This window comes from Panthera tigris, chromosome C1 (assembly GCF_018350195.1).
Source record: "Panthera tigris isolate Pti1 chromosome C1, P.tigris_Pti1_mat1.1, whole genome shotgun sequence".
Taxonomy (NCBI): domain Eukaryota; kingdom Metazoa; phylum Chordata; class Mammalia; order Carnivora; family Felidae; genus Panthera; species Panthera tigris.
Genome location: NC_056667.1, coordinates 117,738,263 through 117,873,620, shown reverse-complemented (window position 1 = coordinate 117,873,620; position 135,358 = coordinate 117,738,263). Strand labels below are relative to the sequence as shown.

Here is a 135,358-nt window from a genome sequence, read left to right as displayed (position 1 = left end):
GACCTGTGAGCTACTACCCACTGATGATAAATGTCATCAGATCTCGGGGGGGGGGGTGGTGTTGGTTATGCAGCATTATTGTAGCAGATGTTTACAGAGGACATTTGGTGTTTTGGCCCAGCCAGCATCCCTTCCCTCTTTCATTTGAGCGACTGCCGAAAGTGGTTCTGGCAGGCTGCCAACCACAGTACCTCATCCCAGAAGTGGACATATCTGAGTCCATTCAAGATAGCAGGAAGGGGGAGGAAAGGACAAAAGGACACCCACTCTCCTCTAACCATCTACGGTAGGCAGAATAATGAGACACCAAGGATGTCCATGTTCTGATCCCCAGAACCTATGAATATGTTAGGCTACATGGCAAAGAGCAATTAAGGTTGCAAATGGAAGTAAGAGTGCTAATTAGCTGACCTTAAAATAGAGAGAGGATCCTGGGTTATCCAGCTGGGCCCAATGGGTCCTTAAATGTAGAAGAAAGAGAGAGAACAATCAATATCACAGTGATGTAGTATGGCTGGCTTTAAAGATGGAAGGGGTCATGAGCCAAGGCATGCAGCAGCTTCTAGAAACTGAAAAAGACAAAGAATGAGAGCCTCCCCTACAGTCCCCGGAAGACATACAGACCCCCTGACACCTTGACTTTAGCCTAGTGAGATCCGTGTCAGACTTCTGACCTCCAGAACCGTAAGACAATAAATTTGTGTTGCTTTAAGCTACTAAATTTGTAATACATTATTAAGCAACAGGAGATCAGGCAGGATTATAGGAAACAAATACAGGATCTGTCCCTAAAGAACCACATACGTCTCTGCCTATATCTCATTGACCAGAATTTAGCCACGTAGCTTTGCCTAGCTATAAGACAGGCTGGGCACCTGGCCAACCCAAAGAGAACTAGGTGTCATTAAAAGGGGAAGGGGAGAATGTACGGGTGGCAACCTTGGTCACAGAACTCCACTCCTTGGACCACAGTGATTACCGAGGGTGGACATGACTCAACAGATTAGCTCTGACCTCAGACTTCATTTGGACACTGAAAGAAAACACTTTTCTTTTTCTTTTTCTTTTTTAACGTTTATTTATTATTGAGAGAGACACACAGAGCATGAGCAGGGAAGGGGCAGAGAGTGGGGGAGACACAGAATCCGAAGCAGGTTCCAGGCTCTGAGCTGTCAGCACAGAGCCCAATGCGGGGCTTGAACTCACAGACCGCGAGATCATGACCTGAGCCGAAGCTGGATGCTCAACCGACTGAGCCACCCAGGTGCCCCAGAAAACACTTTTCTGTTAGTGTGTAACAAGTCACTCCCAAAATTAGTGGCTACAAATAACAACAATATGTCATTCTCATGACAACAATATGTCATTCTCATTCTCCTCGTTCTGGACTTGACTGGGCTCCACGGGATGGCTGTCGTTCAGAATGGCTCACCTGGTTTTCCATGGTGGGCATGGAGTCCTCTGAGAGCCTCCTCACTCAGGCTCGCACCCAGTGCCTGACGCTGGCTGTCAGCCAGCACCCCTACCCAGCCATCTCCTCATAGTTGGAGTTGGAGTTGGCTTCCTCATAGCACGAGTTCCCAAAGTGAGTGTCCCAAGAGACGCTGGCAGGATCTCTACGACCTCGCCTCCAGAGTCACACGGCATCCCCTCTGCCATCATCATAAGCTCACCCAATTTCAAGGAGAGAGAACACAAGCCCCATTTCTTAATGGAAGAAGCGTCAAAGTCCCATCGTTGGAAGACATGGTTGCAGCCATTAGCAGGAGTAGAACCTGCCAGAGTTTCATGACCTTAACACATGAGGCCTCCATCAAGCTGTCCTTCCTAGATAACTGAACCATTACATCCCCTTTTTACTTGAGCTAGTTTGATGTGGGTTTCTGTCACTTCCTGGCTACAACAATATAATGCACAGCTCACAAGGCTGCTCTAAGGATCAGACGACTGACAATGCTTGCAAACTTCACATCACGAAGCAAACTCTAGGGACTCTCTAAGTGAAAGTTACTTCCCTTCCCTTCCAGTGACCCTTCACTTCCTCTGCGGATGGTAGGAATTTGCAGCTAATGCCATCCATGTGGCAAGACAGCAATGGCAGCAACCTTTGGCACTACGGACAGTTCCTTGCTTGCAATTATACTCTTGGGAATTTTGTAACGCATTTGCTCCAGCCCAATGCAGACAAAGTTCTGCTCGTCAGTGGTAATCTTTGTTCCTTCTACCCACTGACTTAACATTTCCATCAAAATGAGCCTAAATGGAGACCGGCACTGTCTTCATATTATAAGCAAAATATTCTGCAAATGATTTTAAGAGTTTTTAAACAAACCTTTCAAGGTACAGTTTCCTTAAATGCATCACATTATGAATCCCCGGTAGACTCTCTTTCATGTCCCAGTTTCAGACTGCTGCCTTTAAAATTCCTTTTCTGGGGTGCCTGGATGGCTCAGTAGGTTAAACATACGACTTCAGTTTGGGTCATGATCTCACAGTTTGTTGGTTCGAGTCCTGCATCGGGCTCTGTGCTGACAGCTCAGAGCCTGGAGCCTGCTTTGGATTCTGTGTCTCCCTCTCTCTCTGCCCCTCCCCCACTTGCACTCTGTCTCTCAAAAATAAACAAACATTTTAAAAAATAATAATAAAATAAAATAAAATTCCATTTCTAATTTGAAAACAGTGTGCATGTATTACAGATAACTAGGAAAATACCAGAAACTATAAAAACGAGAACAAATAATCTCTCATAATCTTTTAACATATCGTGAGGATCACATCATGTATAAAGTTCTATAACCTCATTTCTCTCCTGTAAGAGAATATCATGAAAGTGGCTACAATTAACAACTCAGGAAACAACAGATGCTGTCGAGGATGTGGAGAAACGGGAACCCTCTTGCACTATTGGTGGGAACGCAAACTGGTGCAGCCGCTCTGGAAAACAGTGTGGAGGTTCCTCAAAAAATTAAAAATAGGGGCACCTGGGTGGCTTAGTCGGTTAAGCCTCTGACTTTGGCTCAGGGCATGATCTCGTGGTTCGTGGGTTCGAGCCCCGTGTTGGGCTCTGTGCTGACAGCTTTCTCAGAGCCTGGAACCTGCTTCAGATTCTGTGTCTCCCTCTCCCTCTGCCCCTCCCCTGCTTGCACTCTGTCTCTCTCTCACTCTCAAAAATAAATAAACATTAAAAAAAAAATTAAAACCAGAACTACCCTAAGACCCAGCAATAGCACTGCTAGGAATTTACCCAAGGGATACAGGAGTGCTGATGCATAGGGGCACATGTACTCCAATGTTTATAGCAGCATTTTCAACAATAGCCCAATTATGGAAAGAGCCTAAATGTCCATCAACTGATGAATGGATAAAGAAGATGTGGTTAATATATACAACGGAATACTACGTGGCAATGAGAAAGAATGAAATCATGCCATTTGCAGCAACGTGGATGGAACTGGAAGGTATTATGCTGAGTGAAATAAGTCAGAGAAAGACAAGATATTATATGCTTTCTCTCATATATGGATCTTGAGAAACTTAACAGAAGACCATGGTGGGGGGGGAGGGGGAAAATAGTTACAAATAGGGAGGGAGGGAGGCAATCCATAAGAGACTCTTAGATACAGAGGACAAACTGAGGGTGGTTGGGGGGGGTGGGCAGGGAAGAGGGGAAAATGGGTGATGGGCATTGAGGAGGGCACTTGTTGGGGTGAGCACTGGGTGTTGTATGCAAGCAATGAACCACGGGAATCTACCCCCAAAACCAAGAGCACACTTTGCACACTGTATGTTAGCCAATTGGACAATAAATTATATTTAAAAAAAAAAAGAGTATGTCATGAAAAATGTCTGCATAGTATTTCTAACATATTGTTGAACTGTCATTTAATTAGTACCCTGATAGGTAATATTCCATTTTTGCTATTATTATAACTTATAAAATATCTTCATATTTAGATCTTTAAAAAATTTTTGATTTTTCACTTATATATAGGTACATCCTTGGATATAACTTATTGATTCAGAATATAGAATCTTTTTATACATATATAAATTATGTCCATAAGAAGCTCTTTTTTTTCAATATATGAAATTTATTGTCAAATTGGTTTCCATACAACACCCAGTGCTCATCCCAAAAGGTGCCCTCCTCAATACCCATCACCCACCCTCCCCTCCCTCCCACCTCCCATCAACCCTCAGTTTGTTCTCAGTTTTTAGAAGTCACTTATGCTTTGGCTCTCTCCCATTCTAACCTCTTTTTTTTTTTCCTTCCCCTCCTCCATGGGTTTATGTTAAGTTTCTCAGGATCCACATAAGAGTGAAAACATATGGTATCTGTCTTTCTCTGTATGGCTTATTTCACTTAGCATCACACTCTCCAGTTCCATCCACGTTGCTACAAGGGGCCATATTTCATTCTTTCTCATTGCCACGTAGTACTCCATTGTGTATATAAACCACAATTTCTTTATCCATTCATCAGTTGACGGACATTTAGGCTCTTTCCATAATTTGGCTATTGTTGAGAGTGCTGCTATAAACATTGGGGTACAAGTGCCCCTATGCATCAGTATTCCTGTATCCCTTGGGTACAGAAGAAGCTCTTACTGGTGTGGCACCTGGGTGGCTCAGTCAGTTAAACCTCTAACTCTTGAGTTTGGGTCTAGTCATGGGTCCGGTTTGTGGGATCAAGACCAGTTGGGCTCTGCAGTAACAGCATGGAGCCTGCTTGGGATTCTCTCTCTCCCTCTCTCTGCCCCTCCCTGGCTTGCATGCATGCTGTCTCTCTCATTCTCTCACAAAAGAAATAAGTAAATAAACTTAAAAAAAAAAGCTCTTAATAGTAATGTATAAAAGGGCCCTTCATCATTACATCCTTGCCAGCCTTGAGTATTAACATTTTATTTTTTCCCCCAAAGTTTTTATTTATTTAAGTAATCTCTACAACCAACATGGGGCTCGAACTCACGACCCCCCAAGATCAAGAGTTGCATGCTCTTCTGACTGAGCCAGCCAGGTGCCCAGAGTATTATCGTTTTTAAAATTATAATTTGGAGGGTAAAAAATGGTTTCTTGCAATTGGAGGCTCTGTCTCAGTCCCAGCTCCGCTCTCCAAAGTCTAATTCTGCCGGAGGGAGCAGAAGGCCAAGGGTTTTCCATGAACCAAGGTGGTGTGCCTGAAAGGGTTAATTAACCAGGGAGGACCTGCCACTCACAGCGGGTGTTCTTTGGGCATCACTGCGGTGATAGAGTCACCCTTCTGAATGAAGCCATCAAGACTCAAACACTCACACAGGAATCTGAGCTCCTGCATGGACAGAGGGAAACGTGTCAGGGGCTCTTAGGCAGGAAACCCTTTTCCAGAGCAGATGGGACCCACGGACGGAGGGAAGGTCTGCAGTAGCTGGTGACAGGAAGCAAGAAAAGCTGGCCTCCTTTCAACTTCAAGGGACTTTGAGGGTGTTCGACTTACTATTTATTTCTCTCCATTTTGTTAGGGAACCTTTCCAACGCACAGAAAAGTTGAAAGACTTTCACAGTGAACACCCATGTCTCTACTACCTAGACTTTTAGCACAGCATTTTACTCCAGTTGCTTTATCATCTAGCAATTCATCCACTCCTTTATCCAGCAACCTGAATTCTTCTATTTTTTTTTTTTTTTTTAAGTAGGCTTCACAGCCAACATGAGCCCAATGCCGGACTTGAACTCATCACCCTGAGATCGAGGCCTGAGCTGAGCTAAGGTCCGCCCAGGCACCTCTTACCTGAATTCTTTTCCATGCATTTCAGAGTAAGTCGCAGATGTTAGTATGCTTCCCCCTAAATACTTAAACAGGTATGTACTTGAGTACTTGAACATTTGTTTACAATTTTATTGTGTCTTTGGGGTAAAATTTATCTCCAATAAAATGCAAGCATCTTATTTTTTTTTTAATTTTTTTTTAACGTTTATTTATTTTTGAGACAGAGAGAGACAGAGCATGAACGGGGGAGGGTCAGAGATAGAGGGAGACACAGAATCTGAAACAGGCTCCAGGCTCTGAGCTGTCAGCACAGAGCCCGACGCGGGGCTCGAACTCACGGAGTGCGAGATCACGACCTGAGCCGAAGTCGGCTGCTCAACTGACTGAGCCACCCAGGCGCCCCAAATGCAAGCATCTTAAATATACCACTTGATAGCTTTTAACAAATGCATTTACTTGTACAACCCAGATCCCTATCAAAATATAGAGCACTGCTATAATCCAGAAAGTTCCATCATGCCCCTTCCCAGGCGATATCTTTCACCATGCTCCCGGAGGCAGACGCTGCTCTCATTTTTTTCTATCCTAGATTAGTTTTACCTGTTCTACAAGTTCATATAGGTGAATTCATACATTTGTATTGTTTATGGGAGGTTTTTTTTTTTTCACCTCATCTAAGGACACTTTGTCATGTAGGAAAAAAACTAGCAAGCTATAGGGCTTACTGGGAATCTAGTTTTCATGTGTAACCAGGGAAAAAAACGTTTTCCTTTAAATAGAATTTAAAACAACAGTGGAAAACGCCATTGAGAGAGTCCAAAGGCAAGTCACAGAGAGGGAAAAAAAGGCTTGCAAAATGTCTATCCTACAAAATACTCCTATACAGAATATGTAAAGAACTCCCACAAATCAATAATAAAAAGACAGATAATACAAAGGAAAAAAAGAGCAAAGCACTTGAACTTCTCAAAAGAGGCTATGCAAATGGCCAGTAAACACATGACAAGGTGCTCAACCTTGCTAGTCATCAGGGCAATTTGAAACCACAATATGACACAAGTATGCAGCCACCAGAATAGCAAAAAGGAAAAAGACAAATAAATGTCAAGAGTTGGCAAGGATGAAGGGGCGCCTGGGTGGCTCAGTCGGTTGAGCAGCCGACTTCAGCTCAGGTCATGATCTCGTGGTCCGTGAGTTCAAGCCCCGCGTCAGGCTCTGTGCTGACAGCTCAGAGCCTGGAGCCTGTTTCGGATTCTGTGTCTCCCTCTCTCTGACCCTCCCCCGTTCATGCTCTGTCTCTCTCTGTCTCAAAAATAAATAAACGTTAAAAAAAATTTTTTAAAAGAGTTGGCAAGGATGTAAAGCAGTCAGAACTCTCATACACTGTTGATATTCTAGTAGCACAAATATTTCAGCTCAAATATCTTACACATTGGTTGATAGTATCTACTAACGTGAAACACGTCTATACCGTAGGGCCCAGTAAGTCATTTCCAGGGTATTCCAAATGAAATGCATCACCAAAACACTTGCACAAAAATGTCCATAACAACACTATTCACAATAGCCCCACACTGAAAATAACCCACAGGTCCATCAACACGAGAACAGATAAGTAATACAGAGTAATATACAGTAATGAATGGACAAACTACTCACACAACAATTCAGATAAATCTCATAAATATTGCAGTAAGTGGGGTAAAAGACAAAACATAACATAGATGTATGTTACATCCTTACTAAAAAAATAGCAAATCAAATCCAGCAATATATAAAAAGAATAAAACGAGATTTATGATAGGAACACAAGGTTGGCCCAACATTCAGAAACGAATCACTGCAATTCGCCATATTGAAAGACTCAAAAAACAAAATGTGATCACCTCAATAAACGCAGAAAAAGCATTTAACAGATGGCATCCCCCATCTATAATACAAACTCTGAACAAACTAAAACCAGAAAGAATTTTCTCCAACTTTATGAAAGGCATAGATAATAAAACTCGAGCTAACATCATACTCAAAGGAAAAAGACTGAAAGCCTTCCCTCTGAGAACAGGGACAAGGTAGAGATGTTTACTCTTACCACTTCTATTCAACAGTCACTGGGGCTTCTAGCAAGGCCACATGGTAAGGAAAAAGAAATAAAAGGCATTTAGATTGGAAAGAAAGAAGTAAAACAATCTTTATTTACAGGTGATACGATTGTATCCAAAGAAAAACCTAAGGAATCTATCAAAATCTACAAGAAGTAGTAATTGAGTTTAGCAACATCATAGGATACAAGATCGATGTTAAAAAATCAGTTCTGGGATGCCTGGGTGGCTCAGTCAGTTAAGTGTCCAACTTTAGCCCAAGTTATGATCTCACGGTGAGTTCAAGCCCCGCGTTGGGCTCTGCACTGATCGCCCAGAGCCTGGAGCCTCCTGATTAGAATTCTGTATCTCCCTCTCTCTCTCTGCCCTTCTCCACTCATGCTCTGTCTGTCTCTCTCTCTCTCAAAAATAAATAAACATTAAAATTTTTTAAAAATAAAAAATCACTTCTGTTTCTATGTATTAGCAATGAGCAACTGCAAATCAAAAGTAAAAAAAAAATTTTTTTTTACAGTAACATCCAAAAACGTGAAATACTTATAGATGAATTTAACAAAATATTTGCAAGACTTGTGCAATGAAAACCTCAAAGCATTGCTAGGCAAATTCAAGAACACTTAAAGAGGTATACAATCCTAATGGATCAGAAAACTCAACGTTAAACTGCCAGTTCTCCCCAAATGAATCTGTAGACTCAACACCATCCCAATCAAAATCTCATCAGGCTTTGCCAGCTGATTCTAAAATTTACACGGAAATTCAAACCTTAGAGAAAAGTAAGTTAGAGAACTTTCACTACTTACTTTAAGACTTATTGTAAAGCTACAGTAGTGAGTGGTATTAGCATCAGGGTAGACACAGATAGCAATGGAAGAGAATAGAGTCCAGCAATTGACCTAAGATTATATGACCAATTAATTTTTTTTAATCTTTTTTCATTGAGATATAACTGACCTATAACATTATATCAGCTTCAGGTGTACCACATGATTTGGTATTTGTACAGACTGCAAAATGATAACCACAATAAGTCTAGTTAACATCCATCACTATGCAGTTACGAATTTTTTTATTGCGATGAGAACTTTTAAGATTTACTCTTTTAGCACTTTTCAGTCAGGGGTGCCTGGGTGGCTCAGTCGGTTGAGCGTCCGACTTCAGCTCAGGTCATGATCTCACACTCCGTGAGTTCGAGCCCCACGTCGGGCTCCGTGCTGACAGCTCAGAGCCTGGAGCCTGTTTCAGATTCTGTGTCTCCTTCTCTCTCTGACCCTCCCCCATTCATGCTCTGTCTCTCTCTTTCTGTCTTAAAAATAAGTAAACATTTAAAAAAAAATTTAGCACTTTTCAATTATACAATACTGTATTATTATAGTCACCACGATGTATATTACATCCCCTTATCTTATTTATTTTATGACTAGAAGCTTACCCTTTTTGACTCCCTTGACCCATTTCACCCGCCCACCATCCTCTGCTTCTGGCAACCAGCAACTTTCAAATATACAATACAGTATTATTAATTATAGCCACCCTGCTGTACGTTCCATCCCCAGAACTTCTTTATTTTACAACTGGAGTCTGTACCTTTTGATCATCTTCACCCATTTCACTCCCTCCTTCCCTCTCTGGCAACCACCAATCTGTTCTCTGTATCTATGAGGTTGGTTTTTGTTTTTTAGATTCCAAATATGAGAGAGATCACACGGATTTGTTCTTCTCTGACTTATATCACTTATCATAATGCCCTCGAGGTCCATCCACCTTGTCACAAATGGCCAGATTTCCTTCTTTTTATGGCTGCATGATATTCCATTGTACACATGTACCACAGCTTCTTTCTAAATTTTATTTAAATCCAAGTTAGTTAACATGTGGTGTAATAACGGTTTCAGGAGTAGAGTTTAGTGATTCATCACTTACAGATAACACCCAGGGCTCATCCCAACAAGTGCCCTCTTTAAGGCCCATCATACATCCCTCAGTTTGTTCTCTATATTTAAGAGTCTCTTATGGTTTGCCTCCTTCTCCGTTTTTGTCTTATTTTTCCTTCCCTTCCCCTAAGTTCATCTGTTTTGCTTCTTAAATTCCACGGATGAGTGAAATCATGTGATATTTATCCTTCTCTGACTGACATTTTGCTTAGCATAATACATTCCAGTTCCAACCACGTTGTTGCAAATGGCAAAATTTCATTCTTTTCAATTGCCGAGTAATATTCCATTGTATGTATATATATACACCACATCTTCTTTATCCATTCATCTGTCGATGGACCTGTGGGCTCTTTCCATAATTTGGCTATTTGATAGTGTTGCTATAAACATTGGGGTGCATGTGTCCCTTTGAATCAGCATTTTTGTATCCTTTGGATAAATACCTAGGAGTGCCATTGCTGGGTCATAGGGTAGTTCTATCTTTAATTTTTTGAGGAGCCTCCATCCTGTTTTCCAGAGTGGCTGCACCCGTTTGCATTCCCACCAGCAGGGCAAGAGGGTTTCCCTTTCTCCACATCCTCGCCGACATCTGTTAGGTGCCATGATTTCTTTATCCATTCATCCACTGATAGACCCTGGCTGGCTCGCACTTCTCGGTGTAAATAATGCTACAATAAACATGGGGTGCATATATCTTTCGAGTTAGAATTTTCATTTCCTTTGGATAAATACTCAGATGTGGAATGCTAGGTCATATGGTACTTCGGTTTTTAATTTTTTTTTTGAGTAATCTCAAAAAGCTTTCATAGTGACTGCAGCGATTTACATTCCCATCAACCGTGAACAAGGGCTCCTTTTCCTCCATAATCACGCCAACACTTGTTATTTCTTGTCTTTGAATACCAGCCATTCTAACCGGTGTGACAAGATATCTCATTGTGGATTTGATTTGCATTTCTCTGATTCGTGATGGTCAGCGCCTTTTCAGGTACCTGTTGCCCATTTGCATATCATCTTTGGAAGGCGTCCTTTCGGACCCTCTGCCGAACTGCCTGCCCAAGTAGCTGCACCATTTTCGCATTCCCAACAAGCCATGAATGAGAGTTCCTTGGGTCCACATCCATGTGAGCACTTGGTATAGTCAGTGTTTGGATTTTAGCTGTTCTAACAGGTGTATAGTAATATCTTGTTCTTTTAATTTGCAGTCGCCTAATGACTTGTGAAGTCGAGCATCTTTTCACATATTCACTTGCCATCTGCTTATCTTCTTTGATGAGGTGTGTTTGGAGCTCCTTTGCCCGCTTTTTAATTGGGCAAAATAGTGGGGGTAGTATTGGCATCAGTATGTTTATTTTCGTATTGTTGAGTTATAAGGGTTCTTTGGGTTGGATACAAGTGCTTTATCAGACATGTGTTTTTGCGAATATTTTCTGCTGGGTTGTGGCTTGTCTTTTCATTCTCTTTACAGTGTCTTTCACAAAGCAAGCATTTAAAATTTTCTTTTATGGGTTGGGCTTTTGGTATTGTACCTAAAATGTCCTCACCAAAGCCATAGGTTTATGTCCTACATTATCTTTTTAAAGTTTTATAATTTTGCATCTTACATTTAGATCTATGATCCATTTCAAGTCAATCTTTATGAAAGGTGTAAGGTCAGTGTCTAGAATAATATATGTATATATTCTATATATATTTCTATATTCCATATATATATTCTATATATATATTTATATATATTCTATATAACCCATATATTATTTATTTATTTATTTTTTTTGGCATGTGAATGTGCCATACTTCCAGCACCATTTGTTGAAAAACTACCCTTTCTCCATCAGATTGCCTTTGTTCCTTTGTCAAAAATCAATGGACTATATTCATGTGGGTTTATTTCTGGGCTCTATTCTATTCCATTGTTCTACGTGCCTAATCTGGCCCTAATACCACACTTTTATAATTACTGTAGTTTTATTAGTCTTTTGATTTTTGACAATGGCTCCAAAACAGTTCAGTGGGGGTAAGGCTATCCTTACCCTTCATTTGTTTTAACAAATGAAGCTGAAACAACTCATGTCCTTATGGGAAAAAAAAAAAAAGAATAAATCTGTCCCGTATTTCATACCAGGTACAAAAAGCTAATTCAAAATGGATCTTAGACCCAAATATAAAAGATAAAGCTATAAAACTACTATAGGAGGGGCGCCTGGGTGGCTCGGTTGGTTAAGCATCCGACTTTGGCCCATGTCATGATCTCACGGTTTGTGAGTTCGAGCCCCATGTAGGGCTCTGTGCTGACAGCTCAGAGCCTGGAGCCTGCTTGCAATTTCTGTGTCTCCCTCTTTCTGACCCTCCCCCATTCATGCTCTGTCTCTCTCTCAAAAATAAATAAACATTAAAAAATTTTTTTTAATTAAAAAAAATAAAACTACTAGAGGAAAACATAGGAGACAACATTTGAAAACTGGGGGTAAGCAGAGATTTCTGAGATAAGACACAAAAAGTACAAACCCTAGAAGAGAAGAATTGATAAACTGCATTTCATTAGTATTAAAACCTTTACCCTTTCAAGAGCATAGTTAAGAAAATAAAAGGGCAAGCCTAAGCTTGGGAAAAGATACTACAAATACATTTATCTGACAAAGAAATTGTATCTCAAATATGTAAAAAGTTCTTACAGCCCACTAAAAAAAAAGACGAGCAACCCAACTGTAAACTAGGCAAAAGGTTTCAATAGTCACTCCACAAAAGAAGATATGCAAAAGGCCAATAAGCACAAGAAAAGATGCCTAAAATCATTAGTTATCAGAATGATGCAAGTTAGAGCCACAATGAGGTAACATTACATAGCCACTAAAATGGCTCAGATTACAAAAGATTAACACTACTAAGCGTTGAAGATGTGCAGCAACTGGAACTTTCATGCACTGCTAATGGGAATATAAAATGGTGCAACCACTTAATAATTTAGTAGCTTCTGGGGCACCTGGGTGGCTCTGTCGGTTAAGCACCCAACCCTTGATTTCAGCTCAGGTCGTGATCTCACGGTTCATGGGATTGAGCCTCGCGTCGGGCTCTGTGCTGCCAGCACAGAGCCTGCTTGGGATTCTCTCTCCTTCTCTCTCTGCCCCTTCCCCACTCATGCTCTCTCTCTCTCTCTCTCAATAAATAAACTTAAAAAACAATTTAGTAGTTTCTTATAAAGTTAAACAAAAATCTTACCAGATGACTGAGCAATTCTTCTCTTTGGTATCGACTACAGACAAATGGACACATGTGCCCACACAAAACCCAGTACACAGGTGTCCGTAGCAGTTTTTTTTGTCAATGACCGAGAAAGCTCCAATGTCCATAATGGGAGAATGGAAAAGCAAATCGTGCCGTACTAACACAATGAAACTACTGTTCCACAGTAATATAGAAATACTGGTCCGGGGATGAATATCTAATACATTTTGCTGAGTGAAAGAAGTCAGACACAAGAGTAGGTATTTTTTGTTTCACTTCTATGAAACTCCAGAAAAGACAAATCTAATCTATAAGGTCAGAACCCAGATCAGTGATTCCCTTGGGCCAAGATGGAAATGGGGAATTGACTGAGAAGGGACACGTGGAAATTCTTTTGTATAGTATGAATGTCCTCTATCTTGATTATGGTGGTCTAACATGGTGTATAAATTCATCAAGAGGCGCCTGGGTGGCTCAGTTGGTTGAGTTGGAGCCCCGCATTGGGCTCTCTGCTCTCAGCACAGAGCCTGCTTCAGATCCTCTGTCTCCCCGCCCCCTCTCTCTGCCTCTCCCCCACTCCCTCTCTCTCTCAAATAAATAAATAAATAAATAAATAAATTTGTCAAGATCCATCGAAATATACACTTTAAATGGGTACATTTTGTTGTATTAAAGTACACCTCAACAAGGCTAATATTTTTAAACAAAAATTTGCGATCAGAGGAAAATATAATGTTGTACTTTAAATACATCTTATATTTTAAGCCTATTCAAATTTGCCTATTAAAAGCCTATAAAGGTATTATGGAAGACATGTCTTGGGACAACATATGATGAGTTAACTAGCATTCCAGAAATGAAGGTAATAAGCAAGGTAAAGGCAGAGGACATTTTGGGTCAGCAAGTTGGGGGCCTGATGAGCAAAGCATACAGCTCCTGGGATACCCTAGAACAGAACGCCTAAAACAAGGGATTTATTTCAGCGCCGGCAGGTCTGGATTCAAATCCCGACACCTCCACTTACTAGGTAACCTCTCCATGACTCCATTTACTCATCTGGAAAGGGGGCTGTTATTAGGATTCAACAAAATCTTATGTGTTTAGATGTATAAAATGCCTGCCACTCAGCATCTGCCCCATAAAGCAGCCAGGTTTTATTGTGTGGAGGAAAAACTTGGTGTACTAACCCCAGAAGGTAAGGAAAAGGAGTCTTTCCCTTTTATGGACACATAGCCAACCCCTTCTCCGAGATCCTATGATATCCTACGTACATGTCTCTCGGAGGACCAGTCACAGGCATGGTGTGTAAATGATCTATTTATGTATCTGCTGTCCCATGCCTACTAGACAGTGGGATTAGAGCTGCACCTTGCACGCAGTAGACCCTCTGTTTATACAGTGGTCCCTCCTTATCCATGGGGGATACATCCCAAGGTCCCCAGTGGATGCCTGAAACCGTGGATCGTACTGAACCCTTTGTGCACTCTGTGTTTTCCTATACATACATACCCACGATAAAGTGTAACTTATCACTTGGGCACGGCAAGAGATTAATAGCAATAACTGATAATGAAATAGAACAATTATAACAATATACTGTCATGAAAGTTATGTAAATGTGGTCTCGCTTTCTCTCAAAGGATCTGATTGTCTTGTACTCACCCTTCCTGTGATGATATGAGCTGATAAAATGGCTACGTGATGAGATGGAAGTAAGTGAATGACGCAGCCATGGTGACATAGCATCGGGCTGCTACTGACCTTCTGATTCTACATCAGAAAGAGGATCGGCTGCTTCCGGTGGGTGGTTGACTTGGGGTAACTGAAACCGCACAAAAAAACCGATGCTGGGTGGACACGACTGTACTCCAAGAGTGAGCCTTCGTAGGAAGCATTGGCGCGCCCTCTGGAGGCCAAGGGAAGAACTATGATGGTACCAATCATCTTCCTTTGTAGGAGTCCCCACAAGCTTACCCAAGCCCATGGCCCAGCTCATCTTGCAGCCTTTTCTTTTTTTTTTCTATGTTTTTATTTATTTTTTGAAGGAGACACAGAGAGACAGAGAGACAGAGAGACAGAGCATGAGTGGGGGAAGAGCAGAGAGAGTGGGAGACAAAGAATTCGAAGCAGGCTCCAGGCTCTAAGCTGTCAGCACAGAGCCTGATGCGGGGCTCAAACTCATGAACTGTGAGATCATGACCTGAGCCAAAGTGGGTCGCTCACCGACTGAGCCACCCAGGCGCCCCTGGCAGCCTTTTCTTGATGGTAGTGCTGTGAGAGTAGATTTTTGCTGAATCCTGTAGTTTTTATGCAGAGCCCAATCCTGGACCCCACCACCTGCCTCTTGCCACCTGCCTGGTGGGGCTTGAGGGATATCTGCCTCTCTAGCCCACCTCCTGGTACTCCTGCCCTCCCCAACTTCCCCTTGGTAAGTTATAGTTCCAGCTGGCCCCAGGCTGTGGCAGCCATGAATGCCCTTGGAAGAAGCTGGTCTCTCCTTGCTCTGAAATGGCAACTCCCTCCTCTATCCTACAAACTCACATGGATCTATTTCTATCACAGGACACTCTAAGTGCTGTATTACAATTATTTGCTAGGGATACCTGAGTGGTTCAGTTGGCTAAGCGTCTGACTTCAGCTCAGGTCATGATCTCGGGAGTTCGTGAGTTTGAGCCCCACATTCAAGCTGGCAGTGAGGAGCCTGCTTGGGATTCTCTTTCTCCTCTTTCTCTGCCCCTCCCCTGCTTGCTCCCTCTCTCCCCCCCCCCCATTCTGGTAAATACACTAAAAACAAACAAACAAACACAAACACAAAAACAATTATTTGTTAGCATAACTGCCTGCTCCCTCCTGGATGAGGTCTTTGAAGACAGGGGCTGTGCCTTTGTCTTTGTCTCTTCAGAACTTAACCATATAAATCCTCAATAAATACTTGTTACATGTATGGACAGATGGATGTCAAAATTCCATCTTCTTGCCTTCCTTTACCCTACCCCCTTCGAAGATATTCCAGAATAAATTAATAAATCTCCATCGCTATCTGCCATTACCGTAATTAAGATAACATTATTGGCTGTGACAGTTAAGCCCAAAATCTCAGTGGCTCAATACAATAGAATTTTATGGCTCACTCATGGGAAGCTCGAAGCAGGTTTCCCACTCAGTGGGTGGCACCTTCCAGACATTGGCTCTGTCCTCCCCTATAGCCTTGGAGTTGTCAGTATTCAGTGTGTGGCCTGGGAGGCAAGGCAGAGGCTTTTTTTTTTTTTTTTAATGTTTATTTATTTATTTTGAGAGTCAGGGGAGGGGCAGAGATAGAGGGAGACAAAGAATCTTAAGCAGGCTTCATAGGGCTCGATCTCATGAACCATGAGATCATGATCTGAGCCGAAATCAAGAGTCAGATGCCTAACCAACTGAGCCACCCAGGTGCCCCACAGGGTGGAGGTTTTTACGGGCCAGGTCTGGAATTGATGTACGTCACTTGGGATGATAGTCTATTGACTACCATTCAGTCCCACAGTACCCTAATTCTAGGTGAGGTGGAGAAATGTATTTTGGTTGTGTGTGCTCAGAGAGAAAGAAAATGGGTTTGCTTTGTAGCCAGCCAGTCTCTGCCACACCACCTACATGGGAATTGTTTTACTAATTGAAAGATGTGGGACTTTACATTCTGTCATTTACATGGGTGGAATTTTTTTTGCTTTTCCATGGGTAGAATATTTTAATATCAGAATGGCTTTTTAGAGCAGAGAGGAGTACTTCCCATCACTTGTATGGGAATTCACGCTTTTATTAAACACAACAGAATTTAAATAAACCGCATTTGGAGAATAATTTTTCATAAATGTTTGAACACTGATTACAAACTGAATTCAATAAATATCCTAGGGGTGCCTGGGTGGCTCCGTCGGTTAAGGGTCCAAGTCTTGATTTCGGCTCAGGTCCATGATCTCATGGTCTCTCTCTCTCTCTCCCTCTCCCTCTCTCCCTTCCCTGCTCGTGCATACATGTACCCGCAGGCAGTCTCCACTCTCTGTCTCTAAAAAGCAAACAAATAAACATCCTAAACAATTTAAACCAAAATTATAGTCTGATCACAACGGATTATTTGAGGCTTTCAATACACAAAGTACGGCCCACTATCTGCTTTCATAAATACTTTTATTGGCACACAACACGGCTCTCATGGCCAACAGCCACGCCCTTCATTTGGATGCTGTCGTGGCTGCTTTTGCTCTACAACAGCAGAGCTGAGCAGTTGCAACACATCCCGTGTAGCCCGCAAAGCTGAAAATATTTACTATTGGGCCCTTCACGAAAAAGATCTAAAGGAGTCTGGCTGGTCGGTGGTAGAGACTCTTAAACTTGGGGTTGTATTGGGTATAGAGATTACTTAAAAATCAAGTCTTTTAAAAAAGGAAAGGAAAAGACCTAGACTGTTACAAAAATATCCACAAATCCAATAGCTACAAAACTACCTACTACATTTACATTGATACGTGCTTTAAAACACCAGCCCCGTGGGGCACACGGGTGGCTCAGTCAGTTAAGTGTCGGACTTTGGCTCAGGTCTCATGGTTTATGGGTCCGAGCCCCATGTCAGGCTCTGTGCTGATCATGCAGAGCCTGGGTAAGGCTCCGACTTAGGCTTGTGAGTCATGATCTCATTTGGTTAAGCATCCGACTTAGGCTTGTGAGTCATGATCTCACGGTCTCACGGTTCTTGGGTTCAAGATCTCATGGTTTGTGTGTTCAAGCCCTGTGTTGGTCAACTTGGAGCCTGCTTCAGATTCTGTGCCGCCCTCTCTGTCTGCCCCTCCCCCGCTCATGCTCTGTCTCTCTCTCAAAAAAAAAAAAATAATAATAAACAAATAAATAAATATCAGTACCACAGGATCATCTTCTAATCATCATCCTTACACTTCTTCGTTTACCTTTATAGAAGAATTATGGTGGTGATTATTTTGACAGCTTCTAGGAATACAGCAAGAGGCCTTGAAAAATGAGGGGGAAGAGAGGGAAAAGGTAAGAAAAAGAGAAGAGGGGAAGGGAGGAGGGGGGAAAGCACCCTTGCTTTCTGAGGACTCATTTTAATTGAGCAGGATGACTAGAGGTTTCATCTCCCAGAACTCAAGGGCTAACATCGAGGCAGCTAGTCTCTCCTTCTGGAGACTTATCTCATCCTTCATCTTGCAACACAGTCTCAGGTTCCTTTCTACTTTGTGACTTTGCATGACCCCCAACGCCACCCATCCTTGTCGCCTCTCACCTGCTCACGCTTCCTGTACTCACCCATCCCCACTTGCAAACATAGAGAACACGTTGGACATCGTTTTATAAACAGACAGAGACTTAAGAAATAAGAGATCCATACATCACACTCTCCCTACCACTGAAACACATTTAAAACACTGTCTTTTTGTATATACTTCATATAAACTTTCCCACATATCACTATAGCCTCAGGTCTTTTTAGACGAGACTTGCTCTTATCAACTACAATTATTATTCAGCTTGACCCGCAAATTGTGATAAGTTGCACGCAGACCCTTTGTTCTGTTAGCACTTCCCGCCCCTCTGGCCCACCCCATATCCCTGTAACCTTCTGATGTTGGAGGCCAACGGCAGGGTAGGTCAGGCCCATCCCTGTCTTCTCCTCCCTGGACATGGAATCCATTACCTCCTCTCTTTCTTTTTTTTTTAATGTTTACTTATTTTTGAGAGAGAGACAGAGTGCCAGCGGGGGAGGGGCAGAGAGAGGGAGGGAGACACAATGTGAAGCAGGCTCCAGGCTCTGAGCTGTCAGCACACAGCCGGACATGGGACTCGAACTCATGAGCCGGGAGATCATGACCTGAGCCTAAGTTGAATGCTCAACGGACTGAGCCACCCAGGCGCCCCTGGAATCCGTTAACCTTCTAATGGAGTCCTGATTGCCTTTAGTGCAGAATTATATTAAAGTACAAAAGCTGGGTACATAGAAATGAAGCAAAATAATAATAATCTTCTGCTGTCATTTTTGAAGTTATAGACCTAGAAAAGAAGGGTCTTTCGAATGTGTGATTGCTCACATTCCAAATTAATGGTTTTGTGTGTGTGTGTGTGTGTGTGTGTGTGTTTTTAATCCTAAAAAGACAGCAATCTTGAAAACTTGACTTGACGGAGAGAAAAAAGGTTCTCATTTCCAAAAGCCTCCCTCCCATTACTTATCAACAGCAGAGCTTGGAGGGTGGAGAGTGGATCATTCATATAAACTACAGTGTAAAGAGAATGCAGATCTGGCCTAAGGAAGGGGTGATTTCACTCCCTGGGACAAAAAGAAGCCTCTAGGTAGGTCTAGGAGGGAGGGAGAAGGCAGCTGGCAAAAGAGAGCGAGAGGGCAGGAGGTGAGTCCTAAGAATCTCTTCCTCTCTCCCTCCTGTGGCTGAATATGGAGAAGGGAGATCAAGTCCCCTAAGTGCAAAATACTGTGGTATTTGAGGGTGGGGGTGCTTCAAACAGGTGCCCCCCCCCCCAGCCCCACTTCCAAGCACTCGGGCAGATCTTGGGAAGGCTTGAAGGCCTCTGCCAGGGAAAACAGTGTGCCCATGTTGAGGGCTGGGATGGGACAGCTCCAGGACCCAGAGGTGCTCGTGGTCCCAGAAGGATAACCCAGGCGCTGACTCCCTCTGCAAGGTGCAAAGGGAATCTGAGGAAGAGGCACATAGGCAGGACTTATAAGCCAGGCAACCAGGCCTCGAGGATAGCAGTGCCAGCAACCACGAGGTGAGGGCAAGTGAGCACAGGGCCACGGGAGTGCTGGGCTTGGGGCCGAAGACATCAGCAGGTCCTGAGTTCCTGGAGCCATCCACACACCAGTAAGGGATCCAGGGGTGCCCCAGACAGAGCCCCAGGCCAGAGACCACCCTCAGCCTCTGGTCTCCCAGGAAGGAAGGATGGGAGGGAAGACTCCTTCAGAGAAGAGGCCTGATGAGAGTCTTAAATCTGAAAACTAAATATTTGCAAAAGCCTCTTTTAAACGAGGAGAAACCCAGTGCCTTTAATCTGCACGTTACCACCCCCAATGCTCAGTTCCCACCCTCAGTGGACTGGGGGCATGGCAGGGTAAGCCAGGACGAACATCTGCCTGGGCCAGTGCCTCGTCCCCCAGCGCCTTGTTTTCTGTGTAAGTCTTGCCTCCTGCTGGACGGGCCGTGTAGGCTGCCGCGCTCCGCGAGCTGAGCTCCACGGGCCCCGCAGAGCCGGGGGGCCGCAGGGCGCTTTGACCGTGGCTCGCGCTGTACTTTGGGCACCTGGCCTCTAGAGGGCGCGCCGACACCTCCACTGGCCAAGCCAGCCTCGCAGTTTTTCCAGCCTCATTGAAACCTGTGTTCCGGGTCCTCATTCTTACCAGCTTATCACAGCTTCACTGATACTTTGCGTCGGGCTCTACTTCTGCAGGCGGTGCTGCAGTTCGGAAGGGCTTTTTTCCTCTCTCAAACTTAAGTTATAATATGACGTGGTCGCTAAATACTCGTGTTCCATCCCACCCTGGAGATTTTCATAACCCTACACACCCACGCGCGCGCACACACAAGCCTTTAAGAATGATTCTGGAAGGCCTGTGTGCCCACGCGGCCGTTCTCCAGGACGTCCTGGGACAACCTGGGACAGCCCCATTCATTTCTGAGCTCAGTCTGCCCCGACCCTCTCACCTGGTGAGTTACTGCCCCCGAGGATGGGAAGGGGAGCTGCCTTTATAGACACTCCCTGCCAAGTCTCCATTTTCTGCATTTTTTTTCCCCTCCCTCCCAACTCCAGAAATTACTTGGGATTTAATGCCGTCTAGGAGTTTTTGCTTTTCAAAAGGAGAAATGGGGGAACAAAGCAATGCTTAACTCCAAGAGATGACTCACTCCTCGTGCAAGCATCAGAGAGCCGGGTAACCTGTGTCTGGGTGATGCCACCTCCCCGCGGCCCCTCCCAACCCAGGCCGCTGCCTTTCCCACCCGCACTGTCTGAGCGGTTCACCTGGGTGTTCAGGCAGATGGAAGAGCTGATAGAGAGAAGGTCCGCTAAACTTGGCCGCGTTTATCAGCTGTGTCCTGGGAAGGCTATTCTAAGCCCTTACACGGAGTAGATGCAATTATCCCCAGCTGACAGATTAAGCAAGCGGGATCCAGAAGGTTAAGTGAGTTAAGCGGCAGAGTGGCTGTGACCCAGGTGTCTGGCCCCAGAGACCTCCTCCGAATCCGCCACCTCACCTCCTCCAGGGCAAGAGATAGAAACGGGGACCCTCCAGTGCCTTCTGTCCCCACCTCAGTCTGTCCTGGGGGGCAGGGAGAGTCTGGGGAAGAGCCGCCCTGGAGCGGACTCCCCCACCACCGTGACTGGGAAGAGGGATTCGGGTGCCCCTGGCCAGGGATGGGCACGGGAGCCTAGGGAGGCCAGGTTTGTACCTTGTGAGGGACAGCTGCTGAGGCTCCTGGTCTTTTGGACGCGAAGGTTTCCAGAGGTCCTGCCACACGTGGGTAAATTAGACTCGTGCGTTTTTAAGAGTTCTCTGTCGCCAGAGAGCAGCACACGAGGACCCACTGCTCCACATCTGTCTTTTCTTGCAAGTAATCTCACCTCAATCTGATCAAGGCTCCGGATCTGACTCTCTGCTGACGAGAAGCGTGGGAGGTAGAGGAAGAACATGTAAAAGGACTCCAGAGGGTTGAAACCAGCAAAATCCAGATGTACAAGTTGCCATAGGGCAAAAACCCAGCTTTGTCCAAATAAACGCATGGTAGGGGAACATAGAGAGGCGGGGGGAATCCCTACAAGACAAATCAACCAAGTGCAATGCGCCCACTGTGTTTGGATCCTAATTTGAACAAAATCACTCTCTCTCTCTCTTTTTTAATGCTTATTTATTTTTGAGGGAGGGAGACAAAGCATAAGGTGGGGGGGGGGGGGCGCGTAGAAAGACAGGGAGACACGGAATCCGAAGCAGGCTCCAGGCTATCAGCGCAGAGCCCAATGCGGGGTTCGAACTCACAAACTGTGAGATCATGATGGGAGCCGAAGTCAGACGCCTAACCGACTGAGCCACCCATGCGCCCCTTAATGTTTATTTTTGAGAGAGAGAGAGAAAGAGAGAGGGAGGGTGGGAGTAGAGGAGGGGCAGAGAGAGAGGGAGAGAGAATCCCAAGCAGGCTCTGCATAGTCAACACAGAGCCCAATGCAGGGCTTGAACTCAGGAACCGCGAGAGCATGACCTGAGCCAAAATCAAGAATCAGATGTTCAACTGACTGAGCTACCCGGGCGCCCTAGGTTATGCTTTTTTTTTTTTTTTTTTTTTAAGAACTCTTACATTTACATTTAATGATACACACAGAAGTATTTATATATGAAATATGATGTATTTGCTTAAAAAACGTTGGGGAAGGAGAGTAGGTAGTAACATAGAGATAAAACAAGAGTGGCCATGAGTTACTAATTGTTGAAAGTAGGGGATAGGTACATGGGGTTTTATCTCTGCTTTTATGTAGAAATTTTAAAAACTAGGCACATGAAGAATCAATTACCCTATTTGCAGCCCAGCCCCCGGGCTTGAATCTCCCCATACGGAACCAGGCCTCTCCCACCATCAGGAGCTGTGTTTTCCCCAAATTTCTGCCGCTCTCAGGAAAGCCAGGGTGCTTCTACATCTCCTAAAGCCCTGGGCTGGCTCCCTGACTCCCTGAGAAGCCAGATTTCTAGAAGTAACCCAGCCATTCTTAACTACCCCGAACAGTGAGGATGCCTGAGCCCCGTGGAGGCCAAACCCGCACTGCGACCAGCTTCTAACAGTAAGCACCTGCTGAGTATCCCCTCACTCCTGGCTCTGTGCTCATTTAACACAGCGGTTCAGCAGGTGAGCACATCGGGCTTGGAGGACAGAAATAGCTTGCATAGGGCACCCATGCATCCAGTTTGCTCAGGACTGCCCAGGTATTAGCACTGAAAGTCCTGTGTCCTAAAAAAACAAAAACAAAAACAAAAACAAAAAACCTCCTCAGCCCCAGGCAAACCTGAACGGTTGGTCACCCTGAGTTTGCTCCTAAGGGGCCCAAAGTCTTTCCACCGCGAAACAAGGCTTTCCCAAGTTAATGAGTAGAATGTTCTCAATGTTAACTGCTTTCCCATACACATTTTTTTTTTTTTTTTTTTTTTTTTTTAGTGGCAACCAATTAAAACATAAATGTAGAAGGGGCGCCTGGCTGGCTCATTCGGAAGAGTGTGCGACCCTTGATGTTGGGGTTGGGGGTTCGAGTCCCACGCGGGGTGTAGAGATTACTTAAAAATAAAGTCTTCAAAACTGAACTAAACTAAGTGAACAAGTTAATATTAATGGAAAACTGAGCAAATAATGATGAATGTTAATTTGGCAGCCTATTTTTCTGTGTGAGCCTCATAGACTTGAGGCTCCTCCATTTTATATATATATATATATATATATATATATATATATATAGGGTGCCAGATTTTCTACAGTTTGAGAACCGCTGCTCTACACTCTTCTGCCTCCTCCTGACCTGTCCTGAACCACCACCCAGGAGGAAGGAACAAATCAAGCCAGCTTGGAGCTATAACCCCCCCGCGGCGGCAAGAGGTAAAGAGAGCAGGAGTGATAAGGTAGTGCTTTCCTAAGCACTGAAGGTTGCAAGAGTCTGGAGACACCCACAGTGCAGGGCAAAGGTCCCTCATTTCTGACGCCTCCGGCTACACACGCCAATCCATACAGGGCCTCAAGGGAATTTCTGCTCGGCTTTTGAAATACAGACCCAAACCGAAGCACGGCCTGCAGGCTTTTGGAAGGAGTGTTTCTTCTCCACCCAGGTATATTATTCAGTTCTCTGTTCATTCACTCAACTCTGGGAGCATTTGCTGACTGCCACTGTGAGCCGCCCCCTGAGCCCAGATAGATCAGCTGCTTTTAGTACCCAGGCAGTAAGTGGAAGCTTCCTCCCTTCCCTTAGTGGTCCCCCCGCCCCTGCCCCCACAGCCTCCCTCCCAAAAGGTCCTCAACATCCAGTGACCAAGGGTAAAGACCAACCCAGTAAGGAACCTCTAGGGCCCTGCTCCACGACACCCGCTCCGGGCAGCTATCTTGGTTTTTGGACACAAGGTGCCAGGGGAGACTCAGGCAAATAGACCTCACGGGTGCAGGACAGGGCTAGCCCATGACGGAGGCCACCCAGCCCAGACCCTGAGAGTCTAAGAGTCCCCCTGAATGCTCTGGGTCCGGCAGCCATCTGGGCTCTACGTGCACACGGGCAAGGTGAACTAACACTTATCAAAAAGGCTTATAGGGCAAGGCACGTGGGTGGCTCAGTGGGTTAAGCATCTGACTCTTGATTTTAGCTCAGGGCATGATCTCACAGTTTGTGACTTCGAGCTCTGGGGGAGCCTACTTGGGATTCTCTCTCTGCCCCTCCCCTGATCATGAGCTCTCTCTCTCTCTTAAAAAAAAAAAATTGTTTATGGGGCGCCTGGGTGGCTCAGTCAGTTGGGCAGCTGACTTCGGCTCAGGTCATGATCTTGCGGTTTGTGAGTTCGAGCCCCACGTCGGGCTCTGTGCTGACAGCTCAGAGCCTGGAGCCTGTTTCAGATTCTGTGTCTCCCTCTCTCTGACCCTCCCCTGTTCATGCTCTGTCTCTCCCTGTCTCAAAAATAAATAAACGTTAAAAAAAAAATTGTTTAAAGGCTTATAGGGTGTGATCACCCCTTCCATGCCTCACAGAGTCCCTGCATCAGCTATGAGTGTTATTCCCATTTTTCCCATGAGGACACAGGAACACCAAGAATCTTGTCCAAGATTCCACAGCTAGGAATTGGTTTCTGTGAGGAGCAAGTGAGAGGACTCATTTTCAGAAATACCAAATAAAAGCTGTGCTGTCTAGTCAACAATAGGTTTACAACCTATTGGAAATATGTACAAACCCCTTCCCCCGACAATGGAGTCCCAAACCCTTAAGACACTTCACTTCTTGGTTCTTCTTCCCCTCTCCATTTCGCAGGCTTATTTTTCACAGGCTTTGCAATGAGCATGTGCCGAAGAACTGAGGTCTCTGCGTCGCCTCAAGGAAATGTACATTTGTTCCAACCAGACTACTTTTTGCCTTACATGGGCATAAGCGACTTCCTGGCAAGGCTGTGACCTGCGGAGTATCAGCCAATGAGGAATCAGGGGAGGGATTTCATGCTGGGAGATAAATTGTCTGCTGTAACCGCCCCAAGTGTGCCTGTCCATCAGACACCTGCTCTTGTAAGAACGTTGATTGAAGCCTTGCTTCACTGTGCTCCGAATCTCTGAGTCCCTTTGATTGGGTCAGTGGGCTCATTTGGCAGATTCCAGTCCATCTGACACCACTACCCGGATGCCCCGTGGCTCTGGGCTGCAGCTGCAGGAAGCAGACACTGAGCCTTTGCCTCCGGGATATTCCTGGGAGCTGCTTCAACGTTGAGGAGTCTGGTGTGGAGGTGGAGAGCCTCCCTTTGGAGCCTAACCAAACTCCCTCAGGTCTCTTGCCCCTGGAATTTCTGTTTCCTCCTCTGCAAAATGAAGGGGTAGGAAAGATTTGGATTCCGCACCTCTCCAGTCCTGGCTCTGGCCCTGCTCTGCCCTTGTATCTGCTCCTACGCAAGCAGGACCGGGTGCAAAAGCTGCGGGCCCAGAGCCAATGGAAATGCAGAGCCCCTTGTACAAACACTGCTAAGAATTTCAAGATGGTGGCAGCCGAAAGTTGAACCAAGCAAGCAAGGGCCCTCCTGAGCATGGGGCCCTTCGTGACTGCAGGGGCCAGCTCTGGTCCAATGGAATCTGACAGAAGCTGGCTGCCTTGGTGAAGAGCAAAGTGTCACTTACTGAGTGCTCCCTATGCAGAGGCTCCTGTACCTCATGCTGTACGGGGCGCCTGGAAGACAGAAAGCTCTGCCTGTGGAGACAGGAGACACGGAGAATAGCCAAGTCAAGAGCCGTTCCTTACTCCGTGCTTGCTGGTGAGGAATCACAGTTGGCCTACACCAAACATGGGACTCTTTGTGGCCCTATGTCCTCCTGGGGTTCATGGGAGAGCTTTTTCCTTCTCTGATTCTTACAATCCCTCTTTAAGCTGCTGCGGGTTTCTCTGGTGCCTTCCACTTTGTTCCACTTGTCAGCCCAAGGTGGCCTTTCCCTTCTCCAGACTGAGCCTGGACTTGAATGGGCAACAGAGCGTATGATCTAAAAGCGTTTATGATATAGAATAGAGCAGGCTTGAAATCGGTGTTAGCGAAAATGCCATGCATTCCATAGCATCATAGGGGGAACTTACTATGTGGATTACCTCATCTTCCTTCAGGGGATGGAGAGGGCCCCAAGTGACAGATGGTGCTTACCAGAAAACTCCTGACTGTCAGGTTAAGGTTTACATTTTTGGGAGAGGTTAAAATGGCATTTAGGTTAGGTATTGGCCAGATGTGGTGATGACCTAAGTGATACCATTTGGACCTGTGGTTTTCTTCTTATCACTGGCCGTCTTTCCACTGCAGTTGAAAGATTCCAGTCCCTCAAAGGCACCATGTGACCTGGGGTGGGGTTGAGGGATCAGGAGTGACCCTTGACTAAGACAGCTAGGTCTCCACCACTCCAGTAGCAGCAGGGATGGGGGCCCATCTTAGCCTGGAAGGTGATACATGGCCATGGGAACACGGCAGATCTGGTTCCTGAACCTCAAGGATAAGACAAGGCTGGTCCTAGAAGGAGAAAAGAGTGGCCCTAAGATTTTGAAGATTAGGGGTCCTCAAGGGCCAGCAGACTAGTCAGCCACTGCAGAATCCCCTTCCCTACTTTCCCTAATCTCTCACCCTTTCCTGACGACCACCCTCTGATTCTCTTCGTTAATTGCACTTCCCTGATAGAGAAATGAACACACTTTCTGTCTATGCAACACTTGTTTAGAACTTGGAACCCAAGCCCTTAACCTGGGCTTAACTAGACCTAGGACTGCCCTTCCCAAAAGAACACACTAAAATGGACAACCAGTGCACATGGGTCTTTTTTTTTTTTTTAAGTTTATTTATTTTTGACACAGAGAGAGAGTGTGAGAGTGTGAGCTAGGGAGGGGCAGAGAGAGAGAGAGGGATACACAGAATCCAAAGCAGCCTCCAGGCTCTGAGCTGTCAGCACAAAGCCCGACGTGGGGCTGGAACTCACGTACCATGAGATCATGATCTGGGCCAAAGTCGGACACTTAACCACCTGAGCCACCCAGGCGCCCCAAGGGTCTTGATCTGGCTAGAGGTCTTCACCTTTGTTGTTTTTTTTTTTTTTTTAATTTTTTTTGTAATGTTTATTTATTTTTGAGACAGAGAGAGACAGAGCATGAACGGGGGAGGGGCAGAGAGAGAGGGAGACACAGAATCGGAAGCAGGCTCCAGGCTCTGAGCCATCAGTCCAGAGCCCGACGCGGGGCTCGAACTCACGGACGGTGAGATCGTGACCTGAGCTGAAGTCGGACACTTAACCGACGGAGCCACCCAGGCGCCCCAGAGGTCTTCACCTTTCAATGTGTGGAAGGTCGGGGAGCTTCCCATCCAAAGTAATTCTCTTACACCTCCTGGGTGTCCTACAATTCAACTCAATTCTGATGCTATCTACCCAGAGACAGCATCGGATTCCACAGCTTAAGGGCTCAGTCCCACAACACTGCCCTCCTCCCCTTTAGATGTCAGTTACAGCCAGGCTGTCACCTGGGCTTCTGACCGCTGGCTATAAATCAGAGATTCCCACCACCTCTTTCTTGGGTTCAATTCATTTGCTAGAGCCACTCACAGACCTCAGAGAGGCCGCTCACAGAACTCAGAGAGGCATTTTAGGTACCAGATTACCGCTTTATCATCAAAGGATGTAAGTCAGGAACAGCTAGATGGAAGAGATATGTAGGGTGAGGCGTGTAAAAAGGTGGGGGGTTCCATGGTCTCTCCAGCTGTACCACTGTCCCAGCACCAACCCAGAAACTCTCTGATCCTGTTTTTGGGTTTTTATGAAGGCTTCATTACACAGGCACAATTGATTAAATTATTGGCCATTGGCCACTGGTTCAACCTCCAGCTCCTCTCCCCGCCTGGGATGCTGGGGTGGGGGCACTGAAAGTTCCAACCCTCCAGTCACAAGGTTGGTTCTCATGACATCCAGCCCCCATCCTTAGGTGCATTCACTCATTTATACAACAAGACACCTTTATCACCTCTCCCCACTTAGGAATTTCCAAGGGCTTCAGGACTCTGTGTCAGAATGGGGACAAAGATCAAATATACATTTCTTATTATAAATCATAATATTATAACAGGTTTCTTGTGATTTTTTTTCAGAGGTTCTGATTTGCAAAAGAGGTAAAGAATGGATGCTCTGGAGTGACTCAGATCTTCCCAGCTCTTTAAAACCTCCCCAAACTCTTGAGGAATGCCTGGGTGGCTCAGTCAGTTAAGCATCTGACTTCGGCGCAGGTCATGATCTCACGGTTCGTGAGTTTGAGCCCCGCATCGGGCTCTATGCTGACAGCTTGTGAGCCTGGAGCCTGTTTTGGATTCTCCCCCTCTCTCTGCCCCTCCCCTGCTCATGCTTTGTCTTTCTCTCTCTCTCAAAAATAAGCATTAAAAAAATTTAAAAAAAAAAGAAATCTATCAGGGTGACTGGGTGCGTCGGTTAAGTGTCTGACTTTAGCTCAGGTCATGACCTCATGGTTTGTGAGTTCGAGCCCCGCGTCGAGCTCTGTGCTGACAGCTCATGAGCCTGGAGGCTGCTTCGGATTCTGTGTCTCCCTCTCTCTCCGCCCCTCTCCCGCTTGTGTTCTCTCTCTCTCTCTCAAAAATAAACATTAAAAAAAAATTAAAAACAAAACAAAACAACAACAAAACTCCCAAACCTTTGCAAACTTTTTCCTAGGCTGGAGGTTCTTTCAACGTATTTCTGGATTTTGAAGGAATGTTCAGGAAGCCATTTCAGGCCAGATGCTATAACCACCACAGCCTCACAGAAGACTTCTTGAAGATGGCTATAGAGAGCAAGATGGAGTCACTCACGTCAAGCAGCCGCGTAAGCAGCCAAGGGCATTGCGGTTAAGACGAGACGGCAGCAAAATCAACACAGGCTGTTAACACCCACAACTGCCACAACTGGTAACCAAGAAAGCCAGGAGAGCGTGGAAGAAAGGGATGAACGCTGGTAATCGCTAGAACCAGAGATCTGCAAAGGCCCGACACTGACTGAACTTTAAAAAGGAAGAACTTTTGCGGCCTCCTGTCAGAACCTCCAGACACTGACCCTTCCCCATCGGGCTGCATTTGAAAGGCGACTGCCACCAAAGGCTGTGCCCCGTGAATCTCCAAATGCAACAGCGGCCCACCGCGGCCTGAGGAAAATAAGGAGTGTGTGCGGATTGCTGAGCTATACCGCATCGGACCAGATCTGGGCCTCACCTCCACTGTGTGCTCACAGACTCACTGTGCGCTTGGGTCATTAACTTCTTACTCCTTATCGTACCTTGCTTGTTGTGTGACTTTGTCTTGCGCTTTGCTTTGTGTGACCCGTATGGAGCCGAGTGAAATGTGTGGTGCAATGCCATTGAGTTTGGAATCCTGAAACCTCTCTACAATCATGTTAACCTTGCTGAGTAATACAGCTGACGTTGTGAGTAAATACAGCTGACGTTGTGGACATAACACAACTCATGCGTGCCCCTTCAGGGCTTGCTTGTGACAGTGGTATAGGTTCGGTGTCGTGGGTGACTGAAGATGGAGTGTGCCTGGAAAGACAGATGGACTCCTCCAAGAATCTTAAAGGAAATAATTCATTAACCCTAGAAGAGCTCATACAGCACACTGCCAAGTGGCTGGTCCCAAAATGTTCCGGTGACATAACGGGACACCGGAGTTTCGACAAACGTTTGGTACAATGTTTTGACCTGAAAGTTCTTACCAAAGAATGGTGACTAGTTCCTGCCCCAAATCAGAGCACTGACATGGCGTCTGAGAGTTAGTAATCTCTCTGGGAAACGGATCTGTTTCTCTTGGAGTTTCACCCCATCTGGGCAGTTCCGTGGGTGGCTGGGGTGCCACGAATAAAAGCTCAAGAGTGACCCCGGGGCTGGCCTGAACACTGCTGAGATTTCCTCAAATCAGATCAATGGTAGTAAAATATACATCACGTGAAATTTACCATCGTAACCATTTTTAAGTATACAGTTCAATTGTGTTAAGTACATTCCCAGTGATCTACGATCATCACCACCGTCCATCTCTGGAACTTTTTCTTATTTTTATTAATCAAAAAAAATTTTTTTTAATGTTTATTTATTTATTTTGAGAGAGAGAGAGTGTGAGCAGGAGAGGGCCAGAGGGAGACAGAGAGAGAAAGAGAATCCCAAGCAGACTCCGTGCTGTCAGTGCAGAGCCCTATGCAGGGCTCAAGCTCATGAACCGTGAGATGACGACCTGAGCTGAAATCAAGAATCCAGCGCTTAACCGACTGAGTCAACCAGGCGACCCTGGAACTTTTGAATCTTGCAAAACAATACCCGTTAAACACTAACTCCTTATTCCCCCACTCTCCCCCACCAGGCCCTGGCAACCATAATTCTACTCTTTGATTCCATGAATTTTGCTATTTTTATGTTTATTTACTTTTGAGACAGAGCGTGAGCAGGGGAGGGGCAGAGAGTGGGAGACACAGAATCCAAAGCAGGCTCCAGGCCCTGAGCTGTCAGCACAGAGCCTGTCGTGGGGCTCAAACTCATGAACTGCGAGATCGTGACCTGAGCCGGAGTCGGACGCTTCACCGACTGAGCCACCCCAGCGCCCCGTGAGTTTTTCTGTTTTAGATACCTCATGTAAGTGAATCATGCAGTATTTGTCTATGACTGACTTATTTCACGTAGCATGAAATCCTCAAGGTTCATCCATGCAGAGGCATGTGTCAGAATGCCCTTCCTTTTATTTAAAAAAAATTTTTTTTAATGTTTATTTATTTTTGAGACAGAGAGAGACAGAGCATGAACGGGGGAGGGTCAGAGAGAGAGGGAGACACAGAATCTGAAACAGGCTCCAGGCTCTGAGCAGTCAGCACAGCCCCGATGCGGGGCTCGAACTCACGGACCGCGAGATCGTGACCTGAGCCGAAGTCGGACGCTTAACCGACTGAGCCACCCAGGCGCCCCTGCCCTTCCTTTTAAAGGCTGAATAACATTCCATTGTGTGTATACACCACATGTTGTTTATCTGTTCATCTATTGACGGACACTTGGGTTGCTTCTACCTTTTCCTTATTGTGAATAAAGCTTCTGAACATGGGTGTGCACATATGTGTTTGAGACCCTGCTTTTTGTTGTTTGGGGTGCAAACCCAGACGTGGGGTTGCTGGATCACACGATAATTCCATTTTCAATCTTTTGAAGAACCACCACGCTGTTGGCCGTAGTGGCTGTGCCGTTTTGCATTCCCAGGAACAGTGCGCGAGGGCTGCAATTTCTCTCACCAACACTTGTTACTTTCTGCGTTTTTGACAGTAGCCATCCTACTGGCTGTGAGCTGCGGGTGGACAGCTTGTACATGTATCTTCCTTGCATGAGATACTCAGATTAATAATGCCATCCAGCCCCCTGCAGAACATCTATCTGTATCTGGGACCTGAACGGAGAATGGAAATAAATGCAAACAGTGAGGAGAGCCACTAAGTAGAGACTCAAAGGGCGATGCGTATCTTGGAATGTTCCAGCATGGACCAAGTGTGATCCCGTGGCAGACACTGCCTCTCACCCACCTAATATCCATCTCTCCTTTCCTTCTTACAAGAGGACATCAGTTTTGTATGGGAAAGCAGTGTGCCGGTCAAAAACTATAAATTCCTGTCTATTCACAGATAGAAATGGCCAGTTCTGGCTAAGGAAAAGCCAAGGTTGTTAGATGATGCATCTGAGAAAATCCTTTTAGAGGGGGCTGAGATGCACCTTTCGCTCTTGACTCTTCTCCTTCTGTATCAACCCTGGATGCCCAAACACCAGCTCTTTTGATATGTCGGAAAAAATTAGGTTTCTGATTGTTAAAAAACAAAAACAAAAAGATACACCATATTTCTACATTCCAGAACTTGCTACTGGGCCCACCAATGGGAGTTCCCATTTTAGTCCTGCCCTAGTGTGTCTGGCCCCAACAATCCTTGTTCCAAACCCTTCAGAGATCATTAGGAGAGAAAGAGAAGGAAGGAAGGAAGGAAGGAAGGAAGGAAGGAAGGAAGGAAGGAAGGAAGAAGGGAGGGAGGGAGGGAGGGTGGGAAAGAAGGAAGAGGGGAGGGGAAGGGAAGGGAAGGAGAAAGGAAGGGAGGGAGAGAAGAGGGGAGGAGAAGAGAGGAAGGAAGGATGGGAGGAAGGAAGGAAGGAAGGAAAGAAGGAAGGAAGGAAGGAAGGAAGGAAGGAAGGAAGGAAGGAAGGAAGGAGGAAGGAAGGAAGGAAGAAGGAAGGAAGGAAGGAAGGAAGAAAATAGGAAATCTTTTGTTTTTGTTTTTTAACAAGGAAGGAAGGAAGGAAGAAGGAAGGAAGGAAGAAGGAAGGAAGGAAGGAAGAAAATAGGAAATCTTTTCCTGCAGAAGAATTTTGCCACCATCCCTAGAATACAGAAATGATGCAGGCCTTAAAATTTGCTCTCTCCTTTGGCCTTGCTGAATGGGGGACCCCAGCCCTAAGGGCAATGAAAGCCAAGCCTTTGCCCTTTGTGGGAAATCCTGCCCCTGTAGGTTCCCATATCACTGCAGCCAGCAGCTGTGTGAACGTGAGGAAGGAGGAGGTGTGCTCCTGCCATAGGGCCCCCAGCCACATCACTAGGTAAACTAAGGCTGGACTTGAGGCCCTCCCAGTTTAAAAACACAGGACCAGAAAGACTGGAAGGAAGGAAAGCATCTTTCCCAGCTCAGGAGAGAGCGAGAGAATGTGGCATTTTCGTTGAGGGGTGGACAAAAAGACATACATAAGAAGAAGGGTTTAACAAACAGGAATTCAACCAATCCAACGAGTAGTGTGCTCACTGACCCAGGGTACTCCCGGGAACACGTGGCTGGTTAGTTCAGCCACGTCCACAAGGAAGTTTGAAGATGGGAAAGCCTCCAAGGAACTCCCAACTTCCTCCTTTAGGGCCTTTCCCCCCACTTAAGTTTCAAATCCCACAGCAAAGCCTGCATTTGATAAAGGCAGTGGTCAGCTCTCTCTGGATCTTAGAACTCATGTGAGGCTCCCGCCCACCCCCAGCGGGTTTCTCTGCACACCGGCCTTGTTCCTTACAGTGGTAGACAAGGCTTCTTATGTGGGAGGAGAGCCGAGCCCACAAAGAACCCAGGCTCCCAGCTGGAGAGAACCAGGAGAATGGGGACTTCCATAGCACACATACAATGCCCCAGGACTGTCCTGTTTGGGCTATGTGTCCACCCCTCAGGCACATCACTGTCACTGCCTTCGGCCACATGCCCACTGCCATGGCCAGGGGGCATGGGATTCTGAGATTGTGGCTCTTTTGGGATTGAGAGACATGGACGGTGGGCAAGAGTCATTCTCTGCCCCCCCCCCACCGCCCTCCCCAGAGAACTGTAACCAGAAGGGGTGTGTGTATGGGAGGCAGTTGGGTGCAAGGCTTTGGTGGGGGAATGAAACACTGATCCTTTGACTGTAATCTCAGGCAGAGGCCAGCAGAGGGAGGCGTTGTAATTTTCTGGGATTTGTGGGGTCCTCTGCCCACAGACTTGGGCAAATTTATGCCCTGCTGGGGCAATTCTGTCGGTGGTGTTAGGGAAGAGACCTTTTCATCTAGCCTTCAAGGTTCTAGTGGTCCAAGAATTAAACTGACATGAAACAGACTAATAGGAAAAAGTCAAATTTAAATGCGTACATGCTGAGACCCCACCTAAAAGCGAGATTCCAAGACGGTAAGGCAGAATGAGGCATGCATGGCTCCCTGGACTAAGGAGAAGTGGGTGGGGGTCTGGGACTTCAAAGAGAAGGAAGACAATTCACAAAATGTCTGGTAAACAAATGTTTGCAGGGCTTCTCTGGAATGAGACAGAGAGGAATTTTAACAAACAGACTTTGCTAAATCCCTCCCTCTCCGTCACCCCTAGTTCCTATCATCCTGTAGTTACCTTTGGTGATAACTGCCTTCCTGGAGCAGGCCCTCTACCTACATACTTTTAGGCAATTAAGGGAAAGGCCAAAATTTCTTCCTGTCTTCTGTGCTTTGATCATTTTCAGCTCAATGTAATTTGTAAGCCAAAATACCACATCCTGGGGCAACTCGTTCTGAACCCTCACAGTAGTGACCTGGGTGAGTGGCAGAAGAACCCAGCCCAGCCCCTCTGCCCAGGGGTGTGGGGTGGGCAGACCGAGAGCCACAGACCCACAATTCTCCTGCCTGCTCCAGTCTCCAATTACATTTTGCCCAGAGAGAGGCATTTCCTGGTTCTCTGCTCACCATCTTGGCAGCTGGGGATTCTGGAAAATCTCTAGAAAATAGCCGTGGTAAACTTAGGAGACTCTTCAAATAAACACGGGCCTTTTCAGGGCACCCAGGATGTGAGTAGTGAGCCTGGGTTGTGAGTCTCATGCTGAGGTTCAGAGCGCTGACCTCGCAGATAGGCCTAGATTTAAACCCCCACAATGCCATTACTGTCTGTGTGTGCCTGGGTCGGTTGCTTAACCTCTCTGTGCTTGTTTTCCATCTCCAAATGGATATAATAGTATTACCTGCCTTAAAAGGGCGATGGGAGAGAGATGGCTCACTCAGTTGAGCCACTGACTCTTGATTTCAGCTCAGGTGATGATCTCACGGTTCATGAGATCGAGACCTGTGTTCAGCTGTGTGCTGACAACGCAGAGGATTCTCTCTCCCTCTCTCTCTCTCTGCCCCTCCCCCGCTCACGCATGCTTTCTATCAAAATAAGTAAATAAACTTAAAAAAAAAAAAAGGTAATGTGAGGAATAAATCAAACAATATATTCGAGCATGCCTGGTGTGGCACCCAGACATAATAAGCACTCAGCAAATATTACTGATGAAGTTTGGGGGGGCTGGAGCCAAAGACCAAGAAAGAATTCTTGAAGATGCCCGTTGGTGCAAAAAGGTGATTTTGTTAAAGCGCGGGGACAGGGGGGACAGGGCCCAGGGGCAGAAAGAGCTATACTGCAAGTGTGGGGGGTAATAACCATTTTATGGAGTCATGGGAGAGAAGTCAAGAGGGAGTCTCCAAAGAGAGTTTCACATGCAAAGACTTACTGGAGGTCTAGCTGTTGTCAAGCTAAAGTTGTTTTTCCCTCTAGCAAAGTATTAACATTAAGACAGTGGGGAGTTCTTGAACTTTAGGCTATGATGGGGTTGCCTCTTTCTGGCAAACTGGTGGAGACTCTTATCAGTTTCACCATTTGTTTGTTTGTCCTCTCCTGGTTTGGGGGTAGCCGGGAGTGTCCAAGGAATATGGCACCCGTCCCACCTGGGGGTGGGGGGGCGCTAGCTTGTGCTTTGCCCCTCAGCCTGCCCCATTCTCCCTCATCATTACCAAATTCTTGTGCCCCTAATAACACAAAGCACACATTGACACCTTATTTATCTGCCTGCACATATCATCTGGGGAGCTTTATGGAAGAACACCCATGCCTTGCCCCCCCCAAAACACCGAATTGATTGGTCTGGGGTGGAGAATGGTCTTGAGCGCCATTTTATTTTATTTTATTTTATTTTATTTTATTTATTTTATTTTATTTATTTTTTCTTGGGTGATTCTACCATGCAGTTAGGGTTGACAATCCTAGTTTAGGGTCTCCCTCAGCCTAAAACTCTCTCTAGGTGCACTTTTCTACATTGCCACACAGTCTTCGAATTAGGGATCTGTCTCCCTAAACCAGTAGCTTCATGTTAAAAGTTTACTTCCTTGAAGGAAGTAAATTGGCCATTTACTACTTAATGTTAATTAGTGCCTCACACCCAGTTGAGTTCCAGGTCAATGAGGGAAGGAAGTTGGGGAAAGCGAAGTTGGAGAATGTTGGGGAGGGTACCTGGGCTGGGTGTGCCCCAGCTGCAACTCTAGGATAGTGTTGTTAACTGGCCAGCCCAGACCATTAAATCTGAACTTCCGTCCATTGAGCAGCCAAGGTTGGGGAACCACTGGTGTAGGGGGGAGAAAGTCACCAGGAAGCAGACTCATAATAAGAAAGAAGATGGTCCAATATGGTTGGGGGACAATAACTTTTCCCCTACCCTCTTATGCTCTGTTATGGGGGCCGGTGAATTAAACAGACAGATGACAACTTAGCAAGAGAAAAGACAGGGCTTAATCATGTACAAACAAGAGTTCACACACACACACACACACACACACACACTCACAAAATATGATTCAAAGAGATAGTTGGAATTTGAAGCTTATATACCACCTAAATAGAGGAGAGAGAGGGGAAGAAGGTACTTGCTGGAAAAAAACAACTGACTTCTTAATAGGGGAAACAGGAGAGAAACGGCACTTGTGGGAAAACAAATGACTTTTTGGAAAGATAAACAGGCTCTCAGGAGAGCTGATGGGAGACAAGATGGTCTTGTGACAATGTCTGTTTTGGTAGGATGTGGATTTTTAGTCTCTAGTGATAAGACTCCTTCCTCCCTGGTTGCTTCTGGGGAGGGGATTCGTGACAATTGAGTCAGAAGGATGGCAGAAGAAGCCACCCCGAAATAGGTCACGGTGGCCTAAGGATGGTTTTGAGCTGAAGGCAACTGAGAAAAAGCAGACACAAGAAAAGCTCTCCGCCCTCCCCCTGTTTCTCTAGAAGCAGAACTTAAGTTCACAAAGGTGTCCCTCCTCCCTTCTCTACAGGGATGAACAAAACTTGATCAACAGTAGACCCTTACCAGCCCAGAGGTGGCGCTGCAGCACAAGCTTACGGCCGAGCCCTGACCTTCCATTAATCTCCCCCTCGTGTACTTGCCACCCTAGAAACTCCGTCTCTTTCCTGTGTCTTGCCATTTTGGTGTCACTTATATGTGGAATCTAAAAAGGAAAAAAAAAAAAAAAAAAAGACCAAACACACAAAACCAGACTGAAATACAGAGAACAAAGTGGTGGTTTGTTCACCCTCTGACGTGGAGCTTGAACTCATGAACCGTGAGATCATGACCTGAGCCAAAGTCATCACTTAACCAACTGAGCCACCCAGGTGCCCCATAGGGTCAACAGTTTAGACCAGTGGTTACCAGGGGAAATGAATGAAATAGGAGATGGGGATTAAGAGGTGCCAACCTCCTCTTGTAAAATAACTAAGTCACGGAGCTCCTGGCTGGCTCAGTTGGTTAAGCCACAGACTTTGGCTCAGGTCATGATCTCGGCGATTTGTGGGTTCGAGCCCCGTGTTGGGCTCTGCTCTGGTTGTGTGGGGCCTGCTTGGGATTCTCTCTCTCTCCCTCTCTCTCTCTCTCTCTCATCCTCTCTCCCTGGCCTGCCTCCACTCGTGGTGTCTCTCTCAAAATAAATAAACTTAAAAATAATGATAATATGTAATAATGTTGTGTGGTGACAGCTGGGGACTACACTTACCATGGTTATGACACATATGTGGAACCCCAGAGAATGTCTTTAAGTTGGAGTACCCAGGGTCATGGAAATACAGCTACTCAATATTTCACATTACAGCCCTCTCAGAAAAAAGGTTGAGCACACACCTCCAATGTTTATTGTTATTTATAATATACTACACTTATAAAATACTATGCATATTATAAAGTATATGTTTGTAATAGAAATTTTAAAGTGGATAAGTAAATCTATGATAAAACAAACAAAAACGTATAGCAACGTATAGAATTGTCAAATCTCGGGGCGCCTGGGGGGCTCAGTCGATTAAGCATCCGACTTCAGCTCAGGTCACCATCTCATAGTTTGCAGGTTCGAGCCCTGCGTGGGGCTCTGTGCTGACAGCTCGGAGCCTGGAGCCTGCTTGAGATTCTGTGTCTCCTTCTCTCTCTCTGCCCCTCCCCCACTTGTGCTCTGTCTCTCAAAAATAAAGGTAAAAAAAAATAAATAAATAAATAAATAAATAAATAAATAAATAAATAGAATTGTCGAATCTCTAAGTTGTACCTCTGAAACTAATATAACATTGTATGTCAATTATACTTCAATAATAAATAAACATAATAAAATAAAATGAAAATCTATTGTTCTTTTACTAAAATGCTGCATCGCCAAGTTCTAACTTACCCCCCTTTGAGTTACTAATCACTGAGTGCTCCCCAGTGTATGTGGGGAATATTCATGCTTACAAACTTGTTTTCCTCTTGTTAATCTGTCTTTTGTCAGTCCAATGTACAGGGCCCCAGACAATGAACCAAAGATGGGTAGAGGGAAAACAAGTTTTTCCTTCCCTTCAAGTTCTTTCAAGAAGCTCTGCATTTAGGTGGACAAAACGGTTCAGGAAAAAAAAAACAAACACACAGAACAACCTATCTTGAAATATCTTCTGCTCCAAAAGGTTTTGATGTCCCAGTGGTGAATTCTGGATCCCTTCAAGTCTGAAACTCTTAACCTCTTTGAGACCTGAGCCTGTGTTCAGGGAAAAAGAGAATTTCTTCTTCCCCTCCTGTACCCCAGTCCTCCAAGATGGCAGCCTTGGGGCCATGATACAGCTCTAGTGGGCCAGGCATGTTCACCACGTATAACCAACTTCCAGGAGAGGCACGCCCCAGTCAAAGCAAGAAACTTCCAGAGGAAAGCTTGAAAATCACAAGGGGAGAACGTTTGGAACATATTACCTCCATGGTTAGGAAAACCTTTTTATACCTACAAATAAATGTGTAAATGTGTAATATATACCTATCTCATGAATTCTACTCAATTTGGAAGTTGGAGTTGGGGGCCTTCTGGGCCCCTACTACGTACTTGTCACCCTACCACCCCCACAGAGCACATCAACAGGTCCTCAGACAGATAAAAATTGAGAACAATGGTTCTTTGATAGGGTCAACAGTTAAAATTTTTTTTTTAATGTTTATTTCTGAGAGAGAGAGAGACAGAGAGACAGAGTGCAAGCAGAGAAGGGGCAGAGAGAGAGGGAGAAAGAGATTCCAAAGCAGGCTCCAGGCTCTGAGCTGTCAGCACAGAGCCTGACGTGGGGCTTGAACTCATGAACCGTGAGATCATGACCTGAGCCAAAGTTGGTTGGTCACTTAACTGACTGAGCCACCCAGGCACCCCATAGGGTCAACAGTTTAGACCAGTGGTCACCAGTCATGGGAAGCAGACTGGAGGAGGCTTTTGCAAGGAATCTGGGAATCCACATGCAAACATGTACTTTGCTCAATCAAGAAACTATCATGAAGAACTCTGAACAATTTTTGAAGCTATGAAAGTGCCCTGTTTTATACCCATCAAAAGAGCAATTTTTTTTTTAAAGAGATAGTTTATTGAATATACAACAAGGGACTGGCAGGCAGGACAGCAGAGGAGAGGCCGTCTGCCAAAACAGCAAATTTTAACAAAGAGGATAAAATCCAATGTTGACAAGGATGTGGGGAGACAGAAAGTCTGATGCAGCTGCTGGTGCTGGTAGGCGCCAAGGACTCCTTCTGAGGAGCGACGGGCACACTTAACAATTTCAAGTACATACGCAGATGCTTCATGCCCCAGTATCTTGGGAACAGGGCATGTGCATTTGCTAAGTTGTTTGAGAACATTCAGTTCTGTCAGAAAAATGGGAAGGATGAAACTCGGAAGGTGTTAAGTACAGACAGATAGGACAGAACAGATGGACCAAAAGATCATACTGCGAATATAGATAGAAAGGGGTTGAAGGAAGAGAAGATGGGAACTATTCCTGATATGTTACATTTTCATGGGGCGCAGTCTATTTATAATACGCTAGATCTACACAAGGCATCCAAGACACCTAACATTCTTGATCTTGATGCGGGCGGGCACCCATTCTGCCCCAGGGTCCCTCTGCCAGATAAAGCCCAGGGCTGTTCATCAGACCTCTGGTGAGTTACAGCTGGGTCAGGCCCACTGTCCCTTTGACTCTAATAGAGCAAGGCTGTGTATTTGCCCCAGGGCACCTTCTCTCTGCTGGGCCCCTTACTCAAACCTCAATTCTAGCCCATATAATTCACATTCAATGAAAAGGCTAATGTCAGAGAGAGAGATGGAGACATAGGACATGTAAGCATTGCATACTCAGGAGCCAGGTAGCACATGCCCCGCCCCGCACCCTGTCCCAGGTATCCCATCCCATGTCTTATCTTCTCTCTGTGCGCTTTATATTGATTTAATCCTCCCTGTGAGTCAGGTATCCCAACTTGGTCTATGAGCCGTCCAAGATTTTGTAATCTTTGGATCAACGTGCTTGGTAGTGTACCTGGAAGTTTTCATAGCATGAAGGTAATTCTCCACACGACAGAACATGAATCAAGATATTCATCAGTGGTCAGCATGGGGTGGGAGCGCTGAAGTAACCCTACTGCTCATCAAAAAGATAAATACACCGGGGCGGGGGGGGCGCCTGGGTGGCTCCGTCGGTTAAGCGTCCGACTTCGGCTCAGGTCATGATCTCACGGTTCGTGGGTTCGAGCCCCGCGTCGGGCTCTGTGCTGACAGCTCAGATCCCGGAGCCTGCTTCAGATCCTGGGTCTCCCTCTCTCTCTGCCCCTCCCCTACTCATGCCCTGTCTCTATCCCTCAGAAATAAATTTTAAAAAAAGATAAGCAAATACAATACAGTGGGGGAATAGAGCACTCTATAGCAGTAAGAAACAATGAGCTAGACCAGGAGCTTTCAGACTTTTCTTACTGGGACCCACAGGAAGAAATACTTCTCACGTTGTAATTCATGACTATCTATCTATCTATTTTTTTTAATAATTTTTTTTAATGTTTATTTATCTTTGAGACAGAGAGAGACAGAGCATGAATGGGGGAGGGTCAGAGAGAGAGAGGGAGACATAGAATCCGAGGCAGGCTCCAGGCTCCTAGCTGTCAGCACAGAGCCCAATGCGGGGCTTAAACTCATGAACCGCGAGATCATGACCTGAGCCAAAGTCAGACGCTTAACCGACTGAGCCACCCAGGCGCCCCTATATCTATTTTTGAACAACAACAACAAAAAACCTCACGAAATAAGATTTACCTAATTATGTTTGAGCCACTCTGATATTTTCTGTTAAGTTCTGTTCATTTCTTATAAATGCTGGTGATGCCTCTGCCAAATCGTTTTCAGTAGCCACTCTTGGAACCTAACCTAGCATCTGGAAAACATTGAATTAGATCTATAGGTACATTAACAGGGATAGTCTTAAATCAGGTGGTTGGGTGGAAAAAAAAAATAGGACCCTGAATAAGATTTATAGCCCAATGCCACTTAAGAGAGACAAAAGCACACGTGCACACACATGGATCTTCACATGGTTAAGGAAATATAGCAAATATATAAAAGCGGGTGCCAGAGGGGAAATGAAAAAAGAAAGGTAAATGCCAGAAGGATCTTGAATGCAAGGATTATGCCACCGGGCCATGCTTGGAGCAGAATGGTTGATTGTGCCCTAAACCAGGGTCCAAAAAAACAGAGACGGGTGGAAAGATCCAGAGATATGTAAGAGCTAGAGAATGCCGCATTTAGAATTCTTTAAAAACAAAATTTTTTTTTAATGTTTACTTTTGAGAAACAGAGAGACAGAGCGCGAGTGGAGGAGGGCAGAGAGAGGGAGACACAGGATTCAAAGCAGGCTCCATGCTGTCTGCACAGAGCTAGACACGGGGCTCGAACTCACAAACCGTGAGATCATGACCTGAGCCGGAGTCGGATGCCCAACCGACTGAGCCACCCAGGCACCCCTGCCATATTTAGAAATCCTGAAATGCATTAATAAAATCAGTTTGCAAGGGTCAGAGACAAAATATCATCCAGGGCACACTTGGAAGAAAGGAAGAAGGGTCCCTTCACCATCGATAAGGAGATGCCAACTGAAAACAAGGCAGTGGGCTTGGAAGTTTGCAAAGAGATGAATCAGAGGCCTGGCTGGTCGATATATACCCTGCCTTGCTGCCGTCCCTTTCTTGCCCACCGCATTTGCTGCCCAGGAGGCCATATCTTATACCATGTGACCCTGTCCCCAGCCTTTGGTCACAGCTTTTCTGGACTGGGTTGACCCCTAGCCCCAGAGGAACGAGCACTCGGGCTGTCTGATTCCCTCTAAATGTTATTTGTTCTTTGAGCCGGGGGAGGGCAGAGAGAGAGAGCACGGGAGAGATGTCTGATTCTCTTTCAACTGAGCAGACTGGCTCTCCTGGACAAAGGGAATTCTGTGTCCGGGCCCTGAACGAGGGAGGGAGACATCACTGCCATAGGAGTGAGGGTTGTAGCAGGATGGTCATAAGTCTGGGCAGGAGAGACGGGGGTGGGTCTGGGGCAGGCCAGAGTTACAGGGAACAAAAACCAGGGCCAAGCCAGAGAAGCCAGGGTGGTGGGGTGGAAACATGCAGACTCGGAAGGCATGGCTGGGTTACTTTACCAGCACAACACAGAGCTGGGCTTACAAACGGAAACCCTACAAGGGCCAGGCAGGCAACACACAGGCGTGGACAGAGCCTGGAGTAAGATCGAGTGGGGCCCGTCGAGCACGGTCTGTCCGAAGAACATCTATCCACAGTGGCCATCGTTTCCATGTGGAAAAGGGACCCTCAGGGTTCCAAGCTGTCGTATTTCCTAGCAAAGCTAAAAATCAGGAATTTAGTGTCAAGTCTCCTGATTTTTGTATTGACTTTTTTTTTTTTTTTTGCTTTTAATTAAAAACACTTTGTGGACAAAACATGTCCAAGGACGGAGGATGTAAGCGGCCAGCACATAGAGGCCACCGCCCTCCTCCTGGGGAGACAATCCTCCCTAATGAATTCCCTAGAGAATTTTGTCTCCTTTATCACTCCTCCCTCCCAGATCCTTTGACCCAGCGTGCCTTTCTTGTAAACATCAAATCTAATAAACTGGGGGAGAGTATTTCCTGGGCTTCCCCAGAGCTCAGGCAAAGCCGTGTCTACACCATTGAATTCCCCTTGTCATCAGTCTGTGCTCACCAACCGATTCCTGCTGCCTAATCTTGATTTGCGGGCACTTTGATGTCAACGAGGTGCCCTGAATAGGGCAGAACACCACCTTTTTCAGGCAGGGATGGGCTGGCAGTCTGCTCTATGCAACCTCTCTGAGTGTGTTTCGTTAACAGGGGACTGTCCCCAAGAGACTGGGTGTCTCGGTGTGTGCCAACAAGTCCAAAGTCCAAGTCTGAAGAGAAGGTGCTAGAAGTCTCCCCAGCACAGGTATGAGGTCTGCCTGGAAATCTTTGGCTCCTGGTGCCCTGGAGGGCTCCCATCTCAAGGAAGGACTTGCTTTGGAAAGCAGAGACCCCCACCCTCAGATGTCCCTGTACATCACTTCCCACGCCCTTCAAAAAGCATGTGCCTCTGTGTGTGTGTGTGTGTGTGTGTGTGTGTGTGTGTGTGTGTTTCCTGCTTCATTCATTCATTGCTTCAACCACAGCTAGTTCTCCCCACCTTCCCCAGCAGAAGCTGGTGCCATGGGGCTTGCTAAGCCTGCCTCAGGCCCTTTCTTCAGATGCAGGGTAAACATTACACCTGAGGCCTGCCTGGAAAGAAGATGAGACAGAGGCAGACCCCCTGGCCCCCAGCCCCACTAGAATCCGGTAAACAAGGTCTGTGTTGCAATCCTCTGCCTGAGAGGAGGTCATAATGCAGGGCTGGAGTGCAGAGCAGAGGAAGCAAAGGGCAGGAGGATGCCTGGGTGGAGGGAGAGCCAGACTGGCCAGGAGGAGGGGGCTGGGAGAAGAGTAAGACCTGGTGGGTGAAGGCAGGGCAGCGGGAGGTGCAGAGGGGAGAGGGGAGGGGCAGCCCGGTGGTGCGGCTCTCTCTCCAAGGCCAGAAACCAGGCAAGAGTTGGAGAGGTCCGAAGTGCAGGGCACGGGGCAGGCAGGGTTAGTCATCAGCTTTCAAGCCACCCAACGAACCGCAGAATCCCTGTCATCGCCTCTGGGTCTCCGGAGTGTCTGCCTGCCTTGCCCCTTAGACCTGGAGCCCCTGCCCCCCAACGCCAACCCCTCAGAGGAGAAAACTCCAGGGCAGGGATCTCCCTCTTCAGGCTGACACTCAGGGATTGAGCCCCTTCTCTGATCTGAGGTTCCCTGGGGTCAGGGACACGGGATGGAGGTGACCACAGGTTATCGGGCGCTTGGATGCCAAGTGGTCTGCAGGGCACTTTGCACACATTGTCGCATGTGACCCTCAGGACACCGAGATGGATACGTTTCCCCTTTGGGCAGCAAAGAGAGGCACACAGAGGGGAAGTGATTGGCCCAGGATGCATCTGAAGCCTGTTCACTCAGTCTGCAAGCTTTACGGACAGTCCCTATCCTTGGAACCAGGCATGCGGCCGTGAGAGACAGTCTCCACTTTCAGGGGGCTTCTGGTATTTTAGAGCGGAAGACAGGAAATCAAGCAGAGAAGAGAGAAGTTGAGCTAATGACTAAGAACATGAAAAGGTGATCTAGAGGGGCAAGCCTGTGGGGGCTGCTGCTCAGGCTGGGGAGTCAAGGGAGGCCCCTGCCCAGCAACCCCAGCTCCCCAGGGGGGGAGGACCTGCCACATGGAGAGAACAGTGAGCACAGAAGCCCTGAGACCAGACGGAGCTTCCTGCCCTGGGCCCACGCGGCAAGCAGGCCAGCCGAGCTGGACCTGAGCACCAAGGGGTGGGCACGGGGCAGATAACTCCAGCCTCGAGCATCGTGGGCTTTGGGAAAGGGGCTGGGAAGCCTCATGAAGGGACAGAGGAGGTGAGAGCAGAGGCAGGGAGGCCAGGCAGGAGGCCATTCCACAGGTATCCAGCTCAGAGAAGATGAGGCCTATGGGCAGGAGGATGGATTGGACCCAAGGCGCGAGGGAGTATAAAGACAGAATTGAGGAGGCCAGGGAGGGAGGAGAAATGAGAGGGAAGCAGATTTTAACCCTACAACCCAAGCATTTTACCACTGACAGAAACTTTGTCTTTTTCTTCCTTGTCCCTCATTGGCTAGGACAGTGGTGGGTACGTAGTAGGTATTCAATTCATTTATGTATTCAGTGAATATTTATTGAGCACCTACTATGTGCCTGGCTCTGTCCTAGGCACCAGGGATATACCAATGAAGATGGAAAAGTCCTTGGCCCCTCGGAGCTTACACTACAGAGGGAGAGGATACGTGTGTGCACGCAAGCGCATGTGTGATTAGTGATAAGAGAAGGAAAAGGGGAATAGAGGGGGCTGTTTTTGATGTGGTGGTCACGGTAGGCTTTCCTGACGAGGTGACCTCTAAGCCCAGACTTCAAAAGAGTGAGGTGGTGAGTCAGATGTGAGTATCTTGAGGAAGTACGTTTCAGACAGAAGGCAACAAGTCCAAAGGCCCAGAGGTGGGGGAGTGCTTGTTGACTGACTAATAGATCTGTTACTTGCTGATTCATTAATCAGTACCTGTGTCTCCGCCTTGGAAGTCTCCGAGAACAATGCCTGGGTTTTTTCCCACCAAACAAGTGTGGTCAGAGGGGTGGAATGGGAGCCGATTCCTTCCTTTCTTTATGCCATCCCTCTTTCTCCAGCACAGGCCAGGCCTAGAAGTCGGGAAGAGGGAGGAACAGGTATTGAATCTGTCACACCACCTAGAGGAAAGGCAGAGACAGTCAAGGAATAAGGCAGGTGGTGCTGTCCCAGAGGCCACCCACTCACCCCCATGCTGTTTCTGGTTTTAATTCCTGGGGGTCCCACCCTGTCACCCCACCCCTTGCCTCTGCCCCTGCCATGGCCCCCACGGCATGGGGAAACCCTTGCCCCTCTGGACGGACAGTCATCTGGTGAGTTATTTGCCTCTCTCTCCATCTCCCCAGGGGTAGAGTGGTACACGAAGGGAGTGCTGTGTACCCACTGAGTCCCAAGCCCTGGGCACCAAGGTACCATGGATTTTAGAATGCAAAGGGCCAGCACAGACTCCATCCAGACTCCTGGCTGTGTCCAGGCCTTCTTAAGACCGTAAGATGACAGTTACTTCCTCCTTATTATTCCTAAGCCATTTCTGCTTCTCCAGCTGTCTTGCTGACAGGACATGTTGTTCTAAATTCCACTGATTCAAGACTTTCTATTCTTACCAAGAAAGCATAACAGACAATATATCCCCAAACATGCCTGACCACACATGGAATCGTAGAAGGCATTTGGAGGCGCACAATGGGGCTGGATCACCCAACCTAACAGTTCTTCCTGATTTTTATTCCAGGCACTCCCTTCCTGGTCATGTGAAATTCTTCAGGCCCCAGAAACCCAGAAGTTCCCTCCCACAGAGCATCCTAGGGCTCTGTAAAGGGACCCCAACAGGGCCAGGCCCTCCTTTCCTGGGTGAATCCCTCCTCTAGAGCCCAGGGCTGTGGAGGGAGGAGAACCTAGCAGTGAGGGACTCAAAAGGAACATCTAAGTGGGAGATTCAGACCACTGTAACTTTCCCCCTTTCTCACATGGCTTTCTGGGTTTTCTTAGCATCTAGAAATTTTCAGGTCCAGGAGAAAAGTAGTTATTTCAAATAGCCTTGGGTAAAGTCACCAGGAAGCTGCCTGCCTGCCTAATTGAGCCCAATCATTTCATTTATCCCTGATTCAGTTAAGGAGAAAGAGGATCTCGCTTTGCCTTAAGCAGAAGTCGCCCTCCTCATCAACACACAGCCCCCTAAAACTGCAGAGGGAAAGAAGGGTCTTAGTCTGGAATTTGTTGCCACTCCATTCTGGTGTGGGGACTTTATGGGCTGCCTTCTCTGGAACTCAGGCCCCGTCAAAAGTTGAGGAAGCAAGGGGCACCTGGGTGGCTCAGTTGGTTAAGCGACGGACTTCAGCTCAGATCATGATCTCATGGTTCGTGAGTTTGAGCCCCGCATCAGGCTCTGTGCTGACAGCTCAGAGCCTGGAGCCTGCTTCGGATTCTGTGTCTCCCTCTCTCTGCCCCTTACCCGCTCACACTCTGTCTCTCTCTCAAAAATAAATAAACATTAAAATTAAAAAAAAAAAAAAGTCGAGGAAGCACAATGCCTTGTTGTATTTGCCTTTTCAATGGTTCCTGAGGCCAGGAGGGAAGCAGGTTTGTATATACCCCTCCGGGGAGGAGAACAGTGATGCAGGGATGGCTCCAGAAGGTCCCACTCCGTTTACACATACTGAGGGCCTCGCAAGACCCCGATCTTTCACAAATGTTTTACTTATTATCCCCGGCTCAGAGACGTTTAACAAGCAGCCCAAGGCCACACAGCGGGTGGTTGAAAGCAGCAGAGCCCGGGCGCGTGCCTAGTCTCTCTGGACCTTAGCGCCTCCTCCGGACGAGCTGGGGCTGGGGCGGACTCCTCCGGCGCCCGCCTGGCCCTCCCTCGAGGAATCAGAGTCCCAGATGTCGACGCCCCAGGTTCAGAAGCGGGGAAGTAACTCCCGCCCCGAAGTCAGCCGGGTCGGCCCTGCCCCGAGAGCCGGATGCTCCTCCCTCATTCTCGGGGGACCCCTGCCGGCTCGGGCAGGGTTCGCGCCCACAGGGTCCCGAGCCCTCCTCCTCGCCCCTGCCCGGGGGCTCCTCCGGGCCGCCCGCGCTGACTCAGCGTAAGCCGAGTCGCGGAGGGCGGCGGGGTCAGACGCTCCCGCCCCGGGCTCCCTGGCTCCGCTTTGATTGCCCCCTCCCTCTCCCCCGCCCTCCAGCCGCCCCGCTCCGCCCCCCGGGAGGGGTGCCGTGCCCCGAGCTGGCGGCGCTGCGGAGCGGCCGGAGGGCGCGAGGAGGAGCGCGCGGCGGAGCACGGGCGCAGCATGACTGCCATCGCGGTGCAGGTAACCCCGGGAACCCGGCGGGGCGCTGGGCTGGCTGCCCCCCGACCCTTCCGGAGCGGTCCGGGGGTCTGCCCCACCGGGAGGTGGGAAGGGACTTTGCGCGGAACCCCGGATCCCCGCCTTGCGGGTCTTCTGTTGCAAGCTTGTGGGGTTCGGAGGCAGGTGGGCGGGAAGCAACCTGGGGGCGCTGCCCCCCCCCCCCACGCTGTTCCTGCAGCGCGGTCTCCTCTGGCCTCCGCTCGGGGCCCTGCTAGCACCCGAGGCCCCCAAGCCTCTTGCGGTGGATTTTTCTGCTTCTCTTTGGGGTCACCAGTAACTATGATTAGGCTTTCCAGAGGGGTCCTTTTTAAAAAGGAGAGGCGCGTCTGGGGCGGAGGATGGACACAGTCCACTTGCAGAGTGAGGCTTGTCTTACATAACATGAAGATGCGACTCCGGGGAAGCCAGAACTTTCTCGGGGGTGGGGGGCTAGAAAGACCATCTCTCCACTTCTCCAAACGCATCTGAGGTGCTGGGGCGGGGACAGACTCACTGGGGCGCGCAGGCACTTAAGAGAGAAGGTTGTAGGGGCGCCTGGGTGGCTTAGTCAGTTAAGTGGGGGACTTCGGCTTAGGTCCAGATCTCGGGGTTAGGGAGTTTGAGCCCCTCACCGGGCTCTGTGCTGACATCTCCGAGCCTAGAGTCTGCTTGGGATTCTGTCTCCCTCTCTCTCTCTGCCCCTCCCCTGCTCGCACTCTGTCTCTATCGCAAAACTAAACAAAAACCAGTTTTAAAAATTAAAATAAAAGACAGAGAGAGAGAAGGTTGTGGCGAGGGGAGGGAGAGGGACTCGCATCCCCAAAGGTCTGACTTCTCACACTGGTGCAAGATGTTTTTGTTGGCCCAGAACCTACGCGTTCCTGCCCCCTGCCCTCTGGTGCGTTGCTGTACAAAGGCAAGTCAGTGGCGCGACCGCTAGCTACCAGGCGAGCAAGCTGCTTCTCCGCGGAGGCATTTCCCCAACTCGCCTCCCCCAGAGTCTTCTGGCTGGAACCTTCTAACGATTAGAGAGGCTCAGTTGATTTTGCCTGCAAATGCCCAGACCGCCCCCCGCCCCCAGCTGTGACTCTGGTAGACGCTGTTCCGCCCAATTTATAGACAAAATAACTGAGGCCCAGAGGTGAAGTAACTTGCTCACGGTAGCCAGTCAAACGACATAGTCGAGATTCAAAACAGGACTTCTTGGCTGCAAATCGTACCTGCCCTTTCCACTTTTGACTAACAGGAGAAATCGTGGCCACCCCCCAAGCCCCCGGACACAGGCGTTTGGAGAAGGACGGCGGGTTGCATCGAGTCCCTTGTCTTTGTTTTCCTTCATAATCTTGAGTCTTGATGAGGGAGCATCTGGGACAGGCCCTGGGAAGAAGGGGACTGGCAGTGAGGAGGGTGGGACCGGGTGTGGTCTCTCCCCTCAAGGAGAAGCCCCGTGAGGTGCAGCTGCAGATCCTTGTAAATCCTTGTAAACAAGGATTTAGAAGACATATCTGGAAGTGAGTGCTAAATTAAGAGGTGCAGAAGCTGCAAGCTGGATTAACTGGCAGGGGCGTTGTGTGCTGGGCCCAGAGGGGCCTGAAGTCTGGCAGCAGGTGGAGGGGACCTAGTAAGCGGAGGAAGAGGGGGAGGCCGTGGGATAGGCCTTGGGAGCTGGATAGGCTGTGGGAGCTCGTGGGCGATGGCTCAACCCCGGAGCCTCTGCCCCAAGGGTGGGGCGCTGTCCCAGCATGACTCTAGTCATTGCTGCCTAGTAGCCCCTTAAATCAGCCCCAGGGACTGTTGTAAGCATTTGAAGTGATAGCTCATTCCAGCCCCACCAGACAACCAGCGGAGGTAGATGATGTTATCTTCATTTATAGGGGAGGAAACCCAGAGAAAGAGGGGATAAATAACATGCCCGGGGACAGAGAGCTAAAAAGCAGGCCAGCGGGGGTCATGCAGGCCAGTGCAGGCCAGGCTGTGGCCCTAAGGACGGTGGCAGGCCAACTCTTTAGGAAACTGGTGAAGAAATTTCTGGTGAATAATGACAGGGGCCTGGCCTGGGCCTGCACAGAGTGGGCAGTGAGACTAGAGGCAAGTATGGAGGCGGGGGCTGGGGACGTGAACGATGAGTAGTGAGGGGGGGCAGGTGGGGTCCTGGGGGATTGCGGAAGGGAAGCCCTTAGCCTTGGACTCAGTGGCCCAGGAGCGTCAAGTGACCCTGTCCTACAGATCATAGAAATCATTGAGGGTTAGAGAGGGAAAAGAGAAACACTCACATTTTTTTTCCTCCGAGGAAAGGAGATTAAAGTTCCTTGCTCAAGGTCCCACAGCTGCAGGCGGGCCGGGCGGGGGCAAGACCCGACTGCCTTGGTTCCCTCTTGTCTACTGGCCCTGCACTGACCACACTGCTACGAGCTGCCTCTCCAGGAGAGGGTTTCAGGCCCTAGGTCACTGAAGGCCAGTGGAGCTGCCAACAGTGACCAGTGTGGTGCAGGGTGGTGAGGAATGAAGACTCCAGTATATATTATTATTGTTACTCATGTTATCAATAGTTCCCCAACACCTTTATATGCATGATGTCTTTTAATTCTTGGGAGTTTTCTTGGTGATCAGAGTTTCTTTGTTTTTTGTTTGTTTTTTAAAGTTTATTTGAGAGACAGCGTGAGCAGGGGAAGGACAGAGAGAGAGAGAGTGAGAGCGAATCCCAAGCAGGCTCTGCACTGTCTGCCAGTCACAGAGCCGTCCTTGGGGCTCGACCCCACAAACTGTGAGATCACGACCTGAGCCGAAATGAAGAGTTGGTCACTTAACCCACTGAGCCACCCAGGCGCCCTGGCGATCAGAGAATTTAAAGGAGGCCCTGCTTTGAGGTGGGAGGGGGAAGAAATGAACTGACGTGAGCTGTCTTCTCTTTGATCCCAGTGTGATGGGCCGGGAGACTAAAGTCCAGTCTGTGCCCAAGGAAGGAGGGGCTGAGGGAGGGATGGGACATACCTGTTGTCTAGACAGCGTGATGTCTAGGGTCAAAAGGTTTCTTGGTCCTGTGTTCTGTGACTTGATTGAGGCCTTGCTTCCAGGGCTCTCCCATCCTAGGACCTTACCAGCCAACTTCTAGGGGCATTGTAACCCGGCCAGGTACCTTCATGGCTCTTGCTTTCCTGCAGCGGTCACCTACCCCATTTTGTAGATGAAAAACCCAACGGCCAAAGAGGTTAAGAAGCTGCCCAAGGACAAACACCTTTAATGGTTTGTCGACACAGAGGTTTCAAATTTTCCTTGGTTTGTTTCCTAGTAGTCAAGCTGTTTTTTTATGATGAAATCCAACACAGACTCCTGGACTACCAATGTGTCCAGGTGGTAAGAAGGACCTGTCGTGGGGGCGCCTGGGTGGCTCAGTCGGTTAGGCGTCCAACTTCAGCTCTGGTCACAATCTCGTGGTTCATGAGTTCGAGCCCCGCATTGGGCTCTGTGCTGACAGCTCAGGGCCTGGAGCCTGCTTCGGATTCTGTGTCTCTCTCTCTGTGCTCCTCCCCCGCCGCCCCCAACCCCTGCTCGTGCTCGTTCACTCTCTCTCAAAAATTAAGAAAAAAAAAAAAAAAAAAAGAATGACCTGTTGTGGCTGAGTGAGGACAGGGCCCGAGCTGGCCTGCTCAGCTTCCCCTATTCCCCTCCTGCGGCACCTAGAACCCTGCATAGGAGGCAAGGGGAGTTGGGGCCCTGACCCCTGGGGCATCCCTCTACATTCTCTACTCCTTCCTCTCACTAGTAATACTGAGCCCCTAACCAAAGACCCTGTACCTGGAAGGCCCCAGTCGGTATTTATTGGCTGAATGCATCCTGCACATTATACGTTTGTCCAGGCAGCCGTAACAGGCTTTATTGTGATTTAGGTGAGAGATCTTGGGTAAGTCATCTGGCCTCTGGGTGACATAGTTTCCCTCTTTATGCCACCTCCCCACTCCGCCCCCCGCTCCCCGCCCCCCCCCCCCCCCCCCCCCCCCCCCCCCCCGCCCCCATGGGAGCTTCCTACTCTGCCAACCTCACAGGTTTGAGTAAAACAAGCCCCTGCTTACGCAGAAGTGCTGAAAGCAAATCAGGTCCTTATTCATGTATCCCTGGGGCAGAAAATTCACGGTGGCTCCCACTTAGGTGGGCAGGTCAGCAACCAGTCTGATGTTCCTGCTGGGGCTCTGACCGAAGCAGGAGTCTCCCAGAGCGTGGCTTTGCTTCCTGTCCCTCCCTGAAAAGCATGACCCAGACTTGCCTCCATTTGCACATGTATAGGGTGCACCCCATAGTCCCTGTTCAGTTTCCCAGCAGTGACAGAGCCCCATGAGCTGTCTGCTTACCTCCCAAAGCGGGGTGTAACCCGCTTCCATAGGCACTGTCAAGGGGGTAATTTATGACGGGGCAGGAGATTCGTTTAAAGGGAGCTCCAGGGGGGCCCCGGGTGGCTCAGTCGGTCAAGTATCCAACTCTTGATTTCAGCTGAGGTCATGATCTCGCGTTTCCTGCTCTGCACCAGCATGTGGAGCCTGCCTGGGATCCTCTCTCTCCCTCTCCCTCTGCCCCAACCCCCTCTCGTGTTCTCTCTCTCTCTCTCAAGAAATAGGTAAATAAACTTTCAAAAAAGCGGGGGGCTGGGGCAGGAGTTTCAGATGGAAGCGACAGTGGTTGCAGGCCTACTGAATGCCCAGGACAAGCACTGTGCCAGGTACTGGGGACGCAGCAGTGCCTGCATGGGAGGCCCTGCCCTCTTGGTGAGTGGTGTCTGTGTGAGCTAGACAACATATAAGCACAAATCAAAAGGAAATGGATGACTGGTGGTCGGAACAGAGAAGAAAACAGGGTTCCTGACAGGAGGGAACCTGGTTTGGCTGGGGAGGCAGGACAGATCTCTGTGAGGAAGTGACATTTCCACTGAGACATGAAGAATGGAGAAAAGGAGACAGTCGGGGGAAGACTCTTGTAGGCAGAGGGACCAGTAGGTCTGAGGAAGAAAGTTCTGGGCTTGTCCTTGGGCCTAGAACGAGTGCGGCCGTGTCTGAGTGAGGGGGCCAGGAGCGTGTGCTGGGAGGTGAAGCAGGAGGGGGAGGCAGGGCAGAAGGTGCAGGGCTTATGGTGTGTCTTAAGGAGTTTGATTCTTCAGAGTGTTTCTCTTTTTATTTTTTATTTTTTGCTTTCTGGGTTGGGGAGGGGACCCATGCCTGGGTGGTGTCCCAGGGCTGTGAGATAAGGGACACCTCACCGGACGCCTGGCCCAGCTTGCCAGAAGAGAGGGGTGGGTGCACTCTTCCAGGGCTGCAACTAGAGGCTGAGGGAGAGCCTCCGTGGCTCTCCCACGCCCAGAAGCTGCTAGACAGTTCAGTTGGCCAGCGCTGGGTGGGGTTCAGGTTCAGGCTGAGCAAGACTAAAGGGTAAGGTGCAAACATCGCTTTCGGTACTGAGGAAAACAAGGTAATAACACCTAGCCTGGAATGTGCAGAACCAGCTGGGTGGAGAGTAGGGTGAAACTGAAGTCTACTGGGAAATCCTGGGAGAGGGAAAACGGAGCCTTGTATTAAAAGGCTAAGTAAAGGGGCGCCTGGGTGGCTCAGTCGGCTAAGTGTCCGACTTCAGCTCAGGTCATGATCTCGCGGTCCGTGAGTTTGAGCCCCGCGTCGGGCTCTGTGCTGACAGCTCAGAGCCTGGAGCCTGTTTCGGATTCTGTGTCTCCCTCTCTCTCTGACCCACCCCGTTCATGCTCTATCTCTCTCCGTCTCAAAAATAAATAAACGTTAAAAAAAATTAAAAAAAATAAAAATTAAAAATAAAAGGCTAAGTAAAAAAAAAAAAAAAAAAAAAAAAAGAATACTAATACTCCAGTGCTTTTAACAACCTTCACAGTGCTTTAGGCAGGGTTCTTGCTTTGCATACAAAGAAACCCACAGGGCGCTGCAAGTTCAAGGTCACACTGGCCTGGTCTGACAAGTTTTCTGAATTCTGAACAGACTAGGATCTGCCGCCTTGCTGGTCAGTAGAATTTGGATTTCTTCTTCATAAAGATCGTTAGAGAAAGAAAGGTCAGGGAACCCTTCGTGCCTGGTGAATAGCTGGACAGTCCGTGCTTCTGGGTCTTGAACAGAGGACAGGGAGCAGGTGGAGTGGGGGAAGGGCTCCCCAAGAAGGCGGGTCTGTGCTGCAAGTTAAGGAGGGGCTGGGAGGGAGGGAAGCTACTTGCAAAGGTGGGCGTCCCAAGCTTCCCAGGGGACGGCAACAGAAAATAAGGCTATGGGAAGCCGGGAGCGTGGGCAAGGGTTTCCCCTGACATGCCATCCGTGGTGTCTTCTAGGCCCAGAGGCTGCTGGCCCGGCGGAGGCCCCAGCGGCCCTTCTTGGAATCCTTCATCCGGGTCCTCATCATTGTGTGCGCCGCCCTGGCCCTGGTCCTCTCCTCCGTCTCCATCTGCGATGGCCACTGGCTGCTGGCTGAGGACCGCCTCTTTGGGCTCTGGCACTTCTGCACTTCCTCCAACCAGACGGGGCCACGCTGCCTCAGAGACCTGAGTCAGGCCCACGTGCCCGGGCTGGCCGTGGGCATGGTCCTGGCCCGCAGCGTGGGCGCCCTGGCTGTGGTGGTCGCCATTTTGGGCCTGGAGCTCCTCATGGTGTCCCAGGTGTGTGAAGACCTCCACTCACGGCGCAAGTGGGCTGTGGGCTGTGTCCTCCTCCTCGTCTCTTTCATCCTCTCGTCCGGGGGGCTCCTGAGTTTCGTGATCCTCCTCTGGAACCAGGTCACGCTCATTGGTTTCACCCTGATGTTCTGGTGCGAGTTCACGGCCTCCTTCCTCTTCTTTCTGAATGCCATCAGCGGCCTTCACGTCAACAGCATCACCCATCCCTGGAGCCAACCGAGGAAGTTTTAGGCCTCCCTCCTAAATCCGAGGACGTCAGGTTCTACAAGAAAGTGTGGTCAAGACGGGACTTTTTCAACACGTGACCTCTGATGGGGGTAGGGGTGGGACCGTGACCTTGAAACTGCTGCTGCTTAGTCCATAACATTTTGGTGGTTGGCCAGAACCAGCCCAGTGGCCTTTGCAGCTGGCCTGCAGAGGTCAGGAGCGTCCCTAGGGCCACCAGCTGCACAGCCTTAGCCAAGTTATTAGGATGTTGATTTTAGAAGTTAACACATTTTAAGACTCTTTTCTTGAATCCTTCTTCCCAGGATGGGACTAGATTAGGAAGCAGCTTGGGTGACTGGTGCCTGGGCTGGCTGCACAGCTAAGTGAAGTTCACCCTTGTTTTATTGACTGTGTGCCAGGATAGGGGCAGGTGGGTCCCTGGGATCCCCTGGGGTTGCCCAGAGCAGATCATTCTTCCAGCTAAGCATATCCAGTCAGTGCCTAGGACTTTCTTCCACCAGCCCAAAGGACCTCTGTGCACCTTTCCTTGCTATAGCTTTGGTCATGTTATTGAGGATTCCCTCAATGTCTTGCACATAATAGGTTTTTAAACCATTTGACTTGATTTGAACCCTGCCTTTGCGGTGGGGGTGGGGGGGGGCATAATCCATGAATAACCTCAGCCGCCAGCAGCCGGCCATCTCTGCTGTCTGTGGGAATCCTGCCTTAATTCTTCGAACCAGCTTCCCAGGATGGCCCACCAACCTTCCAATACACAGTCCTCCCTGAGGCGAGCATGTGTGCGTGTCTGTCTTTGGCAAGGGTCAGACGGCCTCAAGGTACCATTTTTGGCTCCCAGAGCACATATCTGGACCTGCTGGACTCCAGGGGGTAAAGGGGACTTGCCTACACTTGTAATGATTACCACCCGCCCTGGGGATGAGTGCAGGTGAAGGGGACCAGGAACCAGTGGAGACTTCCATCCTTGCTGGCAAATGTGCGTTTTTGTGCAGCCAATTGCCCCCTTCCCAGCTTCTTTTCTGCCCAGTAGATTCAACCATTTCATTCCACACTAGCCCCTTCCCCCTCCACCTGGTCCATCCTGGCTGCTGGTCACTGTATGGGTTTTTGGTCTCTTGCCCCACCCTTATTACTGCAGGTGCCCTTTCTGGGTGCTTCTATCTATCCCTTGTGGCTTTTTTTTTTTTTTTTTAATTTTTTAAACTTGAAGTTTAAAAGCACAAGTGAGGAAGGGGTGGAGAGAAGGAGAGACAGAATGCTGAGCAGGCTCTGCGTTGGCTCTCAGCACAGAGCCCGATGCGGGGCCCCAACTCCTGAACCGTAAGATCATGACCCAAGCCCAGATCAAGACGCTTAACCAACTGAGCCACCCAGGCACCCCCCTGTGGCTTTTTAAAAACTTCTATTTCCAAATGCATGTGGAGTCCATGGAGATCAAGAAAGATGTCATGGGCCAACCAGTTTTTCAGAAAGCAGAGCTCATCAACCTTACAGGCTGGGTTCTTGGCCCTGGAAAATAAGCACCTGGGCTTTCATTCCAGAAACCATTCACAAGGTACAAAGGGGTGACTTCCTTGTCTCTGCAGTGGGGAGATGCAGGGGTGGGAGGCCAGGGCCCAGGAGGGGACAGCACTTGTCCAAGGTCACCCACCAGCAAGACGCCTTTTCCTTTATGTTGGGGCTTTCTGTCCGGAATGCTTTCCCCTGAACACTAATAGGCTGTGTTTTGTAAAAGGGTTCAAATAGTCCCGTTTAATCCTCACACGGCTGGTGGGAGAGGGAGTGCCAATAATTTTAGTTCCAGGAAACTAAAGTCCAAAGACAAAAAGGGGAGACAGATCCCCATGGGACAGGGAGACAGGCCCTTGCCCCCCTGCCTAGGAGTGAAGACAGACACAGCCTCGGAGCACAGGGATTTGAACCCAAAAGCCCTGGACTGAACTTGTGCCCCTGCTTGCCGAGTATCTTGGGCAAGTCACAGGACCTTCGTGAACCTGTTTCTTTTTCGGCCCAATGGAATCCTGCCCCCTTCCTGGCTATTCTGCCCCTTGGGCTGCAGGTGACTGTGAAAGAGGAGGCACGGGAGGGTGCCTTGTACCCTGTTGGGTTAGTAAAAGGAAGCTGGGGGTCTTGGCGTCTCTCTTGGCTTCACTGACATGGTCAGGTTAATCCAGTTGTCTTGAGGCTCTAGGGTAAGAGCTACTGGACAGGTGAGTTGTAGTGAGGGGTAAGGAGGGTCCATCTAGGGCCAAGGGTCTTGACTGCCATGTTTCCTGGGCTTCGAGCTTATTCCTGCAGGAAGGGGTAGGGAAGGCCAGCCTCAGCATCCTTCACCTTGTGTCTCGAGGGCTAAAGGAGAGCGGGCAATTACATACCAGACCCATCCCAGCTACCATTTATTTCCCTGCCTTCTGGAACCCTTGAACTGCCCTTCACGTAACACAACAGACCCAAATCCCGGGCCCTCGTCCTGCCCCACGGTGCCTGTGCTTTGATCAGTTCTGAGGAATTCTCACCACAGCCCCCTCCCCAATCTGAGGCCCAGAGGAGGGGAGTTCTTGGTCACAGGAGAAAAGCCTATGATGTCTGCTGAGAAGACCAATACGGACTGTCCTGCAGCAATGTCTAGCCTTCTCATGACCCATCTTGGTCTCTGTCCCGTGCGTGGCCCTGCTGCAGCCTCTCAGATGACACTGGCCCTGCAGGTGCCCCCGCTCTGCTCTGAGGTGCTGGCCTTGGTGCTGTGGGTGAGGCCGCTGGTGCCATTGCTGAAGGTGGAGTTGAGGGCCACGGGGCGCAGTAGAAACTCACGGACGTGCCACTGCCGCCACTTCTTCTGAACCTCCAGCTGCACCTGCCCCCAGAGACCACCATCAGTGGAGGAGAGAAGAACCGACCTTGTACCCACAGTCCCATTCACCACCCCCACCCCGGGACCTCAGCATGGTCCCACGACTCGAACCTTCCCCTCTCCTGCAAACCCCTCAGATTGGCCATTTCCAGCCCCAACATCCAGTAGGGATTGAGGGCCCCTCTCTCCTGGACACTTTTCACCTTCAATCTTGCCGCCTGGGTCCCAAGGAAGGGGCTTTGGGCTGTTTCACAAATTCCAGAACTCCAGAATTAATCAGGTCATCACCTGGGACAAACTGGACTCCTTCCCATGAAGCCTCCCTAGCTCACAACTTAATCTGGGGGCCCGGGAGTTGCTCTTTGGAAATGTCCTCCAGGGTGCCCAGCTGTAGCAGCCCAAACCTTTGAAGCCAGGTTTCATGCTTGAGTTTTGGAAAACAGGTTATTCCCATTCAAGTGTGGCAAACCAGTTTGATGGTCGACAGTTCTAGAAAGGCCTTACTTGTGTGAAGGACTGTATTCAACTAGTGGTTGGGCTGCTTCTGTGTGTGTCCTCCCCCAACTGCTCTGCGCAGGAGCAGAGACTTCATAGTAAGTGTCTGGCCCTCCCAGGAGTCAACACTCATTTGGAGGGTCCTTGAGGATGGATTTGCTGTTACTGCCTCTGCGCCATTTTACAGATGGGAACACTGAGGCCCATTGAAGGGCAGTGGGCAGTGAGCAGGGTCACCCACCAGGCAAAGCAGCAGAGCAGTCAGGAGCCCGGGTTCTTGTTGGGCTGCCCATATTTCCCTCTTTCCTGGACTTGCTCTAGGGTAAGAACCTCCTGGAGAGAGCTTGTTAAACATTTTCAGGCTCCAGCCCGGACCTACAGAATCCCCCTTGTGCTGAACTGAGGGTCGTGCCCAGTAAATGTGTGAACTAGGCTTCTGGGTGCTTCGATGTTCCCATGAAGTGAGCTCAGGAGACCCAGCCCGCACCCCACCTCTCCCCACCACCTTTTCCGGGGAGCTCCTGAACAGGGATCCAGTGGCTAGGAAGCTCCTCTCTCCAGGACAGCTGAGAACTCACCTCCCCATTGAGGAAGCAGTATAGGACGGCCACCACCAGGCCCTGCGGGGGGGGGGGGAGGGGGGGCAAGGCAGCAGGGGTCAGTGCAGGTACTCCTGTACCCAGCCTCCCTTCAGCTTCCCCCCCCCCCCCCCCCCCCGCCCCAACATCCTTGAATTGCTAGCCCCAGGCTCACTTCTCCCCAGGAAGTGTCCCAGAGCCTTCTCACACCTCTCACCTCAGGGGGAATTAGGGCTATGTCCTCTGAGCCCCCTACTGTACCCCTGGCTCTGCTGGCATCATCCAGCATAGACTCAGCTCCTTGGGGCAAGAGCAGGACCCCTTTTGTCTGTGAGCCCAGTGTCCAGCATCGGGCATTGGACACCTGTGGTTCCAGCAACCACAGAGTAGAAGCTGCTAACTTGGGCCCGTGGGGACCAGGCCAGTCCCCTGAATTAGTAAGGCGGGCCATCTGGGAGAAGCAGAGACTGGTGGCGCCCAAAGCGCACTGTCCCTCAGGTAGGGGGAGGGGCCGGCCCCTGGGAGACCCTGGGCCTGGTGCGGGCTCATTTTCAAGATCAGCTGGAAATCCGGAGGCGGTCCACCACGGCCAGCTCTTCACACTGAAACACGAATGCGTGAATGTGAAATCAGCAAAGCCCGCGTGCTGGTGCTGGCCTGCCAAAAGTGGGGTGTGTGTGACCTCCCCGTATATATCTCCTTGGTTAGGGGCCTCGGGGCTGTATGCACTCTATGTTCCCTGGTGCGATGGAGGTCTGTGCCTGTCAGGACCCTTCCTCACTAGTATCTGCAGCTTCTGTTTTCCCAGTGGTCCTGGCATGGAGTTCGGCCAGGGACTCCAGTCTTGAGATGCAGGGTTTGAGGCCAAGAGGCCTGCTGGGGACCATAAGCCAAGGGCAGGGTCTCTGCTCACCTCCTCAGGGACCCCTCAGGTCAGCCTGCCCTTCCTTCTGCCCTGCAGCTTCCCTGGCTGGTGGGCACCCTTCCCCTCAGAGGTCTGCGTGCCATAGCGCTGACCTCAGGGGGGCTCCCCTCCCCTTCCCGGTCCCATCCAGACCTGCCTTTACCTACTTACCACATTGGAAAGGACCCCAGAGGATGATGAACTAGCCCAGCTATGGTGGACTTAATACATACAATGGCTCAGGGCTGTTGGCGTTTTAACAGTGACAAAACTCAAGGATTTGCTTTAGAATATCAGGCATCGGGGACTGCTACGTAGAACGGAGACCATTTGGGGGAAGTGGGCGGCAGGAACGCCTACTCAAGGCTGCAGTTTCCAAATTCTGTAGCATGTTAGGATCGCCTGGGAGCTTTTGCCTAGGTTACCCCAAATCCGAATGCCTGAGGACAGATGATCTCAGACTGGGGCACCTGGGAGGCTCAGTCAAGTGGCTGATTCTTGATTTCATCTCAGGTCATGATCACACGGTGAAATCAAGTCCCGTATTGGGCTCTGTGCTGGACATGGAGCCTACTTGAAAATCTGTCTCCGAAAATCTGTCTCCTTTCTCTGTCCCTCCTCCACCCCTCTGTCTCAAAAAAAAAAAAAAAAAATCCCAGGTGGTTCTCCAGCTTTCTCACCTGGGAGCCTCTGTCAGCAGATGGAAAAGTCAGGCTTTAAGGTGAGACAACTAGATGTGGAGTTGTCTGACCTACATAACCATGGGGTTCTGGGCTCTAGGGGCTTCATTGAATCCTTGCCAAAGCTCTAGGGGGGAGGGGGAGGACCCCGATTTTACAGGTGAGGGAACTGGGTCACAGGGGTTTAGGCAGGACTGGCCCCGTGCTTGGCCCAGAGCCGGTGGTCAGGCTGCTGGCTGTGGATGGCGCCCACCTCATGGGGCCCGGGGGTGCCTGGGCCTCCAAGATCCGGTGACACATTTTCACAGTTCAGGTGAGGGCCGGAGCCCCAGGTGAGGGAAAGTGAGTTGTGCCCCAGGTACATATAGGTCAGGCCTCCTACAGCCAGCGAGTTTAAGAAATTCCACAGTTTTTGGGGCGCCTGGGTGGCTCAGTCGGTTGAGCATCCGGCTATGGCTCAGGTCATGATCTCGCAGTCTGTGAGTTCGAGCCCCGCGTCGGGCTCTGTGCTGACAGCTCAGAGCCTGGAGCCTGCTTCAGATTCTGTCTCCCTCTCTCTGACCCTCCCCCGTTCATGCTCTGTCTCTCTCTGTCTCAGAAATAAACATTAAAAAAAATTTTTTTTTAATTAAAAAAAAAAGAAATCCCACAGTTTTTATACAATCATTAAAAATGAAGTCTTTGAAGAATTTTAGTGACGTGGAGACAACAGGAAGATAGAGAATTACAACACACAAGATAGGACACCACACATTAAAAAAAAAAAAAAGGAAACCACACATAGCATGACCTCAATTATATAAGCTGTGCGTACATAAGTGTCTTCCTGGATAGAAAAGAGACTTTAAAGAAAAGAAAAAAAAAAGGCGTAGAAGTAAACCCACCATCATTTTTAGCAGATTATTTCTGGGGCCATGAGATTATGGATGATTTTTTTTTTTTCTTTTTTAATGGTTCCTTATTTTCCAAATTTTCTATAACAACTCTTACGTGTACAATCAGAAAAAGCCAGAAGTATATGACAGGGTGCCTGGGTGACTCAGTTGGTTAAGTGTCCGACTCTTGATTTCAGCTCAGGTCACGATCTCACGGTTCGTGAGATCGAGCCCCGCGTGGGGCTCAGTGCTGACAGCACAGAGCCTGCTTGGGATTCTCTCTCTCAAAATAAACATTAAAATAAAAGTATATGCCGTTGATAATGTATTGTGGTTCTGTGTATGTTCGTTCAGCCCCTGTCTTTTAGAGATTCGGACTAGAATATTCACATTTGAATAAAACAGTCTTTGATTTGATTAAAATGAGGGGGGACATGGTGGAGGAAGCAGCTGGGGACAGACATGAAACATACCCGCCTTGAGTGGGCAATGACTACATGGGGGCTCATTATCTACTATTGTCTTTAATATATGGAAGAAATTTTCTATAATATAGAATTTTTAAAATATATACATTATATAAAATATACACGGGTAATAGATAATCAAGTGATATATGTTTGTGTGTGAGCAAAGTTTAAAAAAACCTTAACGATCTATTTTCTTTGTAAACATAGAATGTTTCTATGAGAACATTCTGAAAGTGCTTTTGGGTTTTCTCTTGACAAGCCATTTCCTTAGAGAGAAACCAAATGGCCCAGCCCCAGCCACAAGCCCCAACTCCAGGGGACAGGAAGTTCCCTTTCTGTGCAGGGAGGCAGACACGGGTATCTGTGCTCTCAGTGAGGTCACTACCCACTTCTGGAAGCCAGGTCAAGGCCTTCTACCCATGTGGACCCGGAATCCCCCACCTGCTGAATGGGCCATTGTGAGCCCAGCCTTCCCACACATTACAAGAGCAGGTGGACACGGAAACTCTGGATGAAGAAACGAAGAATGTGGATTACATAAGAGGCTGGGTTCTCTGGAGCCTGGGGCACCGGCAGGGAGCTCTGGGCAGAGGGGACAGCCCTGGGGTAGGGTCTGAAGGCAGGGTGTGGAGAAGATCTGACTCTACTCAATGACGTGTGCCCAGTGATGTGTCCTCCCCGGAACCTGAAAGTGACAGAAGAGTGACCCCGGCCTCACCCACCCTGAACTGAACTCAGGCAACAAGGGAGACTCTGAGCCCCGTCCTGAGACCAAAGCCTCCCCAGTGAGGAGGACTTTGCAGGATGATCAATCTTGTTGCGAACAGGCTGGCTTCTTTAGGAAAATCCACTGGGAGAAATTTCTCTCAGGCCCTGAAGCCTATAATCTCTAGCCTTTTCCTGGGAATTTGCTTGTTTCCATTGCGGATATTATAAATCTTAGAACAGACCGTGTTTCTGTTTTTGCTCTGGCTACTGGAAATCTCTAAGTTCTCCCACCTTCCTAGCACTCTCCTGAATTTGCTTCTCTGTATGAACTCAATTTTGGTTTTTATTTTTATTTTTTTCACTGATCCTTCGCTACCTTTTTTTTTCTTTTCTTTTTTTGTCCTCTGTAGGGTTTTCCTGAAAGCTACATCATATTATTTTTGGAAGGAGACAGCTATGAGTAAACAAAGTAACACTGTGACGTTTGGGATTCATGTTGAGTCCTTCTGTCTAAACACGTTTACTGTTTTGTTTTGTTTTTAAGCCTCACAACATCTCGAATGAATAGGTAGGTGCTTTCTTCCCTCACTTTCTTTCTTCCCTTTTTTTTTTAGGTTGGGTATTATTCTCAGTAACTTGTGTATGCATGCAAGTTTCAAAGAGTCAAATGATTGCTGTCACAAAACAACAGCAGCCTCCTAACACCCCTGCCCCCATTTCCTGTTCCTCAGAGGCAACTACTTGGAATTCTTTTCACTGGTTCTGAAGAATATGCTGATGATGCTACTTCTGGATTTTTCGGTTTGGGGCATTTTTTATGGACTTCCCAGTATGAAGACGAAGATATTATTCTCTTTCAGATGCCCTCTCCCTCATTCCCACAATGTTCCTCTTCCTGCCCTGCTTTTTGATGGCTCAGCCATAGCCCTCAGCACTAAGGCTATTTTGACTACATATAAACTGTGGAGAGGTGTGCAATGCAGTATGTGGGGTTATTTTTCCCTTTCGTCTTCCCTGGAGTCAGTCTCTCTCCTTAGTTTTACCTCCCACCCCCATCTGACTGGTGGGGAACTTGGGTCCCACAGCACAGTGAGGTCCTGCCCAGCTTCTCTTGGATGTCAGCCAAAGCAGGCACCCCCAAACCCCCTGCTGGACCCTTCTGGGAAGACCTGGCTTGCCGCCTCTGTGGTCTCCATTTCTCTTTAAGGAAAGAGAGAACTCCCGAAAGTCACAGTCCCGCGAAACTTACCTGGAACGAGCCAAGGGCCAATTCAAAGAACAGCTGGACCTCCATGGCATCTTCTGGGGAGAAGGCGAAGATGATGTAGTGGACTCCGAAGAGGGGGATCAGCAGGAGGGTAGACTTGGCCAGGCGCCTACAGACACAGACCCAGACCCGCTGCGGTGTCCTGCCCCCTTCCCCTAGGGCACAGCTCCACACACCCAACCTGCCTGACTGCAGGAGGCCAGCGGAGGGCCCCCCCCCCCCAACCTTTGTGGTTTGACTTTTCATTCTAGAGAATTTCTAACTCCCACATACCACCACCCATGGCCAGTCCCCAAAATACCTGATTACGCACCCCTATCGGCAAATAACATTTGGACACAAACGCACCCAAACAACTTTATTATTTATAAGTTATGTGCATGTGTTATTTAACATATTATTCACACAGCCAGGATTCTTTTTTTTTTTCTTGTTGATAATAAATACCTATAAGGAGATGTGCTTTTTTTTTCTTCCCAGATTAGGGTTGCTAAATTTAGCAAATAAAAAATACAGGATGCCCAGTTCAATTTGAATTTCAGATAAACAAAGGATCATATTTTTTTGAGTAAGTAACTAAAACACTATTTGTTGTTTATCCAAAATTCACACTGAACTGGGCATCCTGTGTTCTGTCTTGCAGCTTTATCCTAATCCCCGGCTCCAGCTTACTCTGGAGACCACTGCTCTAAAGATGTCCTGGAGAATCTGTCACCAAGTAATCCAACTCACTGCCGGATTCTCAAAGCTCAGAACCTCACAGAGAAAGCCCTTGCTGGACACTGATTTGTCTTTAACCGTTCTGTGCTGAATTACATCTCCCCAGCCCCAATTCATAAATTGAAGCCCTAACTGCAGGACCTCAGAAATACCTATCTCTGCTTGCAGACAGGACCTAAAAAGAGGTGATTAAGTTAAAAGGAGGTTGTTAGGATAGGACCTTAGTCCAATCAACTGGCGTCCTTTTAAGAAGAGGAAGAGACACCTCTGAGCACAGACAAAAGGACCCAGGGAGAAGGCAGCCATCTACAAGGCAAGGAGAGGGGCCTCAGAGGAAACCAGTCCTGCCGGCACCTTGATCTTGGGTTTCCAGCCTCCAGAACTGCGAGTAAGTTTCTCTTCTTTAAGCCATCCAGTGTGTGGTTACGTTATGATAGACCTAGCAAACTAGTACAGCATCTCCCTTCAACATCTTAAAGGTTTCAGAGTATTTCTGGATCACATATCTTGAAAATCTGATGAAGGCCATTCTCCCTTGAACAATACACAGACCTATATCGATGTCCCTGAAGCTGGGTCCCCGAAACCCATCAGGAGACTCCCTGGCGTTGCCCCAAGCACAAATCTCTGCTTCCTGGGATCCTGAGAGATTTCTTATCTTCCCACCACTGGGGCACCCTTCTCAGGCTGCACAAAGGACCCATCCCACCCCCCCCCCACCCAGCCCCCATTCCTATTTACATTTGTAACCTCCTAGGAACTAGGTCCAGTTGGGTAAACAATAGGTGCTCAGGAAATACGTGCTGACTGAGCAAGCCTTGTCTTTGCCTTCCACTTACTTATAATGGTTCGCTTCATTTCCTCTTGTCTCTTGGGTTCTCAGTTTTCTCATCAGGATTCTTAGGATGTTTATAAAAAGGATGAAATTAATCTGTAAAACACAAGACAGAGGTGGGGCTGAAGGTGATCGCCACCCCTCCAGGCCCCTGACCCCTGGACCTGAGGGCAGAGAAGGCACTGCAGGCCACACCCGAGATTGCACCACTGTGCCTCCCCTCACCTGCCCCACAGTCCTGGTGGAGCAAACCTATGGGAGGGGATGACTGACCCGGGGAGGGGATGACTGACCCGCTCCTACCCCCTGGCTGCTGGAGCTCTGAGGTCTGCTCAGTTGCCATCAGGGATTATTCACACTGGGGGTGCATTGAAACCCCTGGGGATCTTGTTAAAAGGCAGGTTTCAGGTGACCTGAAAGTCTATATTTCCATCAAGCTCCAGATGATGTCAAAGTTGGTCCTCGACTACACTTTGAGTAGCACGGCTTTCTTCCAGCAGAAGTTTTGTTGTTGTCATTTTAATGTTTATTTATTTTGAGAGAGAGAGAGAGAGAGAAAGCTCAAACAGGGAGGGGCAGAGAGATGGGGCGAGAGAGAATCCCAAGCAGGTTCTGCACTGCCAGTGCAGAGCCCGATGTGGGGCTCGAACTTATGAGCCCTGAGATCATGACCTCAGCCAAAACCAACAGGCAGATGCTTAACAACTGAGCCACCCAGGTGCCCCACCAGCAGAGGTTCTTAAGGTTTAGGGTATTGACTGAGGGGTGGGGGTGGAGTCCCAAGGCTATAGGTCAGTAAATCTGGGGTGGGGCCCAAGAATTTGCACTTCTAACAAGCTTCCAGGTGATGGTGAAGCTGCCGGCCTGGGGACCATACTTTGAGAACCACTGCCTCAGAGCCTTATAGCATCACTTTGCAGTTCAATCACCAACTTCAGGAAGCCACCCTTGATCACCTCTCTTTTCCTGATATATTGCAGTGAGGGATCATGTCACTGTGTAAGCACCTGAAATGTTTGAAAGAGGACAAAGGCATACGTCTGTCAAACTTATGTGTGTCCACGTATCTGCCAGTCCCAATCCCAACTTCCTAAAGGACAGGAATGTAGTCTGTTTATTTCTTTTGGTGTTGCCTTCACAGAGCCCAGTGCCAGAATGTTATAAAGATGCCCACACGGTGGTACCTCTCCTCCTCTCTCACCCACCTACGGGCTCCAGCACCATTTACAGAAGCAGGGATCAGAGGGCTCGGCCAGCCGGGCACCCTCATTGTTCACACAAACAGCCTGGGGCCTGGGAATGCTGGCCACAAGACAAGGATTAGAGGCCTGTCAGGACTCCTAGCCCAGCTGCTTCTTCAGGAACATGCTTCTCAGCTTGTTTGTTTATGCCTCTTGCTCAGAGCTGGCTATGCATGGTGTATATGAATAAAAGCTTTTTTTTTTTCCATTTATTTTTTGTCTTAGAGTTGGATTCAATTTAATAGGGAGCACTGGAAGGCAAAAAAAAAAAAAAATTCTCTAAGGTCCCAAGAATGAGTCCCAAATAGTGAAATTCCAGGCCCTGTGACCAACTGGTTGGGAGGTTTTTATTTTGTTTTGTTTTGTTTTTTTAAGTTCTTACTTAAGTAATCTTTGCACCCAATGTGGGGCTCAAACTCATGACCCTGAGATCAAGAGTCATAGCTCTTCCTTTTTTCTTTTTTTTTTAAGATAAAACCTTTTATATTTTTCTTTATTTATTTTTTATGTTGATTTATTTTTGAAAGAGAGAGAGACAGAGACTGACCATGAGTGGGGAGGGCCAGAGACAGAGAGGGAGACACAGAATCCAAAGCAGGCTCCAGGCTCTGAGCTGTTAGCACAGAGCCCGACATGGAGCTCGAACCCACAAACTGTGAGATCATGACCTGAGCCGAAGTCAGACACCTAACTGACTGAGCCACTCAGGTGCCCCATTCACCATGCTCTTCCAATCGAGCCATCCAGGTGCCCTTGTTGGGAGATATGTTGCATCAGGAGTATCCACCAAACATTCAATCACTAGATAGACCCAGTCCCATGAAATCTGCCAGGACGCTGGGGCCCACTGTCCCTCTGCTGGGGCTCTCCTGGGCTGGGCTGTCAGATTCCCAGAATTATAGCAAGGAAACTGCTCTAACTAAATGAGGAAATGCCCTCCTGTGGGAATATCATGCAGTCATAGCACATTGGTTCATTAGATAATTTCAAAGGACATGGGACACCTCACATCTCTTGCTAAGTGAAAAACCAAACTAGAATACAAAACTATATTAAGCATTTTGAAAAAAGTATGTTTTTCCTCAAAGAAAAAGGAAAGAAAAGCACATGTGTATTCATTGTGTGTATCTAGGTGCTAAAAGTATGTATGATTTTATTCCCTTTTGAAAAACAGACTTTGTATCTTCCAACTTTTCTTTTTACATGAAGTCTATTATTTAGAAAAAGGGGGCGGGCACACCTATGTGGCTCAGTCAGTTAGGCATCGACTCGTGATTTTGGCTCAGGTCATGATCTCCCAGTCGTGGGGTCAAGCCCCGTGTAGGGCTCTGTGCTGACAGCATGGAGCCTGCTTGAGATTCTTTCTCTCCCCCTTTCTCTCTCTGCCCCTTCCCCGGTCACGCATGTGCACTCACTTTCTGTCTCAAAATAAATAAACAAACTTTTAAAAAATGCTCAAAAGGGGCACCTGCTTGGCTCAGTCAGTTGCACCTACAAGTTTAGCTCAAGTCAGGATCTCATGATTTGTGAGCTCGAGCCCCGCATCGGGCTCACTGCTGTCAGCCTGTCGGCACAGAGCCCTCTTTGGATCCTCTGTTCCCCTCTCTCTGCCCCTCCCCCCACCTCCAAAAAAATTTTTTTAATGTTAAAAAAGAAAAAAGGAGGGAGGTCATGGGATGGCAGGATGGCTCCCTTCCCCCAACTGCCCCTAGAAGGTCACCAGCCAGCCAGTGGAAGAGGAGGGGCTGTTGCCCTGTGCAGCACCCCTGCCCCGCCCCAGAGAGCCCATGAAGGGCACTTCCTGTCAACTGGTCCTGTAGCCATGGGGTCCCCCTGAACCCTGCGCCCGGCTGAGGGGCTGATTCCATCCAGGAGACAACCCGAAGGTGTCCCCCATCCTCTGTCCCCCTATTTCATATCCACACCCACAGGCTCAGCTCCAGGGCTCCCAACCCTGACTGCAGAGTAGAAGCACCTGAGAACGTAAACCAGAGATTGGTGTCCGGGCCCCTCCCCAGAACAACGAGAGCAGAATCTCTGGTCCTCAGTATTTTTTTTTTTTAAATGTTTATTGATTTACTTTGAGAAAGAGATGGGGAGAGGGACAGAGACAGAGTGGGAGAGACAATCCCAAGCAGGCTTCGCCTGTCAGCGCAGAGCCTGATGCAGGGCTCCAACTCACAAACCGTGATACCATGAGCTGAGCTGAAATCGAGTCGGACGCTCATCGACTGAGGAACCCGGGCGCTCTGGCCATCAATATTGTTAAACAGCTCCCAGGTGATTCTGAAGGGCATCCCAGTTGAGACCCTCTGGGTTCCCTGTCCCTAAGTCACTCTTGTATCTCCTCCCCGCCCCTCTCAACAGCACCCTGAGGGCCCAAGACCATGCCTCACTCAGCTTTCCTCAGCTCCCTGCCTATGATCCCAGCTCAATGATTCTTCCCAGTAACAAGGGGATGCCTAGAAAACAGATCAGGACAGGACCCAAAGGATCTGAAGGTGGGGGGGGGGTGGTTTATCACAGAGCCAGCCAGGTTAGGGCAAGGAGCTCGGCTAATCACATTTCAGTGGCTACTCACAGACCAAAGGGAGTTATGTAACCTCCTAACTGCCCCTCCCACTTCCATCCGCCGTTCTTCAGGGGGCGGAGCTTCTAAACCCTCCTGCGGGGGGGCCCCCTAACCTCTGGAAGTTCTGTGGTTGATCCCTCCCCGCACCAGGAGGGAGCCCTGTCTCTTGGCCTTTTGTCCAGGCCAGTCACTGTTTCCCTCTCTCCCACTGGAGCCCAGCTCAGGAAGATGGCCACTCACCAGGATGGAGAGGATCACAGGCCCTCGAATGACCCACCAGATGGACGCGTTGGCGTTGATGTCCCAGCACCTGTGGACAGCCAGGCTCCGTTAGGCGTGGAGAGCTGAGCTGACCTGGAAAGGCTAGTCCTCTGAGGAGCCCTTCGTATGAATGGCCCATGCTGGTGACCCTGAGCACTGCGGCTGTGTGCCCAGTGCTATCAGAACCGACTCTCCCCTCTGGCTCAGAGCACGTCTGAGGCTGACGATGCCTCCAGAGAACTCGCCTGTGGCCCCCAGTTTGAAAAACAGGCCTCTCCTAGATAGCTCCCAACAAGTGTCCATCCTGTTCGAAGAGCTGGATGATATAAAATACTCTCCTGTTACCTCTACTTCAAGCAGCTTACCCAACGTCTTCCAGAAAGTGCCTGCTGATGGCCCACGAAGCAACAAAAACAGCTGGGGAACCTGAAGAATAAAAGCAAAGGGAGGGACGGGAGAGAGGGGACTCGGTTTTCAACACCCGCACAGGGACAGGACAGTTCCCCCAGCCCAGTAGTGAACAGGTGCATGGAACCCCCTAGGAAATCCTGTGCAAATGGGTAGCCTCCTGCTTCAAGGGTGGCAGGGACGCCCTGGGCATCAGATGGATCCTGAAGGCCACGAGGGGCTCTGGGGCTCCTGGGAGCCCGGGCCAGACTCAGGAGGGCCTCTGCCAGGAAGAGAAGCCTGAAGTGATGGTCTACACCTGTCCTTTCCTTGCAGCGGCCACTCGCCACATGTCGCGAGTGAGTACATGATACGTGGCTGGTCCCAGGGGAGATGTGCTGTAAGTGCAGGACACCGGATTTTGAAGATTTGTAGGAATAAAAAAATGTGAAGTGTGTTAACTTTTATGTTAATTGTATGTTGAAATGATAGTATTTTTACACTGGGCTAAATGAAATATATTATTAAGATTAATTTCACCTGTTTCTTTTTACTGGGTTTACTGTGGCTACTGGAAATTTGCATTTATTTTTTTAAGTCTATTTTGAGAGAGAGAGAGTGGAGGAGGGGCAGAGAGAGAGGGATAGAGACAGAATCCCAAGCAGGGAAGCCCGATGCAGGGCTTGAACTCCCAACCCGCGAGATCATGACCTGAGCCCAGACGGACACTTAACCAACAGAGCCACCCAGGTACCCCTAGAAAATGTTCGGTTATATATGTGGCCCATTCTATTTCTTTTTAAGTTCATTTATTTTGAAGGAGAATGAGGCAGAGGGGCAGAGAGAGAATCCCAAGCGGGCTGTGTGACTCAAGGCTCGATCCCACAAACTGTGAGATGGTGACCTGAGCTGAGATCAGAAGTCGGATGATTAACCAACTGAGCCACCCAGGCGCCCTGGCTCGTTCTATTTCTAATGGACATGCTTGTCTGCACTTGAATGGCAAGAGCCACGTCCCCAGGCTGCTCTGCTTCCAGACCTCCAGCAGCCAGGTTTATACCCTAGCTCCAGCCCTCCACACACACCTCTACCCCAGGGCGGAGATCAAAGGAGTTTTCTCTGGAGGAATCAAACAGCCTCAGACAAAGGGCCTACAGATGGCGATGCTGGGGGCCCCCCAACACAGCGGCCACTTCCAGGCCAGTCTCCCTGAGAGACATACCATGTACATACCCCCCCACCCCCACCCCCATTCCACACACAGGGCCTTCAGTCAGCTCTGAAGTGACTCATTCTTTTTTTTTGTTTTTTTTTAGTGTTTTTTTAAGTGTTTATTTTTATTTTTGAAAGAGACAGAAGGCGAGCAGGGGAGGGCACAGAGAGAGGGAGACACAGAATCTGAAGCAGGCTCCAGGCTCTGAGCTGTCGGCACAGAGTCCAACATGGGGCTGGAACCCACGAACTGCAAGATCATGACCTGAGCCAAAGTCGGACACTTAACCGACTGAACCACCCAGGCATCCCATTCTTTTTTTTTTTAAGTTTGTTTGTTTGTTTATTTGTTTATTTATCTATCTATCTGTTTATTTATTTAGAGAGAATGCAAGCAGGGGAGGGGCAGAGAGAGAGGGACACAGAATCCCAAGCCGGTTCTGCACTGTCAGCACAGAGCCCCGCTGGGGGCTCAAACTCATGAACGGTAAGATCACGACCTGAGATCACGACATGAGACGCTTACCCAACTAAACCACTCAGGTGTCCCTGAAGTGACTCATTCTTAAACACGAACAGTCAAGGTCACCAACATCTGAGGAAAGCTGATTACATCAAAGGCAAGGACCAAAACAATCAGAGAGAAGGAACTCAGAGGAAACAGACCATGCAGGCTGCTGGAGGAACTTGAACAAACAACTCTAGGGAATATCATCAGAGAGATAAGAGGAAAGATCACCTCTGCAGGACCCAAACAGGATGCTGAAAACTGGGAGCATTCCAAGAACAAGGAAGAGGGCTTAGAAATTGAATACATGATAACCGAGATTTAAAAAACCCACAGATGGGTTGGAAGATAAAGACCAAGAATCGCCCAGAAAGCAGAACACAAAAGGAATGTAATGAAAAGCAGGAGGAAAGAAATGAGAAACTCAGGGGTCCGTTTCAGGATGTGTGCCATCTGATTAAAAGTTTCAGAAAGAGAGGATAAAAACCAAAGGGAAAGAAATCAAATAGGTGATGTTCCTGAACATTGTCCAGGAAATGAAGGATGTGAGTTTGCAGATGAAAGGACCACTGGATGTCAGCAAAAAGGATGAAGGCAGTTCTCGTGGGGACACATCCCGACGGCATTTCAAAACATGGGGGACAGAGAGAGGCTTCTGTAGCTTACAAAGAGTAAAAATGCTCAGGAAACAGAATAATATGGCACATTCTATACCCAGCTGCCCAAATAGAAGGCCTCCAAAATTCTGGGGGGAAATGATTTTTCAACCTAATTTCTATGCCTGGGAAAACCACAAGTTAGGTGTGAACGTTGAAAAAGATATTTTCAGATATGCAATGCAAAAACGTACTTTCCACGCACTCTTTGTTAGACAGGTACCGGAACATGTGCCCCAACACAACTAGGGAGCAAACCAAGGGGAGGAGACAAGAAATAAAGGAATAGGATTTGCAGAGGAAAATGAAGGAAATTCTCAGCATGAGAGTGAGGGAACTAAGCAAGTCTAAAGAACCACCAGCCCAAATAGAGCAGGAGGGCAGAGGCTCTAAGAAGAACACCGGTGGGTCTATTGGGTTGAATAGCATCCTCCCCAAATTCATAACTACCCAGAACTTTGTAGGGTGACCTTTTTTGGAAATAAGGTCTTCGTAGGTGTAATCAATTAAGAAGAGGCCATACATGGGGCACCTGGGTGGCTCCGTCGGTTAAGCATCCGACTGCAGCTCAGGTCATGATCTTGTGGTCTGTGAGTTCGAGCCCCGGGTTGGGCTCTGTGCTGACAGCTCAGAGACTGGAGCCCGCTTTGGATTCTGTGTCCCCTGTCTGTCTGCTCTTCCCTTGTTCATGCTCTGTCTCACTCTGTCTCTCATAAATAAATAAATGTTTGAAAAATTTTTTTAAAAAAGAAGAGGCCATATGTATAAGGATGCCAGTTGTACCGGGCCCCTAATATAATATGACTGGCATCCTTACAAGGAGGCCATGAGAGACACAGAGAGAGAGGACACATCGAGGGAAAAAGGCCACGTAAAGATGGAGGCAGAAACTGCAATGATGCAGCCACCAGCCAAAAAACCACCAAGGACTACCAGCAACAACCAGAAGCCAGAAGAGAGGCACGGAGCATTTCAGAAGGAATCAGCCCTGGGGCGCCTGGGTGGCTCGGTCGGTTGAGTGTCCGACTTCAGCTCAGGTCATGATCTCACAGACGGTGAGTTCGAGCCCCGCGTCGGGCTCTGGGCTGATGGCTCAGAGCCTGGAGCCTGCTTCTGATTCTGTGTGTCCCTCTCTGTCTGCCCCTCCCCCGTTCATGCTCTGTCTCTCTCTGTCTCAAAAATAAACGTAAAAAAAAAAAAAAAAAAAATTAAAAAAAAAAAAAGAAGGAATCAGCCCTGCCAGAACCTTGATTTTGAACTTCCGGCCCCCAGAACTGCGAGAGAATAAATGTCTATTGTTTCAAGCCACCAAGTTTATGGTAATTCGTTAGGCAACCCCTGGGAAACGAATTCAGCAGGAAGAAACCAAACAAATAGGAACTAATAGATTTCCTGTTGGCATTGGTTGATTTGGAAAATAGCATTAGAGGGTTTTCCGGTTCTGGTGGAGAATTTAGGAGAATTAATGACAGCAACCCAAAACAAATAAATCATTTAAAAGTGACTCCATGAAGGGGCGCCTGGGTGGCTCAGTCGGTTAAACGTCTGACTCTTGGTTTTGGCTTAGGTAATAATCTCGTGTTTAGTGAGTTCGAGTCCCATGTGGGGCCTGCACTGGCAATGCAGAGTCTGCTGGGGATTCTCTCCCTCTCTCTCTTTGTCCCTCCCCTGCTCATGCGCTCTCTCTCTCTCTCTCTCTCTCTCTCTGTCAAAAATAAATAAATAAACTTAAAAAAAAAAAAGTGGCTCCATGAAAAACAAAAGGTTAGACATTGGAGGTAAAATCATTGTACATCACTTGGCTCAAGAGTAAACAACACTTACACAGACATAATGATATATACATTGACTAGAACTTAACCAAAAACTAAAAAACTAATGGTAGGATGGAGAACTTTATATCCTTACCTTCCATCATAAGGAGGCAACCAGTAACGCCTCAGATGGACAAATCAGGAAACAGCAGAATCTTGTTCAGAAACATGAGAGTGAACATTAGAAGGACCAGCTAAGGAATCTTGAGGGTGTTACCTCTGCGGAGCAGAAGTGGGGGCAGAAGACTGCTTTTTTTTCACCCTATTTAATTCCTTAAACCAAGTATGTGCATGACTTTAATAAAAATAACACTAAAAAAAAAATCCCCTGCCTTTGGGTGCCTGGGTGGCCCAGTCTGTTGAGCCCCTGACTTCAGCTCAGACCATGATCTTGCAGATTGTGGGTGCGAGCCCCACGTCAGGCTCTGTGTTGTCGGTGTGGAATCTGCTTCAGATCCTCTGTCTCCCTCTCTCTCTGTCCCTTCCCCATTTGCGCTCTCTCTCTCTCTCAAAAACAAATAAACATTTAAAAAAAATTCCTGCCTCAATTTTGAATGCTTTTGGCAAAAACATGGGTTCTGAAAGCCTTCCTGTTCATTGTCTTCCATCTTTGACAGAGTTGGTGGAAAGCGGGAGAACCGATAATGCCTTGATTTAGGGTTCGTAGTGTGGTCCCCAGACTAGCAGCATCAGAGTCATTCGGGGACTCGTTAGAAATCCAGAGTCTCTGGCTACACGCAAGGCCAACTGGCTCAGAGGCACAGAACGTGGGGTCCAGCCAGCTGGGTTTGACACACCCTCCATGTGACTCTTGATATTGGCTCCACTTGGAGAACCACCAGCTCAGTGAGTGGGAGCTTCGTTCGTCCCCATATGAGCCAGAGGTATGGCCCTTTTCCAGGCACAGACTGACACCCCAGCCACCTTGCGAAAAGTAAAAGTGTCGGCCAAGTCAAAAACTCCAATAGCGTTCACTCCTTCTGATTCAGTGATCCTAATTCTAGGATTCCGTATTACACATGGAAATAAGCTTTGCCCATAAAAGTATTCATCACTGTGTTACCTATGACGGTGGAAAATCAGAAACAACCTAAATGCCCACATGATAGGTATTGGGTTAAATACACCCATAGACTAGTTAAAAATGGTTATCGGCAGAGGCGGAAGGATACAGAGCATGCTTACATGTTAGTGGAAAGAAGCAGGGTTCAAAATTCTCCATACGGCATGAGCACAACAATGTGGGGGGGAAAAAACGGAGGAGGAAACATAGTCTGGAAAGGAAACCCTTCCAAAGTGTTCAATAGATGGGACCGAGGTTAAGTTTTTTTCTACTTATTTTTTTTTTTTCTTTGCAAAGTCTTACAGTGAGCGCGTGTGTACTCATTTAAGCAACCTATCTCTGGGGAGACAAGTTGGCGGACAAATTGAGAAGGGGCCACCGCTTTCGCAAGAGGAAGGCTTCTCCCAGTTGGAGAACTTTAGACCTTCGTGAGCCCCTTCACGGTCTCCTTAGGGCTGTGCAGGCAGAGAGGCGGGGAGGGGAGGAACCCCTGATTTATGTGCTGTTCCACCCCCAGGGTCTGGCATATTGTAGATGCTCAGTAAATATTTGAGGAAGAAAGGAGGGCTTTCTAAAAACTTGTGATGGAGATGTGACAATGCAATTTTATCTCCCCACCAGACTGTGACTCCTTTGAATGATGGTACTTTCGTCTACAGCCATACCACACTGAACACGCCTGATCTTATCTGAATGATGGGACTTTTTTGGTTTGGGTTTTGTAATCTCTAGAAGCCCCTCTGAACACAAAGAAGTGCTCAAAGAAAGCTGAATAAATTATGATCCTGATATTATAGATAATGAAAATGCCCATGTTCATATGGCAAAGTCATGGCAGATCTGGGCGTCAAGGTCAGTGAACTAGGTTTTGAACCGGGTGCTTTTTGGGGGGCAGTCAACTGCATAAAGCAAGTCCCTGGTCCCCCAGCACTCTGGGACGACTGGCCTATGCAGAAATCCAAAGATCTGCAGAGTCCTCCCTACAGCTCCCGCTGGCCAAAGGTCATGTGCTAATTAGGCTGCCAAAGTCTACAGGAGGGCTCAGCGAGCTCTAGCTCAGATGACTTCCCTGATGTGAGGAGATAGGGCCTCTGCCTGTAAGGATTTAGACAGGCAGAAAAGACAGCATTCCTGGCAGGGGCACTTCTTAATTAAAGGCACCAAGAAGAAAACAAATGAAATTAATGGCTGGTACACATGACTATCCTTGTAAGCATGTGAGGCACTCAGAAGAATCTGGCTATCTTTCCAGAACCCAGTGGGTAACTTACATATGTTTATCAAATGAACAGTTGATGGATGGTTGAGTGGATGGATGGATGGATGGATGGATACATGGATGGATGGATGGATGGATACATGGATGGATGGATGGATGGATGGATGGATGGATGGATGAATGGATGGACGGACAGATAGATGGACAGACAGATGGATAGATGTCCATCAATGGCAGAATAGGAGTTAAGGGGCTCTGGAAACAGACAGGCTTTGGTTTGAATCCTGGGTTTGCCCTTGTCCGCAGTGTGAGCTGAGGATATTACCTCATGTCCTTGAGCCAGGTTTCTTTGAGAAGCTTCTGGAAGTTATGCCAATAAAATAATGCATGTAAAGTACCACGCTCATAGTAAGTGCTCAAGAAATGGGAGTTATCATCTGCATTGGTCAGAAAGGGAAGGGGGAAGAGATTCGATGGAGGCTGAGTTGGCTGTCTTACTACTATGTCGTCTCCTTCCTACAAAGGAATCCTGAATTTCCTTTGGGAAGCCATGTGGTTTGAGTAGCTTAAGCCAATCAGTGTATTCCTCAGGTCAGGGAATGTGTATGAGACAAAGTGGTCCAATCAGGGTGAACCTCAGAGTATTTGCTGCGAATGCTGGGACACGGCCTTTTGTTCTCCTTAGAGGTAACAAGGAAGCTGGTAGCCCAGAAGCTGCTGGCAGTTACACTGGGAGCACCAGCCTAATGACAAAGCTGATGTTCCAGAAGGCAAAGTGGAAAGACACGAAGAAATGTTGTTCAGATGCTGGATCCAGCCTCACCTGAAGTTGGTAACCCCTGGACTTTCAGACAGATAAGCCAATTAATTTCTTTTATGTTTAAAGCTGATCTAAGCCAGATTTTCTATAATCAAAAGTACCCTGATATAGAAAGGAAGCAAGAATGAAAATATATGAATAAATGTCTAAGGAAGATGAAACAAGGGTGGGGGGTATCACATTGTAAGAGACTTTGGATGGCAGAAATCGGGGCTAAATTTTAGCTGTTAATTCCCACTTGACATACAAACAAACCAAAGCCAGGGGGTTAAACAAGAAGCAACTTGCCGACGGGTGCCTGAGTGGCTCAGTTGGTTAAACATCCGACTCTTGGTTTCGGCTCAGGTCATGATCTCATGGTTCATGGGTTCGAGTCCCGCATAAGGCTCTATGCTGACAGTGCGGAGCCTGCTTGGGATTCTCTCTCTCCCTCTCTCTCTGCCCTTCCCTTGCTCTCTCTCTCTCTCTCAAAAATAAACATTAAAAAAAAAAAAAAAAAAGCAGCAGCAGCAACTTGCCTAAGATGACACAAGTTAGCTAACTTAACGAAGTGTAGGGCTGGAACTCAAAACCAAATCCTCTGACTCGGTGCCCTTTCCCACATACACACAGCCATTATACCTACGGAGAAACATACCCCATCCGAGGGCAACAAATCCCTGGAGGCACTTCTTTTCTGAGAAGAAGGAGATGACGAGGAGCGTGTGAAGGTAGAGGCCTTCCACCAGCAGCCAGGCATAGTTGGCCATGATGCAGTATTGGAAGAAAGCCATGACCAGCTTACAGCCCACCTGGACAGAGAGAGGCAGGTGAGCCCCAGGCTGGGTAACCATGGGCTTCCCTCTGATGGCCACCCCCAAAGGAAGTGACACGGTATGCCGCAGACCGAGTCCCTGAGGTTCATGGCCATCCCCTGTGGCCTTCCATTATCGGAAGACCAGGCCCACAGAGTTCTCTAGAGGGTGGAACTCAACATGCCAGCAAGCTCCGTCAAAAAGGTTAATGGGCCATCACAGAAGCAGGAACTACATTCAAATTCTGGAACTGGCTGCCAGTTGTAAACCTGTGTCAGATATCGCCCGACTCCCAAGTTCCTCATTTGCAGATGAGGAAAGAAGCCTGGAGAAGGAAAGGGATTTCTGAGCAAAGGGTAACAAAATGCTTTCCATGCTGTTTCCCCAGAAACGGTTGAAGGGATGTACCAATTATGTTAGCAGGCAACACTGACGGTGACAATGGCCCCTGACTGGCACACTGCACCTGTTCTGGAGACCTCTAAATACCGGATGGGGGCACCAGGGCTGGCCTTGCTTGATTCAGTGACATTACAGGCTTGTCTCTTGCCAGGATCACTGGAAGCTATGCCTGGGGGGATGTGGAGCACGGGGCTTCGGCACCAGCAAGGAAACCATTCCCACACTACAAGGGTCCCTTTCCTTTCACTGAGCTGTCCCCTGGGGAGAGGACAGCTCCTGGAATGGCCTAAGGGCTGCTGCATGGACTGCTTTGAGGTCACATCCACAGAGGAGAGGCACCTGGTACTGTCCTGCTGGCCAGCTGTGGTTCCTCCCTTACGGCCACCCACAGACTCTGATTCTCAGAGGTTCCCATGCTTGGCTCGTGAGTCTAATGTTTAGTAGAACCCCAGAAGTTTCCTTGCAGGGCATTGCTGGACTTCCCCGGTGCTGGTCAGTGAGAGGGCAGGGTCTGAATTTAAGTCTTCTGACTTCCCCACTGGTTACTCTTACTTCAGCCTGCCAATCTCCCTAAGGGATAGGGCCCTCCTGCAGGGACGGCTCAGTTTGAGTCAGAATACACACACACACACACACACACACACACACACACACACACACAAAACTACAAACAGTACAAACTTAACAGATCTGTTAAGGAATTACAGATGTGAGTGGTGGGAAGTGACAGGCAGGTTGACTGAACCAATCTCAATCTCCAATCCCTTTCTCTCTTGTTTGCCTCTGCTGTGGAGACTATGATGGTAAAAAAAAAAAAAAAAAAAAAAAACCTCAATCTCCCAGCCTCCTTTGCAGTTAGGTGTGGTCACATGACATGGTTCTAGCCAACGAGATGTAGATGGGTGTCTTGGGGTGGGGATTCCTTCCCACCATAAAAAGGCAAAGCTGCCCAAAGACAAAAAAAAAGTTTCATCTTGACTCTTTTTTTTTTGTGCCTGGAACATGGATGTGAAGCCTGGGGTTGTGGCAGCCGTATTGTAAACATGCAGTGTAAAGTATGGAATCAAACATGGCAGAGCAGAAAGAGGGAAAATGACTGGGCCCACCATGGCATCATGGAGACACTGTGCCACCTCTAGATTGCCCATCTGTGGACTGCTTATGTGGGAAAAAACTCCTGTCTGTTTAAGCCACTGATGTGCAGTTTTCTGTTATATGCAGCAAAAGAGAGTCTCAACTGATACACAGAGAGATATTGCTAAGAAATAAGGCTCTCTAAGCACTCAGAAGGAGAAAAGTGTTAGACTTAGCAAAACAATTGTTGTACTGCAGACCTGTGTGTGCAGACATACAGGCATACGCTCATACTTTTCTTTCTGCCACCAACCTCAACCCTCTTTAAACTTGACCATCTCTCTACAGTTAGGACTCTGCAGATGAAGGGAAAAGACAAGCCTTGCTATATATCTAATTGCCACAGTGGCTAATCCACTCCTGGATGCTGGGAGTTGAAGGGCAGCCCCCAGGGGCTTCCTGACAAACTGCTCTCATACATGACCCAGACCTTGCATGGGGAGACATGGGACTCTCCCCAAACCTCCTGGCCCGGCTCTAGTACTGGGCCCTCTACGAAGCATTGGGTGCAGCCTTGCAGGGACCTTCGGGAAGGGCAAAGTGGCTAACACCCTCTCCAAAGTCAGGCTGGGGAGAGCAGGCCGGCCTGGCCACACCCCAGGGCACGCAGGCATGTTACCCTGTGGGCATCACAGTGAGCGACATCGTCCGAAGAGAAGAGGACCGCATCCTTGATGAAGTTGGACAGGGCACGCAGGATGAAGGACACAAACAGGTGCATGTGGATGTAGTTGCGGGTGCAGTGGAGCCTCCTGGAGGGAGAGAATGCAGGGCCATAGGGGCCAGAACCACAAGGGCTGTACAACCTCGAGCAAGCCTTTTCACCTTCCAGAGACTTTGTTTCCTCCTCTGCTGGAGGGGTCAGCGTCCGTTGCTTGTTCCTCGTCTTCTGGTACAAGAACCACGCTCTCTTATGGGGAACCCACTGCAGCTCTGGGTGGGGGCGACTCCACCCTCCCACCCTGTTGACAGACTCGACCAATCACAGTACTCCACCCCTGGCTCAGGTTGGGCATGTGATCCAAGCCCAGCCTATGAGAACAACCCCCGCCCCCCATTCCCCCCAGGACTTTTCATTGCATCTAATGGAGAAGAGGCTCTCTTTGTCCTGGTGTTACCTAGCTGGTGGAAGGTGCCCCTGCAGAGAGGCTGCCTGAGGATGTGGCCAACGCAGACTGGAGAAAGGGAGGGAGACACATCTAGTTCTGCTGATACCTTTGACCACCTCGAGCTGGCCATTCCTAAAGCCAGAGACCCCTGAACTTGTCAGTTATGTGTGCCAGGTCACCTTTGCTTTCTTAAACTGTTTTTTTTTTTGTTTATTTTTTTTAATGTTTATTTATTTTTGAGACAGGGAGAGACAGAGCATGAATGGGGGAGGGTCAGAGAGAGAGGGAGACACAGAATCCGAAACAGGCTCCAGGCTCTGAGCGGTCAGCACAGAACCCGACGCGGGGCTCGAACTCGCGGACCGCGAGATCGTGACCTGAGCCGAAGTCGGATGCTTAACCGACTGAGCCACCCAGGCGCCCCTTCTTAAACTGTTTTAGGGTGGATTTCTGTTTCTTGTACCCAAGACTCTGGCTAACATACTTGTAAAATGGGGCTGATAATACCCACCTTAGAGCATTGTGTGAAAATCAGAAACAGTACATGTAAAGCAACTGTGCGTTACGTTCTTAGCTATATATACCGAGTCAATGTTGAATGCATAAAAGAATGAACAAGGTCTCAGAAACATCAATGTTTTGCCACAGGTAACATTTAGATCAAGGGCTAACAAAGTGGCCCACCCAGACCTTCCTTTCTCTTGGCCTGAGCAACTGAAAAAGACCCAAAATCTGTGTCTGCGGAAGGCTGGGGAGACAGAGAGCTGGCAGTGTGTTCTCACCGGAAAGCACAGAGGACACTGAGGGCAACCAGGAGCATCACCAGGGAGGAGCTATAGCCCACGGTGTACATGACCTTCAGCTTCAGCAGGTACTCGTGCTGCAGAGAGAGGCATGCATCAGTCCCAGCCTGAGTGCACCTGCTCAGGCTGCTTGAACCGTTCAGCTCTTAATGCTGTGCTGATCCGACTCCACGGACATCAGTTCACAGACTCGGAACACCTTGGCTTCGGTAAAGATCTTGGGGATCATCGGATGCCAACTCAAACTTCTACCCCGTGTATAGGACCCCTTACCCCCACCCCGAATTCAAGCCTTTGCTGGAATACCTCCAAGGATTCAGGGCTCACTGCCTTTTGAGGAAGTCGTCTGGTATACAACAGGGCAGAATATTAGATAGTTTTTTCTCATGTGAGACTAAAACCTATTTTAAATTGCAGCTATTGGTCCCAATTCTGCTTCTGGAGCCACTTAAAATAAACTGAATTTGTTATGTACCTAAGACCTGTCATTAATTTTTTAATTGTTTTTAAAAGGGTTTATTTATCTTTGAGAGACAGAGCGTGAGGTGGAGAGGGATAGAGACAGAGACAGAGAGAGAGAGGGAGAGAGGGAGACACAGAATCCAAAGTGGGGCTCCAGGCTCTGAGCGGTCAGCACAAAGCCCCACACTGGGCTCGAACCCATGAACCATGAGATCATGCCCTGAGCCCAAGTCGGAAGCTTAACTGACTGAGCCACCCAGGCGCCCCTCTGTCATTATTTTTTTTAAATAAACTTTTCACTTTAGAATAGTTTTGGACTTATAGAAGAGTTGAAAAGATCTTAGAGAGGTCTGTCATTTCTTAATACAGCTTTTCTACCCTCTCATCTCTCACACGTATTTTCAGCCTTACATTTTTCCTGTGTCTTCAGTATCTTTCCACAGTCCTTTATCCTTCTGCTCAATTAATATGCTCCAGTTTGTCAATGCCCTTCCTAAATAAGACACCCAGAATGGACAGCTGGAAAGATCTAGTGTATTCTCTGACCAGGAAGGAGTAGAGCGGGACCATCACCTCCCCGGACCCATACACTGCACTTACACTAACACAGCCAAGCAGGCGTTTACTTAACGTGGCCAACAGCCCCTTCACATTACTGACTCATCTTTGATTCAGAAAGATCTCAATGGAGGGGCGCCTGGGTGGCTCAAGTTGGTTGAGTGTCCAATTCTTGATTTCTGCTCAGTCCGTGACCTCATGGTTCATAGGATCGAGTCCCCGTGCTGTCAGCACAGAGCCTGCTTGGGATTTTCTCTCTCCCTCTCTGTCGTGCGCGCTCTCTCTCTCTCTCTCTCTCTCTCTGCCCTTCTCCCGCTCATGTGCACACACACGCTTTCTTACTCCCTCTCTCTCTTTCAAAATAAATAAATAAACTTAAACAACACAACAACAACAGAAAAGAAAGATCTCAATGGAATGGAAGAATGTGACACATAAAGATCAATTTAAGACCTACATCTTTTAGGTTCAAAAAAATAAATTGTACGACAATGTGAAAAAGAATCAAAAAAATTTAAACCAACGCTGTACTGTATATTGCCAATCAAATTAACAAATACTTAATGGTAATAATATTCTATGCCGGTGAGGGTGTAGAGGGAGCAAAAATTGCTTCAATCTCTCTGGAAAGCAGCATGTATCGAGAACCTTTGACATATGCATTCTTTTTGACCTCCCTTCTACCACTAGGGATTAATTCTAAGAAGTAAGCACAAATGGAAAAGCACATTTATGTATCAAGATGTTTATCACAGAACGATATGTGATGAAAAGGACTCAAATGTCCAACAATAAAACAATTAACTAAATTATTTCAAATCAAATTATTTTAATGTGATGCCACCATTGAAATGCAGCTCACCAAGGGTTTTAAACGAGGTCAGAATGTGCTAAGAGTGTGATGTTAAGTGAAAAGGCAGAGTACAAATTTTACATGTACAGTGTGATTCCTGCTATATGTTTAAAAAAAGTGTTAGGTTGCATTACATGACATTGCCCTTTTTTATAGATCAAATGATTGAATACTGGCCATTTCATGTGATTCGATCTCAAACATGCACGGAAAAAAGATTCTAAAAAGATTGAAAAAAGATGTAAAAAGATGTTAGAGGTTAATAATGGTTAACTTTGGATGATAAGTTTGTGGCTAGAGTGGTTATTTTTATTTGTATTTTTTCTACTCTTTTCATTTTTCTCCGGTGGGTAAGTACTATGGTATAATCAGAAGAAAAGGGTAATTAATTAAAAAAAAAAAAAAACAGGCACAAGAATAGTATTGGGGAAATCTTGCTGACAGCTGTTCATATGAAAATGACCTTGAGGTTCAAATGGCCCAAGCTCTGTGGTGTTAAGAAATGTACCGTAGGGAAAGAACACAGGCTTCAGAGCCAAGAGACAAGGTTTCCAAACCCACGACTGTCACTCACCAGCTGTGTGACCTTGGGCAAATTACTTAACTTCTCTGAGCCTCAGATTCCTCATCTGTAAAATGGGGATAGTATCTACCTTGCAGGCTCATTGGAAGAACAAATAAAGTATCAGGTAGAATATCTAGACAATGCCTGGCACTTAGAAGACACTCGGGGCATGTTCATTTTTCCCCACCTCCACCCTCCACCCCCATCATCCACCCTTCAACATGAGTCACCAGGCCAAGATTATGGTATGAACTATGAGGTATAAGATAGCTGCTAAAAAAATTAGGCTTCTTCTCAGTTACGGTAATGAAGTGCTGTGGGGACAGCAGACAAAGTTGGAACGTTTGGAGTGCTTCGTCCAGTTCTGGGCATCATGCTATTTTATGAGGCACATTAATAAACTGGAACATTTCTGGAGAAGGGAAGAAGGCATGGAAAACCCTGGGTACATTATGCCTTGAGGAAACTAACAAATAAACTTAGGGAAGAGAAAGATTAGAATGACTGACAGGTAGAAGCGTAAGACCCAATCGGTGAGCTCCAGTGGGACGAAGTTACCAAGAAGAAATCTGACTCAGAGTGCCCGAAAGTTTTCTGAAAGCAAGAGGTGGCCTTCGATGGGATGGCTGTCATGTGACATTGAGCTTCCCCACTAATGTGACGGGGGTCCCAGAAGCCAGGAGCCACCTCCCAGGGTGGTAAGGCTGCATTAGATCCATAGTGCCTAGACTTTGGGATATTAAAGAGCAGTCAGATGTCAAGAAATTAGAGGCCCCAGCTGTCAGCCGATAATCTTGCCACGGGCAGGATGAGCCGCATGCTAGAGGGCATGAGCCTCACTCCTGAGGACACCTGATTTTGCAGCTCTCAGTTCAGAAACAGATTTGGGCCCGTCTGTGGCAGCGTGAGGCATGGGGTGACAAGTATGGGGCGTTCAGGCTGATTACTCTGCACTGTCCTGTGGCTGGGTTCATTATTGCCGGGGGACCCTCAGGATACCAGCCAACTCTACTCATTCCTGTGTTATGTCTTTAAGTTCGGACCCAGAAAAAGCCCTGCTCCTAGGGGGCTTGATACGACCTGAGTGCCCCAGCCCTCGATAATCTATAACGGTGCACCAGTCCTCACAGGGCATCGGGTCCAGAAGCCCTGGATCAAGTTGCCTGTCTCTGCTGCGTTTCTTGACTAGGCCACTTTCCTTCTAAATCCTTTAGAGCAGGGGTCAGCAGGCTTTTTCTGTAAAGGGACAGATAATAAACGTTTTAGACTTTGGGAGCCATTTGGTCTCTTGCAACTACTTAACTCTGCCCTTGTAGTGCAAATGGGCGTAGCTATGTTTCAATAAAACTTTATTTTTATTGAAAGTGGCAGGCAGGTGGTGGGCTGGATTTGGCTCAAGAGCTATAGTTTGCCCAACTCTGCTCCAGGTAAGCAAACCTGGTCTCTCTGCTAATCTGAGTCCGTTATTGACTTTTGTTAATGAATAGAGTATTATGTGCCAAGTAAGGAAATTAAAAAAAAAAGACAACCAACAAATGTATATTTCCATCACCCTTTGATTAAAAGAAAAAAGACATTTCAACAATAAGAAATAGGATGATTCAAACCTCAGGATAAAAGGCAAAGTGTGTGGACCAACATCTAGGCACCAGGAAATCACACTGGTCTGGAAAACCTTCCGATCTCGGGAGTTTTAATTTTTTTAATTTTTTAATCTTTTTATGTAAGCTGAAGCCAAGGTAAGTCTCCTTTCCACTATTTTTGGCCAATTAATATTCTGAGTTAAGTCCAAACTTTGCATTTATCTTTGTTCACTTTTAGTTCCTTGTTTGGAGATGTTACAGTTTCAACCCTGGATGGATATCATGGTTGAGGCCCTGGGCTTTGTTCTTTCCCAGCTGATTAGTCTAAGCCAACAGAGTCTCAAATGTGGTTTCAGTAGACATAACTCACAAAAACACGAGGTCCCTGGGGTCTCAACAATTCTTGAGAGTATAAAAGGATCCCAAGGCCAAAAGGTTTGAGAACCACTGGCCTAGGCTTATCCTGTATTCCACCCCCCTGCCAGGGACGGTCGAGGGGTGGGCAGGCTCAAGTCACTGGGCCACTGAGATGTGAGGACAGCTTGCTGGGGTTTGGCAAAGAAGCTTTCTTGGGGCTTTCTTTGGCTCAGTCAGTTAAGCGTCTGACTTCTGCTCAGGTCACGATCTCATGGTTCGTAAGTTCAAGCCCTGCGTCAGGCCGTCTGCTGTCACACCAGAGCCTGCTTCGGATCTTCTGTCCCCCTCTGTCTCTGCCTCTCCCCCACTTGTGCACTCTCTCTGTCTCTCTCAAAAATAAATAAATTAACTTTAAACAAAATTTAAAAAAAAAAGAATAAGCTTTCTTGCTCTCAGGAAGGAGCCATAGGAACTTGGGCTATCCCTTCTCCTGGACAAGCAGGCACAGGGGAGTCTGTGGCTATAGTCACCAATGGCAGTCATCTTACATCGAGGGAGGTGCCAGCCTGGGGAAGGAGCCATCAGGATAGCAGGGAGAGAAATGGAGAGAGCCCGGTCCTTGGGCAGCTTCTTAGTGCCACTTTATAAGAGCCATGGAGGCTGTTCTCTGCAGCCCAGTTCCATGAGCCACATTCGTTTATTAGGCAAGTTGGGAAATTTCTTTCTTGCAGCCCAAAGCATTCCTTTGAACTTCCATGCTGCCGCTAGTCATAAGAATGTTCCCTCTTAATTCTATGGATCTTAACAACGTGATACACATAAACTTCCTGTCCTCATGTAAGTCAGTGATGGAAATGGTAACCTGCAGGGATCAGAGCCCATCCACCCCCCCCCTCAAGACCATCTGTACCTACTGATCAATCTTTGTTGGGTCTCGTTATTAAATTATCCCACTCTGGCCAGATCTGAAGACTTCACGTGTCTCCCCCAACTGGATAACAAGTTCTTCCCTTGGAGGGAAGAAACTTGAGCCTCCAACTTGGTCCCCCAATCAGTGTCTTTCATACAGAGGACTGACTGACTAGAGAGAGGAGTCTTAGAAAAACTTCAGAAGTGGGCACGGTCTGTCTTCCAACCTCAGCCTTTCTCCCTTCACTCTGCCCCTGGCCCCCCACGCTTCTCTAACGTGACCCCACCCCATCCTCCAAGGGACAAACGTGCTTGCCCATCCGTATTCCCACTGGGGAGTTTAACCCATGGAAACTGCAAAAGCGCATCTCCTAGGGGAGGCATGCACCATTCCAGGGAGGCAGCAGAAGCTAGAGGAAGGAGCACAGGTTCTTTTTGGAACTGATTCGGTTTCACTCCTGCCTCCACTATTGTCTGAGTATGTTCCTTAACCCCTCTGAGCCTCAACGTCCTCATCTGCAAAATGGAGAAAATAATGAACTTACAATGGATCCTTCTGAGGACTTAGTGTGATTGTATGCAGGAAGCCGGCACATAGTAGGTGTTCAGTACAACTATAAACATTCATTGGGCACCTAGTAGGCGCCAGGCATTGTGCTGGGCACCGGGGGCCTGCAAATGAATAAGATTCTGATATGTCCCTGCCATATTCCCACATCTAGACCCCTCCTTGGCTCACAGTAGGTGCTTAATAAATGTTAAGTGAATTAATGCCTCTGAAGAGCTCGCATTTTGGTAAGAGAAATGGATGCACGTGGCACATGCAGACGATTCCATGTAACGTAGTAGGTAACAGTGGAGCCAACTCAGCATAACAAGAGGGCCCTCCCTGGGGGTGGGGGTGGGGAGAAAGGGCTTTCTGGAGTTGATGGGTGGGAGTGAAGTCTTGGAGGATGTGTATGAATCAGGCAGGAAAAGTGAGGACAGAAGGGCTCTCTGAGACTCACGGACACTTTTCGGGAGGCCTCTGCAGCCCCCGAGGAAGCTCCGCCCACAGCTCGGCCCCCTCTCTCAAACCAGACCTGCCCTGCAGCAGCTGGGCTCTCTTCTTCCCGTCAGAGCCCGAGACTCCTGAGAGCGAGCATTCACTGAACACTTCCTATGACCAGGCACCCTTCTCAGCACCTCCCTGGATGACCTCATTTGGTTCTCTTGACCAGTCTGTGAGGTCAGAACCATTATTAGCCCCATTTCCCTGATGCAGAAAGTGAGGCACAGAGAAGTTAAGTCCCCCCCACCCCCACCAAGGTCACCGTCAGAGTTAGACTCACCAGCCTGGCTCCAGGCACTTAGCCACCACGTTGGCGCTCTTTTGGTTTCCTGACTAAATCACCCTCAGTCTCGTGGCTGCGTGGGGCGGTTCACACTGTGCCACAGTCTCCATGAACACCGTCTCCAGACTGACAGACTAGGGCAGTGAGGCAGGCCCAACGAACCCCGGCTGATGAGTGGGAGGGGGTGGGTGGCAGGAGCAGCTCCCGGTCCCCTGGCCGTGGCCCTGGGCTGGCTCCACTCTGTCCTCTCCCAGGGGCTTCTCACCCTGCAGGCCCCCAGCCCGAGAATGAGGGGCGCCCAGGCTTACCCGCTTCTCGTTGGATGAGTCGTTCACATTAACCCCACAGGCCAGGTCAGGCCTAGGGAAGGCTTCTGACCAGCCGTCCTCTGTGCAGTTTCGAAACACGGAGCCTGTGGGAGCCAAGCATCCTGCAGGTGAGCAGTGGGGACCGGAGGCAGACGGCCTGGTGTCTTGGGTCCCCTCTGCCACACCTTAGGGGCAGCCAGGCCCTGCCCTGTCACTCGGCCCCAGCTGATCCTTGAAGAAGACGTAAGAGTCAGGAAGGAGAGGTGGTGGGAAAGGAATGTAGGGAGGTGGCCTCAGAAAGGGCGAAGACACAGATGTGTGTGTACGTGTGAGAGAGACGGGCAGACCGGCTGACCCCTGATGCCTCGATCTACAAACCATGCCAGCTCTGAACACGTACCCCGTCCAGCCTCCAAGCACTGCTGCCTTCCTCCCGGGGCCCTCACTGCCTCACCCGCCCACCCGTCCCTCTGTGCCAGGCCCAGGGTTTCACAGACAGGGAGACCTTATCACACAGGTCACAGTCCCCCACGGCCCCAGTGACTCTCCTCCACCAGACCCCAGGCCCCTGCAGAACTTCCGGTCACAGCTCCCCAGCCCAGCTTGCTGCCCCCAGGCCCAGCCTCACTCCAGGGCTCTCTTAGGCCCCGTGGCCGTCCCCTCCCACCGCACCCCTCACCTCCCCTTCCGGCTCTGATCTCAGCTCCAACATCCCTCAGCGTTCCAGGAGGGACCTCCCCTCCCCATCCTCAACCCCCACTGGCTGAGGAGACACTGCTGGCTTTTGGAGGGTTTCTCCCAAACAGGGGGCTGTTCGCCCACCCCTGGGTGTTCACGGGAGATAAATAATAAGTCCTCGTGCTTTGAACTGGTAGGACACCAGTTCTCTTTCAAGGGATTGTCATGTCCCATAGGACTCGAGGGGCCAAGTGTAGTGCTCGAGGACAGCAGTCCCAAGCGATGATACACCCCCCAACCAAAAAGCCACTGATCTCACTCCCTAATGATTGCGTATTTGCTCAATTACAAAGTCCTGTGCTCTACTATAGTAATACTACACGTGATGATGACTGTGTGCCAGGCACTGTCCTAAGCTTGTGACAGGTAGCAGCTCATTTAACCCTAACGAGACTATGAACCAGGCAGTTACTTTTATAATAAAATATATCATAACATGTAAATACTGTGCCCATTTTACAGTTGGGGAAACTGAGGCACGCAGTGGTTAAATAAGGTGCTTAAGATCACAGCAGAGGAAGTGAGGGAAGTGGGATTTGAACCCTGAGTCTCAGACCCTGACTCTGTTTTTTGTTTCCAGTTTATTTTGAGAGAGCCAGAGACAGTGCAAGTGGGGGAGGGGCAGAGAGAGAGGGAGACAGAGAATCCCAAGCAGGCTCTACGCTGCCAGCGCGGGGCCCGATGCAGGGCTCGAACCCACGAAACCGTGAGATCATGACCTGGACTGAGACCAAGAGTTGCATGCTTAAACCGACTGAGCCATCCGGGCGCCCTTACTCTTAGCCACACACTGTGTGCCGATCCCCTTTCCTTCTCCTGCATATCCTGATCCCGGGTCCCGCCACCATCTAAAGGCTGGATCCCCCAAGAATCTGGCATGGTTGGCAGGGACCTGGCCACTCCCGGAGTGAACTTTTCTCAGGCTCCGGGTGCTGCTCCCACACCGAGGAAGTTCTGTTTCACATTTAACTTCACGTCCTGCTCTCCCCACACCTGCAAACCACCAGAGCGGCACCGAGGGAAACCTTCCAGATAGCTGCTCCTCACGGGAGGGAATGCCTTCTTGGTCCTCCAGCAACCAGGACGAGGCCAGCTCCGCATTTCTCTGCATCACTGCGGTCCTCCCGCAGAGCTCACTGTGCTTCCCTGCCTCGCCCAGCACATGATGAGCTCCCGAGGGCTCCCAGTGCCGGCCCAGAGCCCCTGCTCATCCAGCGGTGGCTGGCTGCCTAGACAAGCAGCTGAGTGGAGAAGAAGCAGCCCCGGGCTAAGCTCCTCTGTGAGAGAACAGGGGGGTCTGCCCACAAGGAGCTTGTAGAGCAGGAGCCCGAAGACTGGGGAAGGGAAGCTGCCAGTCCAAGAAGGAGCTCCAGGAGGAGTTTCCCTCCATGGACTGACTAGCCCAGCTGCATCCTCTACTCTGGATGCCCAGGAGAGCCGAGTGCTGGTCCCTGGGTCCGGCTGCAGTGGGTGTGACAGGAGGCTGGTCACAGCCCTGGAGATAGGAGCCCTCACACGCCACCTACTCTAATGGGTACCCTTTGGAGGGGCCTTAACCACCCCAGTTGGGCCTCCTGTGCTCCTCTCCGACAGGCCTCAGGGTGTGGACCACTGGCTCACAGGGTTCAGGGTCAAATGCGTTCCACTGAGCTGGAGAAATATGGCTGGCATTTCTAGAACCAGTCACTATGCTAATTTACAGATTCCGATCTAATCCTCACAGCACCCAGCGAGGAAGGCGCTGCTGGCTTCCTTTACAGATACGAAAACCAAGGCCCGGAATTGGGCCACAGGGCCCAGCCAGGACGTGACTCTTCACTGTGCCTCCCTCCTGCCTGGGCACTCTCCCTGCAGTCCCAGGGATAGCTTCCGGCGCCAGGAGACCACGCCCTCTGGACTCTGGGCATGCCCAGCCTATGAAGGAAGGCTCACGAGACCTGGAGCACAGGTTTCAAACTAGCCAGATCTGAGTCTGAAACCCAGCATCGCCTCTTGGTCATCTTGGGGTCACCTGGGTGCATGACTTCTCTGTGCCCTGAGGAGTAACCACACCCTCTGCAGGACGGGGCAGGAAGCACGACAGCATATCAGAATTGCCCAGGCTGAGTACCCTCAAACACCGAGGCATGGCTCCCTTTTCCTTTTGGCCTTTCGCAAACAGACCAGGAGTGGTGGGGCTTGGAATCTCGGGATTTAGTAGGGGCTGGAAGATTTCTAGTTAAGTCAAGGAAGCTACAGGTTGTCAGACAGGAGAGAATGATGGTCAGATTTAGGCTGGTGGGATGGGAAGTTGAACTACGAGAACACCCACTCCCTGGAGCCCAGAACAGGTTATCAGACAGTGTGTGCCTAGAGGCTGGGCCGGGCTGCCTGTGTTGAGCCTTTCTCACCGACCCAGGGGGATTCCCAAGACAGATGCTGAATGTGACCCAGGCCAGGCGCCCAGCGTGGCTCACAAGGCAGTGCTCTTTACTGACGGGGCTCTTGGCAGAAACGCAGAGACAAGGGTTAGCCTCTCTCTGGAGTCCCTTCAACCCCACCCACTTCCCCTGGGTTTAATTCCTAATAGATAAGATCAGTGATTCCCATTTCAGACCAATGTGTACCTCCAAGGTCCCTGAGGGCACGGTCAGGATTTTTGTGCATATACATATGTGCAGTTTGGGGAAAAGCCAGTCCAAAGTTTCATCCAATCCTCAAAAGGCTCCAGGACCCTAATCAGGTTAGGAACCTCTACTGCTTTAAGGCTCTAGTCCCAAGATAGAAGAGAAAGGCCAAGGTCTGACCCTGCCCGGGAAGTGTGTTTTTTAATGAGGCACTCTGGAAGACCAGTGTCCTATTAAGAATCAAAGGAATGCATCCTGGAGGGAACACTCTAGACCTTGGCACACACAGAAAAATATCTGGGGGCAGAGTCCAGCCTGCCATTTCTCCAGTCACACGGACAACCATCCTGTCTGGGCCCAGGTGGTGGGTGCCCTGAGAAAGAATTACTTTATTATTATTATTTTCTTCCGTCAGAAGGAAGGGTTGGACCAAAACACCAGACTGTCCTCATCGGGTGCTCCTCTCTGGGTTGGGTGGGTGAGCCCTGGAATCCTGTAGGACACCCCTAAGGGGAGCCTTCCCTCCTGAGAGAAGACCAGGGTGCTGGGATCTATGAGGAGTGAGGGTGGAGGTAGAAGATGGTTCTTGGTGACTGACTCAGGCTGGCCTGGTCCTGACCTGTGCTCCTGGACAGGCCGATGCCCTGGGCCTGGGGCTAGGTATGCCCTGGGCCTGGGGCTGGGTATGGCCCCGCAGTAGGGAGGTGGGGGAGGGGAGATGACATTGCCTCCCAACGTGTGGGTAACGCTTGGGGTGCAGGGTCCCTGTGGACAGGCGGATGGGTGGGTCCCGCAGCCCCACAGCGACACCATGTGTCATCAAGAGGAAACTGCAACAGAGGTAGGCGTAGGACCCCAGCTTCCTCCCCCACAGCGTGCAGACCTGAACTGCACTCCTGGGTGAACTCTGGTAGGTCTCCAGCAATGAAAGGGCTGGGGAGCCTGAAAGAGGAGTGAGAGGGCTACTAGTTAATGAGGCAGGCAGGGTTTCTAGCAATTGACTGGGGAGGATTTGGCCATGAGCACGGATCTGCCTGGCGCTCTGCGGAAAAGCAGGACCGGTGGTGTTGGGGGAGGCAGAGGCAACGCGGCTCTGGGAAGGCTGTGAAGGGAAGGCTGGGAAAGGAGGAGAACTTCTAGTCCCTCCAACAGGAGAACTTGGTCAGTGAGGGAGGAGCACTGGACAGGGAGTCCAGGATCTGGTCCTAGCCTTACACCTGACCAGCGTTTACTCCAGGGCAGCCATGTGTGGATTAACCTCATGGGTCTCTCTAGAGTTCTGTGGGTCCCAGACACAGATGTGGAAGGGTCACGCTGGGAGTGGTCAAGCTGTTGGCAAGTTTGCTAGCATGTGTGTGCAGGTGGGGGGACTTGGGGGTATGGGCGGGAGGGCAAGAAGGGGGAAGAGAGGGAGAGAAAAGATAAAGGAAGGTATTTAAAGTTCGTTTCCAAGCACGGCCTTAGGGACCGGTCTTGTTTATTCTCCCCATTTTACAGGCGAGAAAAATGAGGCTGAGAATGAGTAGCTTGGGCTCTGAGGCAGAGACTGACACCTGGTGGGACCACACTTTCCCACGTCTCTTGCAGTTAGATGTCACCGCATGACTTAGCTCTGGCAGAGGCAATGTGGGCAGAAGCGGGGTCATGTTCAGGCCTGCTGCTAATCAGAACCACCCGTTTTGGGGGCTCCTGGGTGGCTCAGCCGGTTGAACGTCCGACTTTGGCTCAGGTCACGATCTTGCGGTTTGTGATTTCCAGCCCCGCGTCGGGCTCTGTGCTGATGGCTCGGAGCCTGGAGCCTGCTTTGGATTCTGTGTCTCCCTCTCTCTCTGCCCCTCCCCCGCTCGTGCTCTCTCTCTTTCTCTCTCTGTCTCTCAAAAATGAATAAATGTAAAAAAAAATATTTTTAGAAGCACCCGTTTTGGACTTTAGGCGGGGAAGGCACTGTGTGAACGAAGGCTTTGAGATTTGGGAGATCTGTCTGTGTCCGCAGCTGGCATCCAAGCAGTAAGCGGAGAGGGGGACTCAAACCTGGTCCCCCTACACTTCCTGTATGTTGGGTACCAATGAGGCTGAGAGGGGCAGCCAGGTACCACAGCATGCTCCCCAAATTTGTGTGTGTGTGTGTGTGTGTGTGTGTGTGCATGTGTGCACGCACGTGTGCACACATGTGTACTAGAGAATTATAGACCGAGGAATTCACACTCCTCTCCCACACCACCCAGTCTTGGTTTCCATCCCTAGCTTTGGGATGCTGGTGGGTTTTTGTGTGAAATCATCTTTGTTGGTTCCTTCTTGTTAAGGGCCTCATTGGCCAGCTTTTTTTGCTGCAAACCGGTGAAGGGAGAAGGGCAGCAGGGCTGGGTCAGGCTTTAGACTTTAAATGACCTCATTGAGGCCAGGGGCCAAAGGCCATGAAGCGACCTTGCCTCCACCCAGCATCACCCTCACCACGGGGCCAGAGTCCCACCTTGACCATGCCCTTGAGGACAGGGCATAGTTTTGAAGTCCGAGAAATCTGGGTTTGAATCCTAGTTTCGCTGTCTTCTAGCTGTGAACCTTAAGCAAACTGCTGAGCCCCTATTTGTCCCTGTTATCTCCACTCTACTGGGTCACATGGAGGAGAAAGGTCTGTGACTTGTAGGGGTGCTGTAATGATTGCATGAGCCCATGTGTTTAAAAATGCCTGGCACGTAGGGGAGCTTCAGCTAATGTTAGTCCCTGAATATCCCCTGTCTGAAACAGTCTACCTACTTCTCTGCCTCAAATTAAGAAAATCCTTGTAAACTGCAATTTTCCTCACCAAGAGATCACCCAGGAGGCCAGGGGCTTTCAGGGAGGGTGTGGTTTATCAGCAGGGCCTGACAGAATGGACACATAGGAAGTAGATTTCTGGAAAGTCGGGTTGTGCCAGGGTGGGACCCAGATCCAGGAGCCAGAACGAGGGGTCTGGTTGCTTAGGGGACAGAAACGTCAAAGGGAGTGGGGGAGCCATAAATGCAGGTGTGGGACAGAGAGAAGCAAACCCAGTCTCCTTCGTCACTTCCTGATACAATGCTTCCTGGCCCCCTTCCTTGGGACCCCACGAGTGAAACCTGCCCCACACCCCCAGCAAGGCCTCCGATTCCCAACAAAGACCACCTGTCACCATTCCAGTCACTGCTTGTCCCTAGAGTTTCTGTGGCCTCCGGGACAAGGCCCTACCCAGAGGGCCACCCACTGTGTCGCAGCCAAGACCTTCTGGCTGAGAGCTTACCGTTTCTGCCTGTGAGCATCCGGAGGAATTGTGGGCACCCCACTTCCACAGTCTGTCCCAGGGCAGAGGAGGGCCAGCAGCTCATGTTGTCCCACAGCCCCTCGCAACCTGTGAAGAGAAACAGTAGCATTAGTCAGGGATGGAGCAGGGGCCAAGGGCCTTCTCCACCACCTTGTCACCGTCCCCAACCCCCCTGCCTGCCAGGAGTTCCCATCAGGTCCTGACCCCTTGACATCAGGAACCAATGGTATGTAATGTGCTTTTATTTTATTTTTTTAATGTTTACTTATTTTTGAGAAAGAAAGAGAGACAGAGTGCAAGCAGGGGAGGGGCAGAGAGAGAGGGAGGCACAGAATCTGAAGCAGGCTCCAGGCTCTGAGCTGTCAGCACAGAGCCCAATGCGGGGTTCGAACTCACAAGCTGCAAGATCATGACCTGAGCCAAAGTCAGACACTTAACCGACTGAGCGACCCAGGCACCCCTAACATGCTTTTAATCTTTAATCTTTGACTCTGCCGTAAGTGCTCATGTTGAAGGCATGAAGGCAGGAAGGAACACCCATTATCTTACATAAGCCTCCTAAGGGTTGGTGTGGATTTCTCTAGAGTGGAAGACGAAATACCTCTTGGCCTCAGTTTGCATTAAAGGACTCGACAGCTACGGGCCTCCATCCTGGCTGCACAGTAGAACCGTCTGCAGAGTTTTAAAAACATACAGATGGGGCCCTACACCCAGGGATCCTGATTTCATCGGTATTGGGAGGGGGCCAGGCATAATACTGTGTTAAAACCAGCTCCCGTACCGTTCCCTGGCGTGCATCCCTTGGAAGCAGACTTTTATCTGGGCACTGACTTCTAAATTCCATCTTAATGTCCTGGCCTTCTGGTCCTCTGCCTACCAGCTCTGGTTTGGTGCTAGTGGGAGGCAGTCACCGCATGCTTCACACACAGGAAGCACCCACAGCATGCTCCAAGGCACCTGCCCTGTCCTGGTTTTATAAACGAAGCAATAAGCAGTGAAAAGAAGAAGGTTCCTGGAGTCACACAGCTCAGAAATGCAGGGGCCGGGAAGTGGCTGTTCCAGCCACACTGCTCAGTGCCACCTCACAGGCTCTGCCCACCTGCCCTGTCTCCTCGGGCACCAACCCCAGCTTCCTAGTGGAAGCCAGGCTCATGGAGCCAGGCTAGGGAAGCTGGAGAGAGGCCAGGAGTCGGGGGAGGCAGGGTGTGAGGCTGGGACAGGAGGGAAAGAGGGAGGATGCGGAGAGGTGGGCTGAGGGCAGATGGGGCTCTTCTCTTGCAGGAGGGCCAGCCCCCAGAGGGATTAGAGGGAGAGAGGAAGTGGGAGCCCTGCCCCCAGGAGGCCAGGCCTGAGGTCAGGATGCCTGGCTAGGGGCTCTGGAGGCAGAGAAGCCCCTGAAGTGACAGACAGCTGTGGCCCTGGGCAAGGGAGCTGGTGCAGAATGAGAGAGCGCGTGGACACAGAGGCAGGGCTCGGACGGGGCTTGTGCAGGACAGTGGAAGTATGTGGAGACTGAGGACCAGGGTCTGTGTCATTCAAGGAATGTGGGAGATGAGCAGCCCCTTGGATGTCCCTGAACCTTCACCCCGACTCTCACAGCCAGCCCTGAAAGAGCCGCTGGAGCTTTCCATCTGAGCCCCCCACCCAAAGCACCCAAGCAGGGTTCTACGGCCATCTAGGCAGCTAGTTGTCCAGATTCCAGCTGTGGGCCCTGCTCGCCCCTCCCCTCCTCGCTCCCACCCCCACCCCATGACTCTGGCCTCCCCAGATGCCCCTGGGACGGCAACACGGTGCTGGGAAGGCCCATAACAGATGTCCCACTGTGTCTGTCTACTCTGACTTTTTCTGGCATCTGGAGTCTGGGGGGTGAGCCTGACCCAGAACTCTCCGCGGCAGCAGGATGCCTCATTTATAATGAGCCACATCTCTTGTAGTGGAAGCAGTTGGTGCACTTCCCAGCTGTGGAAAAATTCAGGGGCCTCTTTCCTCACTTTGGGAGAAATGGATTCAGGGCTGGAGCCGGCCAGGTCAGCCAGAGCATCGGCCCACACCTCCTGCCCATGAGGCTGGACAACCCATGTGCAGCTGGCCAGACAGATGGGGAGGGAGCCAGGTCATCTGGCAGGCGTCCTGCCCCGGGTCATACTGCCCAGGGCCCACAGGGACACTGCCCTGGTGCTGGCAGAAGGCGGCGGGGGAGTGACTGGTGGTAAGGTGGGAGCCGGCTCCCCTGAGGGTGCCTGGGGTCCCCCTGACAGCTGGGTCACTGTCACACCCTTCATATCAACCCTGCAGAGCGAAAAGGCTGGGGAAGGGGCCAGCCAGGCTGGCACCGGGCACGTTTCAGACATCGTGCACCCCGTGGGGATTGGGTAACGTCGCTGCCCCACAGCAGGGGTGATAGAGACGTGGGATGCAAGCTCCAAGAGGCAAAGGGACATGTGTAGGGGAACAGAGCTGCCACTGGTGGAGCTGGGATCCCACCCTCCCGGCTGACCCTCGGTGGCAGCAGACCTGATGCTACTTTCCCGTGGCATTGCTCGTGTCTGGAGCACTGTGACACAGCTGTGACACGGCCACGCTCTCTCCCAGCTTCAGCCTCGCCGTCTGGGGACAGACCCAGTGCTCCCAGTGCAGGAAGCACATCCTCGCTGGCATGCTCTTTTAGCGGGTACATGGTCGGATGCTTTTCATTTCCATAGCTCCACATTTTTTTTTTTAGAAAGAATTTAACATGTATTAAAAAGTGATTTTACAGCTATTATTATTTAGGATGGGGCTATGTTAAAAAATAACAGTCAATTGAAAGAAAAGGGAGGCCTCGCACACTGTTGGCAGGAACGTAAACTGGTACGGCCACCATTGGAAAACAGTATGGAGGTTCCTCAAAAAATAAAAGCAGGACTACCATTGATCTAGCAATCCCACTTCTGGGTATACAGCCAAAGGGAATGAAATCAGGATCCCAAAGAGTTATCTGACCCATGTTTCACTATTCATGTTTCACTATTTACAATAGCCACTGTGTGGAAACAACCTAGGTGTCCATCACATGATGAATGGATAAGGAAAATTACAGTGAGATGTTATTCAGCCTTAAAAAAGAAAGAAATCAGGGGCGCCTGGGTGGCTCAGTCGGTCAGGCGGCCGACGTCGGCTCAGGTCACGATCTCGCAGTCCGTGAGTTCGAGCCCCGTGTCGGGCTCTGGGCTGACAGCTCGGAGCCTGGAACCTGCTTCAGATTCTGTGTCTCCCTCTCTCTCTGGCCCTCCCCCATTTGCGCTCTGGCTCTGTCTTTCAAAAATAAATAAATGTTAAAAAAAAAAAAAAGTTTTTTTTAAAAATAAGAAAAAAAAAAGACATCCATGTTGTGACAACATGGATGAATTTGGAGGACACTATGCTGAATAAACTAAGCCAGACACAGACGGATACATGCCGCGGGACCTCCCTCATGTGGAGTCTGCATGATTCGAGCTCACAGAAGCAGAAAATAGAATGGTCATCGGGGGCTGAGGTTGGAAAAACGGGGAGAGGTTAGTCAAAGGGCACAAAGCCTCATATGAAGGATGAGTAAGTCTAACATTTAATGTACAGCATGCTGGGGAAAAAAAGTCAATCGATTTAAAGAGAAAAGATGGGGGCGCCTTGGTGGCTCGGTCGGTTAAGCGTCCGACTTCGGCTCAGGTCATGATCTCGCGGTCCGTGAGTTCGAGCCCCGCGTCGGGCTCTGTGCTGATGGCTCAGAGCCTGGAGCCTGTTTCGGATTCTGTGTCTCCTTCTCTCTGACCCTCCCCTGTTCATGCTCTGTCTCTCTCTGTCTCAAAAATAAATAAACGTCAAAAAAAAAAAGAGAAAAGATGAAGGAAACCAGTACAGGTTGTGCATGGCTGCAGCTGGGCTCGAGGGACTGTGGCCAGGCGAGCAGGGTGGTTCTGTGTGGCCTCCCGACTGCTGGCAGGGACCTCCCTTGCTTGCACTGTTCCAGGGTGTGAGTGGAGGGCCTCACACCCCACTTCCCACCAGGCTCCTGCTCTGAGGTGGCGGGGGGGAGGCCTGCACAGGTGGAGCATGGATGGGAGGGAGGGAGGGTGTCTTGGCACTAGGTTCCTTCTGGAGTTCTGGTGGGGAAGGGACAAAGCCTGGGTAGTTTTAAATCTTGAGCCCCAGCGCTCGCTTGCTGAGTCCGAGGTAAGGGGCCATCCAATGAGATAAAAAAGATTGGTGGAGCTTGGTAAATGGGGCTCATGTTACTGAGCCAGTAGGCAAGGCTCACTGCCTCTGGAAAGGCAGGGCTCAAATGCACACAAATTAGCTGCCGCCTGGGCCAGCAGGGCCCGGGGCAGGTGACGGGCGAACCTCGAAGCCCTCCACCATCTCTGATTGGTCACTGTCACCACTGACTGTCCGGCTGGAGGGAAGGGATGGAAGGTTGGGGAAGCTCAAGTGGGGAGACAAGAAAAAACAATGTTGGGCTACAAGTGCCATCTGGGGGAGCAGGGGGCGCCTGCTGAGCCATGGCCCCAGAGGACAGCACAGGATCCTGAGTTGAAGTGGTGTTGTGGTGGAGACAGAGCTAGCTTTGGACCCAAATCTACCTTGGGCACGCCAGTTACCTCTGCGGGCCTCAGTTTCCTCATCTATAAAATGGGCATAGTAACATACCTGGGGATTTTGGTGTGGATTAAATGATTTGTGTGCAGGAGAATATTTTCTGATCTATTCATCTCCATTCTGGTTTTTCTCCCCGCCTTTTTTGGTTCCTCCTCCTCAGACTACTGGTTCACATTCTCAGAGGTGGTCAGGAAAACTTATAATCTTCCTAGCTTGGGGTTTCAGAGGCCCTGGGGTATAGGGGGAGGGGAGCAGGGGGAGGTGGACAAGAATTCTGGTATAAACAAAATGCTTGGGAGAAAACAGAAAAGGAGCGAGACTTCCCTCAGATTTGGGAGGTAAGGAGGGCAAGCGATGAGCAGGACAGATAAGGTTCCAGAAAGAGGCAGGGGTACCCCGCTGCCCACCAGGCCCGGATGGTGGGATAGCCCACAGGATAAATGGCTGTGGGGGTATGTCTAGAGCAGGACCACAGACAGCCTCGCGCCGCCCATGCCTTCCCACGAAACACAGAGGTCTGTCGGCCACCACTCCGTAGAGCTCAAGACCACACGGGCTCCCCCAGGTACCCCAGCACTGTGTGAATCTCTGATACCCTGGGCAAGTTGAGGAAGATCCAGAAAATATCAAGGCTGAGGTTTCTCCACCCCAGGAGAATGGAGTCAGAATTAAACTTACGAAACTGAGGAAATTCTATTTTGCCCACTGGAGCTGACGGACAGAGATTGGTCTCCTTTACTCTTGTGAAGCCCCCGGCACCGCGCCAGGCCCAGAGCTCCCTCTGTCCTGCCATCCTGGTCCCGCCGTCCTCCCCCACCCCCTGCCCCCATAGGAGAGTGGCCCCAGAGGCAGGTCTGGCGATGGGGAGGGGGCTGGAATACAGGCCCAGGTGACTGGAGAGGGCAGGACAGCCTGTGGCATGTCTAAACCCCCACCCGGCCCGGTGCCTGGAATACAGCCCGGCCCTCTGCGAACTGCCCGTCTGCCCTGCGTCCCACCAGACAGGAGCATCAATCTTCCAGTCCTTGATTTATTTATAAATGAGCTCAGATGGGCTGACGATAACCTGGGAGCCTTTCGGGAGCCACGTGTCCGGTTGTGGGGCCACGGGGCCAGGATCAAGCCAGGCCGCCTGGGGCCATGCTGACTCGGGCAGTGGGTCTGCCGTCCCTCCACGCCCCGCCCCCAGCTGCTCACTGTGCAGGTTAATGGAGGTCAAAATGGAACCCAAGGTCCCCCTCACCTTGCCCTTCTGGTCGTCCCCTGGCTTCTGCTTGTGCAGTGTTAACTCTCTCCGCCTACAGCTGCCATATTCATCTCCCAGGTGCCTCCAGACCCCATTTCCCACCATTCACCCTCTCTCCTCCCCAAGAGCCCTTGTTCAGGGGCTCCTGCAGCTGCCTGTTCCCTGGCTTCCTGCTGTCTCCTTTTGCCTTTCTTAGCTACCCTGGCCTCATCCCTAGGCCATCCAAGGGGCAACTCGGTGAGGTTTCCCTGGCTTTGCTAACGAGCTGATCTATAGTACTTAGGTCATGAAAGGTGTTGCCCTCCTGGTGATGGCTGGACCACACACAGAAGTGGTCAGGATGGGGTCAGAGGGACTGAAGTCCCAGGTGGCAAGGGCGTTTCAAAGCACGGCACAGGAGGAGCAGCTAGACAGTCGGGGGGAGGGGGCAGTGGTTCTCTTTAAACCACGAAGCACAAGCTGTTCCACGGGATAAACTGTGTTGGGAGTAGTGAGTTTCCCACCACTAAAAGTATTCAAGCAGACAGAGGCACGAAATTAGCCGACGGGGATATATGCTTCAGACGTTGCATGGAGGCTGCACTTCAGCTTCGAGCCTGAAGCCGAAGGCTGATTTCCTGGAGCAGGCTGGCGCCTCCCCCTCCAGGAGGCCAGCTGGAGACGAGCTTCTGAGCACTGTATGCTGAGCCCTTTCCCTCCCAGGCACTATGCAAACTGTACCCTGCCTCACAAAATCCCCCTCCCCTGGCTGAAACCTCTTCATTTCAAGCCACTTCTCACACTAATTAAGGATTAATTGGCATCAACCGTCTGTGTTTTTTGTTTCTAATTTCTAATTTTTTTTAATGTCTATTTGTTTTTGAGAGAGAGGGCACAAGTGAAGGGCAGGCAGAGAGAGGGGACAGAGGATCCAAAACAGGCTCCGTGCCAACAGCATCAAGCCTGATGCAGGGCTGGAACCCACAAACCGGGAAATTATGACCTGAGTTCAGCCAACTGAGCCACCCAGGAGACCCTCTTTTTTTTTTTTAAAGTTTAGTCATTTATTGTTTTTGAGAGAGAGTGAGCCTGTGCCCGCAAGGTGGAGAGGGGCAGAGAAAGAAGGAGAAAGAGAAAATCCCAAGCAGGCTTTGCACTGTCAGGCAGAGCCTGCTGCGGGGCTCGAACTCACGAACCACGAGATCATGACCTGAGCCAAAGTTAGACGCTTAACCGCTTAACCGTGTGAGCCACCCAGGCACCCCCACTGATTTCTAAATCCCTTCTTGGGAGGGTGAGGACATTACTCATTCACAGCTCAGTCCGGAATGCAAACTAGAAAATCTTCAGGATTTAGAGTCAAAGATTTGGGCTGAGAGTCCTGTTTCAGATCTGGGTGATCCCGAGCCTCTCAGACCCTCAATTTCCTCATCTGTAAAATGGGGTCAATAATGGTGCTTACAGTACAGGTTAAAAATTTTTTAAAAATAATAATAATAGAAATAAAAAGACTGAAATGTTACACAAACATATGCTTGTTTCTGAAAAATGAGCCAAGATCATTGTGCCAAGGAAAGAATGGGGGGAGGTGAGCTGTGGGCAGGGTGGGTGTTTGGCTGTGGAAAACCATCAGGAGCCAGGAATGTTTGTGAGAGAAAATTGCATTAAAAGCCAGCATGTGTAAGACACTGATACATGCTATAGTGTGAATGAACTTGGAAGAAGGCAGACACAAAAGGTCACATACTGTATGATTCCATTTAGAAATCCAGGGTCAGCAAATCCATAGAGACAGAAAGCAGATTGGTGGTTGCCAGGGGCAGGGGAGGGGGGCAGTGAGGACTGATTACTTACAGGTCATGAGGTGTTAGTTGGGGGTGATGAAAACATTTTGGAACTAGAGGGGGGCTGGCTGCACAGCTCTGTGAATGTACCGAATGCCATGGAATTGTTCACTGTATGATGGTTAAGTTCTTCTGTGAATTTCACCTCATTGCCCCCTTACCCCCAGCGGCCCCTCCCACCCCACCCCTTGAAAAGAAGTCAGCCTGTTCCCTCCTGCCCATGTTCTTCAGGATTGGGCAACCAGCTAGCAGAGGCAAGCTGGGAAAAAGGAAATGACCCACTCTGAAGGCGAGGACACTAAGGCCCAGAGAGGATTAGTGTCTTGCTCAAGGTCACCCAGCCCCTAAGTGACAGAGGAATGCACATGCCCAGGTCTTTCTGATTGCCAAGCCCACACCTTTCCTGCCACCACACTGACTCTCTGGAACATTCTTCCCTGTGAAGAGCCAAAGCTCTTCCACCAGCCAACTCTGAGGAGGTATCAGCTTCTGTAAACAGAGCAATAAATAGCCCAGTAGAGCAGTCCATGCAGCTATTAGGGTGACCCTGAAACGTTCCCACAAAATGCTGGGAAGGCCTTGGCCACCTAACCCGGAATAGCTGAAGAGTTAATTTTTTATTTGTGATAAGTGTGCCGGGCTCACTGACAACTCCGTGAGTGGCATTTCCTACGACTCGTCTGGCGATCAAACATTAACCTCCTCCCCAGGGAGGACTGGGCAGCTTAACCATTAACCCTGTGCCCCCAACAGAGAGTCCACCAGCCCCTCCTGCTTCGGGCGCCAAGGGACGGAGGTCCCGTGGGCCTGTGGGCCTGGGTGGCCTGGTGGGGACGTGGACAGTCTTCAGAGCAGGACTGGGCCAGCATGTAGGCCCTGTGCCTGCGTGTTTCTGACACGGACACCCACGCCCGACGGCTCGCCCCCCCTTTGCTGTTTCTGTCTTCCTCTCCCTCCGTCTTTGAGGGAGTTCTTCCCCCTTGGCCACACATTCGTTCCAAACGGAGATGAGTGACCCCGCGTTCTCAGTCTCTCAGCAGAGCAGACCTGAAGACTTTCCCGCAGGCCAAGTGCTCAGACATCCTCGGCCTCGAGGGCTCTTAAACCAGGCTTGCAAAGCCACAGATTCCTTAGACTGGAGGTGATGGCAGTGGTGGGGAGGGGGCTAGGGGGAGGATCCTGGCCACCTTCTCACTCACCGGCCAGGCCTTGCCAAACAGTCTCAAATACTGCAAATCCAACGCAGCCTTTTTCTCACATGAGGCGAGTGAGGTCCAGACAAGGTGTGTTCAGGGCCTCACCCACGTCTCCCCAGGGAGTTAGAGGCGGAATGAGGGCAAGAGTCCCTTATTGAGCTTTCTCGGACCTGGATACTCAATGAGGACCCCACGAGAGCCTTCGGGAGGAAAGATGACCAGATCTGCTCCAGACGAGTCAGCCCAGAACCTGAGTGAGGGCACCCTTACAACCTCCCCAAGCACTGGGAGCGTGAGGCCGGCGTCCACAGAGTGACTGGATGGGGAACCTCCTGGGGCGAGGCTGAGCACACGGGGACAGAGGGCCCGGTGGAGGCTGCCCATCCATGGCAGAGGCCAGCCTGTCCGCACGGAGCAACCGGGCCAGGAAAGAAGCTCCCCACGACAACGAGATCCCTGCCTTCGCATCCTGCCAACAGGGCCATGAGGTCATAAGATTATATCCCCATTTGCAAATGGGCAAGTTGAGGGGTGCCTGGGTGGCTCAGTCGGTTCAGCGTCTGACTCTTGGTTTCGGCTCAGGTGGTGATCTCAGGGTTCGTGAGCAGGAGGCCCGAGTTAGGCTCTGTGCCCACGGCGTGGAGCCTGCTTGGGATTTTCTCTCCCTCCCTCTCTCTCTGCCCCTCCCCCACTGGCACTGTGTCTCTGTCTCTCTCAAAATAAATAAATAAACTTAAAAACAATTTTTTTTAATAAAAAATAAATAACATGGGTAAGTTGAGGGGCGCCTGGGTGGCTCAGTCGGTTCAGCACCCGACTCTTGGTTTCGGCTCAGGTCGCGATCCCACAGTTTGTGTGTTCAAACCCTGCATCAGGTGACACGAGCCCTGCTTCGGGTGAGTCCCCCTTCTTTCTCTCTCCCTTTCTCTCTTTCCCTCTCTGCCCCTCGTGCAATTCTCTCTCCCTCTCTCTCTGCCCCTCGCCCACTTGCACCCTCACTCTCTCTCTAAAAAAAATTAATATTTTATTTCTTTTATAAAAATAAAAGAAAATGGGCATGTTGAGGAGTGGAGGGATGAACCCCACCCTTGCCCAAGATCACAGAGAGGAAGCAGCAGCACTGACACCTTGGCTGGCTCCATCTGTCCCCCAGCCTGGCGCTCACGCCTCCCCCCCCCCACCGCCCCCCGCCCCGTGCTAAGCCCACAGCCGACCACCTCCTCCCACTGTTACAGGAGCAGATCTGCACTTGCGGTGTGGAAGCCAACAGGAACACTGGGACACCCAGAATGTCAAGCAGGGGGCCCAGCCAGTGGGGTGGGTCACTCAGGGCCTCAGTGGGGCTGGCAGAGCAGTGGATTGCTTCTTATAGGAGGCCCTAGGAGGACAAAGGGCTCAACCTCTCTGCTGCCAGGTCAGGCTCCAGAGAGCACCCCTGCATGAGCAGCATGGGCTACACTGCTCACCTCAGCTAGTGTGTGACAAGCTGGGCAAGGTGAGGGCCATCCACGTCCCCTGTGGGGTCCTTAGAACTCCAAAGGCTCTGTCTCATCTCCCACTGTTTCCTCCGGGCCAGCTCTTTTGTTTTCTCCTCTCTCTCTGCTCTCAACCAAGTATCTGCACTCACTCATTCACTCAGTAAGTCAGTCCACAAACACACAATGAGTACCCGATCTGTGCAAGCCCTGTGCCACGCACCAGGGAAAGGGCAAGGTGCCGCAGGGGAGAGGAGCAGAGGGTCCTGCAGGACTCAGGGTGGCAGCAGAAATTGTTCCTGGAAGAGTCTGAAAAGCAGAGTGGTTGGCCAAGTGAAGAAGAGGGAATGGTGGTGTAGCAGAGGGATCAGCATGTGCAAAGGCCTGGAGGCACAGAGAAACCCACATAGTCACATAGTCATGAAGTTGTAAGCAATTTGGTTGAGCCAAGAGGACATGTTTGGAGTGGAGGCCGGGACAAGGGCCAAGTCAGGAGCTGGACCTTATCCTGGGATGAAGAGCAGTAGGACTTTTTAAACACATCAGATGCTGACTTTTAAAATAAGTGTCCCCTACTTGTCAGCATGAGCTGAAGCTCACCATATCTGTCCCAAAGGCCTAGCATCTCTAGGCTGTATGTCTCAGAGCTGAATGAAAAGCCCATGCCCTGTCATTGGAATTTTAGGCATTCACACTGGGGACACGCAGGCAGACCTTGTTTCCTGCTGTTCCAAACAGTTTCTAGGGTAGCAGGAGGGTTTGGGAAATCAGGAGACTCAGGCTCAGTGGTGCCCCCCAGTGAGCAGCGCAAGACCATAGTCTGCCTCCCCACAAGCAGCTTTCATAGCCAGCAGAGAGGATAGAAAGGCTGGAACTATGGGAGAGGGTCATCCTGACCCTGTCCTTCAGGCAGAGAGTGGGCGAATCGGTTAAAGCACATTGCAACATCCAGACCGCTTGGCCCCCGCTGCCCACGACTCCTTGAATCTTCCTCCTGCCTTTGGCTGCCCCTGACGATGCACACTGGCAATCTTGAGGTCCACTCCTGGGCACCTCTTCTCCTCTCTCACACCCTCACCTCGCACAACCTCAGCTCCTCTGTCACCTGTGCAGAGGGGTTCCCCAGCCCTGGCCCCTCCTCCGAAGTCTCAGCTCTGCACAGCTGACACTCACCTCCTGAGCTTTGTCTCTACTGCCCAGAATCCCTGGTCTTCCTTTGGCCCATCTTCCCGCTACTCAGAAGGAACATTTGGGGGTTATCCTGGACATGCACTGTCCCACCTTGCCCCTGAGCAAAGTCACCCCCACGTCCCGTCTGGGTTACCATCTACACTGGTCTTACATGCGGCTGCTCCTTTCCACCTCCACCTCCCTCGGGAGAAGACCTTGCTCTCGTATCTATCTCCTTGGTCTACCTCTCTTGCACACAGTAACCTCATTGTCTTTCTTCCCTTTTTTTAAAATTTATTTATTTATTTTGAGAGAGAGTGTGTGTGTGAGTTGGGGAGGGGCTGAGAGAGGGCGAAAGAGAAAACCCTAAGCAGACTCCGCGCTGTCAGTGTGGAGCCCAGCGTGGGTCTTGAACCCACCAACGGTGAGATCGTGTCCTGAGCCGAAGTCAGAGGCTTAACCGACTCAGCCACCCAGAGGCCCCCCCAACCTCACTTTCAAATGCTAGCCCCTGGATCCCTTTGCCTGAAGGCTTTCTCCAGTTGCTGGAGCCCACTTTTCCCCCAAGGACAGCAGGCAAAGGGAAATGCGGGGGAATCATGCACCCTCCCCAGAAACAGCCCAGGTTCTGACTGATGGGGCGTTGGTGGATAAATATCCCAGATCCTCTGCCACTTTGAGGTGTGTATTCTGTGCTGGCTCCTAAAATGCCCCCAAGGGGACTCCAAGTGATAAAGCTGCCAACCCCGCCCCAGCATGAACTGCCAGTTATCACCATTGAAAGGCGTGCTGATTCCCTGTCCTGTTTGCAAGGCACTGCACCCCTTCCTTACTCTGTCCACCCCGTCCCTCAGTACCCAGTGGTGGCAAAGAGCGCCAACTTGAACCCCTTAGGAAAAGATGGGAAATTGTCTTCAGGTGAGCCGTGCATACAAAGTATCTGTTAAAGTTCTAGCCGTTCTGGGGCGCCTGAGTGGCTCAGTCAGTGAAGCATCCGACTCTTACTTTCTGCTCAGGTCATGATCTCACGGTTCATGAGATCCAGCCCCATGGTGGGCTCCGCATGGACAGCACAGAGCCTGCTTGAGATCCTCTCCCTCTCCCCCCCTCTCTCTCTCTGCCCTCCCCCAAGAGAAGGCACGCGCACATGCGGGCGCTCACTCTCTCTCTCTAAATAAATAAATAAATAAATAAATAAACATTAAAAAAAAAAAGGACAAAGGTGGACATCATATACAAAAATGAACTCAAAAAGGACCAAGGACCTAAATGTAAGAGCTAAAACTATAAACAAATCTTAGGATAAAACATATGGGAAAAGCTTCCTGAGATTAAATTTAGCAATCATTTGTTGGATATGACATCAAAAACATAGGCAACAAAAGTAAAAACTAGATGCAGCGAACTATATCAAACGTAAAAACTTCTGTGCATCAAAGGACGCAAACAACAGAATGAAAAGGCATCCTACACGACGGGAGAGATTATTTACAAATCATATATCCGATAAGGGGGTAAGATCCCGAATATATAAAGAACTCCTATAATTCCCTGGCAAAAAACAACAACAACCGTATTTTTAAATGGGCAAAGGACTGAAATAAACATTTCTTCAAAGAATATATACAAAAGGCCAACCAGCACATAAAAAGATGCTCAACATCACTAATTGTTAGGGAAATGCGGATCAAAACCACAATGAGATATCACCTCACATCCATTAGGATGGCTATCATCAAAAAACAGCCAAGTAACGGGGCGCCTGGGTGGCTCAGTCAGTTAAGCATCCAACTTCAGCTCAGGTTATGATCTCACGGTCCGTGGGTTCAAGCCCTGCGTCAGGCTCTGTGTTAACAGCTCAGAGCCTGGAGCCTGCTTCTGTGTCTCCCTCTCTCTCTGCCCCTCCCCTGCTCACATTCTGTCTCTCTCTCAAAAATAAATAAACATTAAAAAAAATTACTAAAAAAAACCCAAAACAACCAAGTAACAAGTGTTGGTGAAGATGTGGAGAAATTGGAACTCCTGTGTGCTGCTGGTAAGAATGTGAAACAGTATGGCTACTATGGAAAAACACGGTATACGGGACCCAGGAACAATGAAAAATAGAATTACCACACAATCCTGCAATTTCACTTGTGGGTATACACCCAAAAGAATGGAAGGCAGAAACTTGAAGAGAGACATACGTGCACACTCATGTTCAGAGTAGCATTATTCACCACAGATAAAAGATGGAAGCAAGTCCGGTGTCCTTTCAGGAATGAATGGATTCCCTAAACGTGGAAATTCTGCTATAGGCTACAACCTTGATGAATCTTGAGGACATGATGCTAAGTGCAATAAACCAATTGCCAGAAGACAAACGCTGTATGATTCCACTTACGTGCGGTACCTAGAGTAGTCAAATTCATAGAAACAGAAAGTAGAATGGGGGCCGTCAGGGGCTGAGGGAAGGGAGAGGAAGGAAGTTGTTGTTCTAATGAATATAGAGTTTCAGTTTTGCGGGATGAACCGTTTTGGAGACTGGATGCCCAACACGGTGAATGTACTCAACACCACCCCAACTGTACCTTTAGAAATGGTACAGATGGTAAATTTCATGTTACGTGTTTTCCACTAAAGTTTAGATGTTTTATTTTTATTATTATTTTTTTTTTAACGTTTATTTATTTTTGAGACAGAGAGAGACACAGCATGAACGGGGGAGGGGCAGAGAGAGAGGGAGACACAGAATCGGAAGCAGGCTCCAGGCTCTGAGCCATCAGCCCAGAGCCCAACGCGGGGCTCAAACCCGCAGACCGTGAGATCGTGACCTGAGCTGACGTTGGACGCTTAACCGACTGAGCCACCCAGGCGCCCCAAGTTTAGATGTTTTAAATTTAAAACTGATTACGACAGTAAATCTTATGTTATATGTATTTTACCACAATTAAAAAGAAAAAGATAACAAAGAAACACTGACAACACCAAAAGCTGGCAAGGATGTGGAGCAACAGGAACTCTCCTTCATTGCTCGCAGAACGCAGAACCACACTGCCACTTTGGAAGACGGTTCGGCAGTTTCTCACAAAACTGAACGTACTCTTACCACATGAGCCAGCAATCAAGCTCTTCGGTATTTATCCAAACGAGTTGAGAACTTGTGTCCACACCCAGCAGCTTTATTTACAACTATCGAAATGCGGAAGTGACCAAGATGTCCTCCAGTAAGTGAATGGGTAAACTGTGCTACATCCAGACAATGGAATATTACTCTACTTTAAGAAGAAACGTGCAGGGCGCCTGGGTGGCTCAATCGGTTAAGCAGCCGACTTCAGCTCAGGTCACGATCTCGCGGTCCGTGAGTTCGAGCCCCGTGTCGGGCTCTGGGCTAATGGCTCAGAGCCTGGAGCCTGTTTCAGATTCTGTGTCTCCCTCTCATTCTGACCCTCCCCCATTCATGCTCTGTCTCTCTCTGTCTCAAAAATAAATAAATGTTAAAAAAAAAATTAAAAAAAAAAAAGAAGAAACGTGCTATCAAGACATGAAAAGAAGCGGAGAAAAACTTAAATGCATATGGCTAAGTGAAGGAAGCCAATCTGAAAAGGCTACATACTACTGTAGGATTCCACCTGTACAATGTTCTAGAAAAGGCAAAAGTATGGAGACAATAAAAAGATCAGTGATTGCTAAGGGTTAGGGGAGAGAAAGGGACGGATAGGTGGAGCACAGAGCATTTTTAGGGCACAGAAAATACTATAATGGTGGACACATGTCATACATTTGTCAAGACCCACAGAATGTACACCAAGAGTGAATCCTCATGTGAACTATGGGCTTTGGGTGATAATGTCGTGTCAATGCAGGTTCAATGATTATAACAAGCGTATCACTCTGGTACAGGATGTTAATGGGGGAAGAGGCTGTGTGTTTGAGTGGGGAGCAGAGAGTGTATGGGAACTCTGCACTTTCTTTTCAATTTTGCAGTGAATTGCTCTAAAAAATAAAGTACATTTGAAAATTCATACAACCCTTGGAGTGCCTGGATGGCTCAGTCGGTTAAGTGTCTGACGCTTGATTTCGCCTCAGGTCATGATCTCGTAGTTCGTGAGTTCAAGCCCCACATTGGGCTCCACTCCGACAGTGTGGAGCCTGCTTTGGATCCTCTCTCTCCTTCTCTCTCTGCCCCTCTCCTGCTGGCACTCTCTCTCCCTCAAAATAAATAAACTTAAAAAAATAAATAAATTAAAAATTCATATAACATAAAATTAACCATTATCCATTCTAAAGTGGTACAATTCAGTGGTGTTTAACTCATTCATAGTATCATGCAACCATCACCTCTATCTAGATCTAAGATATTTTCACCACCACCAAAAGGGAACTGCTCAGCAGTTACTCCCCATTCTCCCTCCCCTTGGCCCCAGGCAACTACTAATCTAATTTCTGTCTGTATGGATTGCCCCATCTGGACATTTCATATAAATGGAATCATACAATCCATGGTCTTCTGTAACTGGCATTCTTCACTTAACTTGTTTTCAAGATGCATCCATGCTGTAGCATGTATCAACCCATCATTTCTTTTTAAGACTCAATAATGTTCCATTGTGTGTATACACCACATTTTTTTCTCCATTCATCAGTCCATGCACGCTTGGATTGTTTCTGCCTCTTGGCCATTGAGACTAGTTGTGCTATGAATATGCATGTACAAGTCTTTGTTTGAAGACCTATAATGGATTCTTTTCTTAATACTACACCCTTCCTTATCCTTAGAAGAGGGAAACTTAAAAAACAGAATAAAAATAAAATTAATGTATAAAATATCAAATTAATGGTATTTTTAAATGATTAATGATAATAATGTTTACATTAATAATATTTAAAAATTTTTTTTGACGTTTATTTATTTTTGAGACAGAGAGACAGAGCATGAATGGGGGAGGGGCAGAGAGAGAGGGAGACAGAATCGGAAGTAGGCTCCAGGCTCTGAGCCATCAGCCCAGAGCCCGACGCGGGGCTCGAACTCACGGACCGCGAGATCGTGACCTGGGCTGACGTTGGACGCTTAACCGACTGAGCCACCCAGGCGCCCCAACATTAATAATATTTAAGAATCACTAGTATTTAACATACTTTATCTCATTTATCATCATAATCCAAAGTAGACATTATCACCTCCATTGTATAGATCAAGAAACCAAGGCTCAGAAGGTTAAATAACTTGTCCATGGTTGCACAGCCAGCGAGTGTGAGCCAACTTTGGACCCCAGGTTTTTCTGACCCCTCTCTGCCTCTCTGACTACCACACACAACAAACTTGTCAGAGGAGGCGAAAGAATGGGTAAGAGGCACACTTCCTTGACTTGTAATTCTCACCAAACTCTTCCCTTGGTGAAGTCATGATGCAGAAGTTGGTGGAATGAAAACACAGGCCGTATCCACAAGCCCAGAGAAACGGTGAGTGGTGTTGATGTGGCTTCTTGGGTGTGAGTCAACCGCTCACCAGGATCACTCCCGACCCTTCCCCCCAGCTGATTGTCTGAATGAATACAGCCAGTCCCGTCCCCTGTGTCCCCAAGCTGGCCCCGCCTCCCGTACCGCAGTGGGTTTGGCCACAATGCATGTCCAAGAGTGGACTAAAGTAGGCCACATACCTGGGGCCGGCTGCTCCACACCCGGGTCTCCCGGCTTCTCTTTGGAGAGTTCCTGCAGGCACTGGTCCCGTTCCTCCCGAAGCACCTGGAGCACATCACACAGTCGGGGGAGGGCGCCCACCTGCAAGTCCAAAACCAAGAATGCACATCCGTGCCACTAACTCCACTGTACCACAAAGAGACTTTCTGTGAGCACGAGTGGGGCTAGACAGTGAGGATTCAAACTGAGGAGGGCAAAATCCAGCAGGGAGCTCTTCACAGTGAGGTAGAGGCAGCCACTCCTGGGAGAGAATTCAGGCCACTGAATTCTGGGACGGCCAGGATGCTCGAACCATCTGTAGCTTGTCCCCTGCAAATCTTGCCCTTGAGTTTACAAGGACACCCGAGCCCGGTGAGTTCCTTACTTTCTGGGCACCTGACTATTAGTCTGCAGGACTTCGTTTATTCCAACAGTGTTCATTTCTCAGGCTTGGCAAGTTAAGTTTTGATTCAAGGGTCTTTGAAACCTACATTCAACCATCTCCTTGTTCCCCAGACGAGAGCATATATCCACCCCAGGCAAACACTGACGGAGGGATGTGTTGGACAAGAAGGACTGGCACACAGTCTTGGCTTCCTAGCTCTTCCTAGAGTAGATTTCCAGAGCATGGCTCCATTCTTCCATTTGTGCCTGACACTTGATAAATACGTGAGTGAGGGAAGGAAGGAAGGAAGGAAGGAAGGAAGGAAGGAAGGAAGGAAGGAACAACTCAAAACACCAATGAATTGAACCCTTATTTTACTTTTTACAGAGTAGGGAATTTTTTTTATAAATTTTTTAAAGTTTGTTTGTTTGTTTCTTTTGAGAGACAGAGCGGAGGAGGGGCAGAGAGAGAGGGAGAGAGAGAATCCCAGGCAGACTCCATGTGGTCAGCACAGAGCCCGATGTGGGGCTCGAACTCATGAACCGTGAGATCATGACCTGAGCCAAAACGAAGAGTCGGACGCTTAACCGACTGAGCCACCCAGGCGCCCCTACAGAGTATGGAATTTAATATTAGAGTCTTTTTGCATACATTAACTTACTTAAGCATCAAAATAACCCCATAAAGAGACACAGAAAAGGAAACTGAGGCCCATAGTAGTTAGGGCATGTGACCAAGGTCCTATACCCAAGGTTCCGAATTTCAGAAACCGGCCTTCCAAGAGGTCAAGGACCAAGTCTTAAACCCTCTTGTCACCCCTGCACTAAATGCTTTGTGGATGGAAATGTCAACATAATGGAACAGGGGGAGAAGTCCCCGGTGACAAGGCCATGCTCCAAAATGGCCCAAATAAACAAAAGCTCTGGGCCAGAGAAGGGCACCTAAGGTAGCACTGTATTCAAACGATTCCAAACGCAAACATAAATAATCTGACGATCTCTCTGTTAATTTGGGTCTTCCACATCTCATGACCCTTCACTAATGCAGTCAGAAAGCACCTATCAGCTGTCAGCAGCTGCTCTCTTCCAGCTACTCCCTGATGATAAGCGACTGGATCCGTGATCCCCATGAAACACACACATCACCCCCCCTGGCACGGAGCCCACAGTCAGCCACAACAGAGCTGTTGCAGGACCATCTGTGTCTGCCCAGCACTAAAATCATATTATGTGGGGCACCTGGGTGGCTCAGTCACTTGAGTGTCCGAGTCTTAGTTTCGGCTCGGGTCATGATCTCACAGGTTGAGAGTTTGAGCCCTGCAACGGGCTCTGTGCTGACAGCACAGAGACTGCTTGGGATTCCCTCTCTCTCCCTCTCTCTCTCTCTCTCTCTCTGCCCCTCCCCTGCGCGCGCGCTCTCTCTCTCAAAATAAACACACTTAAAATTCATTCCTTCCCCGTTCATCACCCCTAAGTTTCCATCTCATTCCTGACCATACAACACGTGACTTCATCACCTTGCTTGTGATGACTTATATTTAGACACTTATGTTAAAACGTTCCCTAAGAATATAGTCACTGTCAGGAGAACTGGCACGCAGCCCCGCATACTCGTGCCCTTGTCTCCCTGTGGCGTTCTCTCCGGGTCCTCGCGGAAGCCCATCATCACCACCACCCTCTGGCTTTTCGGCAGAGGCGGTAGATGAGCTTGAGTGGAAAAATCCACCTGCAGGTTGGCAGGTTGCCATTAGTTCGCCAAAGGTCTCAAGTAGGCACACAGTCTGTTCGGTGCCACTTTGAAGCTAACATTACTCTTAAAAGGTGAGGCTGCAGGAGGGAGTGTGAACAGGTACAATCTTTTAAGTGTATATATGTAAGCATATGTTAAGTGTCACAAAAATGTCCAGACCCTTTGGCCGACTGACTTTACTTCTGAGAATCCACCCCGTAAGTGGCAAAAGCTTTATATAGAAGGATTCTGCGACAGCTTTAAGTATAACGGAAAACAAAGGGATGGGCTTCTGGAAGATGTAGCACATGTATGTTTTTCCTATTGCTCCCGCGAAGTACAAGAAACCCTGGACGTTATATACAAAAGAAGCATTAGAAGATTCTGGAAGGTGGAGAGAAGGCAAAGTGGCTAAAGACCTCATGACCCAAGGAACTGGTGAGTTCTGTCAGGTTTCTTTTCACCCCATATACCCCATTCCTGGAGCTGAAGAAGTCAGCAATAAGGAAATGCAGCCGGATGCAGAGGAAAAAGCCCCAACAAAAGCCTGCTCGCTCTAGCCAAGGGCCAGGAAAGAGGAAGTCTAGCAAGACAGAAAATGTATAGGCGATAACTGCCCACTCCAGCCAAACACCACAGAAAAGCCTGTGGTCAGCTGGGGAGCCAGGACTTCCACCTTCCCCAGCCTGTGACGCAGGGCCCCAGCCTCCCTGCCAGGCCGGTGTCTCAGACGGCCAAGCAAGGAGCTGGCGCGTTCATCCCTGCTGTGTGGTAACACAGTCCCGCCAGCCCGTGATGCCAGCGGAGACTGGACTCTCCCCCCAGCCCAGAAGGAAGGAGGTCCCCTTCATCTCCCCACCGGGATGGTGTCCCAGGTGCTGCAGGAGAACTGCCCACCCAGAATCCTATACTCGGCAAAAGAGACCTCCAGGAATGAAAGGGAAGTCAAGACATTCTCAGGGAAGGAAAACTCAAAGAACACATTGTCGGCATCCTCCCCTAAAAGAGTGGCTAAAGGAAGGTTCTCTAAACACAAGGAGGCCTGGCAGACACTCGGCACTTTCACCATCACCAGTGTGACGGGAGCCCCCACTGTAGTGTTATGAAACCATGTGGGGAGCTCATAGTCCCACCCCTCACTCATCAGTAAGGGGGACCCTTCCTCCTCTGTCAGTGTCAAATCAGGCAGAGTGGGGAAGCTGGACTTCTATTTGCACCTGGAAGAAATGAGGGAGCATCCACCCCCTTCCTCATCAGAAAAAGCCCACAAAGAGGTTTAAGTAAGACCCAGAGCCCTATGGCATAGAAAATGCCCCACTTTCTTCTTCTTTTTTTTTTTTAATCTTTTTAAGGTTCATTTATTTTGAGAGAGAGAGCACAAGCAGGGGAGGGGCAGAGAGAGAAGGAGAGAGAGAATCCTAAGCAGGCTCCGCGCTGTCAGCACAGAGCCTGATGTGGGGCTTGATCCCACGAACCACGAGATCACAGCCTGAGACAAAAATCAAGAGTCCGACGCTCCACGAACTGAGCCATCCAGGTGCCCCCGAAATGTCCCGCTTTCAATCAAAGATCACTCATCACGTTAAGGTTGACACCAAACTGAATGAAAAATGATCAACAGATGCCAACACTAGGGGCACCTGAGTGGCTCAGTCGGTTAAGCGTCCGACTTGGGCTCAGAACACGATCTCATGGTTCATGGGTTTGAGCTCTGAGTCAGGCTCTTCACTGATGGCTTGGGGCCTGGAGCCTGCTTCAGATGCTCTGTGTCCCTCTCTCTCTTTGCCCTTCCCCAGCTTGGGCACTCTCTCTCTGTCTCTCTTTCTCTCTCAAAAATAAATAAATAATAATAAAAAAAATAGATGCCAACACTGAGGTGACAGGGACCTGCGATGATTTGACAAAGGTTGTAAAGGAGCCATCATAAAAATGCTTCCGTGAGCAATTACAGGCACACTTGGAACAACTGTAGAAATATAGACCTCGGCAAAAAGAGGAAAGTTTCAGCAAAGAAATGAAAGATATAAAGCAATCAAATGTAGAAGTTAGAACTGAAAGAGACCATAACTGAAGTAGAAAAGCTCAGTGGGAGGGCTCAACAGAGAGAAAAATTAAACTGAAAATAAAAAGGCACAGACTTTGGAGGGCCTGACTGGCTCAGTCAGTGGAGCATGCGACTCTTGACCCTGAGGTCATGAGTTCAAGCCGCACATTGGGCATGGAGCCTACTTACGAAAATAAAAAGTGAAATTGAAACGGTAAAATAGTCCTTAAAAAATAAATTACTTTCTGTTAAAGTTTATTTATATATTTTGAGAGAGAGAAAGAGCGAGCTGGGGAGGGGCAGAGAGAGGGGGGTAGAGGATCCGAAGAGGGCTCCATGCTGATAACAGACAGCCCCATGCGGGGCTTGAACTCACGAACCCATGAGATCATGACCCGAGCTGAAGTCGGATGCTTAATCGACTGAGCCACCCAAATGCCCCTAAAAAATAAATTAAAAAATAAAAACAAAACAAAGCGTGAACAGACTTCCAGGGTTACATGTGACAACAAAAGCACAATCCATAGAAGGAAAATCGGGTAAAGTGGACTTCATAAAAATTTAAAAGGAACACCTGGGTGGCTTGGTCAGTGAAGCGTCTGACACTTGGTTTTGGCTCAGGTCATGATCTCACGGTTTGTGAGTTCGAGCCCCGTATGAGGCTCTGTGCTGACAGTGCGGAGCCTGCTTGGGATTCTCTCTCTCTCTCTCTCTCTCTCTCTCTCTCTCTCTCTCTCTCTCTCTCTCTCCCCTCCTCCTGCTTGCAAGTGCATGGGTTCTCTTTGTCTCTCTCAAAATAAATAAATAAACTTAAAAAATTTTAAAGCCTTTTACTTCATGTTAAGCAGATGAAAAGACAAACTACAGACTGGGAGAAAATATTTGCATTCACATATTCAAGAAAGGACTAATACCTAGAATGCATAAAGACCCTTCAAATCTCAACAGTAAACAAACAAACAATATCATTACAACATAGGCAAAAGACACGAGGAGACGTTTCACAGAAGATATACAGATGCCAAATGAGCACATGAAATGGTTTCCAAAATTATTAGCTATTAAGTGAACACAAATTGAAACCACAATGTGTTATCACTATACTCTATCAGAATGGTTAAAATACAAAAACTAGTAACCACAAATGCTGGTGAGGTCGTGGAGAAACTAGGTCACTCATACGTTGCTGGTGGGAATGTAAGATGGTGTAGCCATTCTGGGAAACAGGTTGGCAGTGTTTTACATAAGCTAAACATGCAGCTTTTACGTGATCCACCAATTTATCTCAGGGAAATGAAAATTTACATTCATGCAAGAACAAATACGCGAATCTTTATAGAGGTTTTTATCCAATGGGTGAATGATTACACAGATCACTGCACATCCATACTATGGAATTCCACTCAGCAATAAAGAGGAATAAACTAAGGCTGCCTGGGTGGCTCAGTCAGTTAAGCATCCAACTCTTGATTTCAGCTCGGGTTATGATCTCGCTGTTCATGAGTTCGAGCCCCACATCTGGCTCTGCGAAGACAGTGCAGAGGAGACTGCTTGAGATTCTGTCTCCTGTCTCCCTCTTTCTCTGCCCCTCTCCTGTGTGCTCTCTCTCTCTCTCTCTCTCTCTCAAAAACAAATAAATAAATATTTAAAAAAATAAAAAGGAGATGAATCTTCAGAGAAGTATGCGGAGTGAAAAAAGCCAATCCCAAAAGGCTACATACCATATGATTCTATTTGTATGAACTCTTGACATGACAAAATTATAGAAAGAGAGAGCAAATTAGTGGTCAGGAATTAACGAAGGGACGGGAGTGGGAAGGAAGTGGCTGTGACTGTAACAGAGCACCATGAAAGATTCTTGGGGTAACAAAAATATTCTGTACCTTGACTGCATCAATGTAATGTTGTACTATCTATAGTTTTGAAAGATTTTATCAATGGGAGAAACTGACAAAAGGCTATGCGGGGGATCTTTCCGCATTATTTCTTACAGTCTACAATTCTCTCAGAGGCAAAAGTTTACATTGTAGGGGCCCCTGGGTGGCTCAGTCGGTTAAGCATCTAACTCCTCGTTTTGGCTCAGGTCATGATCTCAAGGTTTGTGGGATCAAGCCCCACATCGTGACTCTGTGCTGACAGGACAGAGCCTGCTCAGGATTCTCCCTCTCTCTCTCTCTCTCTCTCCCCGCCCCCCTCTCTCTCAAAATAAATACACTTTTAAAAATATGTAAATATATAGAGGAAGGTAGATACTTAATTCCGTGGCTCTGTTCCCATTCCTACCTCCAGTTGCAACCTCTCTGGCAGAGACTGATCTTTGTCTCTTTAATAATTACTCTTCCTCTGCTGCAATCAGAATTTAACTGGGCATATGGTTGCCCATCTGGAGACTAGAGTTTCCAGCTTCCCTGCAACTAAAGTGCACCCACATGACTAGGTTCTAGCAATGGAGTAGAGCAAAAGACACGTGTGCAAGCGCAATCTCGTGCCCATAAAAGGAAAGGGACATGCTTCCCCCTTTCATGCGTGGATACAGTGATGAGCCATATTCAATCGTGGGGATGAGGGCAATGCTTCAGGCTTGACTATGTTGCCAGATTCAGAGGACAAAACCCATGGGGGACTGCACTTGTGAATTTCCACACTTCACAGCATCCTTTCGGTGTTAACGTTGACAACGTAACTCGTAACAGACTTAGGAGATTTACTGCCAAGGACCGGGAAAGAGGCATATCGTAGTCAGAATTATCAGTCCCAATTCCGTATAGGAGTTTATACATATGAGCTCAAGGTGGGTGGAGTATACTTCCTTCCTTGGGCCTAGCCATGTGACTGGTCACTGGTATATTAGATAGATCTGATAGGAAGAGAGGCTCAAAATATGTTTGCACAGCTGTGCTTGCTCTCTTGCATTTCTGCCACCTGGGGTATCTTGCAGGTCGTGCAGCAGACCTGTACCCAACCCAGGGACTGGAGCCAAGCCAGCTGAGCCCAGCCTGGATCAATCAAACCCTAGTTGACTTGCGAACACCATGAGAGAAATAAAGCCTTATTGCTGAATATCCCTGAGCTTTTTTTGTGACTGTTATGCATGACACACGGTAGGAAAGAGATTCTGAGGCAGCAACAAGGTGCATGATTTAGGGAGTTGAAGTTTCTACCAAATGGGTGGCGATTTGCACTGTGGGGTTAAAGAAAGGAGTACTCCCACAGAGTGGACTCTTGAGAGCAATGGAGCAAGGTTAGAAATGACAGAACACCTATCCTGGGAACATCTCTCCAAGAAAAGTTCAACTTCCTTGGCAGTTTTACCCTGGACTATAGAAAGAATAATAATCACGGGGCACCCGGGTGGCTCAGCCAGTTGAGCGTTTGACTTCGGCTCAGGTCATGATCTCGCAGTTGGTGAGTTCGAGCCCCCCCGCATCGGGCTCTGTGCTGACCGCTCAGAGCCTGGAGCCTGCTTCGGATTCTATGTCTCCCTCTCTCTCTGTTCCTCCCCTGCTCATGCTCTGTCTCTGTCTCTCAAAAATGAATAAAGTTAAAAAAAATTTTTTTAAGAATAATAATCAGAGGACAGTTTAGCTTTATATATATATATATATTTTTTTTTTTTTTTTTAAGGTAAGCTTCATGCCCATTGCAGAGCCCAACGTGGGGCTTGAACTCACAACCCTGAGATCAAGACTTTGTTTAATGGGGGATGTTTAATGGGGGAACCTGGGTGGCTCAGTTGGTTAAGAGTTCGACTTCGGCTCAGGTCATGATCTCATGCTTCATGAGTTCCAGCCCCGTGTTGAGATCTCTGTCAGCACAGAGCCTGCTTCAGATCCTCTGTCCCCTTCTCTCTGCCCTTACCCTGCTCTCTCTCTCTCTCTCTCAAAAATAAACATTAAATATATTTTTTAAAAAAAGACCTGAACACTTAACCGACTGACCCTTTTTTTAAATTGTAGTGATATATACATAGCATGAAATTTACTACTTTAACCATGTTTAAGTGTACAAGTCAGTGGCATTAAGTACATTTATAATGTACTTTACAATGGTGTGCAACCATCATCACTATCCATTTCCAGAATTTTTTCAGCATTGCAACAGAAACTCCATACCCATTGAACAGTAACTACCCACTTCCCTCCTTCCCTAGCCTCTGGTGACTTCTAGTCTACTTTCTGACTCTACAAATTTGCCTATTGTAGGTATTTCATGTAAGTAGAATCATATATTTGTTCTTTCGTACCTGGCTTATTTCACTTAGTATGTTTTCAAGGCTCATCCACATTGTAGAATCTATTGGAATTTCATTCCCTTTTAGCTGAATGATATTCCATTGTGTATAGACACTACATTTTGTTCTTCCATTCATCTGTTGATGGATGGTGTTTGGGTTGCTACGACCACTTAGCTATTATAAATAATGCTGCTATGAACATGGGTGTGCAAATATCTCTTTGAATCACTGCTTTTGATTCTTTTGAGTGTATCGCCAGAGACAGAATTGCCGAATCATATGGTAATTCTATGTTTACTTTTTTAGGAGCCACCAAATGGTTTCCATAGTAGCTGCACTGTTTTGCATTCCCACTAGCAAAGCACAGGGGTTCCATTTTCTCCGTATCCTCATCAACCCTTGTTTTGTTTTGTTTTTTATCCACTGTATTTTTTTTTTGAAGTAAGCTCTACCCCCAATGTGGGGCTCGAACGCAGGACCCTGAGATCAAGAGTTGCATGCTCTACTGACTGAGTCGGCCAGGCGCCCCTATTTGTGTTTTGTTTTCGTAACAGTCACCCTGATGGGTGTGAAGTGGCTCATTCCACAGTTCTTTCACCCTCGATCCTTCCAATAAAACTTAATAAGCCAAAATAATTTTGGGTTGTGGTGGCATGCCCGCTAAAGACAGCAAAAGCATTCTGCTGAAAGGACTGAGCCCATGGCCCCCGATGGTGACCAGTAGAGAAGAAAAGGGGCCCTTCGGGTATCTGGGAGTGGCTGAGAAGAGTGTGTTCAATGGAGGAACCAGCTGGTACAGGCATCAGAGGGAGAATAAATGGGACACAAGCCCCCTGACCATCTAAATTAACCCAGAAAAGCGGGGGGGGGGGGGGGCTGAAAATTAGTAGCCATTAGTAGCTGAAAATTAGTATATTTATTCATATATTTCTGTATACTTATTAAATATAATTTTACTCAAAATTCACAGGAGAAACAGCAAATGAAGACTAGAGAATTGCTAAAACTTTCCTCAAAACCAGAACTATTAGTCCTTAAAAAGTACCCTTAAACAGTTGTAAAAAAATTGAGTTTGTGTTTGTACATGGTTTTTTTTTTTCCTCTTTTACTTGTACTAGTGCCAAAGAAATTATCATGAAAAACAGCAGTTCCCTTCTCTAACCTTTACCTGCTTTCCGGAGGCAATCATTTTCAACTCTTTTTAGCTGTTTATTTTCCTTTTTATCTCCATATTTTTTCAAGATTTTATTTTTAAGTAATCTCTACACCCAACGTGGGGCTCAAACCCATAACCCCGAGACCATGCTCCATGAACAGAGACAGCCAGGCGCCCCTCCATATTTTAAAATTATGTTCTTATACTACTAGTTCTTGGTTTGTTAATCTGAGACATTATCCAAAACTCTGTTATGGAAGACAAAGATGTAGATGTTTTTAAATCTCCTTACATATACTTCTTTCCCCCCATATATTACATATACTTCTGCTGATTTAATTTTTAGTGAAATGAATGGTGTGTATTTATAACGTTTTCTTTTGACTCTGAAGTATCGTCCACTGCTGAGTCTAGCCATGTAAAATGATTATGTCTCTTCTTGTACATTTTGTTTTTCCTGAGGTCAATTATTACCTTGTTTTTTCATTTGATTAGCGTTCTCTGTACATATGGTTCATTTTTTTAAGTCCTCCAACAGCTCCGTGGGACATCTATCAACGGTTGTACTTGTCTTACCTCCAGAGACTTCTCTGCCGGTCCTCGTTCCTCTTGTGCCAACCTGGGCCTCATGCCTGGCTGTGGCTTGGGGTACCCTCCCCCCAACTTTTCTGGCTAGACTTTGATTTCGTAGATTCCCCATCTTTTTCCTTGCTTCACTTCCTCGTTTTGCAGAAGTTGCCGCCTAAGAAAGTGTAAGTAGGAGATAAACTTTGAAATCTTTGCAGGAGTGAAGAAGCTTTTATTAGTTTGATTAATTATCAAATGAATAATTTGGGCAGAGAATTCTAGGTTGAAAATAAATTTCGTTCCAGATCTTGAAGGCATTTCTCCTTCTCTCTTCCTGTATTGATAAGATACCCAACTGTGCTCCCAAACCTTTTGTATGTGATTTTTCTCTTCTCTGTAGAAATATTTCAGATTTTTCTGTTTTTAGTCGCTTTTAAATTCCTTGAGGAAATGGTCCTTTTTTAATTCATTGGTTAAGAGACTCAGGGGCCATTTCTATCTAAAGATTTGTGTTCTTTGTGTTGGAATTTTTTAAATGTTATGTGGTTTATTTTATTATTTCCTCCCTTCATCTTCTCTATTCTATCTTCCTAGAACTCATATTATTTGAATAATGGGCAACGTGGATGGACCCTCTAATCTTTTCACCTTTCTTGACTCTTCTACCGTTGTGTCATATGCTTTTTTTTTTTTAATTTGAGAGAGAGAGAGAAAGAGAGCATGAGTGGGGGAGAGGGACAGAGAGAGAGAAAGAGAGAGAGAATCTTAAGCAGACTCCACACTCAGCACAGAGCCTGACTCAGGGCTTCATCTCACAACCCTGGGATCATGACCTGAGCAGAAATCAAGAGTTGGCCGCTCAGCCAACTGAGGCACCCAGGCACCCTGATGTGCTGTTGAGTTTCCTAATAAATGTTTTGTCCTCATCATACAATTACTTTCCAGGCAGCCTTTCCTACTCTCTGGTGATTCCATTTCTCCAGCACCCTCTTTCCCACACTCCCTCTTCTTGAAATTGGTAACCTTGTTAAGAACTGTATATCAGGATATTAATTGTAGTCACGTGATCTTTTCCTCCTCTCTGCATGGACGACATTTTCTCTAAGTTCCTTTCTCCTGTTTGTTTGCTTTCACACTGGAGGCCTTCCTCAATGCCATATCTACATACATACATATGTATCTGTGTGTGTGTGTGTGTGTGTGTGTGTGTGTGTACCTACATATATATATGTAGGTACATATATACGTGTGTGCAATTGAAGTATGGTTGACATATACTATTACATTAGTTTCAGGTGCACAATATAATGATTCCACAAGCCTGTACCTTATTGCTATGGTCGCCACAAGTGTAGATACTCTCTGTCCCCATACCACACTGTCACAATACCATTGGCTATATTCCCTGTGCTGCAATCAATGCCACAGTTACACTTGAGGCCCTAAAGAGGTCCTTGGAACCACTGTGGGCCTGAACAGTTTGTGGCCTTTGCTATAAAAATAATAATAATAATAATCAGGCTGAGAGGGTCCCCCCAGTCAGGATTTATGTTTCTCCTCCACGCTTGGAGACTTTCCAGGGCAATGCAGGCCGATCAGTTTGTCATCAATCCCCCTCCACCCGGTGCAGGGATGTAGATTGTTATTTTTCCCAGACTGCTACCATTGTTTCATTCCTGAAGATTTCTTGAAATCTCTGCTTCATTGTTGTCTTATATTGTTCTCTTTGACTTTGTGGGCTTATACCTTTGTGATTCCTTTACTATCATTTTAAGGATGCTCCCAAGTGAAGAGCAGATAAACACTTGTGGATAATCTGCCATTTTAAACTGGATGTCCTCATGTAACATTGTGATATAACAGAAATATACATTTGGTGTTCATCCTTGGCTCCTGGCAGAGTGCTCCTAAAACGCTTGTAGTTTCCGGAGCAGTAGGGGTGAGAGAAGCATCTTTTGTTATAATATTTGGTCTGACTCTTCTAATACAAGAGCTTCCAAGACCCTGCAAATCTCCGAAGTGATGAGTGACTTTGTAAATGCTGATGAGATGATCGGTGGCTGGGGGGGGGGGGGGTGCGCAGATAACTTCAGCAGAGATAACCACTTCAGGTGGTTAGAGACTGGCACTTCCGGCTGCCCTTCTGGCCACAGGAGATGAAAGACAGGGTAGAGATTGAGTTAATCACCAATGGCCAGTGATTTCAACAATCATGCCTATGATTCCTCTGTAGGGGCGCCTGGGTGGCTCAGTCGATTAAACATCTGACTTCAGTTCAGGTCATGATCTGGCAGTTTGTGAGTTCGAACCCTGCGTGGGGCTCTCTCCTGACCATGAGGAGCCTGCTTTGGATCCTCTGTCTCCCTCTCTCTCTGCCCCTCCCCTGCTTGCTCTCTCTCTCTCTCTCTCTCTCAAGAATAAATAAATGAACTTTTTTTTTTAAGCCTGTAAATACCCTATATAACAGGGTTTGGAGCTTCCTGGTGGGTGAATACACGAAGATGCTGGGAGCTCCACGTGTCCCCTTCCTTGCTTTCTGCATTTCTTCCACTTGGCTGTCCCTGTATTGTACCTTTTATAATAAACCAGTAATGGTAAGTAAAGTGCTTTCCTGAGTCCTGGGAGCCCTTCTAGCAAATGATCGATTCCAAGGAGGAGGTCACGGGAGCGCCCAAAGTACAGCTGGTTGGTCAGAAGTGCACTTGGCCCAGGCTTGGGACTGGCGTCTGAAGTAGAAACCATCTTGTGGACTGTCCTCAACCTGTAGGGTCTGTGCTAATTCCAGGTGCTTAGAGTCAGAACTGAATTGAATTTTAGAACACCCAGCTGGTATCTGGAGAGTTGGGGAATTGATTGTCAATGTGAGGGGAAAAAAAAACCATATATTTAGTGTCATAAGTGAAATGTTTTGAGCAGAAAATACCAAAATAGTTGGTGCCAAGAATGGGATGCTGTTTGGTAGTAAAAACAGCACCTCAGGGGGCGCCTGGGTGGCTCAGTCGGTTGAGCAGCCAACTTCGGCTCAGGTTATGATCTCATAGTCCGTGAGTTCGAGCCCCGCGTCGGGCTCTGTGCTGACAGCTCAGAGCCTGGAGCCTGTTTCGGATTCTGTGTCTCCCTCTCTCTCTGACCCTCCCCCGTTCATGCTTTGTCTGTCTCTGTCTCAAAAATAAATAAACGTTTAAAAAAAAATTTTTTTTTAAAAAACCAGCACCTCAGGGGGCGCCTGGGTGGCTTGGTCCATTAAGCCTCCCACTTGGGCTTAGTTCATGATCTCAAGGTTTTTGGGTTTGAGCCCTGCATCAGGCTCACTGCTGTCAGCACAGAGCCTACTTCGGATCCTCTGTCCCCTTCTCTCCCTGCCCATCCCCTGCTCATGCTCTCTCTCAAAAATAAATAAACACTTTTAAAAAACCAAATAGCACCTCAGAACTAAGCACCTTTAAAAATATGTATTCCCCATAAATTCAGTAAGAGATTATCAGAAAAAAAATTTACCAAACTGTACTTTTTAAAATTTTTATTATTTTTTAAATGTATTTATTTATTTTGAGAGAGAGAGAGAGAGAGAGAGAGAGAGAGAGAGAATCCCAAGCAGGCTCCATGCTGTGGTGAAGGGGAGGGTAGGAGAGGGCTCAATCCCAGGAATGGTGAGATCCTGACCTAAACCCAGACAAGATTAGGAGGGGAGGCTTAATCTACTGGGCCACCCAGCCACCCCTTTGTTATTTTAATTAACCAAACAGAAACACACATTACATTACTTTCCTCTTCAGTTTCAGACTTTGAGTTCAGCCCATCTTTACATCTGGAGTTTTAAAAATATTGGCGTAATCATGTCAAAACTTTGGCTTTTTAAATATTTAGACTGTAAAATGTTTCATATACCTTTGTCTTTTCCTAGAATTTTAAGTCAACTTTCTTTTTTCTTGTTGATCACAAAATCCATAAGCCTTCACCTTGTCAATTACATAGCATAGTTGCACTCCAAGGTTCTGAATAGAGCAGCTCTGTGGAATATTGTCTATGAACCTCTTTGGAACTGACTTCAAGGAGTCCTTAGACTTTCCGGACTAAATCCTCTCTTTTTCAGAACTGTGGAACTGATCTGCCCATTGCTGTCCTTTGTAAACTCCACTTTTTTGTATCCCATATTTTATTTTACTTTATTTTATTTTATTTTTAATTAAAAAAATTTTTTTACAGGAAGCCATCAAAATCCTCGAAGAGGAAGCAGGCAAAAACATCTTTGATCTTGGCCACAGCAACTTCTTACTCAACATGTCTCCAGAGGCAAGGGAAACAAAAGCAAAAGTGAACTATTGGGAGCTCATCAAAATAAAAAGCTTCTGCACAGCAAAGGAAACAATCAGCAAAACTAAAAGGCAACCGACAGAATGGGACAAGATATTTGCAAATGACATACCAGATAAAGGGTTAGTATCCAATATCTATAAAGAACTCAACACCCAAAAAATAAACAATCCAGTGACTAAACGGGCAAAAGACATGAATAGACACTTCTCCAAAGAAGACATCCAGATGGCCAACTGACACATGAAAAAATGTTCAACATCACTCATTATCAGGGAAATACACATCAAAACCACAATGAGATACCACCTTACACCTGTCAGAATGGTTCACATTAACGACTCAGGCAACAACAGATATTGGCGAGAATGCAGAAAGAGAGGCTCTCTTTTGCATTGCTGGTGGGAATGCAAACTGGTACAGCCACTCTGGAAAACAGTGTAGAGGTTCCTCAAAAAACTAAAAATAGAACTACCCTACGACCCAGCAATTGCACTACTAGGCATTTATCCAAGGGATACATGTGTGTTGTTTCGAAGGGGCACATGCACCCCAATGTTTATAGCAGCACTATCGACAATAGCCAAAGTATTGAAAGAGTCCAAATGTCCATCAATGGATGAATGGATAAAGAACATATGGTCTATATATATATATATATATATATATATATATATATATAATGGAATATTAGTCAACAATCAAAAAGAATGAAATCTTGCCATTTGCAACGACGTGTATGGAACTGGAGGGTATTATGTTAAGTGAAATTAGTCAGAGAAAGACAAATATCCTATGACTTCATTCATATGGGGACTTTATGACACAGCACAGATGAACATAAGGGAAGGGAAGCAAAAATAATATAAAAACAGGGAGGGGGACAAAACATAAAAGATTCTTAAATATAGAGAATAAACAGAGGGTTACTGGAGGGATTGTGGGAGGAGTTACTGGATGGGCTAAATGGGTAAGGGGCAGTAAGGAATCTACTTCTGAAATCATTGTTGCACTATATGCTAATTTGGATGTAAGTTTAAAAAATAAAATTTAAAAAATTTTTAACATTTATTTGTTTTTTTGAGAGACAGAGAAAGACAGAGAGTGAGCGGGAGAGGGGCAGAGAGAGAGGGAGACACAGAATCGGAAGCAGGCTCCAGGCTCTGAGCTGTCAGCACAGAACCTGACATGGGGCTTGAACTCACGAACCTCAAGATCATGACCTGAGCTGAAGTCAGATGCTTAACCGACGAAGCCACCCAGGTGCCCCTATTTTTAATTTTTTAAAACTAGACTCCCAATGTGGGGCTTGAACTAACGACCTTGAGATCAAAGGCCACATGTGCTACCAACTGAGCCAGCCAGGCTCCCCTGTATCTCATATTTTAGATCCAGTTTCGGCTTCGTTGGGTATAACCTACAGTAATTTCTTTTTAGAAAGTCACTTGCATTGTAAACGTTCTAAGACTATGTACCTAGTAATGTCTCTATACAAGTATCACTCTTTGAATGTCACTTAGTAGTTAATCATGGCTGGCCCACTACAGTATATAAGTTCATACCTGTGGCTTGATGATTGTGAAGAGTTTCCACTGTCCGTTTCTTAGGGGGATTTGCTCCAATGGTAGACATATTTTGAGGTGTCTGCTCAACCTATTAGCCAACAACTCCTCCCTGGGAAGATCTCTTCATCCTGAGATATGCTGTGAGGTCCCATCTCAATGATCAGACTATTAGAGGAAATTTAACCCAGTTTGGGACAATGCACTTTCCTCTCTTGGATATTTGGTATAGGGAGGGGGATCAAGGTCAACCTCTCCCACTCCTAAAGCATGTAATCTTGAAAATTATGGGGCAACCATATTCTATCCTTCAGAAAGCGAGAGAAAAATCCAGTCTGCAGAGAGAGAGAATAACTAAGCAAAATAAGGGAGGAAAGATATCAAGCGAGAGTTCTGTTAGTTTAACTCTGGACTCTTGAATCTGAAAAGGTAAAATGTGGGAGGAGATAAACTAAAACTCTGTAGAATTCTGAAGAAGGTGAAGAAACTCAGCATCACTCTGCGTACACACTTTACGATACAGTTACTTGCCTGCCAACTTGAGACTGGAAAGAATTTTTTTCAATTTTTTCAAGTAAAAGGAGATACAATACTAGTCGAGTTTATACAATGAGAACTAAGAAGAGGAAACTTATTATCGTACAACCAGTTCAAAATGCAAAATTTCATCAAATATTCACTGGGCACCTACTTTATGGACAGCAATTGATTCATCACTGGAGACGCAAAGGTGAATGGGACACAGTTCCTGCTCTTGAAGTTCATGGTCCAAGAGGGTCCAGAGAGGCCAACAGCTAAAGGACACAGTGAAGGCAGCGGCCAGATCATAGGGGACCAAAAGTGGCAGCAAGGGGCCCAGGATGGGAACCAGGAGCCTGTGAAGAGCAGAAGGGCGAGTGGAGAGGAGGGAGGTTCCCACACCAGAGGCCTCTGAGAGGCCAGGGTCCCATGCCCACTTTGCCCAGGACACTTGGGTGTATGCCTGCTGTCTCATCATTATTTACAACCTTCCTTCTCTCTCCTAAATCATGCGGTCACCCTAGGTAGGACCAGGGCCGAAAAGCGTGTAGTGAAGACAGCAAAATGAAGGCCACACAAAATGAAGAGACTGATGTCAGTTGCGGGGGGGGGGGGGGGGCGGTGATGGACGAGCAGGCTATAGTGGGCTGAGAAATCAGTGGAAGGGGAGGCATCATGAATGCTTCTTCCAAGTAACTGGCCATCAGGGGGCAGAAGTGGACCTGTGGCTAGAAGGCCCAGAGTGCAGAGGGAGGGCTCTTTACCAGGTGGACAGACCATGGCAAGTTGACCAGCTGATGGGGACAGCCAGGTAAGAGGAAGACGGTAAAGACTGGGCACAGTGACTTCACTGTGTAATCTCAGGATGGATTGGGGTCCCCATGGATTGGGGTGGGAGGATTGGGAGCACAGGGGCAGGGACTGGCCACACAGGCAGCAGGAGAGCCTCTTTTCCACTCGGATGGTGCTATGGACCGAATGTGTCCCCCCCAAATTCATATGTTGAAACCCCATCCCTCATTGTGGCTATATTTGTAGATAGAGCCTATAGGGAGGTAATTAAGGTTAAGGTCATAACAGTGAAACCCTGATCTGATAGGATTAGTGTCCTTACAAGAAGAGAAACCAGAGATCTCACTCTGTCTCTCTGTACCCACTCAGATGAGGACAGAGCAGGAAGAGAGGTCTCACCAGAACCCAGCCCTACCAGCCCTTCATCTGGGACATCCAGCTCCAGAACCATGAGAAAATAAATTTCTGTTGGTTGAGCCACCCAATCTGTGGTAATTTGTTATGGCAGCCCAAGATGACTGAGACAGATGGGAGGGAAGGGGACGGGGCAGGGGTGGGGAGCGGCAGACAATTTAGTCACGTCTATGAGGGCAAGGTGTTGGTCAGAGTAAGTTCATTCTCTGACTTTCAGGAAATAGGAAGCAAGCCTGTCCATTGAAAATGAAAGAGGTTGGTAACGTCAGGAACATGAGATGACCCATGGACATCATGGAGAGCCCACAGGGGAGGGACTGATGTTGGACATGTGGGGATTCTGGAGAAGATTGGAAACCTTGGAAACCCTGGCAGTATGGTGGGCTGGGACTGCAGGACATGGCCAAGCAGGAGTGTCCCTTCCCCAAATGCCCTCTGGAATTGGTCAGACACAGAATGCTGAGACTGGGCCCCAGGTATTATTATTTTCTGGAGTCCACATGAATGCTCAGCAGCCCTCTGTTTATAATGTAAGCAAGTCGATAGGATCTGAGTGTTGTGGGTTTTACCTCGGGCTGCAGGCTGTCCCAACGCCCCAGTGAAGGTCAGCGGTGAGGAACCTCAGCTTGCTAAGGGCAGGGAAGCAAGGAGCAAATCAGGGACATTGGGGGTCCCACTGTGGCGGGGAACTCTCACTCTGGTTACGAAGTCTGATCTTTCAGCGAGGGGTGCCAGGAAGAGAGCTGAGCCCTCCCATGGCATGAAGGAAGTCATAGGCCAGAGATTTGGGGGACAGGGTGGAGGGAGGTGGGCTCCATGGGAATGCAGAAAGGTGATGTCAAAGCTAAGAGAAGCAGCCTCCTAGGGGTGCCTGGATGGCTCAGCTAAGCGGCTGACTTTTGGTTTTGACTCAGGTCATGATCTCTAGGTTTAAGCTCAGCCTCGGGCTCGCGCTGGCACTGGGGGGCCTGCTTGGAATTCTCTCTCTTTCTCTGCCCCTCCCCTTCTTATACGCAATCTCTTGAAGGAACCCCCCTAACCAGTTTGAGAAGTGTACCTCCTGTTTGATTGATTTTGTGACCCCAAGCTCATCTCTACCCGCCTCAATAAAATGCTGTGTGTAATTCAATATTTGTTTTATGTTTTATAACACGATTAGATAAAACTGAAATTAATGTCATTTATAGGCTTGGGAGAGAATTTTATGACAGCCCCTTGGGCACCAGAAACCAGTGCAGGCCTCTTTCTGGGACCAGATGCCTGTGCTGGTTAGGAATCCCTGGGCTGGGTCTTCACATCACGTCTGGCTAGGCGACCCTGACAAATGGCTTCACCTCTTTCTGAGCCTCTGTTTCTGCCTCTGCACAATGAAGGTTATGATCGTTTTTGTTTTTTTTTTAAGTTTATTTGGAGAGAGAGAGAGAGAGAACACACAAGAGCATGAACAGGAGAAGGGCAGGGAGAGAGAGAAAATCCCAAGCAGGCTCCATAGGGTCAGCACAGAGCCAGATGTGGGGCTCTGATGCACGAACCATGAGATCATGACCTGAGCTGGACACAAGAGTCCAACGATCAACCGACCGAGACACCCGGGGGCCCCAAAGGCTCCAATTGTTGATGTGGGAATGACATTGGATCGTGCTGGCGAGGACTTGGCCGAGTATCCGGTGTGAAGTACGTGCTCAAAAAAGGCAAGCCGTTATCACCATCGTCATTCACGTTAATTTTAGAGATAGTAAAGATTTCAAAAGAAATCCACAAATATTTCCCCAGAAAATGAGAAAGTGATTTTTCAGGTACATAGAAAATCCCAGGGACCCTCCTCTGAGGAGTTATCAATAGCCAGACCCCTCAGGGGACCCTTGCAGGCCTTCCTACAAGTCTGCTCCCCGGCTTGCCACAGAGCTTGTCAGCCTGTGGATGCAGGAACACCGTGTGTCACGACTTCTGTTTCTGAGCCATCAACGGAGACGGGATGGAGACAGGAGGGAAAGTGGGAGAGAGGCTGGAGAAGATCAAGTCCAGTCTCGGTGCAAGTCTTGTCGGGAAGTGGGTTTTCATCAGGTACACGTGTGCTGTCTTCGGCCCACGTTCCCTGTCACCAAACCCACTGCCCCGAATCCAACACGCGATGAACACCCGTTGGTAGTTCCGCTAACGCGTTTCCCCGGAAACAGGACAACCTTCAAGGCAGTGGTTCTCGACCGCAGGCAGTTCTGCCCTCTCAGCCTCCCAGGAGACACTGGGCAGTGTCTGGAAAGATTTTTCTGTTGGCACAACTTGGAGATGCTCCTGGCTTCTAGTGGGTAAAGGCCAGGGATGGTGCTAGAGAGCATACGAGGCACAGGCCAGCCCCCCACAACAAAGAATTGGGGGGCTCCCCTCTCTCCATCATGTCTCCATTATTCCCACCCTTTCGCTTCCTCCATGCTGAGGGAGGGCATAGCCCCCTTCCTGGCACCCCTCGCCGAAAACTCAGCTTTAGTATCCGGGATTAGGGGTGTCAAGAAACCTCTCTTGATTTTAACTCACTAAGGTTATCAAGTTGGCAGCTTGCCAGACGCCACGGATTAAAAAACCGGACCTTGAAGGACTATTTTTTATTTGCTTGACACGCTTATGCACAATTTTGTAAGCAACAATTGTCCTCAGGGTGTCATTGTTTCTTACTCGCTGCGAATAGGAAAGCGCCACAGCTTACGACACTCCTTTTGGGTATCACTGTTTCATTCTTTCACTCCTTCATTCATTCACCCATTCACTCAACCAACACAGACTCATTGGGCTCCTCCTTACACTGGGGTGGCTCTAGGGACAGAGAGTGAATAGAAAGAAATCTCAGGGTGTGTTTATTGGGGAGGAGGAGGACAGATGCACTAGTAAATAATGACAATATCATTCTGGGTAAAAGCCCTCATGAGATACACGGGGCCTGGGATAGCAAAGGGGAGTGTGGCCCACATGTCCTATGGAGGTCTCAGAACACTGGCCCCTTCAACCATCATCACTTTCTGGTTTCTATTTGCAAGGGATCCCCCTGACACCTCCCTGTATGGCAAGGCGAGGGACTGGGGTGGGGAGTGACAATCAACAATTTGGCCTATTAATGCCCATTAGGAAGAGGCCTATGATCTCCCTCAAGGGGGAGGGGCAAATGAATAAAAAAATTGTTTGAATGCCCTTAAATGTCTAAATCAAATGTCTGACCACTCAGAGTAAAAAAAAAAAAACAGAAGGTAAGCAGGGTTTCAAAGCCTGGGAAATACTCCAACCAAAGTAGGTCAGCTCCATTCTTATTTATTAAAGGAGTTCTTGCCAAGAAGTATGAGACCTCAGGTCTGGATAAGCCCAGAAAACACCCGGAGGACCAAGACTTGCACACAGGAAACCATCTTATAATACAAGGCGGTACATGAGTGTATGAAAAGGACATTTAAGATGACATAAGGGAGAGGGCCCTGGATGAGTGAGAATCAAGAGATCTGGGTTCTAGTCCCAGCTCCACCACTAACTTGCAGATTTGGGGCAGGTCTCTTTTCTCTGTGGGTCTCAGTTTGCTCATCTGTACCATAAGGGAATTGGACCAGAGCATAAGGAAGCAGCCTTCCAAGGCACACTGAAGACTCATTTCCCCCACTGCTTATTCTTGACATACCCTAGGGGTCCCTTTGAGATGAAAAAGTTAACCCTTGGTCCTGAAGCCCAGACACCTGTTGATTTCTTCTGACAACCTCAGGGTTACTGCAAATACTTAAGAAGGAGGTGGGAAAGGTCACAAGGAGGAAGCTGTTGCCTCTCCCATCCCTGGGCTCTTTATAACAACATACCTAGAGGCTTTGAATTGTCCCCAGTGTCCCAGGTGGCATTTCCTCAAACTGGGAATTCAGATTAATGAGTGGGTACTGTAGTTCTAGCATATTCCAGTACCAGCACTGCCACTGATGAGAAGAGGCTCCGCGGTTACACGGGAGATGGGAACGAAAGTCCCAAATTCCACCCTTCCAAACTTACTGCTGCTGGAATGTCACGGAGCTGCCAGAAAGATGGGGGCATCTCCTGAGCATCAACACTCCCATCAGCTTTGGAAGCAAAGGTTTTTCTTACAGTCAAACAGGAGAGGACTACCGAAGGCAAGGTCGTTGGATACCAGGAAGGACTTGCCCAGGACACAGACTGGAGACTCAGAATTGGGTCCCCAAGCACTTTTCCTGGGGAGTTTTTTGGCACAGAGGGCTTGAGGGCCAGTTGGTAATGCTGGGAGGAAGAAGTGGTTCTGGAATCTGCACCCCTTCCCTATTCCTTCCATCCAGCCTGTCTGAGTACGGCCACTCTCTCATTCACAAATCCCAGTGGGAGAGACCCCGGATTCCCAGGAGTTTCTGTGGGAAAGGAAAACAAGCCACCCACTCTGCCTTTCTCTTTTCTTTTCCAGCTCCTCCCTGGACCGGGTTTGTGGAGACTGCTACTCCCAGAACTCCCCAGACGTGCAGACTTTAGGGAGCCAAATCCCACAGGAGAGGGAGGGAGCTGCGAATGCTCCCACCACAGAGCCGGAAGCTCCAGCCAGAGCTTTTTGAGGTTTTTCCCTTCTGCAGTCCTGTGTGCGTGTGCGTGCATGCCTGTGTGTGTGTGTGTGTGTGTGTGTGTGTGTGTGTGTGTGTGTGTAAATGTCAAGGCTTTGGGGCAGACGGATGTGGGTTCCAATCGCCTTTTCCTGGGGCAAGATTTTTGGCCTCCGAGAGCCTCGGTTTCCTAGACCCTAAAGCGAGGGTGACAATATCAGCCGATTGTAAGGTTCCAATGAACTATGGATGGAGGGTGCCCAGAACACATTAGGCGCCGCCAGGTGCGCCTCCAGAGTTTCCGTCGAAGTGCAGCCTGGAGGAAGGGGTGGCTTGGGGGGCCGAGGGGGTTTATCTTACAGCTGCCTTGGCCCGACTCACTTGCTGTTTTTATCCTGGGAGAGAAGGCTATAGGGAGAGGAGCTGACAGGGATGATCCTTGCTGGGGACAGGGTGTTAGAGTTCCCACTCCATCGAGGAAGATCTGCGCCCCTCCACGCCCGCCACGCAGGGTATCCGCGGAGAGGCACGGTACTCACGGTGTGCGCAGCGCAGGCGAACAGCAGCAGCAACGGCAACAGCAGCGGGCGGGGACGCATGGTGCCCCGCGCTCTCCCCGTGGGCGCCTCGACGGCCTCGCACCTGTGCGCACCCCCCGCCCGGGGGCTCAACGCCCTCCGCAGGGTCCCGCGCCCCGGCCGGCAGCCGCGGCCGGAGGAGCCATGGCAGGGCCACCTAAGCCGCGGCGAGCCCCGGGACTGCTTCTCCTCGGAAGAGGTGGCAGCGCGCTAAGCCGCCCAGCCCATTGATAAGGACGCTGCGCCGCCCGCCCGCGCTCCTCCACCCGGCCGCGACTGGCAGGGAGCCGGCGCGCGGGCCTGCTGGGGAGGAGGCGGGAGGGGGCGGGGGGGCTGCAGGGGAGGAGGCGGGGGGGGGGGCGGAGGTTACAGAGGAGGAGGTGGGGGGGGGCCTTCAGGGGAGGAGGCGGGGGTGGGGGCTGCAGCCGGCTCCCGCAAGCTCAGCCCGGGGGGGGGGGGGGGGGGGGCGGAGGAGACCGGGAGAGGGCATGCTGGCTTAGCCTTCCACGCTGCAGCACCCCCGAGTCCGGAAAGA

General features: G+C 48.6%; 2 protein-coding genes across 2 annotated transcripts; one reads left to right on the top strand and one right to left on the bottom strand.

Annotated features, from left to right (window-relative positions):
- The first annotated feature begins 47,881 nt into the window (after positions 1-47,881).
- On the top strand, positions 47,882-55,621 carry TMEM37 (transmembrane protein 37). The gene is made up of 2 exons (XM_042996872.1): positions 47,882-47,942; positions 54,289-55,621. Exons 1-2 carry the CDS (start codon positions 47,922-47,924, stop codon positions 54,859-54,861), a joined length of 594 nt encoding a protein of 197 aa, XP_042852806.1. The 5' UTR covers positions 47,882-47,921; the 3' UTR covers positions 54,862-55,621.
- Positions 55,622-57,237: 1,616 nt separating this feature from the next.
- On the bottom strand, positions 57,238-135,016 carry SCTR (secretin receptor). The gene is made up of 13 exons (XM_042994268.1): positions 134,785-135,016; positions 111,950-112,070; positions 94,766-94,873; positions 88,166-88,269; positions 81,216-81,313; positions 79,944-80,076; positions 77,632-77,785; positions 69,681-69,741; positions 69,295-69,364; positions 65,246-65,337; positions 63,669-63,795; positions 58,783-58,824; positions 57,238-57,712 (listed from the first exon to the last, which is right to left on the bottom strand). The coding sequence occupies exons 1-13, from the start codon at positions 134,842-134,844 to the stop codon at positions 57,542-57,544; spliced, it is 1,341 nt and encodes a 446-aa protein (XP_042850202.1). The 5' UTR covers positions 134,845-135,016; the 3' UTR covers positions 57,238-57,541.
- Positions 135,017-135,358: the final 342 nt, after the last annotated feature.

Coding starts and splice junctions, on each gene's coding strand:
- TMEM37 (XM_042996872.1), top strand. CDS start 47,922: ATGACTGCCATCGCGGTGCAG. Junction 47,943..54,288: donor TGACTGCCATCGCGGTGCAG/GTAACCCCGGGA, acceptor GGTGTCTTCTAG/GCCCAGAGGCTGCTGGCCCG.
- SCTR (XM_042994268.1), bottom strand. CDS start 134,844: ATGCGTCCCCGCCCGCTGCTGTTGCCGTTGCTGCTGCTGTTCGCCTGC. Junction 65,338..69,294: donor CTGTGATCCTCTCCATCCTG/GTGAGTGGCCAT, acceptor TGTGTTTTACAG/ATTAATTTCATCCTTTTTAT. Junction 57,713..58,782: donor ACTGCTTCCTCAATGGGGAG/GTGAGTTCTCAG, acceptor CTCTGGGGGCAG/GTGCAGCTGGAGGTTCAGAA.